This window comes from Atractosteus spatula, chromosome 1 (assembly GCF_055471065.1).
Source record: "Atractosteus spatula isolate fAtrSpa1 chromosome 1, fAtrSpa1.hap1, whole genome shotgun sequence".
NCBI lineage: Eukaryota > Metazoa > Chordata > Actinopteri > Semionotiformes > Lepisosteidae > Atractosteus > Atractosteus spatula.
The window spans coordinates 71,834,657-71,974,617 of NC_142706.1; the positions used below are offsets into that span (position 1 = coordinate 71,834,657).

Consider the following 139,961-nt stretch of genomic DNA (forward strand, 5'->3'; position numbering starts at 1 on the left):
GTACTCTGATTTGTATAACCAAGCACTGCTTTACGCAAAAGGTTGTGGGAGTATGGAACAACCTCCTCAGCCATGTTGCTGAAGCTGATATCCTGGTTTCTATAAAGAAAGGGCTGGATGAGACCCATTAGCTGCTAACTATCAAACGGGTGAGATGGTCCAATACAGTCCAACTTCACAATACTGTCCAGAAGAGAAAAGTGATAATTCAATATAATATTCCATCTTTCCAGCTGCTAGAAGGCCAAAGCCAGTATTTAAAAAAAAAACTTGAAACATAATTCTCGAAAATATCTTTTTTATCAACTGTTTTTTTTATTATGATTCCATTTACTCCACTGGCACAATTACACCACACAAATCCTCCTTTAAAATAGAAGACAGTGTCTAGTGCATATTTTATACCATAAAGCCAGAACATTTCTTTTTAGAAAACTCTTATACTAAGCAGACATTCTCTTAAATAATGCTTCCACTTGTGTCCAGAGGGTGACACCAGGGTGTTAAATACAGTTCACATTTTATGACAGACCTTACACACAGCAGCAATTGTTCTGTTTTGGTGGTTCAGAATTTTTGTCAGCTAGCTTAAAGAATGAAGTCTAACAATAATTTGCCTTAAAGTGTTTTTGGATGGAATTTTCAAAACCTTCATTCTTATTTGAATTAAAAAAGCTAAAATGCATGACTGTTAATAAAACATTTTAATCATTTTGTAGCACTTTACTAAGTGATACCAAAGCACATACTGCACAGTATCTTGAGAGAGGGAGCTGCTGCAAAACAGCCAGTCCAGAATTCTCACCCCTTCCTCAGTGCAGTGTGTCTGGGTCTGTAGTTCTCTGTGTAAGGCAGTAGCACCTCACCAGTTTCAGGTCAGAGGCAGGAGCTCTGAGGGGTGAAAGCGCACAGCAGTTCTGAGCCAGTGCACCTACCTGGTCTGCCCAATGTGTTTAAGCCCATCTATGTCATTTAGCAAATTAAGGCTGGAAGCAAATCCTTCTTACCTTTCAAAAACAAAAGTGGCTCCAGACATATGATTTTGTACGTAAGTGGTTTTGTGCATAAAAGAAAGCCGCTGTCATTGGATTTGAGTTTCAAAGGAATTAATTCAAATGATATATGGGTAAGGCAGCAGGGCTGTACAGTGATTAAACATGGTGACTTTGCAGTGTTGGGGCCCTACGTTCAATTCCTGACCTGGGGTGCTATCCGTGTGGAGTTTGTATGTTCTCTCCATGTTTGTGTGGGTTTCCTTTGGGTGCGCCATTTTCCTCCCACTGTCCAAAGACAAACTGGTAGATCAATAGGCTTCTGGGAAAAATGGTGATTGTGAGTCTGTGTGTGCCCTGCGATGGACTAGTGTCCCGTCCAGGGTGTATCCTGCTTTGTGCCTGTAGCTTGATGGCATAGGCTCTGGCTCCCCTGCGACCCTGAATTGGATACAGCGATTAGAAAATACATGGATGGATTTTTTTAATGGAAACTGTGGCTTGTAGCATGTAAGTCAAAGTTACTGTCACGGATGTCGGAAGGGATGAACCGTGGAGAGGCAGGAGAGCAGAAACAGACCCTATGCATAGCGGCGGAACGGGGGATCAGCCCGGGCTCAGCAGTTCAGGAGTCGAATAGAAACCAATGCCCTCAGGCAGCGGACACGGGGCGACATGGATGCTAGGCAGGTCTCAGGACATCCGAACGTCAATGCTGAGCGAAGGTGAATGAGTGACCCGGAAATATATAGCCCCAGAGAGAGAGACACCGGAAGGACAGCAAAGCACAGGAAACTAGGGACAGGACAGAGTAGGAGCGCCCTCTGGCTGCAGAGGGCGTGACAGTTACATTGGCGAATGAAGATCAAACTCACAGTTTTATGTAGTTTTCTTTTGTGTAGTAAACATTTCTATCAAAATTTAAAACAAAGTCACCTGCGGACTTTCTTAATAGAAGTCCCAGGAACACCTCACCTGAGTAAACTCACCTGGAGGAGAGGTGCATGAGCAATCACTAGCATTGACTGCTGATGCTGCATCGCATTTGTCAGATTTTAAACAATTGTAAAATTCAGACACCAGATACATCCTTCTTCAAAGCAGGAACACAATTTGGAGGTGGCAGGACCAGGTTACAGCTATTTTTTTTTGTTCCCTGAGCATATTTCCCTGTTTTTTCCTGGAATGGTGTTCGTTTTCTCCCCAGATTCTGATAATAATCTGAGGAGTGATCCATTCACTACCAGAAACACAAATAGGCCTATTACACAACCTTTTCAAAGTATTTAGAGAGCAGTAGATTGGCTCCTGAATTCAGCTAGAGGGCCGTGGGTTCAGATTCAAGGTGCTAGATCTGTACTCTTGAGCATGGTACTTGACCTCAAGTAAATTACAGGAATAAAAAATACACTTTTTATGAACTCCAGGACCCTGTACAAATGTTAGTGATGAAGTAATAAAAAAGCAATATATATAATGCTTTTGAGTACATGTCTATCAATGCAAATTTTCTCAAAATAGATATAACAAGTTTGGAATATTCATTAATATTTGGTTTTGCCATATTAGTGCCCTAAGTATTAGAATCATAAATGAATCAAACTGCTGTGGAGCAGAAAACTTATTTTTCTGTGTAGAACTGCAGGTACATCATATTAGTTTACATTTTTTTTAAATGTTCAGGGGTGACATCTTGTGGGGAGCCTGTAAAATTATCATTTGTGCAAAAGAACGTACAGAGAAGCTCTAATATGTCTCTCAGACGTTATTTTATTCTAGTGTACTGGAAAGCATGGTGGCATAGCGCTAAGCATTGCTACCTTGCAGCGCTGGGACCCTGGATTGAGCTCTAAATATGGGGTGCGATCCGTATGGAGTCTGTATGTTCTCCCTGTGTTTGCATGGGTTTCCTCTGGGTGCTCCGGTTTCCTCCCAGAGTCCATGTGGATCCTGGTAGGATATTACCCGACGCAATGTTGCGTCTGGGCAGAGGCAACATTGACAGTGACCTGTTTCTGGACTGAACAGTAAACTGATACATCTGTTCTTTTTCTTTTCCCGTTTAAAAATATATGCCAGGGACCTGTAACAATACATTTATACAGTATGTATTTATTTATAGTCATATTGTGCAATACGACTTTTTTGTGTACTGTTCTGTTCTGGTTTGTTCTTTGTGTGCTCTGGACTGTGTGTTGTCTGTGTTAAGATGCTGTTTCACTGCAATTTCCCTCACGGGATCAATAAAGTATCTATCTATCGATTATGCTTGTTGGAAAACTGGCCCTGGCGTGAGTGTGTGTGTTTCTGTGCCCTGCGAAGGACTGCTGACTTATCCAGCGTGCAATCCTGCCTTGTGCTCTGTATCCCCTGAACTGGATAAAGTGGTGTGGAAATGGATGGATGGTTAGAGCATGTCTGTCTTTCCAGGACACATCCACCATTTTTGCCCAGAAATCTCCATCTGGGAGGAATTTTCACATATCTTCAAATACCCTGGAGATTTCCTCAATTCAGTTTCCCCAAAGGTTTTTTGATGGGGAAATGGTTCTTGGGATTAAGAGAGAGAGATGATCGTTCAAGAGGGAGACTGTGTGCTGATTGTAGTCGAGGACTGGTCCAGTTCGCTGTCCTGTTCAGTTTGCCTTCCCCAAACAGGGCTCAGCAAAACCGATGTTTTCAAAGTGGTAAATAAGAAGAAATTAAAAAAATTAAAGCAAACCACTGATTTCTGAGGCCAGATAACTTGTTATTATTTTGCTGATCTCAGAATGGAAATATAGACGAAACGAAGAACACAGCATATGCAGGGTAACAAAAGCTATTGGAAAAAAATAGTGGAGTCAAATATTGTGGCAGCAATAGAGTCAGGTCTTGAACCCTTCCAGTTTTCACGATGCCCTAGAAAGGGAGGTGATGACGTTAAAATGACTAGATGCTCTTTATAACCACGTAGAGCTGGAAAAAATCGTCTGTTAGGCTTCTCTTTGCAGGTTTTTCATCAACCTTTAATTCAATGCAGCCTCACATTTTGGTTGAAGAACGTATCACGTTTCAAATTAGATCATCAACTTATCATGTGGGTTATTGGTTTTGTGACTAATAGAACACAACATATTCTTATTAATGGTTTGGCATCTGACCTGTTTCTACTTCTACTTGTTCGCCACAAGGCTGCATTCCTTCTCTCCCTTTGCATGATGTATACTGACGACTGTCGGAGCAACTCTGAAAATTATTATATCATCAAGTTTGCTGATGACTGTGTGTTAGTCTCTCTTTTCGCGGAGCCTGGACAAACACCTGGACCCATTCTGGATGAATTTGGGTGATCCTTCTTACCTCGAGAGGAATGTGTAAAAAATAAATGATTGCTGATTTGAAAACTACAAAGCAATATCATTCCCACAGCAATCCATGGTGAGCCTGTTGGTATAGTTCAGAGTTACACATATCTACTGTAGGCACCGTGTTTGATGATCAATGTAAGTTCACAGAGAACATTGATGTCATGGTGAAGAAATCAAGGCAGCGCTTATGTGGTTTGAGAAAACTGAGCTCCTTTGGAGTCCTAAAAAAAATTCTATCAATAGTATCAACACTTTATAGCTCTTTTAACCAAAGTATTTTAACTATTTCTTTTATATGTTGCTTCACATCACTCAGTCAAAAATCAGCTCTACAATCATTGGTGAGGCTTTGAGACCCCTGGCACAGATTTAGGCCCAGTAGATCCTGAGGAAGGCTTGTGCCATCACTGAAGACCTATCTCACATCCTTCACCTGTCTTTAGAACTTTTGCTCTCAGGAACTTTCACTGTCCACAGTGCAAGACAAATAGAAGAAAATGTACTTTTGTTCCACAGGCCGCTGAACTCACAAATGCTGAATACAGTATAAAGAGGTTTTATCATTATGATCTCTATTGGATAGAGTCCCTCTCTACAAATGTACATGTACACTTTCTTAAATACCTAATGATCTCATTATTATTTATTTTGTAGCATAGGACAAAGACCTTACTTTGCATACTTACTCTCTTGATAATTTTCTGGTCTGTCTGCTGTTTTGATTCATGTATATGTTGTATTTTGCCCTGCTTGCTGCTTAAATTGTCCCCCCTGGTGATGAATGAAGTATTTTGAATCGAAATGGATAAAGGCATATAGAAAGGCATATAGAATTAACATGACCTCATAAATGCCTCACAGGAAATGAATACAAAACATGATGCTGGCATGACTTTAGACACATTTCTGAGCTGGTACATTTAACTGCAGACAATACTAAGTAGACATCACATCTTGTAGGTCATAGTTTTACTTCCTGGATTTTGACTGAAACAGTAATTATACAGCTCAAGAAGTGCAATACAGTACAAGGCAAAGCATACGTTAAACACAAGATTTTACTAGCTTAAGAGAAAGAAGCAAGCTTGCCTTTGGCCAGACCAGGTCTGCCCCTGGGGGATTACAGCTCAGGTCTGAGTGACCCAGCTTGTATTGTAGAATGGTGTGGACAAGCCCTGTATGCGAATCAGGCAGTGTTTTGCTAAAGCTAACATGATGTTGTTAGCAGTATTTAGGGGTTTTGTGTGTTCCTTACTTTTATTTGAGAAACGGAAGGGTGCAGTATGTTATATCCATCCAAGAAAAACCCAATCTTTGTATGCAGTGGTATTGGTGCAGTATATTTTATTCTAGATTATTTATTCTAGATCCCCTAGGAAACAGCAGATGGAATATTCATTAAAGAAAACAAAGGCTTGTGTTATGATAACACCATCTGAAGTATACTGTAGAATGTACAGTTCTATTATTCATCTTTGAAAGTATACACTATCTCACTTACTCATTCGTTTGTAATGTTTAAGACTGTCAGTGGACTGTGGTTTATTGACATAAACATGTTTTGAAATTACCATAGGAAAACATTGCATCAAAACATTAAATACATCAGATACACTAGCCTGAGGGATACAAACAGGTTTGTGTGCAGCCCGGGTGTGTCTAGTTTTGTTATCACCCTTTGACTCATTTTTTGTGTATCTAGGTTGTGCTTGTACTGACAGTTTTGTACTCATCATTGCAGATCTCTTCAATAATTCATTACCCTCAATGGGCAAGGTGTCCTTAATAAAAATAAGATGTTCTTAAGTGAACTTACTAAGAACAGTTACATACAAGAGGCTCATCTGGTTTAATCGGTAATTAGCAACTAATCAACTAACAGCTTATTTACTGTACCTGCCAGGGTATCAGTTTCAACAACATGGCTGGTGAGCTTGCTCCACACTCCCACAGCCCTTTGTGTACAGCAGTGCCCTGCAAAGTCTGCAAGACTAGGTAATAAACAGTGAAAATGAGGAAGCATCAAGGAAATAGTTTTAGCCAAAACAGGAATGTTTTACACAGAAAGATGTCGAAGAAAAGCCGTGTCAGAGTTTGTTAAGTGCTGACGCCAGGGTGTGTAAACAGCAGACCAAACATCGTGACTCAGGAGACAGACTGTCTGCAGAGTGACTAGGCTGGTGGGAAGAGCCCCAAGCTCTCGGAATGACAGGTCAGACCATTGTGACAGAGCACTGATGTTGAGTGCAACATGACTGGATACTTGGTGTTCTGTAGAGACAGGGGGGAGATGTATTGTACATTAAAACGAATATTCAATTGCAAAGATGTAGCCTAGAGAACTCAAAGTTAATCAACAGATTCTCCTTGAGACATAGAACACATTTTGTCAAAAAAGTGAGTAAATCCAAATCTGAAAAACAGTATCCTAAATGGTTCAACAAATCAGTTAAGAAAAATATAAGAAAAAGGAGAGCACCTTATATTTGTTTTTAAAAACAACAGGACCCAGTAAAAGAAAAAGAGTATAATGCATGGCCTGGATATCAGAAGGGCCAATAGAGAAATTGAAATGAATATTGAAAAAGGAGGCTAAAACACATAAGAAGTGATTTCAGTAGTACAAGAGAAAAAAAACTGTTAGGGATAAAGTGAACTATATCCAGGGTAAAACTGGGAAATGTGTCAGTGGAAAGGAAATGGCTGATGGACGAAATGAACATCTCTCTCAGGTGCTCACTGAGGAAGAAGTCAATAACAGCCCTCAGGAAGCACGAGGTCATAGTTCAGTGTTGGACAGTATCAGCACAAAAGGACTCGAGATTAATTACTCTCCAGAGCCAGGAGGTTTCTTACCAGTTGTACTCAAGAGAAATGGAGAGAGTTGTCATTCAGAAGCCATTAACACAGCTCTACCGAAAGTCCCTCAATTACATTAGAACTGCTTATGTTGCATCCATTCATAAAAGGAGTGGGAGAACTGATCCAAGTCTGACTTCTATTACACGTAAGGTACTGTAGTGTAAGTGATTATAAAAACTAAACTTGAGGATTGCCTATATGGAAATAATATCCTAGGAAATGGTCAGCATGGATTTAGAAAACCTAAGTCTTGCGTAACCAGCTTGATTTTTAATAATAATAATAATTGCTTACACTCATATAGCGCTTTTCTAGACACTCCACTCAAAGCACTTTACAGGTAACGGGGACTCCCCTCCACCAGTGTGCAGCCCCACCTGGATGATGCAACGGCAGCCATAGTGCGCCAGAATGCTCACCACACATCAGATATCAGTGGGGAGGAGAGCAGAGTAATGAAACCAATTCATAGATGGGGATTATTAGGAGGTAAGGGCCAATGGGACATTCGGCCAGGATGCCGGGATTACACCCCTACTCTTTACGAGAAACGCCCTGGGATTTTTAATGACCACAGAGAGTCAGGACCTCAGTTTTACATCTCATCCGAAGGACAGCGCCTGTTTACAGTATAGTGTCCCCGTCACTATACTGGGGCATTAGGACCCACATGGACTGTAGGGTGAGTACCCCCTGCTGGCCCCACTAACACCTCATCCAGCGGCAACCTTAGTTTTTCCCAGGAGGTCTCCCATCCAGGTACTGTCCAGGCTCACACCTGCTTAGCTTCAGTGGGCTGCTAGTTGTGAGTTGCAGGGTGATATGGCTGCTGGCATTTTTGAACAAGCAACAACAGTAGTGAACACACACAAAGCATAGGGTGTGGTGTATATAGATTTTCAGAAGGATTTTGACAAAGAACAGATTATCTAATTGCAGGTGGCTGGTATTCAGGGTTATATGCATGTTTAGACTAAGTCAATAAATAGAAAACAGAGAGTGCATAAGGAGTATATACTTAAATATGGGGTGATGTAATTAGTGGAGTACCACAGGTGTCTGTACTGGGACCACTGCTCTTCTTAGTACACAGAATTGATCTAGTTCAAATAGGTGGCTGTGTCAGCGTGCATAGGCTGCAAAGGAACAAGTAAAGGTTTTTTCCATGCTGAGAAGAAAAAAGAAACAAAACGTTTCAACTGTGGAGCCGCCTTCTAGTGAGAGGGAGAGAGGGGAAGATTAACTGCTGCTTCCCCTCTCTCCCTCACACTTGAAGAAGGCTCCACAATCAAAACTTTGTGTCTCTTTTCTTTTCCTTTCAGCACGGAATCAACCTGTTCCTGTGATTGATCTAGATTCAGGAATACTTGGTAAACTGATCAAGTTTGCAGATGATACCAAATTACTAGTGTAACGCATACGGCCGACATTACAGGTTGTACAAGCCGGCTTACCAGCGCGGTGGCATCACTGTCCTTCCCTGTGAATAGCAGGGACCTCAGCCGCCAGGTTGGGAGGAAATTTCCCTTTAGCTCAACTGGCTGGGTCCCTGTTGAGTGACTCCGGAGGCCCGGGTTCGAGTCCCCAGGGGTGGGGGGCCGACCTGAGGCGGCAGCAGCGAGGGTGCATACCCACATGAACCCGAGAGAGCTACAACAGGATAAGCAAACGCTGTAGGAGTGGCAGATAAAATTAAAAACCGTTGACATGCAGTAAAACTCATCACGCTGCTGGCAGATGGGACAGATTTTACAAATGGGTATTTCTTGCTGAACGAAAAGAGAAAAGTTTCACGTAGTGTAACACTAAAATCCTCCTGCATCAAAACTAAAGAAGGGTTCTGGAGACATGGGAAGTCTTCTTGTACAGCGTGCGTTTTAAACATTAGGATTAAACACAGCCCCCAAAGAGACAGAGAGAGGTGGAGGAGTTTATTTGTTATACTGTATGTACATGTACACTGGGATTCTTACTCTGCACAGCACAGCAGACAAGACAGTGCAACAGACAACACCACACAACGTAGACCGTGCGTTACAAAACAGTAATAATAAATAATGACAGGATGTAAAGACAATAAACCAACAGAGCAATAAATACAAACAATACGTGACAGAAAGAAAACGTGCGGAGTGCGGAGGTGACGCGAATCGTGAGGAATTGCGCAGCTGATGGTTAATGACGCGCACTACCGTAGAGTAGAAACTGTGAATGCTGAGTGTTGAATTTTGAACCAATGTTCATAACTGAGGAGGATGTCAAGAAGACCTTAAAGATAAGATCTTTATCTCTTAGAATTGTGCAGTGTGGACTTTTGCAACTGTAGTTCTATAAATTTTAACCTTTTATTATAACTTTATTTGCATAACAACACAAGAGCAGTTACAAACGAGAGACCATTCAGCCACCCAGCCTGTTTGGTAGTAGCTGGACAATCCGAGCATCTCCTCCGGTTGTGTGGGACGAATGCCAAGGGACACAATGGCTGGATGGCTAAACACATCTTTAAAAGATCCGCATGGATATCTTCTCGGAAATGATAAAATGCTCATAGCGGTGTGCTCATCAAAAAGGATATTCGTCCTTGTGCGGTTGATCGGTGACATTCTCTGTAAAACATGTTATTGACAGTAAAAACAGTAGTACGTACTTACCGCTAGAGTGTGCTATAGACCCAAGTGAATAAAGAATTAAAAACTGTAGAAATTACCAACATGAAGCAGAACTTTTATTTCGACAGGATGAGGCTGCTTTCCTAAACATCATATTTTATTAAAACCCCTTAAGCATCGACCACTTTGCGACGGAAAACGACTCAGTCCGAATTGCACTTTACCGTGCATCCGCTGACCTGAGTCACGATTTCATAACGCCAAGAGATTAAGAGCGTTTCGTCGTTCTGCCTCATGTGAGCGTGAAACATCCGAGTGTTTGTAAAAGTAACAGAACATGAACTATACATAACGATCTGTAATTGGTTGGTAGATTGGTTTGTTTCGACGTGTCGGCTGTTTTAAGATTATTTAAACTCCTTGCCACGATCTGTTTAAGTGTTGCAGAGTTTATTTGTCGTCACACCTTATTGCTGGCTGTCTTTCCTAGCCTTGTGATATCACAAGGTGGGGACAAAAAGTCTGGCGAACTCCACACGCACGCCTCGGTTATCCCAAGCACACCAGGCAAATAAACATGCTCCATTTAAAACCCCAGTTTTCACATTCACTGTCAGGTCGGTCAGGTCGCGCAAAACACGCCGCTTTTGGGACGGCTGGTTATGCAAGAGCTGCTGATCTCTGGAGCACCCTTGACACACGCACACGCAGGGATTAAGGAGGGGCACGCACCGGGGCACACAGACACGCGTGAGGGCGGAGGGTCAAGGATTTTGAAAGCGAATCTCAGGGAGGGAGTCACGGGTCAGCGGAGCGCGCTAATGCCCAATTTAAAGGAGTTACACCGAGCCGATCCTCATGGGTTTGGCCGCTGAATTAGGCTAAGTCGACCTAGTTTACACGTAAATGGACGGAGCCGTGCCAAAGGGGTAATATTTAATACAGTAAAACTCAATGCACGAGCCTAGAAGCTTATTATAGTGCGTCTTGATTCCTATTTATCTAAGCAGGAGGAGTGTCAGAATAGATCTTACGTGAATATTTTTGTCAATTTCTCTCATTTCAATCCCTTCCCCCGAGCCTGCCTGACCGTCCTGCATTGGTACCGTGAGCTGGTTGCCAGTCAAATCAACAGATGATGAGCCTGTGCACGTCAATGACTGTACAGCCGCGGAAGTTAAACTTTGTCGTGCAGTGCAGAGTGGGCAAAACAAGCAATAAGACAATTCACAGCACATACTGAAAAAAGGTTGCATAAACGGAGTCTTGCTTTCTTAGGCCTGTACGCACAAAAGATAAGGTTAAGCTTTAGTGAAGCGCCGTTTCACTAGAGAGAGTAAAAAAATGTCACTGCTGTCGAAAAGCGAGTCAAAGTACCTATTTCAAAGGCATTAAACGGAATGCCACAGAGACGTCAGGAGCAGAAGGAGGGTTTTAATGCTCATGTGCAATATTTGCCTCCAGATATTTTGAACTTGCACCGCATACGGTCTCCAGCGGCTTAAAATAAGATAGAATTGACTATGAAGGACAGGCTGTACCGTGAACATGTAAAGCCAAACAGCTGAAGCTGTTCTAGTATACTAATGTTCACGAATTCACTGCTCATTGATCATCACTGATCACTGATCATTTTGTTTCTGTGGCAGCACTGAAAATTAAGGCGTTACTGTATATTAATTAATTCTATAATGAAAGCTAGGTGATGGATAGACGAACTTCACCACAGCGTTACGTTTAACAGCAATAACGTTGTTTAACGTTGTTAAACGTAACGCAGTACTTGTGAATTATTGCTCTTTAAGTGATATGTTTGAGTGCATATGGTCAAAAACAAGATAAAAACAAGTTACTTATTGGAAAAAAAAGGTTCCAAATCCCCTGACGAGCTTGCTTACCGAAAGCTGTAATTTCTCGTTATTTTTTACTTTACCACAGTACAATCCGACGCTTTTCCCAGTGTCTACCAGTGGTGTAGAAATGGTAATTTAGCTTTTAACTGGCGCATTGTGTTGTTAAAAAAAGTTGGGGGGGGCGATTAGACCATGCCTGTTACTAAATATTAGCTGAGTTATATTCAAAATGTCTCTAAAAATAAATACAATTAGAGGACGCGTCGCCTTGACAGCATCTTTCCAGAAGAGATGAGGCTTTCGTGTGTCTCTCAGGAGAGCGCTGCCGGGGCTGGGCAGAAGCTGTCGTTCAGGATGGCAATTAATCTTTTTTGCTGCTGTCACATATCCCAGGCAAACTGAAAATTATTTTCATTACACGCCGCCGTGTTCTTCGCATTGCAGTTTCAAATTGCCTGGTGAGGCAATCTATCACTGTTATTTCCCGTACAAGTCCTATTATTACAATGCGAGGACAAACACCACAGAGAAGTTGGGTGTATTTCACGGAAACACGACATGGCACCAATTAAAATATTTCCAGTCTCTTCACGATCTTGCAGTTCTGATTTGATCCTGCAGGGGGATTACTCGTACTGTTCCAGCTTTCTCCGTGACATTTTTTTAACAAGATGGTAAAATCCCACATTTGTGACTCTCCTTTCTGTTAAAATTTGTTTTTAGAAAGAGTGTTATAAGGGTGGCACTTAATGTTTTTTTTGTGTGTGTATCCAAACCTTATTTTTTTCCATGAAAATACTAAACAGGCTAAAGCTGTGGAACACTTGATGGATGCGGACGGATGAAAATGCGTCTGATGAAAATGCAGTTGCACCATGACAGGAATACCTCTGACGTCTGAGCGTTGCATGTTTCTCGGCGCTTGTGTTGTAAGAGCCCCGTAGGAAGTCAGCTTTATGCAGATGTGTCTGTGGAATGCAGCCTCCTCGATGAAGACAGTGCTGTACTGTACTGTAGAAGCCTTCTGGAGAACCAGCTGATCTTAAAGATGTCATTTAAACGTACTGTATGTCGCATTTTTGGTTTCAACTTGTATGTTGTTTTTTTTTGTTTTGTTTCTGGTTGTCTATGTTTGAGTAACGTGGCACTTGATTCTCCTTTGGTCTTTCTGGTTATTTGCCCTGCAGTCCAGCTTCACCTTGCACCAGTTAGGACTGGGAAGAGAAACAGGCCAGTCGCAAAGTTGATTGGGAAGCTGAAAATAAGTTGATTCGTGTCTCATCATGATCAGGGGCCCCATATGGACACGTGCACATCTTTAAGGTGTCCACTCTGATTCTGTCCTGAATAGCCCTATCCAGTCTTACAAACTATCTGTCCAGAAGCTATACTAGAGAGAACCAGGCCAAACACTTGTAACAGGAAACACCACAAGACCCAAATGAAACAACAGGAAGAAGCAGGTGATGCAAATCTTTATTAAAGGATCAGCCTCTGTGTCACAAGTGAACCAAGGTACCAGTGTCAGGGTTCAGGCCTTTTATACAAAATAACCCTATTGCTTTATTGCTCTTTGTTATATGCACTACACATGCACATACTGCAGCATTTTGTTCACAGCTGTTGAAGTTTTGCCACCATCGCAATCAAATTTGGGACATAGAGTTATGCAGTGAACGAGACTATTCAGCGCTGTTTCCTCCATTTCAAAAGTGAGGAGCAAATGGACAGAAATGGAATATTCAAACGTTTTATTTCACATGACTTCACAAGTACTGTATGTTAGCACAGCCCTCTGCTCTGTGAATGTTGCTGGTGATAGAGCTACATGGAGGAAGAGAAAATTAAATAGTTCCCATTCTCTCGAGATTGAAATTTGCTGTAGTCAGCCATATCAGCTATATCGCTCTGCAGCTCACAGCTCACAGCTGGCAGCCCACTGAAGTTCAGCAGGTGTGGGCCTGGTCAGTACCTGGATGGGAGACTCCTGGGAAAAACCAAGGTTGGTGCTGGAAGATGTGTTAGTTGGACCAGCAGGGGGCCCCAGTATGGTGACAGGGACACAATACTGTAAAATAGGCACCATCTTTTGGATGAGACCTAAAACTGAGATCCTGACTCCCTGTGGTCATTAAAAATCCCAGGGCATTTCTCGAAAAGCGTAGTGGTGTAACCCTGGTGTCCTGGTCAAATTCCCAGCTGGCCTTTACCATTCATGGCCTCCTAATAACCCCCATCTATAAACAGGCTTCATCAGCATGTTCTCTTCCCCACTGAGAGCTGCTGTGTGATGAGTGTACTGTGAGCACAGTATGGCTGCTGTCGCATCATCCAGGTGGGGCTGCACATAGGTGGTGGATGAGGAGAGTCCCCATGACCTGTAAAGTGCGTTGAGTGGAGTGTCCAGAACAGCACTGTATAAGTGTAAGCAATTATTATTGTTGCTTGGGTTTGTCTTCCTCTCTCTTCTCACATGAAAACAGGAGAAAGAGATTCCTGTAGCCACCACCACCACAGGCCTGCCGCGCCTCTTAAAGGAGACAGACACCAATGAGTGTTACAGAGAGATGGAGAAGTCAAATATCCGCCGGCCCTCTCAAGCACACAGAGCTCTGAACCAGGGAACAAGACGCAGAGACCTGGCTGCCACGTGAGCCAGCCCCAGGCTGGACTGGACCCTTTCCCCTGATACTCTCACACAACCACAGGCCTCTGCAGACAGGCAGGGAGAAAAAACACACATATGGTTGATTAGTTGGTCCTTTCTCTTGATAGTTGAGGGTGCGGTTGCCCTGTTTTACCTATACCTCTTCCTTTCCTGGGGGTGTTTTGAGTCTGTAGCCCCCCACTTGGAAGTTCACATTACAGCACCTGGCCAGTTCTCACAGAGACACTGCCTCTTCCACAGCACAAATCCTCCGTCCTCTACGCTGTCAGGGCCACATTCAGACAATAGTTACCCTGTGTCCCATATCACACCTGCTTTTTCCTACAAAATAGTGAAATATTAGAACTCACAGATACCAAAGAGTCACTGCAGTCAGTATTAAGAACTTAATTTGATTTTGTATGTTCAGGTGTTTTGGTTTTACTGTTTTCGAACATAATAAGTACAAAATAATAATATTATTTTTTGTTTGAATGTGTAGCAAAGATAAAGACTCAAACTGATTTTCAACGCGCAAGTGTGTTTTTTTTTATTTTCCTTAAGGCCTTCTGTCTTGTGGGTTGATTTCTTCTGCCCCAACATGAGCCCACATGATTCATTTGATGCCCAATCTTAGTAACTGCAGATAACTCCAATAAACAGATGACAAGGTCTTTTCTAAGCTGATTGTGAGAAAGAAGGATAGGAAAACAAACAATGTACATAAGACTACAAAAAACAGAAGGCAAAGTGTGTAAGGTAATGATTATGGACACATGTCTCATGGCGTGTTTTTAAAAAGGACGAATCCCTTCACAGCCTGCTGTCTGTAAATGGTGTGCCCACCTTGTGTCCAGGTTTGCATCTGGCTTCTCACATTTGTCACACCTGCACGCCGATTGCCCACACTTCCCCAAATATTACAAACCAGTTCTGTACACACAAGCCTGTCCTCACAGGAGCATTCCTCGTCGGAGTGCTCCTCTGGCGTGTCGGTGCGTTCCAACGCTGAAACTCGAAAGCAAATTAGTCAGCGCATCAATTAACTTAGCAGTGTCACACCCCAGCTAAAAGCCATTTTTAGTAAACACTAAAGGGATTTACTCACACTCTGGGAGATTTACTCTCGGGCTGCAACACCTTCAAACTACTGCATTCCAGAGCAGGCAGTTCACATTTCGACAGCAGCAGTTAATTTGCAGGGCACCACCACTGCACGTCCTGTGACGTCCTCCTTTTAGTTGGAGCCAGCTTCAATTCATTCTGTATGCACAGCTTCGTTAGTTTCCCGATGACATATTTAAACAATTCCTCACCCCCCCGACCTAGCCTCTGAACTGCTCCTGGGAGAAAAAGTAAGGGAAAAAAAGCCACGCAAACAATTATTTCCATGCCTCATCTTTAGTGGACTCCCAGACCAATAAAACTTCAACTAATAATGTGATAAATTTGCCTAAATAGGAGTTTGTGAATTACACAGAGGCGGCCTGGCATCTTAATGTAATGCTTCAACATGTTTCAGGTCAGGAATTCCTGGCTGGACAGCAGCCCAGGCTGGCGCTGTGAGAACAATCTGAATTCAGACTAGAGGTGGGGGACTGGAGGGATTTGTTACAGTACCTCCCCCCAGGACTAATTTCACCTCAGGCCGCAGTGCTGACACAGGTCTTTCTTTTTCCACAAACAGTCTGCAGCACAAAGCTGGGAGGACACACAAACAGCGAGGATGGCAGCAGCACGACGCCTGCCAGACCGGAAGTGTGTGGGCTGTGTTTACTTCAGAATTATTAAAGATGAGAGGTGTGAGGCAGCTTGTGAGGAGCGAGAGACAGATGAGACAGAAGAGCAGAAGACATTCCCCTGAAATGGCGTTTGGAGGTAGTCCTGGCCCTTCATCGAATTCTACTGAAAACCAGCATGCCTGTTCAAGTCTGAAAGCCAATACTTTATTACTAGTAAAGCTGTTCATTATTCTTTCCTGCAACAAGACTTCTGTCCAGATACCCCTGTCCTGGCACTGATGAGTGCTGATAACAGATTGATGTTCTGGGTGATTTATAGATAAATATAAATGAAATATTTCTCTACACACAACGGCTGCTGCTCCATTATAACTGGCGGAGCGGTGCGGAGGTGTTTAATGGGTCTGTACTATGATCTGGGGAGTTACGGCCTACATCTAGAAGCAGGCTGTAGAGTAGAAGAGCACTCTGGCAGGGAATATGTCACTCACGACTGTCTGAAGACAAAGATCGCCAGAGGCGTTTGCGATCGTTGGCACACACTGCCAGTCCTTGAGTCTGTGGCACCTGCACCTCCCGCCCGGGAGCCTAAGAAAAAGGTTTCAGGTGAGCAGGACAGGAGAGAGGGGAAGGAAGGTTACAAACCACGCAGGATCATCTTGTTCATTCAGTCGCTAAGTGAACCTAAATCTCCTTCCAGTAAAATTCCTAAAAGACCACAGCCCATTCCAGGCACCCACAACTCTTGCTCCCGAATTCCCTCTCAGTTTCCAGTCGTGACCCCGTGAGCCTGATGTAGCCCCCAGACTGGACACGTCAGAATTAGCTATACTTGGACTAGTCAATCTCCTTTGTGTCTGAACTGAAGAGATTTAGTACCTTTAATCTTTATGTACATCACAATCCCCTGAAACCAAGAATTAGTGTAGTTGCCCTTGTCTGAACTTTGCCAAAGGCTATTAGCATCCCTTCCGCCGTATGGCGACCAAATCTGAGCCCACTGTTCTAAATGAGGTCTTGCTAAAGCATTGGAAAGGTTGAACATCATGTTCCTCTACTGACCCTGTTTTTGCATCACCTCACATTTAGTGGACTGAATCACACCGCTGCTTCTATAAGCCCATTATGCCTCTTTAAATGGGTCAGTGAGACCAGTTTCACTTATTTTGTCAACAAAAGCTTAAAAACAGTTTAGGAGGCCATTCAGCCCATTTAGTAGTTAGCAGCTCCTTGATTCAGGTCTCCCATCCAGCTGTTTCCTGAAAGCCAAGGTATCGGCCTCAGCCACCCGAGTGGGCCGTTCGGTCCATACTCCCATACTCCTTTGCATGAAGAAGTACCTGCCGTTCTCCCTTTTCTGTGACCCTTCTTTTCCACTTGTGTTGTCCAGCTTGTGTTCCACAGCGGGTCCTGAAGAAGCCCATTGGGCGACGGGGTCCCTGCCTTTGAGGATTTTGAGTACTTGTATCAGGTCCCCGTCGCCGCCTCCTCTCTTCGAGACTGAAAGGTTGCAGTTCACTCGGCCTGTCAATGCTGGACGACGCTTTGAGTCTGACAACGTATCAGGCTGCTCTGCCATGGACCAATTCCTGGGCAAAAATATGTTGTTTTTTTTGTTGTTGTTGTTGTAACGTGGTGAGCAGTGCTCGGTTTCCAAAGAAGGGAGGGGAAAAACGGGCAATTTTGAAGAAAAAATCCTGCACAGCTGCTGGTATGGCCTAACAATATGGAAGGCACGCAACTGGAAAGCCATGGAAAAGTTTTTTTTTTCTTCCTGCAAGTTGTTGGATACAGTGTCTAACGGCAATGTGAGTTCAAAGTTAAGCTGCTGAATTTAGGTCAACATTCAGTCAGTGCCGAGTTACCAATTAGAAACAGCTGCCCAGGCTTGGCCACAGCTACAGGACTGTGATCATGTGCTCAGATAAACCTGCAGCGCTTCTGGGAGAAATGTGAAGAAAAGAGCTTCACACAGAGCACAACTTCCTTCTGCTTCAGTCACTTCAGTTTAAAGAAGCCAGTGGAAACATAAAACACATACCGATTTAGAGCATTTCCATCCTGCAAAGGGATCATTTGTACATTTTAGATCTGGTCGTACGGTATTCAAAGTCTTGATTGGCCTGGCAGAAGAAAGTGGGAACTCACAGAGTTGCATGTTGCTAATCTGAATCGTGTGGCAATGCGTTGCTGGCCTGCGTTCTTTGCCCTGCAGTGTTTTTGGGGTGTTTTTGTTTTCAGGACCCTGAAATCTTGTTTATCTCCTTCATCAATAGCACAGTCTCCCGCAGGGACCAGCTGCCTACAGAGGACGATCAGAGCAAGTCTGACGAAGATTCAGGCTTTCCTTCACAGACTGGGCCAGACAGAAATGCTGGAAAGGTGAAAACGGACGTGGAGTGTCACCACGCCAATTAATCTTTTTAACCATCGCTACAACCCAGCTCCTGCTGTCGTCAGATAGGTGGAACCTGCAATTGTTGTGTTTTTTTTTAAAGGAACTAAACCAGAAATAATACATTACAGAATAATGGTCAGTTATTGCAAACATGCTGTTGTTTAAGGTATAATCTAATTTAATCGTATTGGTGGTTAGTGGGTGTTGGAGAACACTTTTATTAGGGAATGTTGTTTTGCAAGTCGGATCTTCACTTCCTCATCTCATCCTGAAATCGGATGTAAAGCACGACTAGTTGGTGTCCTCTTGCTCCCTCGGGTCACTAGACCTGGCTTTTATCTGCTCTTTCTGTCTAGGCTCCCACCCTCAGGAGACAAAACATTGAACCCTTTTCTGACATTATATATGGGAAACACTCCAATAAAGGAGCCCCAGTCTCATTCACGGAAGAGTCCGAGCACATATGGTCCTGATTCTGTGTTTGTGTTGACATTACTGTTTGTGCTGACATTGTGCGTGCTGCAGTGCTTTGTCGCAGGACCAGAGGAAAGTCGTTCTGAAATGCAGTGGAAGAAACCTGCTCCACTCTGGTTACCATGTGCCCTCTGGGACTGAGGGTGTCTGGGCAAAGCAGCCCAGCATCAGACAGCTGTGTACTGCAGACTAGACAAACACAAGCACACAGCAGACAGATAAAACACACAATTCACCTCAGGGCCCTCCAGTAATTATAGGGTTGTAGTTCTCTGGCATTTTTGTGATGCCTTCTTGATCATTCAAAGATGAACGAGGAAGCCAGGAGATTTCACAAGGAGAGCAAGGCAATAAGTGTCCAGAGGGCTGTCTTGTGTTTATGTGGCTCCGGCTCTGTGGTACTTAACATGTAAAGGAAGTGATGTCGCTCTCCTGGATCCTTGAAAAGGTCTAATTCTCCCGTGTTTTACTGTGGTAGAGTAAACACAGCAGCCTATGGAGAAGTGCTAGGACCTGAGTCTGGGAGCAACCATGATTGCATCCCAGTAGGGTCAGAGCAGGAATAACACTTCTCTCTTTCGAAATCCTCAGGTAACATGCGTGTGATATACAAATACATCACATTCCACCGTCGAGTCCAGCTCACAGCCTTTTCTGTCACGGGAGAGCACCTCCACCAGCAGTGGTGACAGGACAGAGGTAGAAGAAAGAAAGTCTGCATTCATCCTTAATCTTTGATATGAAGAGTGATTTATTGGGACCAGTTTACATTTCCTGAAATGTGCTGGTATTTAATTCCCTACTTTAGTTTGTTGTTGTTTTTGTCTTCCCAGATTAAGAAAGGTTACCAACGAGAGGAGGCTATTTGGCCCATAGAGACCATTTGGTAGTTCATAGTTAAGTGAAACAGGAAACAGACGTTTCTTGAAAGAAGCAAGGGTATCGGCTTTCACAGCATGGCTGGACATCTTGCTCCAAACCTTTGGGTAAAGAAGTATCTCCTGTTCTTGGTTTAAAATACACTTCCATGTCATTTCTGTTTGTGCCCTCTGGGTCAGGTTTCACTGTTAAATAAGTCTACTGAGTTGACCGTCAGTGTCTTTGAGGATTTTGAAGATTTTTATCAGGTCCTCTCGTGGTCTACTCTGATTGTAACTAAAGGAGTTCAGTTCCTTCAGCCTATCAGCGAAAGACTTCTCTTAATACCCAGAATGCATCTGGTTGCTCTTCTCTGGCCTAATTCTAGAACAGAAACATGTTTATATAGTGTGATTTGAAAGCTGCCTGACACATTTCTAAAGGAACCTTTCACAGGGGTATCACACCGGGGCAAGAGAGTGACTGTGGCCCCGGCGCCTGGTGGAGAATCGTGCTTGGTTGATGCGTCTCCCCATGTCCCTTCCTGTTCTGCTTCATTGTGAGGCTGCGTTTGTTACAACAGTAAAGCGTGCGCAGCAGAGAAAAACAAAGGGACATGAAAGGATCGCTGGGGATCCATAACAGGAAGTGTATCAAGGAAGATGCAGAATCACAGGAAAGCTGTTTAAATATTCTATAGATATTGTATGCAGAGCAGTGTGTCTCCAAATATTGCTCAGCCAGCACAGGGAGAGAGAACTGTAGTTTGCCATATGACAATTAAACATGGTAAATCTGAGTGGTATTTTCATGGCTTTCTCATAGTTTTAACCTGCTTATGCCAATTGTTTCCTTTGCTTTGCCATGGTTCAGCACACCTCCCCAATGCTTTATTACAATTTCTGTGAGCTTTTCTACAGCCTGCGGAGTTTTTCCTTCCGTCAGGCAAGGGCAGCAGCTGCAGGGGTTTCTGAGCCTAAACATCGGCCCGTGCAATAAGCACCAGCTGTCCTGCGGCTCTGTTCGGCCACGTTCACCCACGGTCTGCGAGCAGCAGTCTGCTCCTGCAGATGTGATCGGAGGTGTTGTTATGTACACGAGGCGCCGTCATTGTTGGGTGCCGTTTGTGTAAAGGGGCACAAAAGCACACATTGGCAGCCACTCCAACCTCCTGTCTGACTGTGACACAACAGGGCCTGCCCACTGTCTCAGCCTTTGAGCACTGGTCCCTGGGGCTGTTACACACTGTGCCCATTTCCCAGAGGCATCATATTTGCCCAGCAATCTCGTTTATGGCATCTCTTGCAGAAGGTGCTAGGCCACTTACCTTGGGGAGAAAAGGAAGGAGATTAGCTGATTATTGAAGGGGAAACAATCCAAGCAAGATCAGAGCAGTGAAGGTCAAGGATTTCTCCACCCTGACAGTTTCTCGTTTTCTCTCACCCATCTGTGATTATGCCAGCTTTCCTGTCTGTGTCCTTTCACAGGGAGACAAAGACTGCAAACACCCATGTGGTCTTTAAACCAGGTTTACACCTTCCTCCAGCTCTCAACGACTGGCTAATTACTTTCTAAATCTCTCCATTCATTTACCGATTCCTGCCTTCCACACTTCCCTTAAAATTCATCTCCCAGATCTCCATCTCGTTGGAGCCTCTCTCTCTTCCTCCTACCCGTTCTCACATTAACTTTCCTTCTCCTGCCCTCCTAATTCCGCTTCTTCCCTCAGTCCCCTGTTCGCTGAAAGAGACCCCAAAGACAAAATGTTGTTTTTTCTTCCTTCTTTTTACTCTTCAAGGTGGAATTAACCTTTAAATATTCCCATGTTGGAATTACGCTATTATAAATTCCTGTGATAACAAATAAGTATCTTGCAACACAGTATGGGAAAAGGCCAGTTCACGTCACACAGACCCGGAAGAAGAGAGTAGCACAGGGACGAAAATGAGTGCTGCACTTGCTACAGACGTTCATTATCGTCAATTGTCTCTCCATCTTGGCAGGGCGCTGAACTGCCTCTCCCTTATGCTTCCTGACAGGTTTCGGAAGTGTTTTTTACAAAGCTTCTGCTGCAATAGTTGGTAAGAATGACAAAACTCTTCTTCAGGCGGAAATAAAAGGAGAGAATGAAAGGGAAAACACGTGCAGCAGACAAGAGGAAGATTCAGATGACATTCACTGATGCTTTGAGGAAACATTTTTTTTTGTGGCTGCTGCCCTTAAACTGACATTTCTGCACTGGGCTTGTTTTTAAGTGTCCCTAAAGATGTGCTAAAAGCCTCCTCATGCAAATGTGTTCAGCTGCGGGTTGCATTACAACCCAAAATCCTGTAATCTGTGTGTACAGGGGCCAGGGTTATTACAAGATCTGCACAGGCTGAAAATGGAATTCTGCAGCCTGGATAGTTTTCGGCACCTTCAGCAGCTGAATACTAATGCAATGATTTGCATTATGAAGAGGAACTTCCTCCTCTACAATAAGGCATCGTTTCCATCTAGACACATGTGGCAGAGTTGAAAACGAGTGACTGGCAGGACTGCATACGAAACAATACTTATTTATGTGTTTTTTTTTTACATGAAGAAGACAGAATGCTACCATTCTGATCATTTCAGTTCAACTTTATTTGTCATTATACTTACACAGGTGCATAGTATAATGAAAAGTGTTTCTCATTGGTCTCTCAGGTGCGGTATATATATATAGAACAGCAGACAGGACAATAGACAGTAAATACAATCACAATAACAGTGTAAACAACAGTATGGTACCAGTATCTCAGTACCCATATCTGTTAAAAACTGTGCAAAAGTACACAAACAGAACAAACAGTGCAAAATAGTACAGCGAACAGTGCAAAATAATACAGCGATTATTCAATTGTCGGAGGTATGGTGTATGTAGTGGTGCGGGAGTACAGTCGTTGTGTGGTTACAGGAAGAAGTGAGGAGAGATCACAGTTTGGTGGGTGGGACTGGAGGGGTCACCAGGTCACCAGCTTGACGACTCTGGGGAAGAAGCTATTTTGGAGGCTTGTTGTGTCCGACTGGAACGTCCGGAACCCTCTACCAGACGGTAGGGGGACAAACAAGTTGTGACTGGGGTGAGTGGGGTCAGTCATAATTTTGGTGGCTTTTTTCACACACCTGGTGTTGTAGATTTCCTGGATGGGTGGGAAGACATTGACAAACATGTGTTGGGCGGATGAGGTGCAGTTGCTGTACCAGACTGTGATGCAGCTGGATGCACTGTGCAAGTTGGTGAGGATCCGTGGATGCAGGTGTATTTTCTTCAGCCTTCTCAGAAAGTACAGCTGTTGTTGTGCCTTCTTGATGAGACTGGAAGTGTTGAGTGCCCATGTAAGGTCCTCAGTGATGTGAACACCTACGTAGGAATTTGAAGTTGTTCAGCATCTCCACCGCAGTCCCTTTGATGTAGATGGGGGAGTGGACTTTTCCTTGTCTCCTAAAGTCAACGATCAGCTCTTTTGTTTTGCTGATGTTGATTTCAGTCTGGGAAAAGCACATATACAGTAAGTCTGTCTAGAGTGAGTGACAAACTCAACTTTTAAGGGTGGCCCAGTGGCTCTGTGGCTAAGGATCTGCAGCTGTGGCTGGAAGGTTACTGGTTCATATCCTGCAGCCGGCAGAGGGAATCCTGCTCCATCGGGCACCTGAGCAAGGCCCTTAAGCCCAACTGCTCCAGGGGTGCTGTGTAAATGGCTGACCCTGTGCTCTGACCCCAAGCTTCTCTCTCCCTGTCTGTGTGTCTCATGGAGAGCAAGTTGGGGTTTGTGAAAAGACAAATTCCTAATACAAGAAATTGTATAGGGATAAGAAAGCGATCTTATTTAAATGCAGAACCAAATGTCTTCTCTGTTCAAGACTAAAAAGTTTCCATTCCTTCAGCCTGTCAATTAAGGACATTCCTTCCCTCCAATAGTTTTTTTGGGGGAGGGTCTGATTGATCAGAATCCTCAAAGACGCTGACAAATTCAGGCCGGCAGGCTTCTTCAGAAACGAACATTGAAAGTGGAACTAGAGGACACCAGTGGAAACTACATGGAAGAGCATTTAAAACTGAGAACAGGGGATGCTCGCAGCTACTAGCTGCAGTACAAGCTGTGACCCTGACTTCATTCAAGGAACAGATGGATGAGATTCTCAGATCAGTGAGCCACTAACTACCCGACCAAATAAATGGGCTAAATCTTGTATTTAAACTTTATTATGTCCTTCGACCGAGACAAAATTCACAGTTAAGGTGCATCGCTGGATGAAGCCTGTGTGCAGCTTTAGTAAAAACATTTTGTCTTCAAAATCCTTCAGGTTAATACATTATCCAGTTGCAACGCAAACAAATCAGCCATCAAAACTGCATTTATGTGGCAGTGGTGAGGTTGTGGTGAGATGCAAATGTTAACAAAGCACTTCCTGTTGGTCAGCACTGAAGACTGGCAGAAGCCTGGGGCCATAACCCAGCGTCTGAGCTGCCTGCGGATGTGCTGATTCCTAACCCTAAGGCATGACCATTGTCAAAAGACAGCTGACATTTAAGGGGGAAATTACAAGCAAAGAGCAGCAAGGGACAGAGGGAGCAGACTGAGTTGTGGTCAGATGAGAGAGAACAGACTCTTTGACACACAGTTTCTCAAAAAGAGGCACCGCGGGGTCATGAGCTTGAAAATGTTTCTAAGAATATGTTTCATGTGCTACACAATAGCAAAGTAGTGAATTGGCAATTTGATTTGCGTTCCTGTGCTTTTGCAAATACATTTCTGCATCAGGGGTGGCAGCTCCAGCAGGATCTGTGGGCCACATGGAAAAACAGGGGCGCATGTCCACCAATACCTAGCTGAGGTTCTCCAAGCCAATGTCAAAGTCACTTCTCAAGTTCTGATCAGTGTCATGCAGTGGCTAATAAAGATAAACAGGGCATGCGATGGGATTTTGCCATACGATTCCATCGTCACGCCATTGTTTTCCTTCGATTTTCAAGAATAGACATGGTGGCACTCCTGCGGCAGAGCTGCACCCCAGCAGTAAAATTCCACGGGTGTCGTTTCTGTTATAATGTGACATCACTCTTAGTGCACAACAATATCAAGGCAGTGCCAGCTTTCCCATTAGGCACAGTGCCTAGGGCCTACAAAGGAGGGAAACACTGCTGACTAACGAAAAACGAGCTGAAGCAACATGCTTGCGATCGGCTCTAGGTGCTACAAATCAATAGTCATACGCTCTCTAACGGCTGTTCTAGAAACTGGAAGTATCGAAGTGATGGTCATTTAGAATAGTTTAAAGTGCATCATGTCAATCAACCTAATTCAGTTGGCGTTTACCCCTCTTTTTGCACATTTCGGAGTGAAAGTGCCCAGGGCCTACGAACACCAAAATCTGGCCCTGTATCAGAGAGCTCTGGTTGCACGTGTGCAAAACGTTGTCACCCCACTGCCCCACTCCCCCACCCCTGCCTGAATTGTCACAGCCCGGGGAGCTCATGACGAGCTGCTGTAACTAAAACAGGGCATGCTGTACATTGGGTACTTCTTGTGTGCTTTGTGTAGGTGTCATACACAAGATATAAAGATAAACACAGGACAATACTACACCGTACCAGCTTGAAAATAATTAGTGGCTCTAAAGTGCGTCACCTTTATGCCAGACTTGTGGAAAACAAACCAGCCGTAAAGCACAGCCACAGAGCGAGGACTGGCATCAGGGCAAGATGTTCTGTTCTGTCTACAGCTGGGACACAGCTGGCTCTGATCCAGTCTGTGACATCTGGTGATCCAGAGTGTTTAGCAGGGGGGCTGGGCTGTACTGGCAGAACTGAGCAAGGGGCTTTCAGTGTGCCCACATGACTGTAGCACGTCTGTGTTTTTACCATGCGTTAACTGCATTTTTACCATGCATTTACTTGGATATGCTGTGGTTTTTCTTGGTTCTTTACTATGGATATGATTACTGGACTTTCCTGTGCTTCAGCCCAAAGTAACTGTGTTTTTACTGTGGTACACCACAGAAGACTCTCAGAAAGTGAGGCTCATCAAGATTCCGACTGTGCAGTTACAGCCGAGTGCTTTGCTGCAGCTAAAACAGGTCATTTTAGGGGTACAGCAGTGAAATGGGCTAAATACCAAGCAAAGGCGTGTAAAATGGGAAATGTGCTCCCAAACGGCACCCACATTTAGCAGTGGTCCTGTGCTGTTTCATTAAGAAACAGGGGCCTAATGTAGCTTGTACTGTAGGTCCTTTTGCTCCACCACAGATGATGTCTTCTAACATCTGACATTGATGGTGTTTTATTGTCATTGGAATATGCTTATCAACTTAACACAAACCCTTAACAAACTGCATAAGCTAGGCCAGCTTGTTGGTCCATCTGATGTGACCTCTTAGGAGCCGAGAACAGCTGGAGGTGTGATATTTTGGTTTCTGTGTCCCAGATCTCTGTGCTGCGTGCTTAATGCCGGTTTCTGCAGCTGCTCTTCGTGGAGACAAGAGTGTTTCGCTTGAAGCTGTACAAGGAAGGTACGTGGGTGGACAGTCCTGGTGCCTTTTCTTATCTGGTAGAGTATTTCTGCACCAAAAGAAGAAAAGCCTGCAGATTGTGGTTTGAAATCTCGCAGCAAAAAAGCATCAAAGGTCTTCAGCTCAGTTCCGTCGGTGTGCTGAAGAGAGAGAGAACAGTTTCTGATCACGGGGAAAGCGTGATTCTGTGGGCAAAGACAGGTGCTCTCGTGTCTTCATTTTTCCTCCCTCGTGCTTTCTGCTCTTGTCTGAAAGGGTGGCATGGTAAATAGCAGAAGAAGAGGGGGGTTGTAGCACATGAAACAGAATTCAGCTGTAGGTTGTGAGAGCCTGAAAGAGAACTTCTTCTTGTCGCAGTGTAATGAGCCTTTACGTTTTTAGCTATAATAGTGTCAGACTGGCGCACACTCAAGAACAGACTCCCCACAAGTCAGGCCATCTGCACTTTGGGCTAAACGAGTTGATCTGCTTGAGCTGTGTGCAACCACATGAGATAGTGATGTGTGCTGGCGTGTACTTTTAATGTCACCTCCTGACAGAACATAGCCACAGGTGCTCCCACGTGTGGTTGCCCACAGTAGAGAAACACATTGCCAGAAAGGGGAATCAGAGCGATTGTTTAATATTGTGCCACAATACTGGGTGGATTTCAGTCCACGGTGATTACTGATAGTCAACAAGCTGCAGTTGTGTTCAAAAAAGGTTCAACGTCTTCCTTTCGGATAAAAAAAGACCATGACTGAGGAGTTTCTGTGCTGATCACAATTCTCTACCATTTGCCTTACAATCCCTATGCCCTGCAGTCGTGTAGGTCAAGCCTGGACTCCCTTACTATTATTATTATTATTTTTATTTGCGCGCTATCAAGATCTTCATGGATATGTAGGAGTTGTTGGAGGATTAGGGTACCTAACGTGGGTCTGGTCCTCATTACCAGGGTAACTGGAGGAGACGACAGTGCACTGACAGACCTGTGTGTGACTCTGAGCAAGGCCACAGGCTATTCGTCTTGGCAGAATATGAGCCAGTTTGTGCTCAGATTTCGTTTCTGCCAATAAGCACAGAACCAGGGATCTTAGCCAGCACACAGAGGAAAAATGAGTCCAGCTAATTCAATAACTATGCATTCAATACTGCATTTTTTTAAAAAAAGGAAACAAAACTTTCTTGTATTACCAGCAAGCATTTAGCTGTAAAATCCATTAATGATCGCCTGGTAGAGTAAGTGAAACTGTAAGCCTTCATTTTCCACTATAATAAAGAGGTCACAGAGATAAAGGAGCTGAACTGTACTGATGTTAATATGCACAGAGAGGGGCCACATGGTAACCATGTCTTGATGGAGTTTCTTACAAAAACTGGAGAGGCCCGAGAGGAGCCAGGTTCTACTCTAACTCACAGTCCTCCTTGATGTCACTTCCTGAAAAACTATTAATCCCGTAGTGAGCCTCTCTCAACTTTCTCCGTTCCTCCTCTCCCCCTTGTCCACCTGCGCATCTGCCCCCTGGTCACTCCTTGCACCTCCTTGTGCTGCAGCCAAGAGCTTGACCTCTAGCCCGCCGGATTAAGATTCAGTTTCTCAATACACATTCCTTCACCCGTGTTCTTCGTGGGTGTTGCTGTTCCTCATGAGCTGGCTGTGGTGCTAAGACAGGCCTCTCCGTGTCTCAGAGAAGAAACCCCGACAGTTTGTTTTCATGTGAAGTCGAAGCCCCGATGTGGTGTTTTCTTTTTCGTCTTTTTTTTTTCTTTCATTTTTGCTCTGGAATCTGAAATTCTGCTGAGGTAGCAGAAGATTCCGGGATAGGAGGTGGGCCTAGAGGAGTTCAGTCGAGGGTCAAAGTTCCCCAGAGTGTAAGAAAAGACAACACTTCTCTTGCACAGCACATAACCACCACCCCCCCCCCCCCCGTACACACACACACACAAAACTGAAAAACAAACCAGAAAAAAACAGCAACTCTCCCAGTTTCAACTTTTCAAACGCTGCTCTGGAACCCGATTACTGCTGCTGGTCACAAGCTAGATGATATTAAATCTCCCATTAGAAAAACAGATTTTAAGCCTTAATTCACTTTGGCAAGGTTACAAGACTGTTATTAAGCTGGCTCCAGGATTTCTGAAAACATTGTACTCTGCAAAGGGTTTTATAGCTGACGAACAAGACTGCAAACTGCCGTTGAAACTGAAAATTTTCCAGTGTTTGTAAACTTTCGTTTATTTCCTAATCCCCCATCCTGAAAAGGTTACTGAAGTTTCTGTGGCTAACACGGACACCCACCATCAGGGTTTAAGGTATCAGATTCTTGTGCTGTTTTCAATTCTAGGAGAAATTTGTGAAGTTCTCTCTCGCTGCTCAGGGTTAGTAAATGACCTGGCACGATCATGAGAATGCAGTTGTGGAAGCTGCACGGAGGTCTGATTCAGTGGGATAATTATGATAATGCAAAACTGGTTTTTATGTGCTCGACATCAAACATGAAACTGTTATGTGCAGCACATCACATTATTTTAGCCCTCCTTTAGTTTTGCTAAGAGCTGGCTAGATATTAAAAATATCTGTTTCTTTCTGTCGTCCGGCCTTCGCTGCTTCTACCTGGTCCCTACTGGCATGATTCAAATCGACGTTTCATGCGTGTAAACCATGTTCTGCTGTTATTTCCTTTGTGCTTGTTTTTTTCATAATCGGCTGTGTGTGTTTTTTTATCGGCTTTCAAGATGATTTGTCATGGTGAAAGTCTATTGCCACAAAACATGCCTGAAGTAATAATATAAGAAACTAAGGACAGGAGGTGTCTCCTTGTTACTCTGGCTACAGTGGATCTTTTTTCTGATGGCCTGAGAGCTCTGCGCAACACTAATTCGACCCCCCCACCTCAACCTAACTGTCTCCACGGCAGGGGCCAGGTGGTGCTTCCCTGTATCTGATACACTACAGTGTTTTGCTGATTAAAATCAAGATGGAATGACCAGGAAAAAAAAAATATTAAAAGGGCCAAAAACAAAAAAACAAAGGAAATGAAAAGACCAGCTGTTTGCCAGACCCCAGAGCTAGGAAACTGAACAGTTGTGTCAGCTGGTACGCAGATCATTACCATATAATTAGAACCTAAAACAAATTGCAATGGTTTTCCCTTACAGTGGGTAGCATGGTGGTACAGTGGTTCACAGTGCTGCCTAATGCACTAGGGCCCTGGGTTCAATTCTTAGAGCTGGAGTGCTGTCTGCATGGAGTTTGTATGTTCTCCCCATGTTTGAGTGAGTTTCCTCCTGGTGCTCTGTTTCTGCTCCCACATTCCAAAAACACTCTTGCAGGTTACTTGGCTTCTGTGTGTGCCCGGCGATGGACTGGTGTCCCATCCAGGGTGTATCCTGCCTTGTGCCTGTTGCTTGCTGGGATAGGGTCTGGCTCTGACCCTGAACAGGATAAAGCGGATTAGAAAATGGATGGGTGAAACTAACGTACAACTGGTAAGGAATTTAATCGTTTGGCGAATGGGTGTGAAGTTCTTTTATGCTCTTGAAGTATTGGATGCGAATTATATTTCTCGCTGGCTTGTCACTATATTGATACTATATAAATACAGCATGCACTAAACATATAAACAGAAACACATGCATATTTCTAAATTTCACATCTTTGCAGAAATACATAAAAGGGCATCGGACAATGTGAAAGGTGTCACCGTGAAACTTCGCTTTATTACAAATGCCTAATTTTGTACCACTTAAGTCTACAATGTATTAACCTAAATGTGTGAAAGAAAAGCTTTGTATTTATATTACTGTACATACAGTACCTGTAACAATTACAGAAACAAAGGGAAAACTGAATATGTACTGTAATGCAAGTTACAATCAATAGCTCTGGTGTAGAAACAAAATGCTGCCTATTGCAACACGCAATGCCATTAGCAGTCAGGTAAGCCATTGGAGAGCCACTACATCAGGGCCTTGATAAGTACAGGGAGGGATGCGCACCATTGTACAGACTGAAATATGTGAACACGTTGGCTCCTGGGGGAGATCACATTTGACAAGAAATCAATGTCTTAGATAATGGAGGCAACTCCTACCAACAGAGAGAAGCCCGGCTTTATGTTTCACCCAGAGCTGTACCGTATGTGTCTCGAAGGGGGTTTTGTGAGACTCGTACTCTGGGCAATAGGTGCGGTTGAGAAAGAAATCCCCAAATATCCACTAGAGATGTGAAGTCCCTCGGAGTAAACACAGCATTTCTTCAAGAACAGCAAGATACATATTTAGCACAAAATGATCTCCGTGGGTGTGTTGCTGCACACAAAAAACCTCTACTGAGGAGAACACATCAAATAAAAAGCAAGAGGCAAAGGTGTCCAAGCTGCTACATGCAAATTAAGATCACATTTGTGCATATGTGTGTAATTGAATATAGAGCTTACAAACAAGGGAGCCCATTTGGCCCAAAGGTTGTGTTCTGTTGCGAGGAGATTAGTGGTCAGACGATCTCATCCAGCTATAAATTGAAAGATCTAGGGCACCGATCAGCTTTGAGTGCATTCAAAAGCAAGAATAAACCTAGGCCCTTCTTTACACTGAGAGTTGTGGGAGTCTGGAACAGTTAACCAAACAAGCTTTTTTTCACCATTCATATTATTGCTTCGAGCTGCGAGATAAAGACTTGTTGGGTTACTCGCTCCAGACTCCCACGACCCTCTTGGCTTCCTGGTCGATCTACGTCACCATTCTCACCTATGGCCACGAGTGACGGGAAGGCTGAGACTGCATGTACGAGCAGTGAAAACGAGGTTTCTCCTTAGGGCTGTTGGGCTCACTCTCTGTGACAGGGTGAGGGGCTCGGCAGTCTGGGAGGACCTTGGAGCACAGATGTTGCTCTTCTGGATTGAGAGGAGCCAGTTGAGGTGGCTCAAGTCCCTCAGGCCCTTCCTGCTGGAGGTGTACTGGGCACGGCCCACTGGGGAGAGACACTGGGGCAGACCCAGGACACGCTGGAGGCGTTATATCTCATGACTAGCCTGGAGCACCTAGGAATCCCCCAGGAGGAGCTGGAGACTGTTGCCAGAGAGAGGGAAGTCTGGTCCGCCCTGCTTAGCCTGTTGCCACAGCAACCCTCACCAGGAGCAAGCAGTCAGAAAATGATGATGATGGTGATGATGGTGATAGTGATTTTCAATTTCAATAAACCTTGGATTGATTAGTTACTAAAAAGCAAAACAAGGAAGATGAGCCAGATTGTCTTCTCTCATTTGCAAACTTTAATGGATAGGTAACGTGTTCCCGACAGCCACTGTGTAAAAACAGTGCCTCCAGTTCTCAGTTTTAACTGCACTTTCCAGAGCTTCCACGTGTATGCTCTGGACATTTTTGGTAAGACTAAAAAGCCTTTCAGCTCAGGACTTCTCTTCCAGGCTGGGAAAGAACGATGAATGTGGTGGATCTCTGCTGGATCGATATCTACCGTGTAAAGACTTTCCTCTGAAGGAAGATGACATCAGTCTTGGGGAGATGGGGTTTTGTTGCTTGGCCTCGTCACTACCAGGAGCTTGACCCCTGCCTCAGAGCCCTGCTGTTCTTCGGCCAGCCTTCAGAGAGACTCTGTCTTCAAGAATCATGCTGCTGCTCCTGTTAGTTGTGTTTATTTGGTTGTTTTTGGACTATAAACATAATTTGGCCTGTTGTAATGTGAAAAAACTAAAAATAAACTTTGGCCAGATATGAGAATAAGCAGTGCAATTTATTGACACAGATAGCATTTTTTTTAATTAATGTATAATATAAAATAATAATCCAGGGCATTCTTAATTAACAATGGCCTTGTGGGAATCTTCAATGTCTACTATGAACAGAGGCTTCTGTTCCACTTAATTACATTTAGAACATAAGAAAGGTTACAAACAAGAGGAGGCCGTTTGGCCCATCCAACCCCTTTGTTAATTAATAGCTAATTGATTCTAGGATCTCATCCAGCCACTTCTTGCAGGAAACCAGGAGATCGGCTTCAAGCACATGGCTGGGCAGCTTGTTCCACAGTCCCCCAATCCTTTAGGTGAAGACGTCCCTCCTGCCCTCAGTTTTCAACGCACTTCCATGTAGTTTTCTGTGGGGCTGTGTTTCCCTGCTCACTCCGAAGTCTGGATTGACTTACTCCGTGCCACCGGGGATTGTGAATGCATTGTTTAGACATAAACTGTACATCTCAAGTCTGTATGCGTCCTTCACGAATTATTTATTGCAGAACTAAAATCAAATTTTGATTTTTTGCTACATAATCACTATTTTTTATTCGTCTGACACCTTTACATGCACAGCGTTTCTTTAACCAGGCATTTTATTGCAACAGTTCAGGTGAAGAACCCTGCTTCGACAACACACCAGCAGCCTGGATTCGAACCCACGACCTTCTGGTTATGAGGCCAAAACCTCAACCACAGCTCCCGCATGGTGTATTTTCAAGACTCCTATTTCTGCATTTATTTGTTGAAGGGCCGTGTGCGCTAGCCATTTTATCCCAGGGCAAAAATGGGGCCCAGAGAAACAAGTTTGCTACCATTTGATACTGAGTACTGAGAGAGATCTGCAGCAGGAGAAGGCTCGGCTGTATTTCAGAGCTCTTCTTGAGGGAATCAGTAAACAGGGTTTTGCACATTCAGTGAGTGTGTCATTGACGTATGATGTGGTTAAGGTGGATGTCGTGGCTGTCTGAGTTTGGGCTGAGGGGGATGTGGTGAGCTTCCATTAAGTCACTGTGACTCTGAACAGCTTCCTCAGACTCTGATGAGCTTCCTAAAGCTCTGTGTTTACAGCGAGACTGCAGGCTGTTGGGCGTTAAATGCTTTGAGCTTTATTTTGGAAAGCACTCCTTTTGAAGTACATCACGCACGTTTCGTCATTGTGGCACGCACGTTTATTTAAAAAAAAAAGATCTGGGAATATATTATTTTTGCCTGTAAAGTTTGTTTTTACTCCTCTGTTCCAGAAGGGCAGTTTGGCCCAGTCACTGTGAACATGCACAGGGATCACTGTGCTCAAGACCCTTCTGCTGTAATTTGGAAGAGAATTATTCCGTTTAATTTACAGTACCTGCTATATGAGATTCTCGGTTTTTATGATGGTGTGTTTCTGAGGGGACACGTTGAATTCCATGTAATACACAAGTGCGCTCGGGGGCACCTCTGTAGGGTGTCCTACTATTACACTTTGTAAAGAAGACTTACTGTACCTACGTGGACAGAGAAAAGAAACATCACCCAGAGTAGTAAAACGTCCCCTAGATCAGAGGCTTCCAATCCTGGTTCTGGGGGCCGGCACACCTGGTGGTTATTGTTTCTCCTGAGCATTCAGTTTAATAATTTAACCTTTAAAGGAGAACTGCAGTCTCAATTTCTCAGACCGGTTATTAAACAAAAAAAAAAGTTTCTTAGTTTATCAAAAAAGGTGACAAATTTCGAATCAAGCACCAAATCGTGAGTTTGGTGAGAGTACTGCAAGTCGCCGTGTTGTTGCCAACCACTAGTCTTGCTATGGGCGAGAGCAAGAATTCACAAGAACTGTGACGTGAAGCAGCCCTTCCTGCTCACTAGTCACTGCAATGGCTAATGTACTATGATGTACGAGCAAATAAGTGCAGGTTGTTTCACCACAGAAATGTTCCAACGTGATCTGCATGCAGAGTTAACAGGGAAGTTTCATTAATCGGTAAAACTTTCTTAAAGTCGAGAGCAATATTTCTATTGGATTAAAGAGGTGTCTTCACAGGCCTGCTTGTTTACAATGTAAGCTCCTGAAACATGGCGCTCAACATACCTGGAAATGTAGTGTATTTTGTGATGTAAATTGCAGGTTAGTTACCTTGTGAACATTTTAATTTCTTTGTGGTTTGAAATGGACTCATCAATGCTGATACTTTCTAACCAAGAATTCTGAAAATAGCGCTGCACTTCCCTTTAATACACCTAATAAAGATTTTTTTTAAAACTCTAATTGTTTTTAGTTCCTAAACATGTAGGAGGTTGATCATTAACTATTGTGTTTCTTAATTTAAAACCTCCAGGCTTTGAAAACAAGATAAAATCTTGACAAGATAAAAATGCACTAATGGGTTCCACTGAGGGCTCAGCTGTGATGAAAACCAACAGATATGGTGGCACCCAGGACCAGGACCCCCTGCCCTAGACAGTGAAACAATGGGCCCAGATTAGGTCAGAATTTTATTCCACCCCATCATCTGCAAATTCTTAACCCAGCAATTAGTGGCACGTTTCCATTAGATGGAGTCAGAAAGCCTCCATCCAAAAGAAAGACAGTCACAGTGTGATGTTTATCTGGACACATACTTTTCCACCACTGTGAAGCAGTGCTGTAACAGTGAGCCAACAACGTGCGGCTCATTGCACCAAGCAAATGTTTAATTATTATCAAACCACCAGGTTTCAACATTGCTGACACTGAACTAACACCTAATGGTTACAAGAAGAAGTGTGCGCTTCTTTTACAGATTCAAAGCACAGCTCATAGTTATGGAAAACAGTGGCTTGTGGTCTGCTGAGGTCAGGTACCATATGACTATACGTTGAAACGCTTCAGCAACCCAGTCAAAGGCATGACTGTCAGAATGCTTTAGAAAAATCATTCAAAGGTAGGACTGGTTTCAGCAAAATCAGCAAACAAAGTGTAGACTTTAATGCAGGGTTCTCAAACCCAGTTCCTGGAGGGTCAAGTGTTTTCTGGTTTTTGTCCCAACTTGAGTAGTTAATGAAAGAAATAAATCTTCTACATATATGAACATACAGTATAATGATTTTTTTATTAAGGTTGTCTACAATTCATTACACAAGACATTCATTTCATTAAAGGTGCATTTACCTATAAGTCTTCTTAGCTACTGATGTTAAGTATATATGCACCTAATTAAATAAATCCACAGTCAAAGAAGGCTCCACAGCCGAAACGTTGTGTTTTCTTTCTTCTCTTTTCAGCATGGAATAAACCTATTACTTGTTCCTTTGCAGCCTACGCATGCTGACACAGCTACCCACCTGAACTAATTAAATAATTAGACTATGAACGAAAAGCATAAAAGGGTTTAAGACCTCTGTTTTAATGTACAGTGTACTGTACATGAACCATCTGAAGACTTTTATTTTATTTTTTTTTAATCTAATGCATTACATATACATTCATTTGACATATGTCTTATTGTTTGAATGTCTCAAAACAAAATAATCACCTTTCAAAGATGACACAAATATCTTTTTACTTTTTACAAATAAACTTTTACTATGTTTATTATTTTAATACTGATACCTAAAAACTATTGGATAAATAAATGTAGGAAATGTCTGTTTTAGTGCAGCTGATCGGTGGAGGGGTTCCCTACTTCTGCAATGTTGTACACTATCTTGTCAAAGTGTAGCAATGTGGACGTTTTTTCACAGCTTAGCCCTGGTAGCAGGGAAACTGTAACCTCTCATGTCAGTTTTTTCACAGAAGAATTAACGGGCTTGTGGAGCTTTGTGATGAGAACTCTAGCATCGCTGCCCAAACATATTGGTGTAAGTTAACTAGACAAGGCATCACGTTTACCTTGAAGCAGCTATCTCCTTTCATCCATTTTCTAACTGCTTTACCCAATACAGGGCAGCAGAGGCGTCGGCAAGCAATGGGTACAAGGCAGGACAGATACTGGAAGGGACACCAGTCCATCACAGGGCAGACACTGGAACAGACACAGACACACACACAACAGGGCTGATCTTCCCAGAGACCAGTTAACCGACTGGTACAGTATGTCTTTGGACTGTGGGAGGAAACCCAGATAAACATGGGGGACAACATACAATCTCCACACAGGCAGGACCCCAGAAACGAATTGAACCCAGGGCACCCAGCACTGCGCGGCAGAAAGGCTACCAGCTGTGCCAATGTGCCACCCAAGCAGCTGTCATATTCATTTAAATCCATTTTCATTCAGAACAGCTCACAGAATCGACCTGAGTCTTACGTTCAGCTGCAGCCTTGCTGGTCTTCTCTGTGGGGCTGCTCAGACAGTAAGACACTCCTTGCGAGCCCAGCACAGGTGGCAGTTTCCGTTCATTCACAACTATCGGCACCCAGAATGACAACTGATTAAATGGAATTAATTCAACTACAGGTATGTGTTGGAAGACACTGGGGGATTCATACCAGGAAAGGGAAGTAGATATTTTATTGCATCCACGGCCAGGGCTAAGAGCAGAGTGTAAAGACCGGAGTGGGGAGAGAGTTTTGTGTTTGTCCTCGGTCTATGTCACTTTGTCATCTATGCCATCAGAAAGGAAAGTCCCAGACCGAAGATAACCAGTCTGAGAAGCGAAGCAGCCGGGCAATAGGACCATACTGTGAGTGACGTTGTACACTGGAGCCCTGCCTATCTGTGCATAGTGTGTGCGGAGAGTGATAAGACAAAAGGGTTACATAAGAGGGACATAATTACTATTTATAGAGCTGCTACTCAACATATAGTTTCTGGGACCTGAAACCTGACAGTAAGGAAGGCATGTTCTCCATCTTATAATTAAAGCAGAGGTATTATAACATGTTTCCATTCTCATTTTTTTTAATTCTGTTAAGACATTATGGGTATAGGATTATCATTATTTTTTTACAAGAACCTTCATGCTGTACATGACCAAATTCTGAGCTCGCAGTTACACAATTAAGTCCTTAATTGGCTTAATAACGGGACTCCTCTGAATTGTTATTTTCAGCTGATTATTCTCTGCTCTTGAACAAGTCCGAGGTTGCCTTTTAACAACTGCGTTTCGTGAATACAGTAAAATCCCAACCTGCCTAGTAGAAAAAAAAGGTCTTGCTAATATTACTGTCAAGCAGCTTGTTGGCTCAGATAGGTCCAGTCAGACAGATATTATTTAGCGCTCCAGCATCAGTGTTAATTGACCAAATGCTGAAAAAATGTTCCCAATCTTTAAACAACAGGTGTGCGAGCTAACAGGCCCAGGACAGAGAACCACTGATCGACACCATCACTTCCTGATCACAGTAAATCACGGGTCTCCGGTCCCGGAGAACTCCTGCAACTGGTCAATTAAGCACGATGCTACAGGGCCAAAGAATATTCTAATTTGGTTCCAAATGATTTCTATATTACTTAGTTGAAATTGACACATGTGATTGATCGTAGTTGAATTGTAATTGTTTAAATAGTAGTAGGAAACAGCTATGGGACTGGGGCTCCCCAGAACCAGGGGTGAAGACCCCTTTTTGTAAATCTTGCTCTCCACACTGCATTTTAACAGCCGAACCCCAAAGCTCTGGGTTTTATGTTGATCCAGTTCCAAGTTGATGTTTAATGTAAGCTGCTTTGAAAAGTCACACTGTACTGAGATATAAAAATAAATCCTTGGTATTTAAAAATGGCACTTGTGTCTACTTTTCCAGCCATACAAAACCACACAAAGTTAGACCATTAAGATGATCATTAGATCATATATATAATATTACATTGTATTATAAAATAATGCACATCATATGTTATACATTATTATTGTTGATGTTAAGTAGTAGTATATATAGTAATATAATATATAAAATATATAGTATATTATGTATTACATTATTTATCATATATATGATCATAACGTTATATAATTTAAAAAGTCATTTTCTGCAGATGTGCAGGACTGAAGGAAGGTTAACATTTGAATTCTTAATTTTCAAAAACACAAAACAAATTGAAATTACAAAACTAAATGTAGTGTTAAGATATCTGCCTTGTACACGCGGAAGTTATTTCTTTAATTTCGATTGATTTCCATTCAGATTGTACATGGCCGTGTGATTTCTGACTCAACATAAACCAGTACCAACGTTGACTTCCTTTTCACTGCAGCGTAATCACCTAGATACACAGTCTCAGTTAATGACTGTTTTGGTGAGGAGTTACCTCTATCCCTAACAAATCTTACAGCACCAGAACTCCTTCCACTACAACAGGGGAGGAAGCTCCACCCTGAGCTCAGGCTGAACACACAAAGCTTACACATCTGCTGGTTCAACACGGCAACTGGACCAGACTCCTCACACTGCCACATCCTAGAACAGAATCATGGACATCTTCTCAGCATGGGAGTGGGAAAGAAACGATTCAATTCAGTTTCAGTTCAAACTGCACTCTCCCCCTTGGGAAACCTGTCCAAATAAAGTCCAACACAATAAAAACAGGCAGACATCACCAAGAAAGAATACAGTACAGCCGTGTTTCAGAAGATAAGAGAGTTATTTTTACATTGTTTGAGAGTGAGATTTCACAGGAGATAAAAAAAATTCCTGAGTCAATTACTGTTAAAGCTAGGACACAGAGGAGTCTCCCAGGTGGGAGTAGTGTAAATTCAGGGCGTGAGTCACACACTCCATACTGCTCTTAGCCTTTTTTTAGAACCCTCTGTTTGTAGAGGGCATTTAAGTTTATTTGATCTGGCCCAGTAACTTTGCTGATTAAAGATTTTGCTGACTAAAGGTGAGAGGCAATGGCGCTGCCTCACAGCACTGGGGCCTTGTGTTCAATTCCCGAGGTGCTATCTGTGTGGAGTTCGCATGTTCTCTAGGGGTTTGCATCGGTTCCCTCCAGTCCAAAGACACTGGTAAGTTATCAGGCTGCTAAGCAATCGGGCTTCTGGGAAAACTGGCGTGTGTGTGAGTGTGTGCCTGCAAGCACACTTTGTGCAGGTGTTTACAATGGTTTGGTATCCCTTTCCAGGGTGTACCCTGCCCTGTGTCCACTGCTTGCTGGGATAGTGTACCCTGCCCTGTGTCCACTGCTTGCTGGGATAGGGTGCACCCTGCCCTGTGGCCACTGCTTGCTGGGATAGACTCCAGCTGCCCTGCAACCCTGTATTGGTTCAACTGGTTAGAAAATGGATGGATCTTCACTAATTTTCAAAACCTATTACAGTTAACTGATGTTGCCAAACCAACAAGTGCGACAATATGGTAAAACACTTTTAATAAAGGAGAGTAACCCTGTGCTGAAAAAGTGAAGAAGGCACCACAGCCAAACCTGTTTCCTCTTCTTTCTTTTATTCATCAGCATATATTTAACCTCTGCTTTTTCCTTTTCTGATGCATACCGTAACATCTCGCAGAAATGTCACAAAAACTCGCCGGGGAGCCACAGCCACAATAACAGAACCGCAGGCTTCTCATCAGAGCGCTGTGATCGCCGTTGAACCGTGAGATCGACTGATGAAGCTCAACCCGCAGGAAGGAGGTATTTTCCCACCAATATCTGACTCATTATTCACAACAACATCAATTCCGCACAATGGCTGTTAACATGAGACTTGCAGGTTAAAAATGTGCAAGACTGATGAATTGAGGAAACTTGTCTGTATCCGTTTACTACAGGATTTCAGTATTGTTTTTATTGCATTTCTAAATGCTCAAAGACTCATTTCTTATTATAGCTTTCTTTGACGGATGGTATAAATCATATGTGATTGCGATATGTGTCATCAATGTTATTTGTTTGTAGTGCACAGTCAAGAGAAAGGTTTGCGTCTTTAGGTAGTGAAGCCTTCATCAATATGTCCCCCCTGACCACATCACTAGACTTGTCACTTTCAGGCCTGACGTCGCAGACAAAATGATCACAGAAGAGAGATATCCCCCAGTCAGCAGGTCTGAGACAAGAAACCACCTTGGGGGTTATTCCCCACAAACTCCCAGCAGGAGGAATCCTCATTTTCACGTTTTTATTTCTCCAAAGAACTCTACCATTAACAATAAATAGAAGCAAATATGGAGGCTACTGTAAAGAGAGTCCGATATCTGTGAGAGCCTGGGTTAAACATAATTAGGCTGAATCTCATACTGCACCAATAACCAGTGCACTAGACCAGGTGATGTTAAGGGACATCTGTGCCTATTCTCCTAGATTTGTGAAACTGCATGTCCATTCTGATTGATTACAGTCTTCCTCCTGCAATTTTCAGGGAGCTTTCCCATACTGTACGTAACAACTGGTATAAATTAAAATGGTAAGCTGTGACATTGTCTCAGAACCTGTTGCATACAACAGACAATTGTATATAACAGGAGTCCGCAGAAATGACTTCTGCAATGATTTACTTGGAAGTTGCTTAGGAAATGTTCGGCGCGTCACCCGATTGCATAAAGCAGGAACCTAAAACGGCACCCCCATTAACGCAGGCGCTACTCAGAAAACGAGATATGTCAAAAAAATCAGTGTGGATCCGTGTAATAACGATGCGGATATTTTCGGAGAGGAAGGCCCTGAGACTTTTGAAATGAATGAACCTCCACAGCGCTGCGTTTTAGTGTGATTCCACACCCGGGGCTGTTAGACAATGACATAGAAATGGTGAAAACAAGTAATAATATAGGGTCCGGCTTAACTCTGCCCATCGTCGAGGCTACCTGGCGTCACTCCTCATTATTCCCCGTTACTGAGTGGTTCACTGGCTTTTGACATCACTCGTCCTGACTCAGCTCGCCAGCCCTGGTCCTGAAGGTTGCCCGGGTCTCTTCACAACACCCGCGGCCGAGGAGCCGGGAAAGGCTGTGAACTTTGTTCAGCCGGGAATGGAAACCTGCAGACACACGGGCCCTCCAAGACCCCCCGAACTGTCTAAAAAACCGGGGGACCCTGCAGTGAACGCGTTCTCCGCGAAGGTGAAGTCGCAGACACGGCGGCATCCGCCTGGGCTCATGGTACGAAGGACCCGGCGGTGACACCTCTCCGCCCGCTGACCCGTACCATGAGCATCCCCTGAGCCATCCCTGCTGATGAACACGGACATGCGTTATACTACCTGCCAACGCAGGAGGTAGCACGTACGCAAGGACTACCTCAAGCGCAGTTTCACCGCCATACATTCCCACGCTTGTGTCGTGGAGGGGCCGGCACGTTTTGCACGTCTCAAAACCTTATTTTTTTCCTCCTCCTTCCTAGCGGCATCTCCGTCATTCTTTCGCGGATGCCTCAACACAATGCAAAAGCAAAAAAAAACAACAACAACAACAACCCCAACAACACAGGATACTAACGCGGGTTGGTACTGAATAACCCCCTTTAAGTGCTTAGAGAATACGGGACACGGTTTCGTTTTGCTTGGAGTTTTTACTGCTTTTGCTAAACATTCGTGCATCTCGTTTGGAAGTTTTTTTTAAATAATAAAAGTATTGCCCATCGTTCGCGCAACGACAGTTGAAACAATTAGCTTTTAGTTTTTCAAGCATGGATTTAACCCCCCGAGAATATGCTGTAGCAAAGCTACAGGACTCTGCTCCACGGAGCCTATTTTCCATTTCCTTCTGTAGATGTTTACGGATTGCTATGAAAACACAGCGCTTTAAAACAAGCAACTTCCTTGGTGATAATGCGGGTCACGCAACAGCTTTAATTTCCCAGCCTTTATGTTACAAATAGACTCGGGCAATACTGGTAAGGGACTATCAACAATGACATGAAGAAGAGCGGCTTTTTTATAAACTCTGTTTTCGTTTTGCCATTTATTAGAAACAGGCCGCGTACGACACGTAGTCTCAAAAAGTAAGTGGCTTTACTTTGACGAGTGGCGCACGTGTATTTTCCTTTTAAATTACAAATTATTGGAGTAACACGTTTTTCACACAGGCCTTGATCTTTACAGACCTTTCCTAGCTCAAGTTAGCCTTTCCTCCTGCTTCCCCGCAGCAACGTCAAGTTCATGTTTCACTGGACAAGTCAAATACACGCCCATTCCCCCGCTCTTCACCAATCAGGAGCAAGCAAGGTGTGAATCCGGCCAATGGGCGCTTAGGAGGCTGGGTCACACGTGCTGTTGCTAGGGTTCAGCTTCTAAATTGTTACTATCAAGGTCTAGCCAATCAAGACCCAATTCTCAGTGCATGAGCGTTCTATCAACATTTTACTGTAACCCCAGCGGCAGAGGCTTGCCATTGGCCAGGGCCGGCCTATAGACGACGCCCCCTTGCCACACCGTGCAATGTGATTGGGCGGTGGGTTTGTCAATCCGTGAGTCGCTTTTAGTTGAGGAGCAGTTTGATATGGACTTGGTTGGAAGTCCCCCCAGATTCCGAACAGACCAATTCCAATTGACCTCTCTGATTTCGTTTTAATATATATATTTTTACAAAAGATTTTCTGTATATAAATTTTTATTTTTTAAATAAGACAGCGAGATGGAACTGAACTCTCTTCTAATTCTCCTGGAGGCTGCAGAATACTTGGAGAGAAGAGACAGAGGTATTTTATTAAAACTGCCTTCTTCGTTTTGCAGGGAAAGAAAATCGTGCACATATATTGCAGACACTGCTGGGAAATAGTTTCGCCCAGGACTAGATGCTATACTTTTTCTTTAAAGTCGTATTGTGCACCCAGTTTAGCTGAAATTGGGAACTGAACATGCACACTGCTAACCTGCTACGTGTAGCTACTTAGGGGATTCGATGTAGTCAATAAAATTTGGAGCGAAGTATTTATGCTGTCTTTTATATTAAAAAAAAACAATAATGCATGACTCAAACAAGCTCTGGTCTTTATGTAGCCTTTTGGTTCTTACGATACGTCTCTTCAGGTCGTTTGCAGATACAGTATTTAGCATATTGTGATCACAATATCATAATAATACAGCGAATGACATTCCTGTCAGTCATGTTATTATTTGAACGATCTAAGGACATTCGTGTCTGCAGTCACAGCGGCGATGATTGTGTGCATTTGTCTGAAATGAAGTCCTCTGTAAAGGTCCAGCAGATGTTGCAAAAGACATTAACGATGATTTTGTTTACTTTGTTATTAGAAGCAGAACATGGTTATGCATCAGTTTTACCGTACAATAGCGACTTTTCCAGAAAGAAAACGAAAGCTTCGCCAATTTCAAGAAAAACTCAGAACAATAGGTAAATATTGGTTCTTTTGTCGGTACAGTAAAAAAAAAAAACAACAACCAGATACTCTGCTGTTCATCGTTATTCGGCTTTGTTAATTCACCTCTGCCTCTCATGTCAAAATCGCCATTTTCCCTGTAGGGCTTGGCTCTGTCTGTTTTGATATAAACACTGCCACGCGTACATCAACTTCACAACTCCACTTTCTCTCAGCCCGCTTGTGCTTTTAATCTCTTACCACAATATAAAGCCACGCACTGTTACCTGAGATTATTTTCCTCCTTCTTCTGCTGCTGGGGAGGGCTGGAGCACCCCCCCACCCCACTTGATCATCTCCACCCCCCCCTCCCCGCACACACACACACACACCTCCCTCCTCTGCCAGTAATTACACTTGATTTACCTAATCGCTCGGAAAGATGTGGATTTTTTTAAAAATAATATATACTTTTGTATAGTCGAGTTAGCATCGTGTATCCTCCTCCTTGACTTCTGGTTGTTTTTTTTTGTGTCACGATATGTAAAAGAAAAACAACATTTGGGACCCCCGCTGGCATCCCGCATCGAAACGGGGTCGTGCGAGTTCACGGGACGGTCCGGGGAAGAAGCGACTTTATTGCAGGTTTTTGGATTCAGTTTTTTGACTTCTTGGCTCGATTTTCGGCCGGCCCCCGGGACGGGCGCCCTCCTTCGCTGTTTATGTGGCTGACCAGGCGATGCCCCGAGCAAGCTGTGTACGTGCGTCGTCTCTTAAAGCAATATTTCACCTTTTTTTTTAAAAGAAAAAAAACAACTTTTTTTTTTCTCCAGCTTATCCCGACGAAGTGACACAGGCGTGCAACGCAAAACGCAGGAGCTATTTTCTACACGGAGACACGGAGGCATTAAAATAACGCGCGGCTGTCGTCTGAGGACTGTACCTGTAGATTATGATGATATATATATTTTTTTATTTTTCCTGTGCAGTGCCGGCTTGAGTTGGCCGACATGAGCCCTGATGTTCGTGCTCTCCACACAGTCGTGGCGTGTAAAAATAATACTTCTAATATCGTCAGCACCGCGTTCTCCAAGTTGTGGCTTTTAGCATTTCGGGGTAGAGCCGCGACACTTTCAATTTAGTGTTTCGTACGGTCGTGAAGAAAGAGAGGGTTAAGAAGTAAGCAATGAAGGATAGTAATTCGTCGTCTGTTAACGAGGAGAAAGCCCGGTTACGGAGGAATTAAGTTAAAACTCAAAACTTTTATTTTGAGCGGCACTCTCGACAGCCTCAAACGTTGATCTTTTTTTTTTAATGCGCCGAACAGGCTTTCTTTAGTTTCAGAGCTGTAACGAAAGCGTGACGTCTATCAGCGTGCGGATTAAAAAAATATATATATATACACAGTATACTGTGTAGCGTTTTTAAGGCAGGGCAGGAAAACAAGAGTTGCGTGCGCCGCGGTGTTACATTCATGACTAGTCAAATTGCAGAGATGTGTGGTCGATACATTTCATCATTCTCCTCAGGGAGTGGTGATGTACTTTCCTGCTGCCAGGAAATGCCAGCCCAAGTGTAACTCCTGACAGGAGCGCTGGCCGCCCGGGATGGGACGGTCACGTGTGCGCGCCAGGGTAATTAATTAATTGGACCAACCGTGTGCAGCCTTCCCCTCTGCTGCTGCCGCTCGGGCCTGCCGGCCTCGCCGACCCAGCAGGACGGACCCTCCCGCTTTGTTCGGCTCTCGAAGACCGACCAGCTGTGCGCCGCAGGCCGCCTTTCTTACAGTGACAGCGCGGCGCAGGACTGCCCGTGTTTTAAAACTCTTGCAACTCCTCCGCTGCAGTTAAGCGGCGACCCCTGCGCCAGAACAAGAGGAGGGTTAAAGAGCCCTGCCTAATTGCCACTTCTGTATAGTCTAGAAAAAGGGCGTCTCTCGGGGCCCCGAGTGTTATCCCTTGGAGTCGGAAAGCCGTGTTATGCCGCCGGGTTTGTGTGCCCGATGAGCCCACACACTCTCCACAGCTTGTAGAAATTAACCATCTACAGAAGTAACACCTGTGCAGAAGTTATGCGTGACGAGAGAGGACCCATAAAATTCCAGGTGTGACTTTGGTGTTTTCGTTTACACGAGGAATATATATATACACAAGGAAGCCTGTCAAAAAGCGTCGTTCTTGTATCTTGCAGCTCTGTACTTGTTGCTCTGCGCATGTGAGGGGAAGATAAACTCGCGACTTCTTCGCTGGACTATTTTTGCACCAGAGATAAAATGCATTTAATTTGCTCAGCATTTAAAAGCGCTCCTCTCTTCATGTGCTACTTCGTTTTTTTTTCTTCTGGGAAAACAAGATATCGAATTTGAAACATTTCAGTGTCAGAGCCTTAAAAGAGAATAACAGGCCAAGGGCAGAAAGGATGGTGGAAGTACAGGGATTTGTTATTGTGTCGAGTTAACATTTTTTAGCGTCTGAATTCACAGCAGTGAAAGAAAGCTGTGCACTGATGGCTCACCTCTTCAGAAGTGCACAGTATTGGCACATCATAAAGAGATTCTATTCTTTACAATGTCTGATTTATATTGAATTTCAGCGTTGCCTAGTAGCTGTTCAATCAATGTATTTGTGCTAAAATGCAATAGTAAATACATTAGCAGATCTCAGATAACATTGAATTTGTCAGCAGCCTTTTTTTTTAGTGTGCATTACTTAATATTTTCTGCACTGCTGGGGGCCAGTGTTTTAACGAATTAAAAAGATTACAATTAAGAGAGTCTTAAAAAAATCACTGAACATTTTATTCTTTGCTTCCGCTTCTGACTTATAATTTTGTCCCGTAGAGGTTGTGCGACATTGAACTATTAATTTAAACCTTCAGGGTTTCACAGTGACGCAGTCGTTAGCAGTGCTTTTTCCCTGTGTTCAGTTCCGGACCGGGGGTGCTGTCTGTGTGGAGTCTGCACGTTCTCACTCGGTTTCCCACTGTCCTCCCACAGTCTGAAGACATACTGGCGAGTTTATTGAGGATCGGGAAAACAGGCCCTGGTGTGAGCGTGTGTGGGTTCCAGGGGGTACCCCGCCTTGCACCCCCTCTGCTTGCTGGGATAGGCTCTGGCTCCCCCTGTGACCCCCCATTGGATAAAACGGTTAGAATTGAGATGAGTGGATGCAGTCCAGGCCGGCTTTTCATTTTCCATGTTGCCTTGTGTGTCCCGCTCCCCCTCTCGAAAAATCCGAACTTTACTGCCGAGAGGGGAGCACGAGGCCGCTCATTCCCTTTCCCTTCCTGAATCTCCGCACGCGCTCCGGGCCCCTTCTCCAGCCGAGCCTTGGCTACCCTCTGGAGTCCGGGATCCGACCACAGCCAGCCCGGCTCCCCAACAGAGCGGCGTCTTCAAGGAGCGGTCGTCGATCCCGTCATACCTCTTCATAGGTGAAAATCATTTCTGTCGCCTTGAGGTCGGTTCCTGATAGCCTCCCCCACCCCCTGACTCCCCCCCCCCTTTTTGATAATGAGCTCTACCGCGCACAAAATACCAAAATATGGGTTCACGCCTCGATCAGAAAAAGGAAAAGGGCCAGGCTGTTACTCCTTCCGCTCGATTTGAGTTTTAGCAGGTGTAGTTTTTACAGGCATGTTCCTTGCCTCATTAGCTGACGTGCACTTTTCGTGTGCTATCGATGCACTACAGTCCAACTTCTCAGGCCGGCTGTTTTCTTGCACAAATCGAACATCGGTTTCCCTGGCTTTATTCGGCGTACTCCTACGTGCCCTTCCCTGCCCTGTTTCTCACCGTTATTTTTCAGAAGCTGCTCCTCTCCAGACTGAAAATACCCTTTTTTTCGTTTTTTCAATTTTTTCACAGCCTGACGCAAACAAGAACCGCAGTACTTCTGACGTACGATGTGCAAAGCTTTAAAAAAAAAAATAGAACTGGACTTCAGCTCTGCATCGCCCAGCGGGGTTTCGCAAAACCATAGGTTATGTAAATTCGTGGCTGTAATTGTGTGTGTCAGGATTTATATAACGTGCACAGTGTTGTACAAGAGTCCACTTTAGAACCAGTCTTCTGGCTCATTGCATGAGAACCAAGCTGCTCAGGCTACATCTGTCCAGTTCCTCTGTGACTGTGCAGTCAGTGAGGCTTAGGAACCTAAGCCCCTGGATCTCTGCACTATTAATATACCGAAGAGCACCGGGTTCTGGGCCAAGGTGGACATGGTTGTTAAGGTTGACTGGTTTTAATCCAGCTCCCAGATTCCCCCCCCCAATCATTAAATCTTCAATTTGTTCTGCCTTTCCACAGAGCCCACACTGTCGGCTCGACATTGTTCCACCCTCATTTGCTGTAGAGCTCTCCTTTATTAACTTGCTCCATTTAACCACGCTGAAGCTCTGCTTAACTTTGCTTTTCTGGGTTTCCTTACCTCTTCAATGTCCTGCAATGGCAGCCAGTGTTTGTCCTGCGCTGGTGCAGACAAGCCCAGTCTCTGCGGGCCGCACTGAACGTTTCTGCCCGTGGAGCGTAGGATGGTCAGAAGTTAAAAGGACAGATCGGCTGTGGTGCCTCCTCAGTCCTCCTCCTGCTTTTACAAGGACATTTCACCAGGCTGCAGCTCTCTTTTGGTACTTGTCTTTTTGGGTAGTTTTTTTTTTGTAAATTTCCAAGTCATTAAGATCAGTTTGTCTGATGTTTTTTTTAAAAAAAACATTTGCGTATCTGTTTTTTGATAAATCATGTGTGGCAGATTTGGTCTGGAAACCTTGATTTTGATAAAAAAATGCAGCCTTTTCCGACACACATTTTTTTCCATGAGATCTGTTACTGTTTTCTCTTCTTAACCTGTGCTTTTTTTAGTACGCCACCAGTAACAGCCTTTTGTTGTTTTTTTCCCCCCTTCTTGCAGGTCATCACACAACGAGCTTGAAAAGCATAGGTAAGTGACTGGAGAGACCACTTCCTATTCCACTGGCCTTTTTCCGCTATTCCAGTATTGAGGAATAACTGGTGTGGACGTTTTTGTATGTGTTTGTGTGTGCATGTGTTTTAAGAAATTCAGCTGCTCCTTCTTATCACAAGAGCTGTCTCGTCAGATTTGCACTTTTTCTATGCTCCTGTGGCAGACATTTCTTGCTCAGATCCATTTCAGCCTGTGGGCAGGGCTTAGTGCTCTGTGATGCTTAGCTTGTTCCACACTCCCACCACCCTTGGTGTAAAGAAGTGCCTCCTGCTCTCGGTTTTTAAATGCAGTTCCAATTTGTTCCTTGTACAGCAGATTACCATTTTTTTTACTGTACATATGTGCATCCTGTTGCTGTATTGAACACCGAACCCTGTTTACTTGCTTGAAAGGTAGTTGTAGGTGACGAGTCCTGATAATTTAAAACAGCTCCAGTCTTTAGTGTGGAAAGCGATTACATTCAGCCGACCTGTCAGTCCACTTCAGCTGCAAATTGTATGTTTCAAGGATGAGCACGTCAGAGTTTGGTCAAATGATCTGTCCATCCTGTGTGCACTGCACACCTCTGTGCAAAATGCCTGTTGCTCCAGCAAGGGAAAGTGTGTTTCGTGCATACCCTGTTTCAGGCTGCTGTCTGCAACGTGCTCAGAGGGACACAACTTGTAGAGCTCTTGGCCTGGAGTTTGGAGTTTAGGAGAAGGTCAGTCGGGTCAGTTTGAGGAAGTGGAGACCTGTGCTTCAGGTTCTGTATAGACTTGATTGGCACCAGACACTGTCACAGAGAGAGGATCAGCACAGCAAACCTTCAACAGTGAGATCAGCTCCTGGAGAAAGCGGTGTCAGTTAGACTTTGACGGGCAGTGCGTGTCTTTTTAACATCCAGGACATTTTATTCTTGTGCCGTGCGAGAAATCAGAGAAAAGATCTCTTCTCGTGTCCTGTGGGATAAATGCTGAATGTAGTGGCGATTTCTTTTTTTATCGGCTCTACAATTTTAGCAGTGCTTCCTCTAGATACCAGAACGCCTAAGGATGTGTATCTTGTCTCTTGTAGAGGGGATTAAGAGAGGATGAAATGTACACCTAATTTAATTTTTTTTTCTTATATGTGCATACATGGATACAGAATATACAGAAATAATTGAGTGAGTCTGATGTTCTGGTTATACAGGCTGTTTAAATTAGCCTATATTTTGCACTACAGCTAGTCCTGTACTGAGATAGCTTTATCAAGGTGATATGTTGTGAGTTGTGATCTCTTGATGTGTTGGTCACATGGTGGTGAGTAACTGCTGAAATGGGCAAAACATGTATGGGCATATATCCTCACAGCCTGACTGCACTGTAACACTGGAGAATTGAGATCACTTCCTTTTTTGGGGGCAGTGGGTGGTTGTAAATGTAAAGAAACTAAGAAACTATGTATTTGAAAACAATTTTATTTTGCTCTGCAAGTCGTTCTCTGAATCACTAAGCAGGTTTTTTCATGATTATTGGCGATAAGAGAAAAGGGGGAAAAAAAGTTGTTTCAGCCCCCAGCTGTGTTTTAGGTGATTTTGTATAGCTTGGTGTAGTATATATTTTCACAACTGTCCCCTCCCTCATTCTGAAGGGTGTTCTGGTGGGTTGAATCTGAATTAATCAGATTTTATATTTTGCAGAGTCTGTTCTCTTATGTCTCTTGCATCTCTTATGCTACACCATAAATATAGGATATTCACTATAATACTAAGTTGGTGAATTTTGGTTGGTGTTCCTGAAATGTTTATCACTGTGGTCATTTTGGAGCACTGGCAAATTATTGCTCACTGACTGTAGGAATGTTTAAAACATTACATCCATTTCTTAATGTTCTGTATGATACAGTATCTTGAATTGAGAGTTCCTTGATAAGTAATGAAGTCTTATAAGTTGTAACATGTTTGTGTTGCACTTAAACCTGTAGTAGAACCATTTTTTATGTTAAAGTAACCATATCTTTGTTTGTTGTGCCTTAAAAGCCCTGAACTGTTTTCTTTTTAACTGATAATCATAGCTCAATGCATGTCATAAACTGTGTCTTTACTGGGTGCATTTTTCTGCTGCTGATGTCTTCTAGTAATGTTTTGTGTTAAAATGTTAATGCCTGAACATGACACTGTAGGACCAGTGAAGCAAGACTCATTTCTTTGTAAGGCCGTGTTGCAAGATGTTCAAGGTATTTCTGTTGAAACACTTTGATTCCCAGTGTAAGTTGTCTTGCATAAACCTTTTTCTTGAATGACACAGTAAATTTCAAAAAGTGCAGGTTATTGCACTATCAGGCACCATCATTGTCAAAATTGCTTGCTTGTTGGTGCTGTGCTTTATTGTGGAAACTGATGATACCGCAATGTGTCACACTGTGTGGAGAGATGCTGAATAAACAGCCTGGTTAATTTTAATTTAAGACAAGAATTGATGTCGTAAATGTTGTTACGTTGGAAATCTTGCCTTTTTATAGTGTGATCTTGACTTTCATTGCCTTTGGTAATTCCCTCACAGAATTGCTCAACAAAAAAAGATTTTCCTGTATGGAGGTTGCCTGCTGGAATCTGTTACCAGTTTAAAAGTATCCCATATTCAGGGACAGAAGAAACAGGCAGATATAATCGGATTCTGAGGCCTAGTTTTGTGCATAATGAGGCACTATAGAGAGAGAGAGAGGTGTATTAATGTTACAGAGCCTCAGAAAAGTGGAAGCCCTCTTATGAGTCTGCTAAACAAGCCTTTCACTTATGTTTTGCATGCAGGATATTTTTGTCAAGACCCTGACGACAGGTCACTTCTTAGTCCTTAATCGGAGGAGTAATTCGTTCTTAAAGCCGTCAGAAAAGTTAATGATTACAGGCTTTGCACTGGGAGGGGGGCAGAAAAAGCTCAGGAAACGGCCTGCTGCCTTCCTGTGGATGTGATTAATCAAAAACAAAAATAAAGGAAAGCCAGTGCAACAGGGCGACATTCAAACTTTTTATTTCCATAAGCAGTTGCGTTTTGTCTTGTGTTTCTGTCCTGCGCGGCGGCGGCGGCTCTCGACCGCTAAGACCCCAGCTCACTTGAGAACGGCGAGCAGCGCCCCCACACCCCGAATTATCTCTGGCAGCACTTGGGAGACAGCAAAGATCTGGGGTGGAGATCGGTAAATGCAAAGCGCCACTGTCTCTTTTGACCCAACTCTGACCTTTCGATATGTATTTAATTTTTTACCTTTTGACTCGACAGAAAACGCGCCTCATAAAAGCGTCGCCAGGGGTGATGGGTTCTGCTCGCAGGCTGACTGCGAGCGAATCCCGGCTGTTCTTCCTGCGCCCCTCGGCTGCTGCTGCAGCTGGCCCCTGTTGCAGCTTATCGCTGGCAGGGCTGTCACTGCCCTGCAGTGAGCTGGAATGCCGTGTCATTTCTGCAGAGCATTACTCATCCTCGGCCGCGTGCACGCCCGCGGAGAGCTGCCAAGTGCGACTGTGACGTCAAGACGTGGACGACTGTGGCACTGGTGGTTTTTTTTTCTGGGCGAAGCCTCTTCCTTTTGCCTCTCCCTCTGCTTCGGCTATTTTCTGCTGCAGGTCCACGTCGAGATCTGTAAAACCGCGCTGCAGCGAAACCTGGCCGTCCCTCTGCTTTCGTGCTTTTTCTGACCTGTTTTCAACGTGAAGATTTGTTTCACTGATTTTTCAGAACTGGACGACCCCTCTAACCTCCCCTCCCAGTTGGTCACACGCTGCTAAGGAGTCCTTGACAAACAGGAAATGAGACAAATAGTCCTGCAAAAAAAAAAGCCTCCTTCTTTTTTTCTCACAGTGCTTTTTAATGAAGCAAAACAAAAGTGTTTGTGGTGCCTTTTCTTTCTGCAGGCCTCCTCTCTAGTTATCTATGCAGGTGAAATGTCATGCAAACACATTTCTAAAAGGAATACTCCATTTGCTTCTTTCTGCTGAAATCCAAAGTGTGTGCAGTAGCAGAAATTCATCTGAGGTCAGAAGTAACACAGAGAAAATTATGCAGTGCTCTTTGGTCACCAGAGATGGAATATCATGCCGATTCCAGTGTCTCTGACTCCAAAACATTTGGGGTTTGGGTCTGACCAGTTCATAAGCATATTGAAGCTCTGTCAGTTGTTTTGACATGAATTATACTTGGGTATTGGTTCCCTGAGTGCTGTTGGTGTACCTGTCTCAGGTGGGCTGGCCCTGAGTGCTGTTGGTGTACCTGTCTCAGGTGGGCTGGCACTGAGGGCTGTTGGCCTGCCTGTCTCAGGTGGGCTGGCCCTGAGTGCTGTTGGTGTACCTGTCTCAGGTGGGCTGGCCCTGAGTGCTGTTGGTGTACCTGTCTCAGGTGGGCTGGCACTGAGGGCTGTTGGTGTACCTGTCTCAGGTGGGCTGGCACTGAGGGCTGTTGGCCTGCCTGTCTCAGGTGGGCTGGCACTGAGCGCTGTTGGCCTGCCTGTCTCAGGTGGGCTGGCACTGAGCGCTGTTGGTCTACCTGTCTCAGGTGGGCTGGCACTGAGGGCTGTTGGCCTGCCTGTCTCAGGTGGGCTGGCACTTGGCGCTGTTGGCCTACCTGTCTCAGGTGGGCTGGCACTGAGGGCTGTTGGCTTACCTGTCTCAGGTGGGCTGGCACTGAGCACTGTTGGTGTACCTTTCTCAGGTGGGCTGGCACTGAGCACTGTTGGTGTACCCGTCTTAGGTGGGCTGGCACTGAGCACTGTTGGTGTACCTGTCTCAGGTGGGCTGGCACTGAGCACTGTTGGTGTACCTGTCTCAGGTGGGCTGGCCCTGAGCTCTGTTGGTGTATTTGTCTCAGGTGGGCTGGCACTGAGCACTGTTGGTGTACCTGTCTTAGGTGGGCTGGCACTGAGCACTGTTGGTGTACCTGTCTTAGGTGGGCTGGCACTGAGCACTGTTGGTGTACCTGTCTCAGGTGGGCTGGCCCTGAGCACTGTTGGTGTACCTGTCTCAGGTGGGCTGGCCCTGAGCACTGTTGATGTACCTGTCTTAGGTGGGCTGTGTCAAATTACTACTGGCTTGTACACAGATATTGCAGTTTAAACTGGAGGAACAATATCATTAAAATGATTTTTTTGCAATGTAAGGGCGTTAAATGGCTTTTACATTTGAGAATTATAATTTTAAGTGTTTAAGTGATTTTTAATTGCACTTGCCATTCAAAAAAACATACATTCTGTCTGAGCTTGTGGCTTTGTTTGGCTTTCACTAACCCACCAGAAAGAAAAATAGAAACCTGTACTGCACTCTTGAGTCATGGTCCTGATGTAAATGTTAACTTATTGTAAAAGGTTTTACATTCTTTTAAAGTAACAGGTCACTATTTGGGGTTCACTCCAAAGAGCTTAAGAATTTGACACAATCAGATTTCTCGTTCTCCTTCTTTTCCTGCAATCTTGTTGATCTTGGGAGGACTTACAGGGTAAGGCAGTGGAAATCGGACTTTTTCCCCCTTCAGTGCAGTGAGCAACTCATCCTTACTAAATATCCATCACATCAGTCCTCCCATATGATCATTCTCTAACCGCTTTCTTCATTTAAGGGTCAAGGGGGAGCTGGAGTCTATCCCAGCAAGCAACAGGCACAAGGCAGGGTACACCATGGGCAGGACGCCATTGTGTGTCCATTGCAGGGCAGACAGAGACAAACACACACACTTGCCTCAGGGCCAATTTTCCCAGAAGGCAGTCAACCTACCAGTATGTCTTTGGACTCTGGGAGGAAACCGGAGCACCCGGGGGAAACCCACATAAACACGAGGAGAACATACAGACTCCACACAGACAGCACCCTGGGTCTAGAATTGAGCCCAGGGTCCCAGCGTTGTGAGGCAGCAATGCTATCCACTGCAACAGTGTGCCGCCTTATTCAGACCCTCTTTCTTTTAAACTTCGTATTTATCTGTTGTTAGGTAGAGTTTAGACTAACCTGATTTGTAAATCCAGTCTTGGACTAGTTTTATATAGTGTCCTTTCATGGTCAGGAGCACATACAACAGGGCATTGTACATAGTACAAATGGTAATGAAGTTTCAGATAAATAATGAAGAAAATACAGTTTCCATTAAACGTGAAAACCACAGGTGGATCCACGCTATGGGCCGGTTTCCTTTAAAATACAAACAGACTATTTCCTGATTCAAGGTTTGCTTGTGCTAAACACAGTGTTTGCAGATTCTTTTAATATAATGAAAACATCATAACTCATAAATTCTGATTAATGGAAATCAAGTGAAGACTACATGTGAAATATAAAAACATACAGTATGCATTTTAAGTATTGTAAGGTTACATGAGAGTCAGCACACTACTGTTGAGGTTAACACAGCCTCCTCACAGCTCCAGGGTCTTGGGTTCAAGACCATAAGAAAGGATGCAAAGCAGAGATCAGCCCATCTAGCCTGTTTGGTAGTAGGTAACTGATCCCAGGATCTTATCCAGCAATTTCCTGAAAGGAGCCAGGGTATCGGCTTAGACCATATGGCTGGGTAGCTTGTTCCCCACTCCCACCACCCTTTGTGTAAAGAAGCGCCTCCTGTCCTGATTGGAGGATCTCGTTGAAAGAATCCAAGTTATGGGCTTGATACAAATTGTTTTGGCTTGAGCCAGACTCTCAGAAGGTTTGATTGCTGCCTAGCGTGTTTATCTGCACTCAGTTGGTGTATTTCCCTTTGTCTGTCTCTTCATTTTTTACCGAAAGCTCCGCTTTTCTCCCACCGACTCGAATCTTGCTGCGTCGGTTTGATTAGTTTTACCGTGCATCCCATCCAGGAAGTTTAGATATCCCCTGTACAGGATAAGAGGTTTTCCGATACTGGGTGGAAGATTATGTTAAGATATGATGCAAAAGCGTCTCCATGCCTTCCTATTGCCTGGCTTAAAGAGTATAGTAAAGCGAAACACTTTATTTAGAATGCTGCATATCCACTCCAAAATGAAACTGGCAGAGAAATATCGCAACTGCGGCGAGAACATATGCGCGGTGCGGTTCGAGAGGCAGACGGTATCGCGCTGTTTTGCTCTTTGCTGTCGTTTTCTCTTGCGCCCCCTGCTGGGGATCGCGCCCTGTCCGAGAGAGCCCCCTCTCGCCGGCGGCCAGCTTTTCCGCTGACTCGGCAAGAGCGCAGGAAGTGAAGGGCGCGCGTCTCTTCCGAGCCCTCGGCTCCCTCGGTCGCGCTGCGCTGCGCCGCAGAAACGGGCTCGACGGTGCCAAGATTATAGGTGTGTGTTTCTGAGGGCCTTCAACGTGTAGGTCTTCATAGCTTAACGGAGGCATGTGGAGATGACAGTAAAACACTTCGTTGCACTTGAAGGGAGGTTTTTCTAAATGCTTATAAGAAAAAACTGTGTGAAATAAATAACAGTTAAAAGTAATCTAATCATACATAATTCCGTTGGAAACCACATTATTTCGTTTTATCTGACAGGCAGCATCTCTTCTTGTTTATTTGCTTATGTCTCACATGAGTTAAAAAAAGACGTTTTTTTATTAATAATTGAGCAGTGTAGTTTAAACCGTAGGTCAGTGCAATACGATTGCAATAGTGCAGTTTAAATGCATCCAAACTGTGCTGAGCTCAAGGAGTAATAAAAGTACAGTAGCACAATTTAAATGCACATGAGCAATAATTAAATTTTCAGATTCGTTTCTGGTGAAGTTTGGGCACTGAAGCTGTTAGTTTTTATAGCTTGCTGATGCACATTCACCTTTTGACTCACAGCCAAGTTGCTGTTTACTCAGCTCTGTGATTCAGCTGATATTTTGTTTGTTCCAGCAGTCAACAGTTCACAGTAATCTCCTCCTTTTATACTTATCTTTCTGGCTAGGAGCATGGTCACAAAGCATAGGAAAATGCAGGGTCATGATTTTCTAAAGTATCTGTGAAAACGTAGCTGTGTGTTTTAGGTTGCCCTAAGGAAAGTAGGTCAAACTTACTGTTAGAGCCAGAGCATCTGATAGCCGTGCTGCGCAGCACTGTGGTTTTGGTGTCACACATGCAGTGCGTGGTGTTGGTGTTCAGTGTTCTGTAGTCTCTTTCAGGTCTGGTCCAAGTGCATCGCCTTCCTTGGGTTTTCACCCCCTGTAAGAACATGAAGTTTCCTACCAAGAGAAGGCCGTTTAGCACATTTGTTTTCCAGCGGATTGATGTGAGCTGGGCTGGCTTGGTGGCACTTTGGTTTGCATTGCAACCCTGGGGTCCTGGGCTCAGATCTGGGCCTGGAATACTGTCTGCATGGAGTTTGTGAGTGAGTGTTGGAGCAGGGCTGTGAGTGAGTGAGTGTTGGAGCAGGGCTGTGAGTGAGTGAGTGAGTGTTGGAGCAGGGCTGTGAGTGAGTGAGTGAATGTTGGAGCAGGGCTGTGAGTGAGTGAGTGAGTGTTGGAGCAGGGCTGTGAGTGAGTGAGTGAGTGTTGGAGCAGGGCTGTGAGTGAGTGAGTGAGTGTTGGAGCAGGGCTGTGAGTGAGTGAGTGAATGTTGGAGCAGGGCTGTGAGTGAGTGAGTGTTGGAGCAGGGCTGTGAGTGAGTGAGTGTTGGAGCAGGGCTGTGAGTGAGTGTTGGAGCAGGGCTGTGAGTGAGTGAGTGTTGGAGCAGGGCTGTGAGTGAGTGAGTGTTGGAAGAACACTGTGAATGAGTGACTCTTGATGGAGCGTTGTGAATGGCCTGTGAATAATCCCTTGTGTTTGTAAAATAACTGATCAAAACACCATTAAGCCTTGCAATAAGGGAGAGATCAGGATTCACAATAAGCCTCTTAATGACTTCCAACCACAGCAAAAAATAATATGTTAGAAAACACAGCTGGACTGTCGCTGGCGTTTCGGAATTAGAAAGGATAAAGTGAAACGTCTTGGTTGCCGCTAGCACTGTTGTGCTCTTGGTGGCATCGGCCTGTCTGCTTTCAGCTCTGATGGCAGCTGTCCGGCATCCGTGACTCCTGCCGCATAGTGGCGCCCCCTACTGGGCCATTCCTGTTTACCTGAACCCAGCAGGACACTCTGCCTGCATAGCTCTCCAGCTGGCCCCCTGGAGTGCAGGCAGAAGCGTGTTTTCTGGTTAGATCTGGGGACCTGTGAGCTGGAAACTTTGCCTCACCCCCAGGGTGCAGCGCAGTGGTATTGTGGAAGCATCCTAAATTTGCATGACTATGAAACGCTTGCTGTGCAGATAAGACACCCAGCTCTGTAAACAACACTGCAGAACGTGTAGAAATGTCGGCGTATTTGCACAGGCCAGGTGCAAGGCAGGAGGATCAGTGACAGCGTCAGTGTGACACAGTCTGTCCTATGCGGATGGACAGCTGAGTGGATCTGGACCCATGTTCTTCCTAGAACAGACAATCCAGCTTCTTTTGCCTCGTGTTTGTCCCCTGTGTCTGCCCTGTCCCTGCCTCCCTGCCCGGCCGACCACGCCCCTGGGTGAAGCCCCCTGTTCCGCCACGCGCTCTGCCAACACGCTGGAGTGAGCTCGTTGCACCCCTGTCTCAGCAGCTCTGGGCTCTTCCGCTCGGGGTACGCCTGGGAGGTCAGGCCTGCAGGACTGGGCCCGTGAAGCTCAGCAGAGGTCAGACTCTGGCGCAGGAGCAGCCAGGCGATGAGACGCTAGAGCCCGGCCTGACCAGCGGTCCTGACAACACTGGAATGCCACACGACCGAGGGGGAAATAAGACACTCCACGGCTCGGGCCGGGGGGACAGTTTGTCGTGCGAAGTTGGGCGTTTTTTTCTAACAAGCTTCTGCAATGCGGAGAAGGAGGGAGCTTCTAGTCACCTGTAACGGCTCGATTGGCGACTGGGAGCCCTGCGGGGCTGGTCTGGCCGGAAAAGCGATGAACTCGTCGTCAGCGTGGCCTCCTGGGAGGAGGCGGCCGAGGGCAAAGTGTGTTTTCTGTGCGTTTTGTCTCGGCCAGAGCGAGCGGTGTGTGAGAGGAGCACGAGAGGGACAGGTCTGTGGCTCCTGCCTCACTTGGGTTCTGTGAATGAATGTGCAGTAGGCAGGCGAATATGTAACACGGGTTCCGAGAGCGCGGATAACCTGCCCTGCCCTGACAACTCTGGCGTTCACGATCCTCAGATCGATTACCAGGCTAGTGGGCTGAGTGGCCTCTTCCTCCACCTCCGCCGTGGGCCTTGTTGAACCGCTGCCACACCCCCCCAGGGCTTCGAACTTGGCCTCGACAGCTGCGCTCGCACTGAGAACCCGGGGCGTTTGTCCTTGGGGACCCTCGTTCCACTGCCTGTTTTTCGGAGGCTGCCAGCCTGCCAGCACTGCCAAGGATGGGGAGGGAAAAACGAAGCAGAAAATTGTCAGACCCCCCCTCATAAAGAATGGAGCTCAACATAACACGCGTGTCTGCTTGGCTTCATTTCACGGTGATTAGAACACGGTGATTAGTGTCTGCCTGGAAGTGCGATCTGAAGAGATACTAAACTGTCACCTGCAGGGGCGAGTATTGCTTTCCTGGATTCATGTAGGTCTTAACTCATTTAGGCTTATTCTCTTCCTTGGACTTTTTTGCTGTTGACTGACCAGCTGAAAACTCCTTTTAAAAGACCCTCTATATCGAGTAGTTATGCTCTCCCGAAGTGCCTTTTTGTGCTGCAAACAAGAATTTGAACCACGAGCCGTTCCAGTGTCTCCTTCAGTTCAGTTTGCTGAACGTCAGTTGTCCACTGACGTTGTCGCCTGTCCCTGAGCTTGAGGGAGAGAATGATGACTGGTCACCTGGCCCTGCAGACTGTTCCCTGTGGTCACTTTTAAAGCTGAGGGATTTATCAGTGTGTCCAGTCCTGAACGTTGTCTGGTGTTTCGCTGTGTGTTTCTTAATTTTTAATAAGAAACTAAACATATGCAGATTATGTATGTTTATAAAAAATGTTTTTCTTTGTTCCAGAGTGAGAATGTTGTTATTATTATCATTTAGAAAATAATAATAATTGCTTACACTTATACAGTGCTTTTCTGGACACTCCACTCAAAGCGCTTTACAGGTCATGGGGACTCCCCTCCACCACCACCAGTGTGCAGCCCCACCTGGATGATGCGACAGCAGCCCATACTGCGCTCACAGTACACTCACCACACCGCAGCTCTCAGTGGGGAGGAGAACATTATGATGAAGCCAATTCAAAGATGGGAGTTATTAGGAGGCCATTATTGGTAAAGACCAGGGGGAAATTTGACAAGGACACCAGGGTTACACCCCTACTCTTTCCGAGAAACGCCCTGGGATTTTTAATGGGCACAGGGAGTCAGGACCTCGGTTTTACATCTCATCCGAAGGACGGCGTCTTGTCTACAGTATAGAGTCCCATTGCTACACTGAGGCATTTGGAGACACACAGACCGCAGGGTGAGCGCTCCCTACTGGTCCCACTAACGCCTCCTCCAGCAGCAACCTGAGCTTTCCGAGCTACTGGCCAGGCTCACACCTGCTGCGCTTCAGTGGGCTGCCAGTCGTGAGCTGCAGGGTGATGTAGCTGCCGCAGTTATTCTATTACGGGAAATTCCTTTGCAAGCGCAGCATCTTCCCACGTCTCTCAGGGGGGATCTCTGGGTTAAGGAGCACCTGCTCTGTACCGCTCCTTGGCTGCAGAGTCAGTGACAGAGCCGCTTCAGAAGCCATGGTGAGCGGGGCAGAGGGTGACGTTCTCGGCAGCTGTAGAGGTTCACCACTCAGAGCCCCGCGCCATCACAGCCTCCTGCGGGGTCTGCACCTCAGCAGCAGCACATCCGCTCCCAGACTCCTGACGTTTCTAATCTCTCGAAAGCGGCCCGCCCTCGGCGCCTCTGTATAGCCACGCGGGTGGTTTCATGCCTTTGTCTGGGTTCCACCTGGCGCTCTCTCTGTGTCTGGTTTCTCTTTCACTCATCGCTTTGTTTTGCAAAACATCGATGTGAAGTCAACACGGAGTGCGCGTCATTTCACTCTTATCGACATAAAACACTGGGCGGCAGGGGGGCGCAGTGTTTAGCTTTCCTCCCTCGAAGCGCTGGGGCCCTGGGTTCAGTTCTTGGGGTGCTACCTGTTGGGAGTTTGTACTTTCTCCCCATGTTCGTGTGGGTTTCCTCCAGGAGATCTGGTTCATTCCCGTAGCACAAAGACATACTGGTAGGCGAGCTGGCTTCTGGGAAATTGAGTGTGTGTGTCAGTGTGTGTGTCTGTGTATGCCCTTTGATGGACTGGTGTCCTGTCCTGGGTGTGTCAGTGTGTGTGTCTGTGTGTGCCCTGTGATGGACTGGCGTCCTGACCTGGGTGTGTCTGTGTGTGTCCTGTGATGGACTGGTGTTCTGTCCTGAGTGTGTCAGTGTGTGTGTCTGTGTGTGCCCTGTGATGGACTGGCGTCCTGTCCTGGGTGTGTCAGTGTGTGCCCTGTGATAGACTGGCGTCCTGTCCTGGGTGTGTCAGTGTGTGTGTCTGTGTGTATCCTGTGATGGACTGGCGTCCTGTCCTGGGTGTGTCTGTGTGTGCCCTGTGATGGACTGGCGTCCTGTCCTGGGTGTGTCAGTGTGTGCCCTGTGATGGACTGGCGTCCTGTCCTGTGTGTGTCTGTGTGTGTGTCTGTTTGTGTCCTGTGATGGACTGGCGTCCTGTCCTGGGTGTGTCAGTGTGTGTGTCTGTGTGTGTCCTGTGATGGACTGGCGTCCTGTCCTGGGTGTGCCAGTGTGTGCCCTGTGATGGACTGGCATCCTGTCCTGGGTGTGTCTGTGTGTGTGTGTCTGTGTGTGCCCTGTGATGGACTGGCGTTCTGTCCTGGGTGTGTCAGTGTGTGTGTCTGTGTGTATCCTGTGATGGACTGGCGTCCTGTCCTGGGTGTGTCTGTGTGTGCCCTGTGATGGACTGGCGTCCTGTCCTGGGTGTGCCAGTGTGTGCCCTGTGATGGACTGGCATCCTGTCCTGTGTGTGTCTGTGGGTGCCCTGTGATGGACTGGCGTCCTGTCCTGGGTGTGTCAGTGTGTGTCTGTGTGTGTCCTGTGATGGACTAGCGTCCTGTCCTGGGTGTGTGCCCTGTGATGGACTGGCGTCCTGTCCTGGGTGTGTCTGTGTGTGCCCTGTGATGGACTGGCGTCCTGTCCTGGGTGTGTCTGTGTGTGCCCTGTGATGGACTGGCGTCCTGTCCTGGGTGTCCTGGCACCCGCTGCTTGTTGGGATAGACTCCAGCTCCCCTGCGTTGGATAGAGTGGTTTAGAAAATGGATGGATGAAGAAACAGACTGAGGCTAACAGAAGAGCCCTCTTCAGCTGAAACCCGGCCAGCTCTTCTAGAGTTTTACAGTGGCTTCATGTACAAATATCTGCTGGAGCCATTATGTGAATGAACACACCTTACTGAGAAGTTGCATGATATCCATCTGTCTTGTTTTATCTGTCGCAGAGAAAATGTTAGACAAAACAAATGACTCGGAATACAAACGAGCATTTGAGCATTTGCCAAAATCCACTTCTTTTTTTAATCTGAAGCGTTAAAAAATAGTCCAGAGCTAGGTGCGTAAAACTGTCCCTTTTTGCACCGTAAAGTCCATGGATGTGTGTAGTTATACAGGTGTTTGCGTGCATGACAAGTAAACGTGTGTGTTTAATCTCAGCTCTTGATGAGAACTAGAAACAGACTGAGGCAGAAACACGTTTAGAAATAAACTTTTTTGGAAATAAACTGTCTAAGGCTAGGCCTAAGCACTATAAACTAAGGCTAAATAGGCCTAAGCAGTTTTGAGTTATTTAAATTACAGCAGTTTATGTGTCCTGTCATGTGAAATTAGTTCTTTCGTGATTGACTGTCATCATAATTTGCAGAAAGCGTTTCCTGGCACTTAGACACAAATCGAGCTGAACGTGAGAGGAAGTACTGTATTCCGGCATGGGTTCTGTTGGGCGAGCTGCGCCTGTGGCATTGAGCGTGTTGGTCTGGATAGTGCCGATGGTTTCGAGGAAGGCGGCTGAGATCTGCAGTGCGCGGGCAGTCTTGCGTTACAAGTTTGTGTTTTGCCGAAGACGTGGAAAGGGGATTTCGAGACCGCCGGCGTCCGCAGCTCCGTTTGTCTGTCAGCCTGCGGGGACCGGGCTGCTCTGCTCCCTGTCTGCCAGGTGCCAGGGCGTGTGCGCCTGGGGTTTGAACGGCCTCGTTCACGCCTGACCAGTTCTCGACGGCACCGAGAGCCAGCCCACGAAGTGTCTTCAAACTCGGCCGGGAAAACGCAGACCGGTGGATACAAATAGGGTAAAGCTGTGTCACGGTGCCTTTAAAACCGAGAGCAGGGCGGTTTTCCCTGACCCTTTTTGAGATCATTTTTTAAACCTACGAGGAAATCGGAAGGTTTTGGCTCTTTGTGGTGGCCAGCCTTCTGGGGCTTCTCGTAGATCAGTGTGGTTAAGGAACCGCGGCAGCAAGTTTTCTTTTTGGCTGAGACCATTTACGCCGATATTAGTGTGACCGCACAATCTCGGACAAGAACTCGAATGTCTTTACAGTGGCTTCAGGCTTTAGGTTCAAGCCTGTTTCTCTAGTTTGAGCCCTGCCCTCCAAAGACTTCACACCAGGCTAGGCTGCCTTATAGGCCTGGAGCTCTTGTCATCCAGCTACACGTTCACACGTTGTCTTGTTAGCCAAGTGGTCTGGAGCGGTTTAAGGCTAGATTATTAACTCGATGATTTCTCTCTGAAGAGTGGGGCAAGGGTGTACCTTTTTAAATGTATATTGAAATCAAGCTCCTCAAAGCCATTGACAATGCAAACATAGTGAACAGTGAAAACGCGGAGCAGAGGAGGCGTGCGGAAACTGCACTTGGCGTGGAGGAGCACTTTAAATCTTACACGGAGAGTTGCGGGAGTGTGAAACGGGTGTCAGAGAAACACGAGAGGGGGTCGTGCCTGCGGCAATTCTGCGGCTTCGGCACCACAGAGCCGCCTTTAGCCGACCTGAGATGATATGCGGTTGTAATACGTGCTGCGGGAGTATGGCACAAGTTTCTGAGTCTGAAACCGATTCCCTGGCTTCGTTCAGGAATCAGCTGCTGCAACAGATTCTCTGATCAATCAGCTGCTGATTACCAAGGGACTGAACGGCCTCCTCTTGAACAGCTAACCTTCCTGATGTTCTTATTGTACGAAAATGTAACGATGCAGATGTTTGACTGGATATTTATGTGTCAAGTGCTAAGCACAAAAGATCTCAATGTTAAGTTCTTTGTTAGAAGGGAATTTGTGGGCTCTTTCTGCCTGTGCTGCTTCACATATCATCATTTAAATTTAAGTTCTACTTCTCTAGTATTACGTTGTCTGGTTGCGACGCTGATCGTCCTTTGATCCCAGATTCTCGATCGCTCCTTCCCTTTTTGACTCGCTGTGGCTCTGGTGCTGTTCTTTTCCTGGCCCTGACCCAGGCCCGTCCACCCGCTGTTCTGGAGAGCCCGGGTCTATGGGTTCTCTAGTACCTGCAGAGCGGGTAGGGGGGGAAGTTGGCAAATTGGTCCATTTTAATGGGCAAATTGGTAGTTACTCTAAAATAAGAGCGAGTTTTGTGCCAGCTATACTATGGCATATTCCTCTGCGGTGGGTGTTAATTGCCTGGTCAGCTGGTCTTGCCTGGTTCTCAGTTGGGTCAGTCGTATCTGGAACCAGCAGCTCTCTGGATGTGGAGTGCTTGCCCCGAATCCCCTGCCCCTGTCCCATGGAAATCTGTGATGAGCCCCTCGCGAGGCTGATGTTTCCCAGGGGGTAGGATTCCTGTGTTCCTATAGTGCTTCACGTTGCGGGGAGACTCTGTCCCGAATGGCAGAGCTCTGAGGTCTCTGGGCTCTTCGGTCACTTTCAGATACGCTTACGTCACACCTCGGCCCGTGGTTCAGTCAGGTTGGGCGAGATAACGCCGACGCCCTGTGCACAGCAGTAAATGTAACAGCGGCAAGCAGGCCACTGGACTGGAAGGGCCAGAAACGCCTGTTCCCTCACACGCCGCAGCGAAGGAGTTAAGAAGTGCTTTGTCTCGTCTCTGAAGTTCAAAGAGCCAAGGCTTCTTTCCAAACTTCCTGGGTTATTTTTAATTCCTGCCCGCCCGCTCGCGCTCTCTCTCTCTCTCTCCTCGCTCTCATTTCAGGACTGCTGTCACATCAGTATTTTCCATTCAGCCTCGGCAGGAGTGAAAACATTCGGCGGCGCTCTGTTTCCGAGCCAGCGTTTCTGGAGTGTCAGGAGTGCAGGTGGAGATAGTAGCAGAGAGGGGGAGGGGGGGTCCTGGCGCGTTGCGGGGAACGCCCAGCAGCTCAGGTTACTCTCGGGCCCTGTGAGAGAGGCTGGCTGCTGCAGCTGAGTACACAGCACTCCTGACTCTCTCTGAATAGCTCCTTATTTTTCTGGAAAAGAGAAATATTTTGACCCGAGTTCTGTTTTTTTTTTCTCCTCCTTGCTTCCCTTGGTGGGGGTCCAGCTGTTCATGTGGCTCCTCGTGGGGCCACACTTGCTCTCCACAGAAACCTGCAGTATTTCAGGGTTATTCTTTAATAGAGTAACACTGCACACCGTCATCAGTACTGGACAGAAACACACTGCACTGTGGACAGAGGTCAGTCCACTGTCAATACACACACACACACACACACACACACACACACACACACACACTGCGCTCTGGACAGAGGACAGTCCACCGTCAGTACACACACACACTGCGCTCTGGACAGAGGACAGTCCACCGTCAGTACACACACACACTGCGCTCTGGACAGAGGACAGTCCACCGTCAGTACACACACACACTGCACTCTGGACAGCGGTCAGTCCACAGTCAGTACACACACACACTGCACTCTGGACAGAGGACAGTCCACCATCAGTACACACACACACTGCACTCTGGACAGCGGTCAGTCCACAGTCAGTACACACACACACTGCGCTCTGGACAGAGGACAGTCCACCGTCAGTACACACACACACTGCACTCTGGACAGCGGTCAGTCCACAGTCAGTACACACACACACTGCACTCTGGACAGAGGACAGTCCACCGTCAGTACACGCACACACTGCACTCTGGACAGCGGTCAGTCCACAGTCAGTACACACACACACTGCACTCTGGACAGAGGACAGTCCACCGTCAGTACACACACACACTGCACTGTGGACAGAGGTCAGTCCACCGTCAGTACACACACACACACACACACACACACACACACACACACACACACACTGCACTCTGGACAGAGGTCAGTCCACTGTCAGTGCACACACACACTGCACTCTGGACAGAGGACAGTCCACCATCAGCACACACACACACACACACACACACACACACACACACACACACACACACACTGCACTCTGGACAGAGGTCAGTCCACTGTCAGTACACACACACAAACAATCTAGAGACGCCAGTTATCCCACGTGTCTTGAGAAGCTGGGAAGAAACCATAGCTCCCACAAGCTCAGCACAGAAGGCACCACAGTCCAGGAAAAAATCCCAAGGACATGAGCTGTCAGGCAGCAGTAGAGTCCTCCTTATTTTTCCTCTATACCTTCTCCTTTGCTTCTAGATCAAGAAGCACTGAGATGTGCATTCACATCCAGACAGTTACCATCTGTCCAGCGGTTCTAAACACTCAGATACCTTACAATCATTCTAACTCTTCAGAGGAGCACCTTGTTAATGAAGACAAAAGTCAGATTTTCCATCAGCGGAGCTTTTGTGCGAGTACTGTCTTTGTGTTCAGCTGGGACGAGCTGGACTGGGGGCAGAGTCTCAGCCGCGACAGCAAAGCCAACCTGACTGCCTGGAAAACTCTCTGAGTTCTCTGGTGACAAAAAAGTATGTGTTCCTTTTGACTTTTGTACATGTAAGAAATGTGTTGTTGAGGCTGGTGCCTGTTGTTTTCTCCATGCCCTCATTGTGCGGTATGAAGAGAATGCAGGTGGACAGGTCTCAGTGTGCCAGTGTCTGCGTTGCGTCAGGGAAGTTGGGCAGCAGGGTGTGATTTCTCACACTTCCCTGAGTTTCAGGCCCAGGCTGCAGAAGGTATTGTGCCAGATGTTTATTCTAGTCGGCTTTCTTGTATGCTGGGCTCATGTTGCAGCCTGGTGGGGTCTCGTGGGTGGAGGTGGCGTGAGGGAACTCAAAGGTTGTGGCTTCAGGTGCCACACTGAAGCTAATACAGTCAAAACTCAGTTTAACAGACTAATATATATTAATATATGAGAAATAAATACTGTGTATACGGTATATACTATCTATTAAATTCAATACAAGCTTTATTGTATCTATATATGTTTTATATGGTATATATAATATATACATACCGTATATATATACAATATATAGAGCACGTATATTGTATCTATATATGCTATATCTGTTTATGCTTTCTGGATTTGATAACTTATGAACACAGTCAATAAAATTGTTCCTTTGCCTTTTGGTATCGTACATACACAAGCTCTTTAGTTCATGTGTAAATATACTGTATAAAATTCGCTAAAGGGTACAGAATACAAACACCCATCGTCAGTAACCAACCTACCCCTACAGGGTTCCATTGATATTCCTGAATTTTAAGCCTACGTAGGATTTCTTTTTACCTTGTTTTATTATTTGGGCATTTAATAGAGCTTTTTCTGCACATTGTAAGCAGTTCAGTGTATTTTTTAAAAAGACAGTTTTTTTAAAATCCGCTTAAGCCTACGCAACGCAGACAACACCCATCGCAAACAAGTGGCCTAGCCCTGTACCAGTTGCCCTATACTTTGTCCTTTAATGGGGGAGAAGTCTGGTATTTCTGATTTTACAGACAAAATTCCCCTTCAAGAAGACTTGAGCTGTTAAACCGAGGGCTTACTGTATATACGGTACAGTTCGACGGCACATCCCCTCAGCAGAGGAGGAGGACGGCTGGACTATTATGGCCGTCTCTCCAGCTGGCCAGCCGTCACGGGCCTGTGTTCCTTGCTTGTCCCGGGCCGTACTTCTCTGGACCGGAGTGGGCAGGGCAGGGCCCCACGCCTCACGGTCCTCAGAGACTGCGAGACGCCCCCGGGGCAGGAGCCAGTGCCCTACAGAGCCGACAATGAAGCAGCTTCCTGTAGGAGCCGCGCACACTGCTGTCACTATAGCAACCAGGCCTACCTCTGGGGACCCCTGAGAAAATACCGCTCGGCAGCAGGCCCGAAAGGAGGAAAAGTCTCCTGGAGGTACTCGGTCCGTGAGGTAACACCTCTCAGGCCCTGCATGGACGTCACTAAAGTCCCTGTAGGTGGCTGTGCGTCTTTGAAGAGAACTTTGCATTGTGTGTCAGGGCTGAGTGGGCTGGGAAAATATTTTGTTTTCTTTTCCTTTTTTGTTCATCTTATCCAGTAGGGGGGCACGGGTTCTGTGGGTCCAGGGGCTTGTTGGACAATCTGATGTGTAAGTTTTGGAGATGGGAAGACACAAAGTGCAGCGTCCGCAGTTTGCAACCTCACATGCATGCAAATAAAAACAAATTAATATAAAACATGTAATCTGCAGGGAACTGTCATCCCTTGTGAGGTATACTACTTATTACTTATGTCAGAGCTAAGCTAAAAGTTTATGGTTTATCAAATGTGGAAACATAATATTTTGATGCAATGAACAATAAAGGTTCATTCCAAGCTGGAAAATATAAAGGAGAAAAACAACATTTTGGCTGGAGAGCCTTCTTGATGTTTTCCAATTCACAAATTGTTTTTGTGATTACCATTATGATGATGGAACAAGTAATAGGTTTATTACTTGCTGAAAAGAGAAGAAAGAAAACACATTTCGGCTGTGGAGCCTTCTTCGGGTGTGAGAAAGACAGGGTAGACCGCAAAGATTAAACAGCATAGGAGGACAGCTGGGAGAGTGGAGGAGGCGGGAGCAGGGGAGAGGCAGAGAGGCCACATTATGATGATTTCAAGTTAGAAACTGTAACTTTGTGTGCTGTATAGACTTGGAATCTGTGGTCTGCACCTTTTAGTACACATCTTCAGAATAAACAGCCAAACAAAAAAACACAAGTGGATACAAGTGGAGAGTAAGCACATTTCAGATTAAGAACAGGTGGCCCTTCTTTACACAAAGCGTTGTGGGTGCATGGAACAAACTACCCAACCATCTTATTGAAACTCATTTCCTGACTGTTCTTAAGAAAAAGCTGGATGAGATGATTGGATGAATTAGCTACTAACTGCTAGATGGTCCACAAGGATTACTCTTGTTTGTAATGTCTAAAGATGATACTAAAGGCTAGTTGTTGTGTATTAATGACTGCAGCTCTACGCAGTGCTGTAGTCGTGCTATGAGAGTCCTTCAGTTGTGAGATCTCAGCAGTTGAACACTTCTACGCCAGGCTTTTGCTTTGAAGTGGAAAAATAGTCCATGCAAAAGGAGAACAAGGATTTGCAGTGTATTCTTTGTGAACACTACCTAAGTGCCACATATGAGTTCTTATAATTCTGTATAGGCTCCTAAATGAGATGTGTATACATGGTCTACTCAGAGTAATTCCACTCATCTACACTTCGCAAGCAAATAATTGGAGACTCTGATTATAGTACACATCCTGCGGTAAATGCAGGGAAGAACACTGCGAGTAGGGGGCACTTCTTTGCACTTCTTTACACTAAGGGTTGTGGGAGTATGGAACAGGCTACCCTGCCATGAGATCCTCGGATCAGTTAGCTGCTAAAACCAAACCTAACCTGCGAAGATGGGCAGAAAGGCCTCCTCTCCTTTGCAAGCTGTCTTACGCTATGTGACTGTACAAGTTTTTCCATTTTTTTGGCCCCCTGGGTGCATCTTTTCTCTGGTAATGCAGTGGTCTGGATACAACAACAGAAGAAGAGCAGAGCAGGAATAAATCAAGGTGGATGGCAAGAGACCGAGACAGAGGCCCAGTTCAGAAACAAACACTGTGTTTTGAAGAAGATCTTACCTGAGCTAGTTTGAGCTTGGCAGTCCGTTTAAAACCCAGTACCAGCCTTACATCTATATAAAAGAAACACATAAGCTGCAGTATATCTGTACTGTAAACCTGTCTCTATTAACACGTCTCTGTTAGTATTAATAAAGAATATTAGTAACTCTGTGTCAATATCGGTCATTGACACAGGCGCCGGTCTGCCCCACAGTGACCAGACTGCAGCCGGTCCAGTTCCTGGAGGCTCTTGACCAGTGGCGGGTTGCTCAGGGGCAGAAAGGCCGCTGGGAAGTTGCTCGGCTCCTCGGGTGGTTTGGCCCTGGTGAGGATAGCAGTCGGCTGTAGTTGAGGATAGTCACGGCGATGGAAGAGGTTACGATGGAGAATAACACGAGGGTGTCTGGAATTTACAAATATGCAACTGGACTGTAAAGATGGATTCCGGATTATTAAAACCCCTCCTTTATTCCTCCTTTCTTGAATTTGATATTTCAGCCCTGCTCTTGTGTCCTGTCGAGCTAAGCGGCACGTGTACTTGAGCTAGCCTAGTATGCAAAGTGTGCACCGCAGCAAGCGATCTGACGTCAGCTGAATTCATGAGAGCTTCCATTTGGCAGGGCTCGCCGTTGCTGTCCTGACATGGGCATTACCCTTTTGTTCCAGTTCTGTAATACAGTACAAAGCCCATTGTGCTCTGCTCGCGCTCTGCCCTGTCAGACAGCGAGAGTTTCTGTTAATACGGCTCGTTAATCCAGTAAAAAACAAACACAACAACAGGGAGCTCGCTGTGCGGCTCTCCGCACACATGTGCGGCCTGAGAGCTGCGGCTCCGCCAGCGTGTGGCGGTTTGTGTGTGCGTGTTTCTGGAAACAGTATCCCGAGATGCAAGCCTGTGAACGTCCAGTGCAGGTGGAACTTACGCAGGATTGCCATAAAAATTAAAAGAAATGGTATTTGGGGATTAAAGTTGTATTTCTTTGGCTTAAAAAGTGTCATAAATACTAAAGAGCACATTTGTTCTAATCTAAAGCACCATCTGGTTGTGTCTTTTGAATAATTTGCCAGTTCTATACTCTGAACTTGTTGGTAAACTGTAGGTAGCTCAACTGCAGATTTAAAAAAAAAAAGAGGGACGTCTGTGACAAGTCCAAGGCGTGGAACTGGAGGAGCCCGTCGCAGGCGGAGCTCCGGAAGCCGGGAGAGTCGGAGGAGCAGAGCTCGGGTGCGAAGTTCTGTGGCTCGGGGAGTGTGGGAACGCTGTACAGATGTGCACAGCTGGATGGGTGTGCAGGCGGGAGAGGGGGGGGGAGATTGAGTCTCCGACACACAAGACACGGTCTCCTGTTGACCACATGGGCAAACGGGGTCCTTGCATGTAGACGCTGTTGATGTTCCCAGCTCTTTCTCAGCTGGCTAGGTGCGGTTTCATTGCGCTTTATGTGATGATATCACAGGGGTAAAAAGTTTCTTTTGAAATATATCGCAGTTTGTAACTCCCAAGTAGTAATTCTAACTGGAAGCGAAATGTTTCTCATCACGGCGATTACACAAGCCAAGAGTCCTCAGTGTGCATGAACCCACGGCAGAGCTCGCCGCCACAAGGGCCTTTACTGTTGACTGTTCTTTGAAAACCCTGCGAACGCAGTCCCGAGGAATTTCTTAGATTGCATTAACGTGGATGATGGACATGTTGAAATTGTCCGTTTAGTGTGCTGTACACACGGCACTCATTAACACGTTTCCACAGATGCGAAAACCTCTGGTTGCATTTAGATCTTTCTGCACCAGGGATCTCTGTATCTCTGGCAATCCCAGTCATTGACTTGGGGTTTCTCTGGGGTCTTACTGTAACCAGGTGCCTTGCCAATTTTGTTACCGCTTAAAATTAAAGCCAAACTCCTGAACTTTTTTTTTCTTACTCGCCAATTTCAAACTGGCCGTGTCTCGCGGCGGTGCGCGTTTTTCGGTTTTTGAAAAGGTCTCTTGCTTTTTATTTTCACTCTCTCTTGAAATCCCCCACCTTCACGTCAATAAGGAGCTTAGACCGACACAGTGACGAGTCCCAATTAAAACTCTCTGATTGATTCATCAATGAGGGGAGGGGCTGTTATTTACTTCAGCTCCCAGATCATGCCAGGAATTTCTTGGCCCAGTACAGGTCACTCTTTGGGACCGCTGACTGGAAAAATGGAGAACTTCTTGGGGTTTCTCTCGAGAGCGTAGCTGTGTGTGTGGCGTCCGAGAGCTGTGCCCAACGCCTGCCTTTCCGTCTCTTCCAGACGTGCCAAACTGCGGCTCTACCTGGAGCAGCTGAAGCAGCTGGTGCCCCTGGGGCCCGACAGCACTCGACACACCACACTGAGCCTCCTCAAGAGAGCCAAGATGCACATCAAGGTAAGGCAGCGTGCGTGGCCTTGTCCTCCCAGCCTGCAGGGGGCGCTGTCAGATGTCAGAGCAGGACTGCAGCCCTGGAGACTGGACTGTGGGAAGAGTTGTGCGTTTTACCCCTTGGGTTATCACGAAACCTGCAAAGACAGTGGCCCTCAACTGCCGAGCCGAGCCGCTCTGATCCAGCTGGTTGCTCAGTGGAGTCGATCAGCTCGAAGCCTGTGTTTTCATGCGTATCTTGGGTATTCTGCTCCTACAGTGCCTACAGCAGGGCTGGTGAAACTTAAGGTTGTCTTTGCCTCCGTCACACTGGTCACACTGACCATGCAGCCTCTTCAACACAGTCCATCACTTTTGCTGCCTGTACGTCTCACTCTTTTGGTGTTGTGGTGATTGAGCTCTTGGGAAAAGCTTGTGGTTGCCGGCCCCATTACAGAGAATGAACAAAGAATAGGAGCTTGAACTTAAGCATCCCTAACCTCTCAAATGCAGCATGTCATGAAAAAACATTTTTTAGAAAATGATTTCGGTGTTTCATTTTCTGTGCCTCTCTTCTGAGCCGGATTGTAACAAGAAACATGTTTATGCCAAGCAGAACCAGGCTCATCTCATATTGTCCCGAAGAGGTTTTCTGAAAGCTCCCCTTTTTGCCCATATGTATTTTCAGCCTTTGTGAACCGGTATATTCCAGGACTATTTTAAAATGGCCGTTAGCACTCCTCTATGTGGCTGACTGCTGGTTTAATACAGTGTTTGAAACGGTTATGAATATTTGTAGTAAAACCAACTTAAAACTGAACATAAATTCCTGTCATTCCAAACATATACTGTATCTCCTAATGCTGTGTTTTATTTCCATTTTTTGATAAATGTGTACTCAATGCAGGTTCAGGGAGCAACAGAAGGGAAGACAAGTCGCACCGTAAACCAACTAATAAAGTAAACATTTATTTACTAAATGTAATAAAGTCTTTATTTTTCAAAGCTTGCGTTAGCAGCCCTGAGCAGGGGCCTGAAGATTGCGTGCTGCGAACGAGGATCGGTTCTGTGTATGCTGCCTGAGGCTGGGTCTGTGAAATGCTTTGAAAGGTTAAACGTTGTTGACTTGGTACAGTTGACAGACCCGGGTCCTGCCACAGTGCAGTGCGATAGACAAACATGAACACATGGGCCCTATATTTATAACACTTAGGCGCTTAAATCTCCATGGGAGGTATTGGGGACTTAAGCTCCTAAGTGTTTTGAATACAGGGTCCGTAATCTCCAGTTAGTAACGTGGTGCTTATGTGTACTAGTTTGTTAGAGCACCTTCTAGCTTAATAACAAAACCTGATTTGGCGTACATTAGCCAGTATCCTTCCGCTTAATTTACATTTAAACCTGATTTACCTGGACAAAATGAATGAGGTAGTTTCATTTCAGCCGAGCCAAAGAGGTGACTAGACCTGCTGAGCTTCTGTGATTCTGGCACCTATCCACAGAGACTTCTATTTGAAGGCTTTTACACAAGTGCATATTTGAGTGAAGGAATCTGACTGCAGTACTTTGTTCCAAGATGCTCTCAGCATTCCAGTTCCAAACCCAGAGTCTTAACCCCTGTTTTCCCTATTCCTGACAGAATCGTCAGACTTTTAGTTTCACGCTGTACAGAACTATCTCCGTACTGAGAAGCTTTAAAGTTTCAAAATAAATAAATGGCGGAGCAGAGACTGATCTGGAATATGTAACAAGCATAAAATAAAAAAATCTTGAATTATCAGCAGTCCAAATGTGACAAGTAGCTGAATTGTAATGTTTTGTTAATGTCAGTCTTTGTACACATATTGAGGTAGATTCCAAGCGAGCAAGGTTGCCTTTTTGAAATATGTACTGCAATGTCTAGACATTTATATGGTTGCACTTTAGCAAAGCCTGTGTGTACCTGTGTCAGTCTGATACCAGGTGATAAAGAAGGGAGTTGTTAGCGCATCTGTCCTAGAGCTTGTCTGTGATGCAGTGCAAGTTCGTGTGATGTATACCCCCTGTGCTTGTTTTCAGAGGAACTGGGGATTTGCAGTCTGTGTTTTTGTTTTGGGATTGTGAGCCAGTGGAGGTTTTGATATCCTGTGGTTCCTGCACGGCCCATTAATTCAGACGCTCATTAGCGGGACGCACAAATTGCTCTCCCAGCCGCTGAACCCTGGCAGGGACAGGTTTTAAACGGTCACACGATGTCTTGTACGCTTTCTGGGACAACCGAACCAGCCCGAAACACTCCCCGCTTGTCATGCTGAAAGATTAGGGATCCGCCACAGCCCTTGAGATTGCGTGACCCAGCTGATGCCTCAGCGCCTGCAAAACTTTGTTTTTGACACTGTGCTCTTGAAACTTGAAATAGGAACAGAGCTACCAGGAGCTAAAGCAGGAATGGGTCTGTGCCGTCAGGGTGTGATTTGTCTTCTGCTGGCGGAGGGGCTAGTGTTTCAGCAAAGTCTGTGATTGCCGATTTGTGCCAGGAAACAGCTGAATGAGTTATGGAGCATCAGTCACGTGTCGAGGGGAGTGGTTGTAAGTGTATTACATAATCCCCTGGCTTCTGAATGCTTGAAAAAGCAGAGCAGTTCCATTCAAAATAAAGACGTACAAAGCTGAATGGCCACATGTGTTGAGGTGTGTTCCCGTATATTCAGCTAGTCATCTGTAAAGTGTTGATTCAGTGCTCTCATTCCATTTAAAAGGACCAGGAACACGCTGTACTGCACATTCGGAGTAATAAACTGGAAAATGTTTCTCTGTTTAAGTGGAACACTCATGTGATTATTCCCATAAAACTTTCATTCTTGAAATGCCTGAATCATAATTTGCATTTAACCATCAGTAACAGAAATGCAATAAAATCTTGACTGACCTTGTAAATGTAAATGTTTCAGAGAAAAGTACAGTTAAGTCTGTTATTTCAATTTCTCTGGTCTAGTCTTTGTACGAGTCCGGTCAGTGGCCTGTTTAAAGAGTCAGCACTACAGTCACATACCGCAGAGTCAAGATGTGCTTCTGATTAAAACCAAGGCCGCGATATGGGACCAGTGAGATGTTTTGTCATTTCTCACTCACTCTTTGACTGGAATAGTTCAAAACTGGAGCACAGCTGCTGAAGAGCACATTGCAGCAGGTTCCATTCCAGGCCTGGATTTGTTGTGTGCACAACATCGTACACCTGGGCCGAACTCGTCCTCAGGGCTGCCCGTGGTCTAACCTGACTCGCCGGGTCTCTAAACTAAATCTCACACGAGAGGAAAATGGTCATCTTTTTGTGTTTTTTTCATATATGATTCGGAATAAGCTGACTTCTGCCGACTAGAATATCCGATTTTAACCTCGCATCTCTCACTGTGGCTTGACTCTGCTTTGGTCATTTCAGATATCCCAAACACGCCTTTGATTTTGTTTTTTCAACGGCTTCTGATATTTAAGGGAAAGAAAAGATATGCAATTGACTAAATCTGATTAGGAGTGAGCAAAAACAGCTTGGAAACAACCCTCGGCTGTGTTTTACTTTGATGTTGGCGAATGGAAAGCTGCTCTTTAAAGTTGTTGTCGTAGCTGCCCTGAGCTTGGAGTGACTGTACACACTAGTCCTTCCTGACGTGTCAGCGGATCCTGATGTAAATGTTGGATCTTCTGGCCTGACAGAAGAAAAAGGGTGAGGAACTGTTTGTTCATGACCCTTCGGCCCTCCCTAAAGAAAAACGTCTGTTTGTGCTGCAGAAACTGGAGGAGCAGGACCGCAAGGCCGTCAACGTGAAGGAGCAGCTTCAGCGAGAGCACCGCTACCTCAAGCGCCGCCTGGAGCAGCTCTCCGTGCACGGCCTGGAGAGGGTCCGCACTGACAGCATGGGCTCCACCATGTCCACTGACTCTGAGCAAGGTACGGCCCCCGCCTGGCCCCGCCCCAGTCCAACTTGGCCCCGCCCCTGTCCCACCTGGCCCCGCCCCGGTCCTGCCCCTGCACCGACTTGGCTCTGCCCTGTTCAGACCCAGCCCTGACTCTGCCTATGCTGAGCTCCGCCCCAGCCCTGCCCAAACCCCGCCCTGTGCTGACTTGTCCCGCCCAGTCTCTCTTTGGCCTTGCCTTCCCTGTCCAGCTCTGTGTTAAGGTATGAACCCTGTTTCGGTGGAGCCAAAACTGCAGGGAATCACAAAGCCAGACTAAAACTGGACCAGCCTTGGTGTAATGTGTAATAAAACCTGCACTGCCTGTCTGGATTCCTGGAATTCCCAGAGGGATTCTGGATTGCCAGAACCCCTGATAACATGAGACCAACCTGAGTTCTTATTCTCAGGGACCACATAGTCAGCTGTTAACCACTTAGGAATAGTTCAGGAGTCCAAATAAAGCTGTACATGCAGTGCTAATAACTAGAACATTGCAGCCTAGTAACCAAAATACGTTTTTGTCATGAAAGCCTGGGGCTTTTGTTCAAATTACTGTTTTTTTCTTTTAAAGAAAAGGTCATCAGTTAATATTTTTGGAGGTTTTGAAAGTGTTAACTATGCATTAGAATTCCTCGAGCTGAAAGTGTGGTTGGTGAGGTGTTCTCTTCTTTTCTGAAGTGCGTGCAGGATTAAGGTTACTGTGCGCTGTCCATTACCACAGTGCCATAATAGAGCTCCCGAGAGCAAGGCTGTAATCCTGCTCGGGCTTGTAATACAGCCGGCTCATTCGACACACAGGTCGTCTGCAGTGAGCTGATTGTGTCTGGGAGGGTAAGCAGTTTATACTCGTGTGAAGAGAGACAGGGGTTATTACGTGCTTTCTCTTCCTCTCCTGGTGCTAGTTCTGATTTAGTGGCTGTAGGGCCTTTAAAGATCTTTTGCTTTTGTGTGTTTCTGCTAGGGATATAACACTTTAACAAGAAATGTAAGGAGTTTTGAAAATTTTAACCACACTTACAATAGCTAGGAAACGTTTAAAAAAAAAACAACAGCCAAAGAACAAATAGCTTCAACTTGCTTATGCATTCTTGCAGTTTTCCTGTTAAGATAAGAACAGAGCTGAAATCTATGACAGACTGATCACTCCAGAGTGCGTGTCCTATAGAAACTAACCCTCACCATTGTCATCTCGTTGATCAGCTCTTGAAACAGGGTGCGCTGCCAGATTTCCATTCTTTAAGAATATTGTTTTGGCCAGGAAAGGGGTCTTGCAGGGAAATACTGGTCTCTTCCTGGATGTATTACTGAGCAGAACCCTTCTCTTGACTTTGCAGACAGTCCCTGCTCCGTTCGTCTGGAACGTCCCTACACAGCAATCATAATCGACAGCAGCCTCGTAATAAAAGCATGCAGAAAAATGTCAATTGTATAATGTGACTTCTCCGTGGTGTTTTCTGATGTGCACCCTGTATTCACTGTGGGTTTGCAAGGTCTGGTGCATTATATCTTATTATGCCGTCAATTTTAATTGTAATGTGCTGTTGGCTCTGTAAGGTGATCTAAGCCGGTTCGTCGTACTGTTGTGAAAAAAGCCGGGGCACCACGTTCTTCCTACAAATTAAACAAGAGAGACCTCTCTGTCCTCCGCGTTTGTGTTGGCAACAGCTGCTGCTGTTCTCTTCACCCGGAGGATGTAGCCCAGTGAACAGCGACTGACTGTTGTGGGGGGTATTTTGGGCAGGGGAGCCGTGAGTAAATGGTGTCTGTCTGTCTGTGCCCACGCCAGAGGTGGACATCGAGGGGATGGAGTTCACCCCGGGGGAGATGGACAGCGTGGGCAGCGTCAGCGACGCCGAGGACCCCTACAGCCTGCAGGGCAGCAGCAGCGACGGCAGCTACACACCTTCCCACAGACTGCAGCCCTGCCTGTCGTAGTGTCGCCACGCCGCCCCAGTCCCACTCTTCCGACAGCGCGACCACAGACACACTTCTGATCGCTTCCTCGTCCTCCGCGCTCTCACCACAGCAGCAGATAGCAGAGCCCTGTCGGGGTTTGGCGGAGAGAACGGTGGTGTGGCGTACAGTCTTGACTTGGTAATCGGAACCCTGTGTGTGTGTGTGCGCGGGTGTGTGTGCGCTGTATGCGGATGTTGCCTATGTAATAGGAAAATAAAACTTGCCCTGTTGCGCTGAAGACATATACAGTAGGAGAAAAAACTCATCGGCACCTTTTGTAAGTAACCTGAAAATAACTCAAAGGCCCCCAATGGGTCATCACCAGTTCGGTGAAACTCTCCCTGTCCTGCTAATCATGAGACGATAAGAAAGGTTACAAACCAGAGGAGGTCATTTGTCTCATCTGGCTTGTTTTGTAGTAGATCATTGACCTTCGGCCATGAACATACAATGGGCTGCTTGTTCCACACTCCCACAGCCCTTTGGCTAAAGTAGTGCCTCTTGATTTTCATTTTAAATGCACTTCCACATTTCATTTATCACTTCTGACAAAGCCTACTGGGTCCTCTTTTGGCAATTGACCCGACCACTTCCAGTCTTTTTAAAAAATGAATCATAATTATTTCTGATCAAAGCTTTGCTTGCGCTTTTACATTATTTTATAATGAGTAGCCCGGTGTTCTGAACACGAACACTAATATGTGAAGAGTCTGTCTGGGATCGATCGTTTCTGCCTTCTGTAAACATAGCGTGTAGATATACTCGCCTCAGATAATAAATGTAGGCCCCTACCAAGAGCCTTTAGCTATTTCAGTAGGTTTAATGACATGAATGTTATATTTAGCCAGCAGGAGCTTTACATTGGTGCCAACTTCCCTGCTCAGAGCATTACATATGATCAGTGTAGCAAATTGTAGCATTTGTGACCATTTTTGAAGTTGAAAAATGCTGCTTTCAGAGCATTAAATTCTTGCACCCTTTTTGAGTGAAGATGGAGAACTGTGAGTAGTGATGTCGTGCCTTCAGAGCTTTGTGGAGGAGCAAAGCAGTCCCAAAACCTGCAGAAATTAATTTCTGTTTTTCAAAAAATGCTTTGCGGATGCCGTGTATTCTTTTTTTTGTAACGTCTTGAAAACAATGCGGAAGCACAGTTTGTGTGGCCTCTCCTCTCCGTCCTTCTTAATGGAAAGCACAACTCTATCTCTAAGGGAGCGCCCTGACCTGTCGTCATTGAATTCAGTTCAGTCTTTTCTTTATGTAGCACTTTTCACAGTATGCTTAGTAAGTCAGAAGGAAGTTACTGTACCTGGATAGAAAGCAGTTTAGTATCCCATCAGGTAACAGTGGACAAAGGAGGCACAGAGGAGAAAAAGCAGACACCCCTCGTGAAGAGGAAACCTCTGGGGTCCAAGGCCCAGCAGACTTGCAGTGGGAGTGGACAGCCGTCAGCCGAGGGGGAGGCTGTGCTCAGGATGCAGAGGCCTTAAAGTTTTGCCCTTGTTGATTAACAAGGTCAGACCCACCAGCCCTCTGCACATCACTGCAGCTTGTCTCCCACAGGGGCCGACAGACTTGTTTTTGGGGGGGAGAGGTTATCCCCCTCCCGTCCACAAAACGCAATGTTCCTAACTCGCTAGATCTGAACGACTGTAGATAAAGTTGCAATGAATTTTCTTGTAGACGCAAGTCAGTACTTGTGCGTGCGTGCGCGTGCGCGTGTGCGTGTGTGCGTGTCGTGGTTCAAGCTTACAAGTCAATCCTGTACGGAAGTTGCCAGCTCTAATGATTAGCCTTACCTGGAGGACTGTTGTACCTGCAGAATGGGTTTGTGTTTTACCCCCGATTCTGCTGTTTTGACTCAGTTCGTTTACTGTGGACGAGAGCATGCCGGGGAGCGGAGCTCTCTCCGCGCCCGCTGGGAGCCGAGAAAGGCTGTCCCTTTCATTTTATGATTCATCCGCTTTCTTTTTTTGTAACCAGCGATGGCAGTTTTCAAAAGCAGAAGCTTTGCTTCAGAAACAGGTTTTTTAAAAAAAAAAACCTTCAAATTCAGCAGCATCTGGGCATTACTGATTAGGTGTGCATACAGCATATGGCGTACGGATCTTGCAAAGCCTGTGTTTCGTTCATCAGGGCTCGAAGCACGTGTGTAATGCAGTGCTCTACGCTCAGCATTTGTGGAGGAGCAATTTCCTCTTTTTTTAGACTGCAGCAATAGCGCTACTATTACAACTACTACTCTTACTGCTAGAGCTGTTTGCATCGGTGTGCAACCTCTGCTTGGTTAAGTCATTAGAGCATGGCCTATGAAGACATTTTAATGTGTAAAAAATGGACCAGTCCTTTGAGAAAGGTCTCAAAAAAACAAAAAAAGTGTATATATGTCTGTATATATGCATATACGCGTGTATATGTATATATTAAAAAACAAAATACAAAAAAAACCTAATGCTACAAGACACTTTTAGGTAAGTGATTTTAGCAAGTGTAGTCTATATTTCCTGTATGAAATTTTGTATTATATTTTCCTAAATGTTCTCTTTAAAAAAAGAAAAAAGAAAAAAAAAAAACAGAGTCGTCTCTGGAGTCAGCCGGAGAGGAGGTGCCAGGCGTGTGAGTGACAGGAAGGGTGTGGGACGGTCCAGCCCAGAGCCTGCTCTCAGGGTCTCTCCCACTGTCGTATTGTGCCTTGGTGACTGTTCAGGTTAGCCCTCCCCCATGCCCTGTGGGAGCCCCACTCCTGCCCAGAGCCCCCCAGACGCCCCCCCACCCCGAGGAGCCGGGAGTTGAAAGCCGGCAGGTCTGCTCTTTCCCTGCTCTGGCCGTTCCCCGTTTCGAAAACGAAAGCCGGGAGAGGATACCGACGGCAGGAGGCCAGCAGGCTGGGCAGCCCCGTTCCAGACTCCCACAACCCTTTGCGTAACGCAGCGCCTCCTGGTCTCGGCTTCAAATGCCCACTCCCACTTGGAGACAAAAACCGAATGCAGACAAGCGGAAGCCAGTCGATTAATAACTGGCTGCCGCCGCCCGGCCTCGTTTTGGAAGCGTGCCTTCCCCCTCCCCCCAACCAAGGAAACAAATGGGGTGGCGCTACTGAAAATATAGGGTGCTGGGTGGGGCTCAGCTCAGGCGGCCTCTTCCCAGCCTTCCCCAGGAGCTGTACATATGGAAGCCTGGGTGACAGAGGCAGGGGTGGAGCTCCCACGTCCCACTTGTGGCTACGTAACACTGACCATATTGGTGATCTCATGGCAGCTTTAATGTCCTCGTTCTCATTTTGTCTGATACTCGGACCTTGCCAACAATCCTTCTGATTCAGTTACGTATAAATCAACAACCCTCCAGCTCCTTCTAGAAGCTTATTATTAAATGAAGAGGAAGGTACAGTGGGAGTAACAAAAAAAATGGCAGCTGATAAATTAGTTTCCTTCCTTTTCAACGAAGCAGGTTCCAGGATTGTGTTAATGTATACTACACATTCATTAAATCCTCATTTCTTTGAGGCACGACGCAGCAATATGACGATGTAATGTCAGGAGGCAGTAATAAACTCTTTGTGGTACGTTGTGTAACTGACTTCTCTCTTCTTTTTCCTGAGCTCAAAGGAAAAGGCAAAATCCTGAAGAGTTTAGTCTCATGTCACTTAACACAACATGACTGTTAATAACAGCAGAATGCTGAATTTCCTATTTCTCCAGTTCATTGGTCAAATGAACACTTGGGGGATATGAAAATTAAAATATATATAACAAAAAAAAACCTCTTGCACAGAACCACTCCCATTATAGATGTGTGGCTAAAATTAACAGGGCAGGCAGATGATGGGTTGCTTATAGGTCATGTGCATACAGACTCAAGTTATTTGTATTGGTTTAAGGAACTTGAGCACATGTACTGAAAGGCCTCAGACCGGCCATTAGAGCAAGCGTAGCTTTGTTTCAATGGCGTACCTGGCCTGTGGGTTCCTGAAGCCAACTTCCTGCTGGCCGTGTGAATTTACGGACAACAAATAATTAACGAGGCAGATATGATTAACACTTCCCATTTGGAGGTAATTAAGACACATAATTGCACATAAGAATACTGAGAGGCATTAACGACAGAACAAATGCTGTTGCTTCCCGTACTCATTCATTGTGTCTTTAATGCCACTCAGGATGTTGTTACTCTTCAATACCGCCATCCAACTGCCCTGTTTCTGAATTCTTGTTGAGGTCTGGTGTGAAAATGTTCAGATTTTGGGGGGGAGGGTGTTTGAACACAAATCGAGCAACTGGACTGTCTAAAGCTGTCGCTCTGAACGTAGAACAGGAAACCAGTTATTGGTGCTAGTTGTTGCCATTTTAATTAGAGGACAAATAATGATGGTGAAAAGTACTACTGGCAGAGGCAGCAGTATTACTCTGCTTTAAAAGTATTTGCTCTGAGTACATAGAAATAAAACAAAGCACAATGGAAGATGAGCATGATTTCCACTAGGGGGATAGTGCTGGCTTGAGTGTGAGCCACTGCCAGTGACTGAGGAAGAGGGACTGTAGAATTCTGGGAAGGGCCAGGAAGTAGCTGGGAGAAGAAAACTGAAGATTCAGCTGGTCTGCCATCTTCAGTGGGTGAGGGGTCGGGTCCTCCAGTTTTCTCCATTACAGGCACAACGCTGAGGTGGGAGTTTGGAACACCCAGGGAAAAACCGCAGCAGTTAAGAAAAAAACCCCAATATCTTTCCCTCTTCCACGTTCTTCAGTGTTCTCGGTCATTTTATTACTCTTTGCCTTCTCGCTAAAACAATTACGCTGCTTGCCAGTCTTTGCTTCGTGGGCGAAGTCCCGTTTCAGATAGAGGGTGGCTTGAATTCTTCTGCTGCCTGGCCCAGCAAACAGGACGTGAGCAGTTTTGTGAAGGACATGAATCGAGCGTTCTCGCAGACAGAATTGGAAAAACTCTGTCCTCCTTCTGATCCGTGCTCTCGCCTTGGCTCTCGGCCTCCGGGTCACAATACTCTGGCCATGTCCGTCCTGCGTGTTGCGCCCGTGTTCAGGAAGTTAGGTGGGTCCCGTCGCACTGCGAAGGCTGGTCGGCTCCTTTGAAACACACTTCAGCAGTGCGATGGGAGGGCAGTGGCAGCTGGCTGAGCCACATTCCTGTGCTGTTGCCTTGGGTGCCTGTTTTGGGGGTTATTGGAGCCTTGTATGGGGAGGCGTGATGAGGAAGTTAGGGCAGTGGTGGGGGGAGTTTGGCGTGATGCCCAAGGGACACTGAGTGGGTGAGTTCTGTGCCAGAGACCTGTGAATATGTATCTTTTTAGCAGAAGAGTCCTTTGTGGATCCTAAGATGTATAATATTGTATAAGTTCATTTGTGCACATGTACCAGGTGCTGGCTACAGCCTGTACCACACTGAGCGGTATAGTGCTGTATCATTCTTTCATTGTAATATAATAAAAAAAACTTTTATACAACAGCTTGTCACTGGCTTCCATTCTTTTCAGTCTCCAGATTTTCTATTGCAATATTTGCAATGCAATATTTCATCATCTAAAAAAAGGCATTTCTTTTTCTACCAAATGACCTATTGTAACAGAGCTTTGATATCCGTGTATCACAGGGGCCTCTCTAGGTTTTAGGTATGTGAATAAGAGGTTGTTGGTAAGACTGGTTTTCTAGGTCTGAACAGACAGATAACCTCAATATTATCATTCTGGTGCTGGCCTGCCCATGCCTGCAGTTCTGTTGCTTTAACATGAGCTGACAGCACGTGTTCAGGTCAAGCTCACAAGATGCACCGGACCATCAGGCCCCAAATCCATTATTCTTCGTTTCCTCACAGCGAAGTAGGAGATGAGCACAGACTCGGCTTTTTTAATTCGGCTTTGAGCAGCCTCAGACCTCTGAGGGGGAAGGCGGAAATATCCACCAGCAAGCCCCATTCCATCCTGTTTAATGAACCAGGCGTGAGGTTGAAAAGCAGATCACAACCTCTCAGATCAGTTCCCGAAGTGCAATTAAATACACGCCAGTGTGCCCAGCTATCTTTGGAACTCTTGGAAGCGTATTTGTCCAGGTTTTGGAAGTGTCCAGTGTGTCAGGGACAGCGCTTGGAACAGGAAACAAAACACAACAGGAGTCACACTATTTAAACCAGACGATCCAGAGTCCGGCGTTGTGAAAATACACTGTCGTAGGCATCATCTTCCAGGTACAAACCGCGAAACATGGAAGGGTTTGGAGATCTTGGCGACATGTCAGGCATGTGACACTACAGCCTGGAGATCACTATCGGGTTTGACTCTGATGTGGGTGAAGGAAGCTGAGACATAAATTCCCCTGTACTGATCTGCAAAACAACCACTTCTGCCACCGAGATTCTTTCAATGTCATGCCTGGGGTTGGACGTGGGTGGGTATGACCTGTCCAGCCAGCATCGAGGATCCCAGCTTTAATCAGCGAGGCATTTATCGGCACTGAGATATGAGAGAGGGTTTGTCTTTACTTCATCGAGAAATGTACAATATTTTCATTCGGTCATAGGAAACAATGGGATTTAGGGTGGCCAAGTGTGGAACAAGCTGTTCTCAGATTTTAAACCTACCAGAGGTAGACCTTTAGCAATTGCATTTGCTAATTAAAGTCAAATTCCAAGCTCTTGAGTTGGGGAAAAAAAATTCTTGCAAATGTTACCATCAGGCAGCTTATTAATTTCAAGTCAGGCATCAATTAGATAACCCAGGTCAGCTGGGATGAAGCCCAGCAGGTGTGTGGGTCAGCAGGGCCAGGCCTGGGACCCCCTGGTCTAGGGGAAGAGTGAGAGGACACAGACAGACGGGTCAGGCGATCAGGATCACCCAAGGTAAAAGAGAATTTTGACCTCTTTGTGAAACAGTCTTCCTGTCTTCTTGCTTCCCCGGCATACCAGCAGGGCACTTTCTGCAGGAGCTTACAGTAAGTGAGATGTGTAATCTCTTTTTATGGTTTACGAGAAAACTGGCAGTATTTTGACATCCTAAAGTAACGCTTTTCTAACATTGTGCAATTCAAAGTGAGACTTGCTTCGGTCTCCCTTCCACTTTCTATACTGGAGACCCCTGCTGGCTGATACTGAACATGACACAAACAGCCTTTGCCCTGCGGCCTGCAGTTTCAGACTCTCTCTTAGGGCCACGCACCGTGGGCCACTGAACTCCTAGTGTCACAAAAATATTCTTACCGCACTTCACTCGCCTTCCTGATACAGGATCCTGCTCACCGTGTATTTGACCCTGACAGTGGCTATTAATGAGCTACACCTTTCGACAGGTAGCCGGCCCATGTTCCAAACCACAGCATGAAATGACTGAAAGCCCAAGTGTGAAGAGGTATCTGGGTATTAAAGCAGACAGAGGCCAGGGATCTGTAGTGTATCTGGGAACCGAGCTCTTACAATGTGTTCAAGAGGTTTTTACAGCTGCTTCTGCCCCCTGAACACTTATCAGCGCCTAACAGGCCTCTGCCTCTCTATATTTCACAAAGAATCACCCAGGAGACACGCCAACACTGGAACAGTACCGACACACTTTATTAAGTAAAACGGATTTTAAAAGAGTTAGACTGACTGCAGTATAAAAAGTCTTGAGACAGAGGTACGATACAGTAAATCTTCTATAAATACTCCCCCCCCCCATTTTTCCTGAAGCTAGTGTGCTGCCCAGCCCATTTACTCGAACGGTTGTCAGCTCTTTAAGGAATTCGTGTAGCAGTGCCAAGCCTGGCCAAAATTAGTTTAATTCAATGAAAAATATATATTAATTTATATATATACATACACATACTTCAGAAAATAATTTAACCTGCCGCGTGACCAGAGAAAAGTGGTGTCAGAGCCCAGGGCGGGGCAGAAGTGCCAGCTGTGAAGTGGAAGAGGGGAGAGCCCGGGTGCGAGGCAGTGGAGACTGCAGAGACGGCCCTGCTGCGCGCAGCCTAGCTGGGCTGAAGCAGCGAACAGTGAGCAACGAGCAGGCCTGCAAGCAGTACCTTCCCTAGGGCACGTCAGCCTTCCAGCCCAACTGCCTCCAACGACACCGCAGCCAATTAAGCGAAGCCGACTCGTCCATCCCCCTCGATCTAGGATGTGGCTCACTGCAGCTCCACTAGCGTCCGGACACCACCTCCTTAACATGAAATCAGCTTTCTGAATAAAGGTTACGAAGTAGAAAGGAATGCCACGAGGTTAGGACCATGTGAAATAAATAGAGTAGGTTATTTCTTTGAATCACGTACAAGTTTGAGACGTTTGACGCGAAATCTTAGAGACAAGAGTATGACGAAACGAAAAAATGAAATGAGACCTGGGAAAAAAACACTGCATATTCATGATCAAACTCTAAAAACACCTAATGGACAAAGTCAACATCTCTTTTCTCATTTCATTCTCTTCACTCCGGAACCTGCTGCTCTGGAGTCCATGATCATAGATGGTTTTTTAAACCAAACGCGACACAATTTATACATACTCTTAAAAACACTCGATATGCATTTGTACATGTTCAGATGTACACATCTACCTACAACTGGACATTACCTGAGACTTCAAGGCAGCACTGAAGCTGACAAATTAAAAGGTAAGACAGGTGCAGAGAATTTGGACTGCCCTGAGCGCAGGCCCAGGGCTCGGTCAGGACAGTCACAGAGTAAGAGGCCTGAAGAGCATTAATTATGGTCTTCAGCAGACAGCTAGTCAAAGTATCCAGGCCCAGTTTTCTGACCCGACAGTACATGGTAACAGCCCACAGGAGGCTACGTGGGAGGCCCTCAGGAACCGCAGCTCAGCCACATGACCACTCTTCTTTGTCCCTATAGGTGCAAAGGGCTCCAGTGTGTCCCTCCCGAGCAGAGACGCACTCCGGCCCGATCTCAGACGAACTGGTTCGATTTCTGGGGAGTGGCTGCACTGGCCAGATTCTTGGCCTTCTCTGTGGCGGTGAAGGCCGTCTCTTTCGCTTTTTCACCGGCGTCTTTCGGGGTGTCCTTCCGGCTCCTCGCCGGTCCCTCTCCTGTACGGAGAAATGACAGGAGAGGGAGATGAATAAAAACACACGGATGAAAGCCCAGCCTTGGATTACAGTGACATGACCAACACTGGTGAAAAGGTATTCATATAAGTAGAGGGAGGGGTTGCTAGGAGGAAGCCACCATCTTGGCTCAACCCAACACCACTGGGCCTGGGATTTGAGCCAAGATGGTGGCTTTCTCACAAAGCCAGCTCTCACAACATCACAGGGTCCCAAGCTGGTCCCCAGCTACACTGTATCTTTGGGAAAGACCATGGAAAATGGCCTCTGGTACACACTGACAGTCAAACACAGGAGTGCTGGGATTAATTAAACCTTTCCTTCCTTTTTTCAAATGAGCTCGAAAGATAGATGTTCTAGTCTGCCTAGTCTGTCACAGTCTTAACAGGAGCCGTTGTCCTGGGAACCAGGACGTGTTTTATCGCAACAGGAGGCTGTGCGGACATTTCGATTCCTGCTGAAGACACAAGTGCCGCGATCGCCCGGCGGCACCGCGCAGGGGTGAGAACCAGCGAGAGACTGCCACAATCAGGGTCGTTTCCTCATGAAGTGAAGGCGCCAGTCCTGCAGGGGGGTTGAATCAGTCGTGCGCTGCGTCTACGCTGAAGCAAAATCGGGACAAGTCGTCCAATTCAAATACGAGGCCTGAGCAAACAGCCAAATGTAAAATGTAAAAACCGCAAAGTCAGTTTCCTCAATCTGTATTTGCAAACTTGAAAAAAAAAAATGGTGCCCTGAGGCGTCAGACATGCAGTCTTCTTCCTTGTTCAACAATTGCAACGCAACCTGACTGAAATCTCTCCAGTCAGATAAGAATGCTGAAGGTCTTCAGCTGACTGAACACAGACTGGTGAAGGGAAGGAGGCAGCACACTTCCTGCCAACTCCTGAAATTGAGAGTTTATTTTTGATTTTTGGGGGGGAAATGTCTGTTCTACGTCCTGTGGGGAGGCAATATGTCCCAGTTCCCAGCACACAGCGTCCCCCCGTCGTTTCTGAATTTCCAGAGAGGCAGGAGCCAGGGCTCAGCTGTGGAATGCAAGGCCCTGTGCACTCAAGCAGAAGAAAGAAAACTCTTTAAGAGAAAATGCAGTATACTAACAAGATCTTCAGAATAGGAATTCTCTGTGAACGCTGGGCAATACAACCTTTATGGAACTGTGTGAGAACTGAGTGGAGATGATACTGTATAGGAACAAGTAATAGGTTTATTCCATGCTGAAAAGAGAGAGAGAGAAGAGAGAAAACAACGTTTTGGCTGTGAAGCCTTCTTCAGGTGAAGAAGGCTTCACAGCCGAAACATTGTGTTTTCTCTCTTCTCTTTTCAGCATGGAATAAACCTATTACTTGTTCCTTTGCAGACTACGCCTGCTGACGCAGCTCCTCACCTGACGATACTGTATGACGGGAATGGAATTCAAACTGTTTGTGCAGTTGAAAGGAGACCACGATGAAAGGCCTGCAGTGCAACAGGGATCCACCTGCTATTTACTGAGAAGGCAGATTTGGTCATTTATCTAATTCTGTTGAATTTTGACTCAAGTGATTTGTGTTTTTGTTTTTGCTTCTCTGTCTTACTTTACAGACAAAACTGTTGGTGCTTTAAAGCACCCAGGCACCAGTCTGCGCACTAGCAGGGACGAACATGTTTTTGGCGATTCCCTTTAATATCTTTGTATTGGAGCACACATGCAAACAAACGAGCATTTCATTGCACTTGCGCGTATGACAGTAAACTGAACTGAACACTGCTTAACAGAAACTGTCCAAGGTCGCAGTTCTCCTATTAGGAAGTATCAAGCTGCGTCCTCTTGTGCCCTCTTCCCCTGTTCTCTCCGTTGCTACTGGGGCTGATGTTCCCAAAGCACCGCAGCGCTGTGCTGTCACTGTTGGTGAAGCATGCTGCCTTGCCCCAGTGCTTTTCATAAAAAACACATTGTTCCTGGACCACGGCTGAAAACAGCACAACACTACTTGAAGCTCTGGTGTGCACGACCAATAAAAACCGTCAGTAAGCCAGCCCTCATGGGGGAGAACATGGGATTGAAAAGCAGCCAAACACTGAGGTCAGATACACATTCTCTAAAGAAATCTCTCAGGTATTAAGAAGCAGAAGAGCAGGCTTTTCAAATACCATGAAGAAAACAACAATAAAAGATTAAGTCAACCCACTAACCTACTTGAGTATTAACAGTCACACAATTACCAGAGGCCACAAGTAGAAACAGTTTTGAAGTGCTTTGAAAACTGAGAAAAAGAGGCACTTCTTTCTGCAATCGGTTGTGGAAGTATGGAACCCGTTGTTGAAGCCAATACGCTGGACTCCATCAAGAAATGGCTGAATGAAATCTCTGCATCAGTTAGCTTATAACAACCAAATACCAGATGGGCCAAAGTTTTATTGTCTAAAGTGCCTGAACTGCAGGGTTTATGCCGTCTATATACCATGCTGGTTTCAGGTGGAGATATATTGCGTGGAATCTTGATTTAGGCCTTCTCCAATGACCTTCAGGCTGGACTGGTGCAGCGCAAGCCAGGATAACCAAGCCCTGGTTTTGGTCATAGGAAGCTAAGCTGATTCTGCCTACAAAGTCCCTGGCAGCACTAGAGCAGGTCCGGTACCGTGTAGGTACTGCAAACCCAAGGTCCATGTAGGTTAAGACTGTGCAAGCCTACTGAATGTTAACATTATAGGCCGAGGATCTTCTGGAATAAAGTGTTTTACACCAAAATGTTAAGTATCTGGAAACCACCCTCCGGGAATTTATATCAGCACCTTTTAAAGCAAGCTGAACTATATCAAGGAATTTTGCTTTTATTTTATCATGCTAACTACATCACAAAAAAGATAAGAACTTTAAAAAATACACCAGAGCACCAATCTGAACTATTTTGGGACAGCCCCAGCTGTTTTCCGGACGTCCATGGGAGAGATTGTTGTGTATTATTTCTTCGTCTCCGGCGGGCTCTCTCTGCTTCTCCTCGCCAGCTCCTGTGAGCTGCTGACACACCCCTGAGAGGCGCCATTCCTTTCCCAAGCACCTCCCAGACCCTGCCTGAGCTCCGTCCGGCAGCGCGGCGAGCTCCAGCATCAGGAGAGGGGGCGACGTTTCTCCACGCCTGATCAGCACCAAAGCATCCCCATAACCCGTCTGCAACATTATTTCTGATTAAAGACCAAAACAAATAAGGAACTTCAAATGTCATTTTGCAGGTCTGGCGGACGACAGTCTCCATACTGAATGAAGTAAAGGGGAAACAGAACTAAGAACAAAAAGACAAACATTCCAATGCAAATCACAGCTCTCAGTTTAAGATCCAGCTTAAAATATTTCACTGAGTTTGAACAGAAACATGTTCTGTAGGGCAGGGGCTACAGGGCTGGTTGTGGAAGACTACTCTCTCTTCGGTTTTCTGCGCCAGCTGAGTTCTTAATCACAGGCTGATTCAGTTCTCCGCTTGGGGCATATTTGTAAATGTGCTTCCGGCTCTTAAAAAGGGCAGATGGGATTTGTGATTTACATCTGCCCTGTGTCACGTCATGTCGCTCAGGTGATCAAGCTTAGAGTTTGTTCTCAGGTCTTGGTTTGATTAGTTCCCATTTATATTTGGTCAGAAAGCACAATTGACTATTGTTCTCTATCACCTGTTGACTGTTTTGGCTGTTAATGACAGTGACAATAATCACTTTTTATTATGTTCCGGTTTGTAGTGTACTGTCCACATTGTGTGGCGTTGTGTGTGGTACTGTGTAGGTCCCGAGAGAACGGCGCAAATAAGCATTCCAATGTACATGTACATACTGTACAGCCATAACCTCCTCTTATCAACTCTGCTTCTTGCTTTCTGACTATACTTCGCTTTGATCAGACACTTGGCTCCTGGGGTTTTATGTCTTTGATCTTGGCTTAGCTCGCCTTGACTTTGCTTGTGGATTTCTCTGGTGTTTTACTTCCATGTTTACCCGGCTACAAACATAGCTAGCACTTGCACTACGCTTCTGGTTTTTCCTTCGAACTGTCTTTGGACTCCCTGCCAGCTTCGTCTGCACTTAGGTTCTCCGGACTGTCTAGGTTGGACACCCTTCTCATCCAAGTAAGGGCAGAGATATTACACCATGTACCAGCTTCTGAATTTCCGAGCTGTCCTCTTTCTGGTGTGCTGCCTGAAGTGTAACCAACTGATCTGCAGGAGGAAAACAATGCTCACTGAGTTTTGACACATTGAAACAGTGTCACTCCTCCCTGTGTCAGTTCATCCTAAATCGGTCATCTGGCGAGAGTCAAGGAGAGGGAGGGTTCATCGTGCCAAGGTTGCTGTGTTTTTGACACTCAGGACTGACCGAAGAAATGAATGACGTCACATTCTAAACAAACCAGCAGGTCAATTCAGGCATCTGTTAGCACTGGAGATCTAGAGCTCAGCTGGAAAGAACAGACTACGTTCCCCAAGGAGCCGGCCTGGGAATCAGTGCAGTAGAGAGCGCGAGAACGAGTCTCCTCTTAAACCCCAACAAATAGAGTGGGAACAACAACAGCACTAAGCTAAAGAACCCGGTCAGAATTCTCTGAATACAACTTTAAGGATCGCAAATCACAACACAGAGGCCCAGCACCTTTAGTGACTCCTGAGAAATACATTAAAAGATCTCATGGCACTTTTCAAAAAAGTAAAAGCATTAACCCAGTGTCCTGGCCTTCCTAACATACTCCCTTAATTCAACTGGGAAAGAAGCATTTATCTTCTAGTCCTGATCTGCTGTTCATCAGTGGAAGATGAAGTAGCTCCTCTCCTCTACATAAAGAGCTTACAGATCTTTGGGATAAAAGCCGCTATATAAATCTGAGGAATTCTTACTACAGGTGCCATGTTTGATGCAAACTGCATGTAGCAGCAATGTCCTTTGCTCACACTACTGCTGAGCAAAAGGGGGACCCTCCCTCTTGACCCCAGAGCTGTTCATACTGCTAGATACAGACATCCAAAGCTACCACACCACACTAAATGCCTTTCAGAGTCTGTAACACAAATGGCATAAAACACTAGACTTTTCTCTAGTCCACCAAGTACACATCAAGTTTACTAACCCAACAACTCAGGTCATTAGAAAACATCTGATTTCTTATCATGCCTTCAGACTCCCCTACAAAAGCAATTATCACCTGAACAAACTTCCTTATTTAAAATTTTTAAGGGGAATAAAAACTGCTTTGAGTCACACAGTGCAACATGCACAAGGAGGGATTAGAAAGCCCTGCTGGATAACTACCAGTATAACCACCATTGGCAGCTTCTATATAAACTTGGTGTTGGGGGTATCTGGCGAGCATGTGACCATGCAGATGCACCACGAAAGGCATCCAGAAGGCTTGAATACAAAACAAAAACTCAATTTCAGTGTATCCATGTAGCTCAGCATAGTCAAAACACGGCCAGACTGAAGCTGAAGCTTTCTGAAACGCCTGTGTTACTTCTGGCTCGACTTTGCCAGTAAGATAAGATCATAGATAAGATCACTTTATTGGCCATATACAATTTCTTGTATTAGGAAGTTGTCTTTTCGCATACCCCAGCTTGCTCTCCCTGAGACACACAGACAGGGAGAGAAACTTGGGGTCAGAGCTCAGGGTCAGCCATTGTGCAGCGCCCCTGGAGCAGTTGGGGTGAAGGGCCTCACTCAGGGCCCCAACGGAGTAGGATTCCTCTGCCGGCCGCGGGATACAAACCGGCAACCTTCCAGCCACAGGCGCAGATCCTGAGCCACAGAGCCACCGCTCCGCCCCGATAATCCCAGGGGGAAAAACGTTTTGTACAGGAGAATCAGAAACAAGAGGAAAACGAGCAGCCGAATTGTTCCTCTTCCTGAAAACGCCGTACGCACAGACGGAGTGCGGGACAGATTCAGATACCTCCGGACCAGTAGGCAGCCCACCACTGCGGCCGCAGGTTGATTCCGGACTGTGCCGAGCTGGGGAACACACCAGCGGGCTGCGATGACAGAAGGTGCAGGATACTCTCTCACGTTTCCCTGTCTTCAGCCTGAAACGTGCTGCGGCAGCGTGGGGAATACGTTGTGCCATAATTAGTTGCCACGCTTCGTCACGAGCTCTAATTGCTCGGCTTTTTACAGCAGTGTTCACGATAAAGTCTTCTTAATAAAAAAGGGTCCCGCTTTAAATGTCAGGTATAAAATAAGGAGAGCCGGTAATAAATATTATTAATAATAATAAACTTTATTTTATATAGCACCTTCAAAAGTGGCTTCTCAAAGCACTTCATGACGATGGTAATGTTAAAACCACGTGTACAGAGCTCAGGAATGCCAAGAGACTTTGTACCTTTTCTATAAAAGTGAATGAATGACCATGTTTAAGGAAAAACAGCCCTACTACAGCTTGGTTCAACCACCCTGTCCCTGGTTTGCAGAGCTCAGCTTTCAACACACAGAGAGAGGCAGGAACATGCAGTACGTGCTGTGAGGAAGGAATCGCTGAGAATAACACAGGTCGTCTGCTAAGCTTCAATCTTAGCCTAATTAGTTATGCAAGAGCTTAATTAAGCATTAAAGAGCAAGATGTGCAGTGTGCTACACTCCCAGCGCAATCACATGACCCCTGAAATCAGAAGCACTGCTAGACTCAGCAGGAAGGAAGGGGAATTAATGAGTTTCCCACTTGGCAGCAACTCTACCCATCCCCGTGCCTGACAGGCTGTGTACCAGAGCCAGGGTTTGAACATGTACAAGGGAAGCCTCCCCCCACCTACTGTACAAATATCATAGAGATGGCTTAGCAATAACAGCATGTGGGAGGCGGAGACATGAAAATATATCTTCATAAAAATATATGGCAGGCAAATGCAAAGATAACATGCTTTCATTTTAAACAGTACAGGAGCACTAGTGACGTACGTTTCTCTGGGTCTGCCTTATTCATGTGACAAACTCAAGAAGCAAAGCGTACGCGTGCTGGCTTACTGAAAAAGCCTGAAACTGGGAACAGCTCTGGTCGGTCATGTACAGTACCAGTTAAAAGTTGGAGTGCACCTGCATGAAACCAGGTTTTTCCTTGCTGTGGCCAAGACTATTAAATGATATGAAGAAACTGGCACTCATGAGGGCCAGGCAGGCCAGAGGTGAGAATACATTCACTAGAGCCACAAGTCTGAGAAACTGGAGACTGACTGCACCTGAAATACAAGCTGAGCTCAGTGCAACTAGAAGTACAGATGTTTCAACATCAACTGTTCAGAGGAGGAAGCGTGAAGCTGGCCTACCAGGAAGAACTGCTGCAAAGAAACCATTGTTAAGAGTGCAGGATAAGAGTAAGAGACCTGCCTGGGCCAAAAACACAGAAACAGGACCTTTGAGGCCAGCTTCATGCAGCCTCCTCTGAACAGTTGATGTTGAAACATTTGTACTTCTAGTACAAATCTGTACTTAAAGTAATTATAGACTGTCTTTTTTCCTTGCTTGCTGAGCAAATTTTGCCACGTTCATTGAGGAATTTTGCCCATGCTCCCTATATTTATAGTAATTGTAGACCCTCACCTGTTTACCAATAACTGGTGACAGAAGAATAATGGGGTAACATGCTAGTTAACTGTGAGAACATCTAACAAAGACAATTTTAAACTTTGTTTAGTGTTCTAACAGCATGTTATACACATTTCTGACTTTTAACTAACCTGGGCTTCAGACTGAAATCCGCTTACTTTGGGTGTTCATTTTATTGAAAATGAAAAATCAACAGCTTCAATTTAGTTCACTTAAGATTATAAGTACACATATCATGTAATGAAATATTAAGTGTTTATAGACAAGTTTATACAGTTGAAAGCAGAGATAATCATGAAAAATGTGGTTTCCAGCAGGTGCACTCAAACTTTTGACTGGTACTGTATGTGTACAGCTGCAATACGGGCAGAGCCCTCCAAAAGTATTGGCACAGCACGGTCAAAACTGTTCTTCTGCTTTACATTCAAACACAATTGACATTTGTGATTGTGAGATTAACAGCAATGATAAATGCAACATGATGGACATTTTCTTTTTGGGTAATGTCAAACATACAATCAACCACATTACAAATTACATCGGGACTCACGATGAGCCAGGTCGACAGGTGGTCATGACCAGGCTAGGCCAGGCTTCACAGATGAGCTGCTGTTCTCTGGGGCTAGCACAGCATCCTTCTTTCTCAGCACTTTCACCTCTCCATCTCTTTCGTAAGAGTTAACCTTGGTGTGATCTGGCCACAAATCTTTGTTCCGAAACTCTCCTGGCCCACCTTTGTTCGTCTGTAGCCAGGTGGAGGTGGTGTCATGGCCGGGGCATGCATGCCTGTCACTGGAACTGTGGAACTGTGGAACTGCCTCACTCGTGTGTAGCGATGAAGTGACTAATGCTGGCAGCAGCAGAATGAATTCTGACGTTTACAGGAACATTTCATCTGCTTGTGTAAAATACACTGCTTCCATACTCATTGTGTTGCACTGCACCATGCAGCAAGACAGGGACCTAAAGCACAACGCCAAGGCAACCGAGGGGCTCATCAGAAGGAAGAGGTGAATCGTCTTGGACTGGCCAGGTCAATTTACAGGACAGATTTCTCATGCTGGGAAAAATTAAAGCCGGAACAGGCAAGAACACGAAGGGGCTTTGGCAGTGACTTGGCAAAGCATCTCAGAAGATGACACAAAGAGCTCAGTGAGCTTAATGAGGCACAGACTTAGTGCAGTTACTTTCGCAGGGATAAAAACACAAAAAAACTTAATTTTACACTCTGTAATTTACGTTCCCGATACCTATGGTCTGTTGAAATCTCCAGGCTGAATCCATTTTTTGTTCTGTTATGATGAAATGGATGCAATATACTATGCTGCGCTAACCATTTGTTTTAAATTTCATGATCGCAAATACTGTACAAAATGTTTGACTGTGAAGAGAAAAAGATCAGATTTGACTTTGCTACAGCACTACCATGTGCTCAGAGAAACAGAGACAATTAGGCAGATGGAAAATATGACGCAAGCAGGCCTCTCTTCAGTCTCTGTAGGGGTGGCCAAGTGTACATACCGTGCAAGTTGGACAGTGCGTATTCCAGACCCTTCATGGTTTTCACCTGGTTGCTCTTGAATCTGGCCAGACCGAACTCCTGGGAATGCAGACAGGAAGGGTGATCAAGGGCCATGTGAAAAGCTCACCAAACACATCTGCACAATCACTCTCCCGGGCACACTAACAGCCACACCGGAGACTCAGCCAAGGATACAAACCCTACGTTTATGTTGTAAAGCAATCTACACGAGTTCTAATTTTTCACAACACAAATCGAAAACAAAAGAATAAACATTTCACCCAAATTTCCTTTTTAAGATATTAATATAATGCATATAATTCAGTAGCTTTTAAAGTTCCCCTTTTTTCTTTGCCTTCCCCTCCCAAATTATTGTTATTGGCAAATTTCGCTCAATCAGAATTCACTAATTTAATGAATACCACTCTCGGACACATAAGAATCTCCACTTTGGCTGGATAAAGAAAATCATCAGAATAGGCAGTGAACATATATCTTCATTGTGAATAGCACTGCAAGCCCTCCCCTCTAAGTCCTAAGGACACTGAGGAGAAAACACTGTAATATAAGAATGTTTATAAATGAAAGATGACCAATCAGAAAGAAATAAGCCAATAAAATGTTTGAGAACACAAAAACTGAAAAAAGCATACTGTATACTGTATGACTAAGTACATGGGAAATGGTAACAAATGAGAAGAGACCCATCTAGCCCATTTAGTAGTTAACTGATCCAGGGATCTCATCCAGCTGTTTCTTGAAAGTAGTTTCAACAACGTGGCGGCGTAGCTTGTTCCACACTCCCACCACCCTTTGTGTAAAGAGACTCCCACATATATTAAGCATTAATGGGAATGTAATGCCTTTGAACATTTAGAATGAAGCTCCTGAACAGTGGCCAGAAAGCCAGCGTGCCGGTGGTGGAAGGTACCTGGATGGCCCTGGAGAAACCAAACACCGCCGAGCTGATCCAGGCCTCACGGCTGAGCTGCGTGCAGGCCGGCCTCTCGCGGTTCATCCTGTACACGCAGCGCTCCTCCACCACCTGCACAGCGCACACAAACGGGAGCCCGTCAACATTCGCCTCAAGCCACCTGCGCTTCCGCCTGTTGGCCCAACACGCAAACGAGCCTACGGAGCTCGAAAAGCGCAGTTTGGGTGGCACGGCAGGAGCACGTCGAACCTCACGAGTCCCTGCCCTGCATTCGGATTTTACCACATGACCTTTTTGGCAGATTAATAACCATAAACTGGCTAGGAGGGTTGGCTAGTCTTTTTCTTTCAAAACTGCCTTGGTACACTTACAGAGTGTCATATCTGTAAGCTAGGTGATCCTAGCTGCTCTGTGTGGTTAAGAAACAGAACCATCAGAAACTAAAGAAACAGCGAGGCTGGTCTCATCTACTTACTGTAGATCCTTGTCAAGCACTGCAGTTCATAATAATAATAATAATAATTGCTTACACTTATATCAGTGCTTGTCTTGACACGCCACTTAAAGCGCTTTACAGGTCATGGGGACTCCCCTCCACCACCACCAGTGTGCAGCCGCACCTGGATGATGCGACAGCAGCCCGTACTGCGCTCACAGTACACTCACCACACCGCAGCTCTCAGTGGGGAGGAAAGCAGAGAGATGAAGCCTGTTCATAGATGGGCGTTATTAGGTCATGATTGGTAAAGGCCAGGACGCCGGGGGTAAACCATTACTCTTTTTGAGAAATACCCCCCTAGGATTTTTTAATGAGCATGGAGAGTCTAGACCTCAGCTTTATGTCTCATCTGAAGGATGGCGCCTTTTTACAGTATAGTGTCCCTGTCACTATACTGGGGCATCCGCAACACCCTGGAATCTACTTGCACCCACTCCAATTCCAGAAACAGAGTTTAAAACCCCCCAGTGTGTTGTGTATATTGTATTATGTATTTGCCTTGTAATTTGCACTATCTGCACCCTGTCTACAATATCTGTCAGTGTCCTGTCTGTATTTGCACCGTGGACCAGGAGGAATGATATTTTGTTTCACTGTATGCTTGTATATGGCTGGAGTGACAAATAAACGTGAACTTGAACTTGACCTGAATTTATGACCCACATAGACAGTAGGGTGAGCACCCCCTGCTGGCCCCACTAACTCCTCTTGCAGCAGCAACCTTAGTTTTTCCCAGGAGGACTCCCATCCAGGTAGTGACCAGGCTCACACCTGCTGAGCTTCAGTGGGTTGTCACCTGTGAGTTGCAGGGTGATATGGCTGCTGGCTGACTGCAGTTCAGCTGCAGGTCTCCTTCCCAAGAGGCCTAAATTATCAAAGCGAAGGAGGGCACTGGTGGAGCAATCTGTTTTACTTTTACTTGCTTTACTCGTTCTGTAAAGCGCTTAGAGAAGACAACTTTAAAGGCACTTTACACAATAAAGTTTATTATTACTTTCAGAAGCCCACCCTACCCCACACATCACAGCTGAAAACAGCAAAAAAACACTTGGAAAGTAAAATTCTAAGAGTTCTGAGAATCGTTGCTCTCCCTCCAATTTTGTTTTTATTACTCCTTTTAAGTATCGTACTGAGTGCCTTTTGTGAAATATTCCACCATGTATCCAACAGGGGGTCTGTGTTCTGTTCCTGCATGATGCGTCTATGCCAGCACAGACTTTTCTACGTCTTGTACAGTGTGGGTTTCATGTGTTCGAGCAGCAGTCCTTTTGCTTTATACCCTGCTGTGCATATGGGTGTAACCAGACCACGAAAGGAAAAGATGAACCCCTGAGCCATCTGTGCATCAGACTGACGAGTTCAAAGTGAAGTAGTTCTGGGCTTCAAAGAGACGAGACCATCTCTGTTGGTTTTAATGAAACAACAGAAACCACAAGGAAACGCTAACTCAGCTTTATCATTTCCAGGCAAGGGTTACATACTGTTCATGATACGATGACAGTTTGCAGCTGAAAGTGTATTCATTACTACAATGAGGATATTGTTCTTTCCTGTAAATTTATGGTTATTTCTTTACCTTTGCAAATTTAACTTAAAACAACTACCTTTAGAGATTAAAATGGAAACTTTCGAAAAGCACTTATAAATATGATACCCAGCACTGTACTGCGATGTATAAGAACACCAGGTTTTGCCGGTGTCCCAGTACAATTCCACTACTATAGAGCCAAGGCGTGCCTTGAAGTTTCGCCCACAATTACTCTACCAGCCCCTTCACCCATGAAAGCAAAGTCCAGGCAAGGAAATTCACAACTGCAGTCCCAATTTCTCACAACACTAATTAAATCCCAGTTACAGAATTCACTGACAGTATAGAATCATTTTACGAATTTTGAATTGAGCACAAAATCGTGAATATGTAAGTACTGTAAGTCACCATGTTGTTGCGAACCGCTGGTCTTGCCATGGGCGAGAGAGTTCCCACAAAACTGCGATGTGATGAGGCCCTTCCTGCTCACTAGTCACTTTAACAACTAATGTCATGTGATGTGCGAGCAAATGAGTGCGGGTTGTGCAGCAGACATTTCAGTGCAGAAATGTTCCAACACGATCTGCATGCAGAGGTAATGCAAGTTGTATTTGTCTGCAAAACCATCAAAAAAGTCGGGAGCAATACTGCTATTGGTTTAATGAGATGTGTTCACAAGCCTGCTTGTTTACAATGTAAGAAGGCTGCTTCGCCTCACTGGAAGTTTGGTGACCTCGTTTTGAGTAACAGAATATGGCTCTGGACATACCTGGAAATTTTGTCTATTTTGTGATGTAAAATGGAGGTCTTAGAAGTTCCTGTGTACATTTTACTTTTATTGTCGTTTGAAATGCTCATTAATGCTGATTCTTTCTAACCCGGAAATATAAAAATAGCGTTGCAGTTCCCCTTTAAAGCCAAGCCAGCCAGTTTCAGCTTATGAAGCCAGAACTGAAGAAGCTTTTCTCAAGCAAGGACTTCACCAGGACTTTTGTAAGAACATTTGGCTGTGCAAAGCCTACAGAAAGCAAATGCACAATATATAATATATTTTACACTGTATAATATGAAATGCAATATGTAATACAAACATATAATACTATTCAATATATAATATATCACATGTAATATACAGTATAAACTATAATGTATATATATGAAAGACTAGCTCAGTCTTCTCTGACTCCTACAGAGGAGGCTGAAGCAGTCAACTACACCAGCAGCAGGGGCGACACAGCGGCTGCGCTGCGGTGCAGGAAGACCTGTGTTTCCCCTACAGAGCGGCAGCTCTCTCTAGGGGCTCGACGATGAAGCGCGCAGCGCGGCTCTGACTCGGTGACAGGAGGCTTCCTGTTCACACGCCTTGCACGCGCAAAAAAACAGAAGTCGTGCAGGAAGAGGTTAATTTCAAAACCTGCGCTATTGGAACATACATAGCTAGTCAGAGGGCACGAAAAGGTCAAGAGAAAAACTGCAATCTTTACTTCAATGGCTAATTCTTGTTTGGGGGAGGTATAATAATTCTAATGTAGTTAAAGTAATTAGTAGTTTTTGTGGTCTTGGGTTTTCGATTTTCTTAAGTTTGTAATTCTCTCTATAGACCCATCAGGCAAATTAACATGTACAGTATGGAAATAAATATGTAAAAGGAACTCTGTCACAGCTCTGGGTGGTTGCTTGACTTTTCACAGTCAGGCTAAGAGAAATAGATTTTTAGTTGGAATGACAATGCATGTGATTTCAAGTTGCAGAGGGAGGAGACTTATAAAAAACCTGCAAATATGCTTGATTTCCAGGAGCCCAGACAGGGAATGAGGTCTGGAACCGAATCTCTGGGGACAAAGAGACAATGATGAAAACAAAAGCCCCTTGACGTCAGCCAGCTCGAACATAATGCTACTCCTGCAGCTCACAGCTAGCACTTGAGGCAGGTTCTCTGAAATCCGATTACTGAGCAACAAACTGTTAACTGCAGCACAAGAGGGGAATGCCCACTCATGCAACACAATTCTCCACACTGTGATAAACCAAGACGTTTTCCACTTTTCTGGGGGAGGGGGGGTTTAGCAAAACAAGCTACTTTGTTTGCTTAGATACAATGGTCTTCTGTTTCTCTATTAAGCCTGCAGCAGCTCGTTCTGAGCTCTTAACATCCCAGGACACATTTCTGTATACCGCAATACCTCAATTAGTGGTGGGCTGGGTACCAGATAAAGCAGTACTGCCGGAATCAGCACTAATTGAGGCTCTGATAGCCTGGATTCACAGGGGATGAGTTCCCAGATGCGCCATTTCTTAATAATAATAATAATAATAATAATAGCTTACACTTATATAGTGCTTTTCTGGACACTTCACTCAAAGCGCTTTACAGGTCATGGGGACTCCCCTCCACCACCACCAGTGTGCAGCCCCACCTGGATGATGCGACGGCAGCCATAGTGCGCCAGTACACTCACCACACATCAGCTCTCAGTGGTGAGGAGAGCAGAGTAATGAAGCCAACTCATAGATGGGGATTATTAGGAGGCCATGATTGAACGATTGAACTTAAATATGAATGATGTATGAGGGCTTTGTTTAGGTTCTGGTACTGACCTGAATCCAATTTAAAAGTCTGCTTTATACAGAACAGAGTTTTATTTTAACATTACTGGGTGGTCACAGCAGAAATATCTGTCCCTGCAGCAGCTCAGTCAGAGATTGCGTAGATGAATCACTCTCTGCCTTCACTCGCTCAGCTCGGCAGAGTGATGGGAGGAGCTGACTGTGCCAGTAAGTGCCAGGCTGCGGCTCACAGGAACATCAATAAGCGAAACGGGTGGAGCTCTGCACGCGCAGGGGAGCTGGAGAGAGATTACGTATGGCGCTGGCCCTGAACGCGTGCATCACGCCAGACTCTCATTGGCCGAGAGAGCTTGCACAGCGTTTTTCTTTGCTTCTTGCCCTGAGCTTAAACGGTAGCAGGACACCCAACTACAGCCTGCGCCGAGGGTGCTCTGGGCGTCCCCTTGGCTTGTACGTGTGTCACAGACACATTCTGCTCCCACACAGATGCATCTGTAATAGTCATGAAACAGTTCAGGTGGGTAGCTGCGTCAGCATGCGTAGGCTGCAAAGGAATAAGTAATAGGTTTATTCCAGGCTGAAAAAAGAAGAAAGAAAACACAACGTTTCGGCTGTGGAGCCTTCTTCAGGACCAAGAGCGCGATGCTACTGCTGTGTCAGTGTGTTTTGCCCAATGCCTGCAATCTTTCAATGTCGTTACTGGACTAATAGTCCATAATAACATCAGCAGCATTGATCAGTATAGTAAAAGACGGGAAAATTAGTCAAAATAGGTAGCAAATTAATTGGGGCAAATCAAATTACCTTAAATATCCTCTACAAACAGAGGGTAGCAAAGAAAGAAAAGTGTATTATGGATTGTGTCTCTCACCTCCTCCACTGTGCGTCCCCTTATCTCCCGTCTGGGAGACGCCTTTGTGTCCCTAAGTGTGATACTAATAGACACAGGAAATCTTTATCCACACTGCAATATTTCTGTCAAACTATCGTAACGTTTTTCTCCTTTATCTTTATCTGGTTGGTAAAATTTTGTCTGTCATTGTTGTTGTTTATGCTGGGAGTGTGCTGTCTACCGATTTCCCCCAAATGGGAAAATAAAGCTTGAATTGAATTGAATTGAATTATAATGCACTTTCTACCCTGTCATTCTAATAACCACTCAACAAACCTGCCTGTCTATAACACCATCATTAAAAAGTGTAATCAAGGATGACACAGACATCTCTTGCCTGTCTGTATCATTCACCTTTGGGGTGCATGACCCTCTGCTGGGGTTCAGATTTTTAAGTTCTGGGCAGCTGGCACTGGTGAAAGCAATGATCCTCAATGTTTGATCAATGGGAAACTGGCGTGGGAGGCAGCATGTGGATCTGCTCCCAGAAACCATCCAGTGATCATCAACCCACAGCCTGTGCTGTAATAGTTAACACAGAAAGCAGCCAACACAGAAACAACATTGTGAATTACTTCTAAATAAGGGGGGTGCCACAAAACACATTCATGTAATTCATGTAAAGCATTTGATGGCATGTTAAACCTGGTTTGGTGTTTGAAAAGCAAAACAAAACTACAAACCCTCCCCCAGCTCTCCACCCCCAAAAAGTTCAATTGTATCCCAGCTTGCTTCAATCAGTGTTCCAACAGACTGATTTAATACTGGTGCAGCAGGAGCTGGCTTGTATGGACTTGTACGGACTCAAGGCAGCAGGTCTGTGAATTCGGACAGGGATTGATGTGATGCTGGAGCAGCAAGTGCTGGCTTGTGTGTAGACCTGGGCAGCAGTTCTGGGATCGCGGACAGGCACTGATATGATGCTGATGTAGCAGGAGCTGGCTTGTATGGACTCAAGGCAGCAGTTCTATGGATTCAGACAGGGATTGATGTGATGCCAATGCAGCAGGAGCTGGCTTGTGTGTAGACCTGGGGCAGCAGATCTGTGATCACTGCCAGGGATTAATATGATGCTTATGTAGCAGGAGCTGGCTTGTGTGTAGACCTGGGGCAGCAGGTCTGTGAATTCAGACAGGGATTGATGTGATGCTGGAGCTGCAGGTGCTAGTCTGTGTGTAGACCTGGGGCAGCAGATCTGTGATCACTGCCAGGGATTGATGTGATGCCAGTGCAGCAGATTCTGGCTTGTGTGTAGACCTGGGGCAGCAGGTCTGTGAATTCAGACAGGGATTGATGTGATGCTGGAGCTGCAGGTGCTAGTCTGTGTGTAGACCTGGGGCAGCAGATCTGTGATCACTGCCAGGGATTGATGTGATGCCAGTGCGGCAGATTCTGGCTTGTGTGTAGACCTGGGGCAGCAGGTCTGTGAATTCAGACAGGGATTGATGTGATGCTGGAGCTGCAGGTGCTAGTCTGTGTGTAGACCTGGGGCAGCAGATCTGTGATCACTGCCAGGGATTGATGTGATGCCAGTGCAGCAGATTCTGGCTTGTGTGTAGACCTGGGGCAGCAGATCTGTGATCACTGCCAGGGACTGATGTGATGCTGGAGCTGCAGGTGCTAGTTTGTGTGTAGACTTGGGGCTTGCAGATCTGTGATCACTGACAGGGATTGATATGATGCTGATGTAGCAGTATCTGGCTTTTGTGTAGACCTGGGGCAGCAGATCTGTGATCACTGCCAGGGATTGATGTGATGCCAGGGCAGCAGGTGCTGGCTTGTGTGTGGACTCAGGGCAGCAGGTCCATGAATGCGGCCAGGGCTCACCATCAGTGTGGCATGATTGACGTTCCAGGTGAAGGTGGTCAGGGTGCAGTTCTTGGGGTCCACGATGGAGTCCTCCACGATGTAGACGGAGCGCCCAAGGTTGGAGGGAAAGACCCTCTCGGCCCAGCGCGGGAGGCGATTGGTCTTCGTCAGCAGCCGCCTGGTCAGCAGCCTGTCGTCCTGCGTCACCTCGCGGTAAACCACGTCCTCAGTGAGGACATGCTTGCTGGGAGGCACGGGAGGAACAGGGAGAAGAGAGTTTCAATCAGACAAGCTGACAGCTTTGGATAGTCTGGTATCCCAAGAGATCATTACCGTGATGTCCGACAAGCAGAGAAAAAACATAAGCACCAACCAGGACATAGAACAAGCAACAGTCAGGGATTTATTTGGTTGATGCTTTTTCCCCAAAGCAAAGCATATTTGTACCCACTTGTACACTGCGTTTACACAGAGCAGCCCGAGAGCTGCACATTGCGGTCAGGAACAACAGCATGGCCCCACATGGGATTCGAATCCGCAACCTTCCAGCTATGAGCCCAGAGACATATCCACTGACAGCTGTTAAATTAGTGCAAACAAACAAACTACTCTTCGTTAAAAATGAGAAAAAAAAACCCTTGGCCTAGATAGATTCCGCTTCCTTAAATACAAGGCTCAGTTCTTTAACTGTGAAACAATAAAGCTCACAAAGAGGAAACCCAGAGAGAGTTTCATGACTGGTGTGAATGTCCCCTTTCTGAATTTCTCTGAGGTTTCATTGTCTGCTCTGTTTACTCTCCTTTGAACGTGGCTGTAAGACTAGACTCTGCTTTTTTCTCTGGAGATAAAAGCACACCTCCACTCAGAATGTGAGAGAAACGCCAAAGCAACTATACAAGGACCACTGAGGAAATGAGTTCTACAGTTATTGGAAGAAAAAAAAACCAACATAAAAACAAGCTCCTTTTTCACCTTAGAGCGAACTCTTTTCATAGCTCATGTCTCCAGACTGATCTATTCCAAAAAAGTTCCTAATAATGCAAGAAGGTGGTATCTCACAAACACTTCTGCATTGAAAAACTGATCCCATAGTGCATTCCATGAATACAGCATTCCCGCTAAGACATGTAGAACAAAAAGTGGTTCAATTCAGAAATTAAGCAGGCAGAGAGCCAGAGAAACACAACGTTTATAGGTAACACAGCACTTTTATTTTTAAAACAAATTCCACAGAGATAAAATAAACTGCACATTTCAAGTGACTAGGAGATATGTTAGCTCTCCCAGAAGAATTCCCCAGGTGATGGACAATTCACTTTCTAATAGGGGCTTACACCGGCGAGAGACAGGTTAGTTTTATCCTGCTGATGCTGTGTTGCAATAGTTATTCTGCTCAGTACAGGGGGAGGCTGAGGTTCAGACGTTGGGTGACTATGCTTGGATGAGGAGTTAAGGGAGAGAAGCTGTTCTTTGAGGGGCCGTTATGACTGAATGTCTCTAGGTCACAATCCCCCCTAAAAGGTTTTGTTCCTCAGTGGTACAGAATAAGTATCAATACGACCCAAAGAGAGAGCTGTTTGTGAAGCTTATGGGGGGCAGATGCTGGAGCTCAAATGAAAAGTGATGAAACACCATTTGGCTGCTGGTACCATCCTCTTCCTGCACCATGCCACACTGTACTGGCACGAGGCACAGAAATCTCAAGGGCTGGGTCTTCTCTCTGGAGAAGAGTGCATTGCTAAGCGACCACGGCCGCATGATGGAGGACACGTCACGGGCAGTGCCAGGTAGAAATTGGATAAGTACTTGTTTTGAATAAAGAGATGCTCATTTAATAATAATAATAATAATAATAATAATAATAACTGCTTACACTTATATAGCGCTTTTCTGGACACTCCACTCAAAGCACTCCACTCCACTCAAAGCGCTTTACAGGTAATGGGGACTCCCCTCCCCCACCACCCATGTGCAGCCCCACCTGGATGATGCGACTGGAGCAATAGTGCGCCAGAACGCTCACCACACATCAGCTATTAGTGGGGAGGAGAGCAGGGTAATGAAGCCATTTCATAGATTGGGGTTATTAGGAGGCCATGACTGGTAAGGGCCAATGGAAAATTTGGCCAGGACGCCGGGGTTACACCCCTACTCTTCTCGAGAAACGCCCTGGGATTTTTAATGACCACAGAGAGTAAGGACCTCGGTTTTACATCTCATCCGAAGGACGGCGCCTGTTTACAGTATAGTGTTCCCGTCACTATACTGGGGCATTAGGACCCACATAGACCGCAGGATGAGTGCCCCCTGCTGGCCCCACTAACACCTCTTCCAGCAGCAACCTTAGTTTTCCCCAGGAGGTCACCCATCCAGGTACTGACCAGGCTCACACCTGCTGAGCTTCAGTGGGCTGCCAGCTGGGAGTTGCAGGGTGATATGACTGCTGGTGTCATTTAGATTATGCGAGACCTTGAGAACAGTCGATTTGCGGAAGACATTATAAGAACAGAGAGAGCTGTTTGGTGTAACAGTTTAAAGAGACCTTGGTGGGATGGTGAGACCTGTTTGAGTGACGTTTGCCTGAGAATTTCAAGACACCAGGGAGACTCGGTAAGAGCTGTGAGTTAAGCGAAAGAGTACGACTGGGGTAGAGAAAGAACCGATATAAAACTGTTGCTGAGGAAAGACAGTCATTTGTGTTTGGAGTGAATGTTTGTGAGATGTGAAAGACAGTGGGAGAACACTGTCAGTGTGTTAGGCAAAAGAGAATAGGGTCAGAGGGAGGGTATGAGAAAACATTACTTCTCCCAGAAGTATTGTGTGTATTGTGTGCAGGAATGTAACACCACTCTGTGCAGGGCAGATGAAAGTGTTACAACCCCCAGTAGTTTGTTGGTGTCTGTGAGTTACCTCGGAGTGTAATTATACTGAAGCACAAACTATCACAGGTAGCAGACTGTGTGCATGTGCATGTGTTGTGTGAGAGCTCGGGTGTAATCTTCTCTCTAGACAATGGCTCTCATCCAAGGTAGTCCGTAGAGAAGCTCCCCTCCTCAGCATTCCCACTCCTCATGGCACAACATTCCCACAGCAATGTAGTATAGACAGATACAACACTTAGTAATGACATCCACATCTGTAACGCCTGTCAAGGCAGGAATGCTGAGGAATACAGCTGGAAGAGATTAGTGTCTGAATGAGGTACAGCTGTGGACGCCATTACTAAGGGGTAGTATTGGTCTATACTACATTGCTTCCTAAGAGGAGGGTTTGTAGTGCCATAAGGAGTGGGAATGCCAAGGAGAGGCATGAAAATGCCTGAAAATCCGCACGTTGCCAAGTGACCACAACTACAGGAAGTATGCAACCAAATGAGCCACAGCAGTGGGCGGTCCTATAAGTATGGACTGTGTACTCCCCTGAGAGAAGAACAAGCCAGGCTTATACCAGTCCTGGTCTAACTACAGTGCTGAGAAGGCAGAAGGCCGCATGTCTCCTGAATAACATGCACTGTAGTACAGAGTGCTGGGGCGCGTGATTGTGATTCTTCGTGTTAGCCTGAATCATGCTGATGCACGGCAGTGGGAGTCGATTTACTGCAACCATCCTGGACGGGATATGGTATTTGTTCTGTAGTGTTTGTGGTAGTTTCTAGTAGAATGTAAAGTTTGTGTTGTAACCCCTGAAAGGGAAATGGTTCAAGAACAAGAAGGCCAGAGGGGAACTGGTTTGCGAGAAAGTGGAAGATCTCACCGATAAGGGGAGAGAGTAACAGCAAGTGTCCCTAGAAGGAATTTTTTTATTTAAAAAGGCAATCTGTTCTAGAGTGCTGAATGAATGAGTCTCTGCGAGTTAAATATGCGTTAGCATGTAAAGACCAAAGAGCAAGAATGTAATAGAGGGGCCCTGACTTTACACGCAGAGGACAGAGTGATGGGAAGAGTCTGGTCGGACTCTAAGGGTGCAGCGCTGCCTTATGGAGGGCGTGAGAGGGAATTACAGCTCCTGTGTTGGTCCTGTGTTGGAGGCACATGGCGGTGATGGAAGAGCGAGAGAGCCACCAATGAGTGTAAGAGGAGACAGCGATGACTGGGCACAGGGGAAGGTGCACCAGAAGCTGTATGTGAAGTGAAAGAGACAGAGAAGTCTGAGGCACGAGGCTGAGGAGCTAAAGATCATGTGATGTACTGAGTGTAAGAGACCCGATATGAGTGAGCCACTGAGGAGCGGGAGCAGGCTCTGGATGAGTGTTACATCAAGGTGCAGGAGGCTTCAGGAGAGGAGTCTTCAGAGGATCAGGACTGGACTCCATGTGTGGTGTCTAGAAGAAAGGGAGGCTCCTGAAGAGAAAGGGAATGACTGAGGTGCAGAGGGAGGATCCTGCACAGTAGCTGCCTCGACTGCAGCCATGCTGGGCAGCCAGCAAGGTAAAGAAGGAGGTAGAGCGGTTCAGGCCAAATGGGGACGACCAAATCGAGGGTCTTCCGCCGCTGCTGTCCGAAAGCGACTGATGCGTAGAGAAGAACCAGAGGTGTGGGGTTCACTGAGCCCAGGGGTCCGCGAGCTAGGGGCTCAGCTCAGCAACATGAGCGAACGTTCACCATGACCTCAGAACAGGTCACGGAAGGGCCGAGGGCTGCGTGAGGAAATAAGTGCAATGTGATGATGACGCCGGGGGCGGCGCGTCTGGAGTACAGGACTCTGAGCCTGGGATACTGAGCGAGTGGCTCAGGGAGTGTGTGTGAACAAGCTTGGACACCGTGAACGTGAGAAAGCATTAAAGCACAGCTCGTGTCCTGGTCACCCTGATGAGGGGGCGCCATCGAATTCTACCCTGGGAGGCGATTATGTAACTGTGAAAACTCTGCAAAAAAAGTTCCCCATCAGGCTGTGACACGCATGTCACCCTTAAGTGATAGCTTCCCCATATTGTGTCTGAATGTATTATGACCTTGAAGAGCTCCAGAAAAGGTTTTGAGAAGACTGTTGGTTCTGAATCAATATACAGCAGCTTCAGAGAAAATACGCACCCAAACAAATTCTCAACGCTACCACCAGCTAATAGGACAGCAGTAGAGCTCCAGATGTATAGATGCAATAAAAAAGCTTACCAAGTGAGGTAAACACATAGCTTTATACACAGGGAAAGAGTTCCATGGATCAAGTATTTCCACTCCACATGCACATTTGGTTGATAATTTAACAGTCAAAAGTAAAGGAACAGCATCTCTAGATGAGCTGGACATTCTCCCCCAAATATGTCCTCACATAAGAGAGAGACCTTCAGGATACGATCCTACAAAACGGGTTCGGAGCAGAGAAGCCTATGAGGGGACCCGATTCCAGTATTCAAAATCCTCAAAGGAACCGACAATCATAAAACACTATGGATTTCTTCAAAATCAGTGAAATACAAACCAGGCAAGACAAATGGACACCAAGGGCATGTGGTTTTAAGACAACATGAGGACCTCTATTACACAAAGAGGTGTGGCAGTCCAGATCAGGCCACCCAGCCATGGTGTCTACCGATATCCCAGCTTCAATCAGCAAACGCAACCAAACAATTTCCTCATGTCTCCAAACTGCCACACGCTCACACCCTGGAACACTCCCAACAGCCAGACTACATTGTTGAAATTGCTACAAAATCTAGTTTATTCTGGAAAAAAGTACAATGACTGAAAAAGGAGATGCAGAAACTAAAAAAAAGACCCATGCTGTCAAAACTGGAACCGCATTCACAAATGGGACCAGGAGGCACTTCTTTACCTGAACTTTCCAGCCATGTTGAAGCCAATACCCTGATCTTCTTCCAAGAAAAGGCTGGATCCTGGAATCAATTCACTACTAGCTACAACATGGGCTAGATAGGCTGAATGGCTTCCTCTCATTTGTAACCCTTCTAATGTTTTTATGAGACCAGCCGATGAAAACACCAAAGCATGTCAAAAAAGGACACACAGACACTTTTACCTAAAAGGGTTGGGATATCTCTGCCAGAACGCAGAGAAGACTTGGTCCCACGTGCTTTTGATGTCCAGCTCGCTGAAGAAGTACTTCACCATTGTTCCCTTCTGTGCCCGGCAGCCTGCGGAGAGAAAACAGCCAAGAGTTCGTCTGCTTGTGTTGTGCAGAATCAGTCGTGCAAGAGCTCCAGTAATCATCTCCATCTGCAGAGCGAGGTCAACCCTACATTGTGCAGAATTCAGGGTCAAACCCAAGCTATGCCATTTTCTGACTAAAATTGCCTCTCCCCTGGCGAGTCTGTTGGGGAAGACCAGGATGGCAGTGGAAGACGGAAGTAATTTCTGGATGTCAGGTTGGTTTTGGCAGAAATGGTGTACTGAGTCCACCTGCCATTTATACTCCTCTGTAGCCAGCGGAGAACTGGCAAGCCAACACCTGGAGAACAATTTCATCTCTGTGCCTATGGTGCAAGCAGTCTCTGGCCACAGTTTAGCTGGGTTTGAACAAAGAACTGGGTAGTCTAACAAAGCTAATAATTACTTCAATTAGGCAATTAACATTTTCTAAGTTTCAAGTTAACCTGCAACTTCATCAAATACCCCAGTTAAGATTTTTATAGCAGGACCACTGACATTTTATTCAACAGACTAATAAATTCATTATGCTGATTAACATTTGTCAGACAGGCTGGCAGCACGTGTTTCCACTGTGGGACGTTGTACAAGCTGGACATCTGTGACTCCCGCACTGCACCGGCTTGCAGATGCCATCTTCTGGGATTCTGTCCCATTCCTCTTGTGCAGCCTGGTCAAGTATGTGCCCCTTCATTGGTTTCTGAGCACCAGATGCCACATGTCAACCCAACTCAATACATAAAATATTGAATGGTGCCCGGGTTCAGCGAGCAATGCATTCACAGCATCACTGTCACATTCTAATCCTGGTAGACAGCAGCTGTTACACGAGTGACATGAGGACGCCTGCTATCCTGTTGGAATGCTGTCATGTCAGGATTGTCCTGCAGAAAAGGCAGCAAGTGAGATCCTGGGACTTGATCCATGTACTGTCGGGCAGTCGGGCTGCCATCAATCCCCACAAGTCAAACTGTGTAGCAATCAGACACTCCTGCACAGACCATCACCCCTGGATGTCCCCGTCAATTACCTGCTGTGTGCAACAATCAGTCACAATCAGGCTGCCCTGAACAAAGCCTTGATTGATCTCCAAAGAGCTCTTGGAGAGTGGAGAATCCACTAGAGCCGACAGTCACCTCATCACTTGATCCCAATCAATTCTCTCGCCAACGAGCCGATTTGGGGCTTATGCAACAAAGTCGCCCGGGTGCATCAAGGTCAGTCATGATCAAATTGATGCCCAAAAACATTCAATCGATATCCAAAATTAATATTTAGAAATGTGTCACTCTACAATAAACTGAGTGTTAAGTTTCTTTTAATGCTTGTTATGGTTATGTGCTTTTCTGCTTCACTTGTACATCTAAGTGCATGTATAGCTAGGGTAACGAATATACCCCTGTGTATAACAGGGATCTCAGCCGGCCGGGCTGGGGGAGGTCTCCTTTAGCTCAGCTGGCAAGTTCCCTACTGCGTGACGCCGGAGACCCGGGTTCGCGCCCTGGCACTGAGGGCGAACTGGCAGGGCAGGAGCGGTAAGGGTGGAAACCCCAAGAACCGTTACACTAGCAATTACAAAACGTGAAAATCTAAGCACCTAACCACTACAGAAGCATACCGTTAACATATGTTAATGTAAAGCTTACAAGATCAGCTTACAGTACATCCCTCTGAAGCAGAGACTGCTCAGAAACACAAAGGAGAAGAAGTCAGCAGTGTGAACTTCATGGAAGTGCATTTGCATTTGAGGATGGGAGGGGGGAGGGGGGTTCTTTACACTAAGGATCTCATTTAGCCATTCCTTCTCTCAAGGAAGAGATCTGTCTGGGTGAAATCCTCGCATCAATTATTCGCTAACTAACAAACGGGCAAGATGGGCTCTTCTTGTTTGTAACGTTCTCAAGCTCTTCCTAATTCTCACTGGAATGTCACAGCCCGATACACATACATAAATATGAAAGCACTCTTTATTAGAACCCTTCCTGGTACAAGGAATTGCGTGTTTGGATACCACAGCTGGAATGAGTCTCTGACATGATCCCGAGTTTTCTTATGTCAGCGTTCCAACCACATGGTTAAAGAATTTCTATTTCCCCGCTGGAGGCAGGCAGGCTACAACGCATTCTGGAAGATGAATATCCATCTCGGTGTCGCTGCCAGCTGGAGACAACAGGCATTCTTTACTGTCACCGCTGCACAAGGGGGCAAGAGGGAACCATTAGCCTTTGACAGGAATGCATGAGGTAGCAGAGTCCCGCTCTGGTACTGTGACAGCAAGACAAATGAGAGAAGGGAGAAGCTCAGACTTGGTTCGTTACCTATTAAGAGGAAACCAATAGCCAAAGAGGCAAAGCTCTTCCTAACTGCACAGCCACACTGAGTGATGAGCCTGAGAGAGCACTCTCCTTCTCCCCAAAGGAAGCCTACAGAACTGCACATTTGTCAAACTTATGACAACTGGGTCTGAGGAAGGGTTTCAAAAAAGCTTTTGTTTCTACATGTTTCGGAATGAAACTTAAAACCATTTAAGTAAATGTTGCTTAATGTAACTGTTACTCATGCTTCAACAACAAGTACTGATAAGTTCACTTTGTCCCCAAAGAGAAACAATTGATGTAGTTGTTTTAACTGTGGGCTTTCTCAAGTGACTCGAATCCAGCCTCTCTGTAAAATAAACATCCTCTAATAAAGAAATGCATAATTTATGCTCTTTAATATTTCATCACTGAGACTGAGACCCAGAGACAAAGCACACAAGAACAGACATTTAAGGTCACACTGCTAAATGCGCCCTGCATCTGATCAGTGTAAGAGTACATCTTTCTTTCAGAATTATAGAATTAACAAACCAACATCCCTGCCTTGCACCTGTTGCTTGCTGGGAGAGGCTCTGGCTCCCCCGTGACCCTGAATCGGTTCAAGTTCTACACCAAACTTCAATTCTTATTCACAGGGGTTATAGATTTCAACAGCTGTTCAATGGCTTTGTCTGGTACTGCCATAATGAATAAGAAATAAACTCAGCAGCTCAGTAAAGATTCGTTTCCTTTTCAAATTGCCTGCAATTTGAAATTTCTACCGGCAGGTAAACAGAAGCTTCTAAAATAAGAGAGTTATGAGAGACCGGAAGTATCCGGACAGTGCAGTCCTGACTGATACAGTTGTTTCTTTCAAGGAACAGCTGGGTGAGATTCTCAGTTCAATTAACTACTAAAAACCAAACGAGCTACACGAGCCGAATGGACTCCTGTCAGCCGTGAACTTGCCCACGTTCTACAGCATCGCATTATTTTTCACAGTTTCTCGCTCCTGTCTCTCTCTGCTGCATGGAAGTGATGAAAGTCTGCATCTTTTCTAGTGATTAGCGCAGCCCCAGCTCTGACGCCTCAGAATAAAGGTAAAAGCAGACAGGAAAAAAAAAAGTTCGAGGCTCTAGACCCGGTCAAGGCCTGAAGGACACTTCGAGAGCTGCTGGAAAGTCCCAGCCCGTAGCCCTGTAAAACAACTGAACAAGACCAGTGGCCTGGAGCCCCCCCTTCCCCTGACCTTCACTGTGCCATGAGGCTTCTCTCCCATACTCCGCGAGAGAGAATCGCTCCGCTTTTAAAAGGGAACTTTTACAATACAAGATTTTACAAATTTCCAATTCAGCACAAACTCGTGAACTTTGTGAAAGTATTGTGCGGTCGCCATGATGTCAAGTTGCAGTGAAATGTCTGCTGCCCAACCTGTACTCATTCCCTGGTACATCACATTATATTAGTCAGCACAGTGACTAGTGATCAGGAAGGGCCAGTTTAAGTCACAATTCATGCTTACCAAGAGACCAGGGGTTTGCGACAATGGCGACCATACAGTACTTATCAAAAAGTTCAGCTTCCAAAATTAATTTCTTTTGTGACCATTATCTTCTCACGGATTGGCAAAAGATCTGCAAATTCAATTTGGGCTGACGACTGGTGCTTTCTCATACCCTTTTAAACAGCTAATTGTTTGTGACACAGTGACACGGGTGAGGATGCTACAAAATGACATTACAGGGATGGACAGACCCACTGTTTTAAGTGCCGCCTTGAAACAAATTAAATGACAGAAATTCTGAAAACCGTCTTCTGGTACAGGTGTAATGGGGATTTCTAACCTTCTCTGTTCAGTACTTAAAACTGACTTTTAAAAGCAAAAAAAAACAACCAATACTGCAAAGTATGGTATACTAAAACCATCGGGGACCTAATGCAATTTTTACAGAACGAGTATGGTAGATTTGTTATGTCACTATTAAACTACTATTTACTTATTCTGCTAAATGAATAACAATAACGTCAGAACGTTAGTGTATAGATCGGATTAAGAGATAACGTTTAAAACACACAGTTTAAAAATCACTCATCGTTTTCTCATGAACGGGGGCATCGAAGAAGAAAGCCGATCACAAAGACAAGACACTCAGAAGAACGGTGAACTTCACAAGCCATTCCATTCACAATGGTCTACCGTCGAAAATGCGGGACTTTCTGTGCTAGCTTACGTGTTGACCAGAATTATTTCTTTTATTTGTGATCTGACCCTTTGACCCAACCACTGTTGACATTGTGCCTTTTGGAAGACAAATGAGATTAGTCGGATCGTATCGGATGACTTTAGTAAAGGCCAAAGAAAGCGCCCGGTGACAGGAACGACGAGCGATAAGTTTACACAGGTTCAACATGTGAGCAGAAAACTATGACTTTCGGGGGGCAGCCGGCAGCATCCTAGGATCGCTGTCCTGCTCCACTCGTGACCAGATCGGGCACAGGCAAGAGCAGCCGGCCATTGACAAAACAGACCTTCCGCGCGTTTCGGGTACAAGCGCTTTGAAAACCGAGCAGGTGAGGGCTCAGGCAGGTCTTGACATAACATGTGGGGGGGGGGCACGCTTGCTCACGGCTCGGGTCCCCCCGCGCCCTGGCACAGCTAATAACGCACACACAAAAAAAAGACAGTCAACAAGGCTGTAACTCACCTAACGTATCATGCCAACGGGTCGTCAGATTTCTCGTTAAGCTACAGGCTTTGGCTGGAGCTTAATCCAGATTTGGCCGACTAACTCTACTTCCGAGCCCCATCTTCTTTCAGGCTGGTGTTTCCCGACGCACCGCAGAGCGACACGGAACTCCGGCCCACGTGACGAGGACGGGCCATGTGACAGCCGGACGCCGGCGCTGCCAGCGTGAGCATCCCCTGGAGCAAGCCTGTAGCCGCTGCAGACGTGGGCGGCTTTGCGTGTAAACCAAATGTCGGACGCAGTTAGACGGGGTCAGATAACGTCTGGATTATTCACATAATAAAAAAAAAACCTTTCCGGTTGTGCTCTCTGTAACGCCTGGATTACACAGTACAACCACTGCAATAACTTGATCTTGATCATTTATCCCCCCCAAAAAATACAGTATACTGGTGACGTTTGAATCATGGAAATATCCTAATTTACGTTCTTATTCTGTAGGTACTGCGGCTCTTATCCTCCCTCCCATCCTTCGTGGTTTAGCCTGAGCCTAACCAGGCAGGTACAGACCAGGTACAACCCGGAGAGACTACATGCTGACCGGAGCGCTCCAGCTGCCGGGGAAAACAGCTTCAGGGCGCGTCCACATTCACTCACGCTTACACGGGAGGAGAGAGACTCCGGTTCTCCTAAACAACCTGCCTGTGAACTGTACGAGCACTTGGCTGGAGAAAAAACACACGAACCTGAGGAGAACACACAAACTCCACACAATCGCTGATATGGCACGATAACTTCACCCATACTGTTACTAGAGTAGAAACTTAATGTTATTGATTCTCAGCGACAGTACATCGCAAATTCATCATCATCATTATTATTATTATTATTATTATTATTAGTAATAATGCCTTACACTTATATAGCGCTTTTCTGGAAATCTACTCAAAGTACTTCACAGGTATAGCCCCAGCTGGATGATGCGACGGCAGCCCATACTGCGCTCACTGTACACTCACCTCACATTACTGAGTCGTGAAAAAACATGAATCAGAGGCTCAAGTCCCTTAACACTTTAAAAACTTTTACACAAGGCATACACATTGACGAGAAGCTCTCAGCAAAAGTTGCAGTACGAGAAGGCTCGACCGTGATTTTTTTTCGCCGAGAAATGACTCCTTACCAGAAGGAGGAATTTAAAGGAGATTTAATTGTCACAATGGACAGCGAAGAGAGGCAGAAAAACTGAGAAAGACAATGGTGACAGACGGGCCTTCACATTCATTGCTCCGGCAGATTGAGCAAATATATTTGCTGTGCTCCCGGCTTTTGGACCTGTGCTGGCATGAGAGATGGGCTCATGTTTATTGTGATACGCCTTATTTTTAGTTGGGTGGGTGTGTTTTTTTTCCCCTTATGAGCGCTGGTTGGGTTCAGGTGAGCAATATTCCACATTGTATACATTAGCCCATCCAACACTTTTTCAGACCCGATTACCCTGGTGAGGGTCGCCACCACCGCCTGCTACTGCTATATAGTACAGTAATTGAAGATAGCGCTGGTGGCAGCATTTCATGGATTTGTAGTTGTTTTCCGGGCTACGTTGCGGAAATGTGAAAATGAGCCGCAGTCGGAAGAACAGGTAAGAAACAGATCCTCGAAGCGGCGCATGTAGCCTCCGCGCCGGCTGGTGGCGCTGTGTAAGAACCAGACGCAGCTGGATACAGTTCTCCGAGATGTCGGTGGTGGTCTCCGAGGTTTGAAACCTTAGACGCGCAAGGTGTCGCGGTCAGTTTGAAACCGGCTAGGCAGTTATAGTTCTCGACTCAAGAAGACAGCAGTTTATAAACGGGGTTTTTTTTTTTTTAAAGGTGAGAAGCTAGATTTCACATCTCTGTGTGTGTCTGAGACCGAGTACGGCAAATTCATTTTGCTGACTGACGAACTGTTTCCAGTAACGGGTATGTAGGTTTAATCCGCTGGCCTAGGTTATCTATCTGTCTTGTGTTGTCACTAATATGTTGCTTATTTTTCAGGGAAACTCAGTTCTTATCGGCGGTATAAAGTTATTTTCGTGTCGTAAATGAACACAGGAAATGCTAGCGGTGGGTGCGGGCTAGAAGTACTGAGGGACCGGGCTGGTCTCTTGGCTCTGAGCCGGGAAGCCGAGTTTGTTTTTCCGCGCCGCCAATGCAGGCGGGAATCCGAGCCAGAGGGATGAGCCGGGAAAATCCTTCTGTCAGGGCAGCGCCGAAATCGCTTTTCCTAAGCTCTCCCTCACCAGTGTAGCTAGCTCTTATGTTAAACGCCGAAATGTATCAGAGTTTATTTTTTGCGCCTCCTAATTTGTAACCTTGTTTTTCGCGGGAACAACGTTTGCTTTAATCGTACGTTTTTAAAGGGATGGTGTGTTTTTGAAACGACCTTACAATGTCTTTTTCTACCCTTTAATGTGGGTTTCCGGTATCTTGTATCCATTTTCCTCTATGTTGGCTGTGATTGCTCAGTGGGTGGGTGACATCTTAGGCTTTAACTGCTTGTGAACAATGAAATCACTGGAATTCGTCGCAGTAGGAAGAACAATAATGTCATTGTCCAAAATAAGATTCCTGGAAGGACACAGAAGTACGTAGCTTATGTGGTGCATTCTTTGCAACAGAGTTCACGAAGCTGTGGTATGCGATTGTAAGTACCCAGTAGAAATTAATTCCAAAAATAAGGAAAATATTGAGGAAAAATAGGAAGATGCTTCATACACCTGCGCCCTTTCTCTCCCTCTTTCTGAGAGGAGAGCTCTACAACCAAAACGTTGTACTTTTGTTCCTGCTCAGCATGGAATCAACCCGTGTTCCTTTGCAGCCCACGTGCAGACAGGGCTCTCCACTCAAACGGGTCCAGTCGGTTGGATGTGTCCAATGTGTTAGACCGTCCAAGTGCTCTTTCATCTCGCCAGTTTAGTGTCACGCCTGCTGCTGCCCTTTCCCCACGACGTTTTTGCTCTTCCGCCTTTACACCCCCCTCATCTTTTTCAAAAGCTTGCAGAAGAGGATTTCAAGGCATAACCTTTTTAATTATTTCGTTACACAGGTTCACTTGTGATGTGTTTATGTTCTCCCGTCTTAAGAGTTTATACACTTGTGGGGCTGTTACTGGGGGGGAAGAAAGTGCTAGCCCTCAACGTGCTCTTCGAAATCCTACTGTGAAACCTGAACTCGCCGGGCGCTCGCGAGGACAGCGGCAGGATGAACGGTGGGAGCCAGTTTGTGGAGAACCTGAAGAAACTAAATTACCCCAAGGTGTCCAGGCTGAAGGGGGAGGATTTTGACTGGCTCTTTGAGACCCCCGAGCACAAGCAGTTCCTGCGCTGGTTCTGTGCTCACGCGCACAAGCGCAACGTCCTGAGCGCGGAGGAGGTGGAGGCCTTCGCGACCCTCGAGGCGTCGGGCAAGGCCATCTTGGACGAGGCGGCGCTGGCGAAGGTGCTGAAGACGTGCCGGGGCGCCGCCGAGCCCGGGGGGGACCCGGCCTCGCTGCGGGACCTGGACCCGGCGCAGCTGGAGGAGGAGCTGCAGGCGCTGCGCCGGGAGAAGAGGCTGAAGCTGCAGCGGCGCAGCCAGTTGCAAGTCATGGCCGCCGGCGCGGCGGGGGCCGCTTACCGGCTCGGCGCCCAGCGGGAGGAGGCGTCCGCAGCGCTGAAGGAGACCCTCGAGTCCCTGGGGGCGGAGAATGCCAAGATGAACCGCGAGCTGCAGCTGCTCGTGGAAGAGGCGAAACAGCTGACGGCCTTCTTCTCCGCTGGGCCCGGACAGGCGGCGGGCGCGTCTCCGAGCGGGCCGCCCGTCTTCCTCTCCCAGCTGGCCCTCGAACCTTACCTGCACCAGGAGGAGCTCAACACCAAGGCTCTGGCCTTGTACACGCAGAAGCAGTTCTTCCGGGGCATCTCGGACCTGGTGGAAAGCTCCAACGAGGAGAACTTCCAGCTGCTGGACCTGAGCGGGAGCTCGGAGAGAGGGGAGGATAACAAGGTCCAGCAGGGGCGCAGGAAGGAGATGGCCAAGTTGCAGTGCACTCATGTCATGGCCCAACATCAGCTGATCCAAGCGAGGGCCAAAGAGGAGAGCACCAGGGCTGGACTGCAGTGGATCAGAGACAACCTGCACTCTACCTCCAAGGCAAAGGTTAGTGGCCTTCTTCAGCATGTTGACTGCTAATTGCAGCATGAATATCATTGTATAAACTGTGCAGAGCCCTGTTTAGTCTGTATTAGATAGCAGTTGTTTAGTAAACTTTCTGGTAGTTTTCAGCACTGTTTGTCCTCATGTGATGTTATTGGAATTTATATACTAATAGGATGTTGCTTAGTGATTTTTTTTAAGGCATAAGCACTGATGCGCCATACAAATTAAAGTACCAAAGCCACAAGATAGGCAAGTGTTATAAAACACGCCACTAAAATAGCAGAACGAGAAGTAGTATGGGTTGCAGAGGGCAGCTGAGTTTTCCCACGCCTCGGTGACGCGTCCTCTCTCCGTCTCTGCCCAGCCGAGCAGCTCGGCCTCGGTGCTGCAGGTGCGTGCGGCCGGGCTCTGGCAGGAGCTGGAGGGCGTGCGGGCCCAGGCGACGGCCCTGCTGCGCGAGCGGATTCCCGCGGCCCTGCGCGCCAGCACCCAGCTCCTCTACATGCCGGTGGTCAGGGGGGACTTGGACCTGCAGATCGCCCGGCAGGACTACTACACCTCGAGGCAGGACGAGGTGTGCCGCCACCTGCTGCGCCAGAAGGCCTCCTTCGAGCTGCTGCAGCTGGCCTGCGAGCTGGAGCTGCGGAAGGGCAGGCAGCTCGACCGGCAGCTGGGCGACCTGACCCGGCGGCTGGAGAGCAGCAGGAAGGAGCTGGAGCGGCGGCTGGAGGTCTTCTCCCAGCCCGCCCTGTCCGTCGGCGCCAAGCCCCGCAACATCATCGACTCCAGGGACACGGCGTGCTCCAGGTGAGGCTCACTCCTTCATCTCCTCTCTACTGCGTTGCGCTTCAGCTGCTTCTGGAGGGTTTGGATTCAAACCCTAAAAGGCAGGATCAATAATCCACCTTATTGAACACCTTACTGTTCTCGTCGGCTGCGTCAGCGTGGGTAGCCAGCAACGGAACAAGTAAAGGTTTATTCCACGCTAAAAAGAAAAGAAACGCAACGTTTCGGCTGTGGAGCCTTCCACACTTGAAGAAGGCTCCACAGCCGAAATGTTTCTTTCCTTCTCTTTTCAGCGTGTGATAAACCTTTACTTGTTCCTCGGAAGTAGTTCTCCATGTCCTTGTGTGTACTAATTGGATCTGAGACAATATTGAAAGGGAATGGTGGATTTTGCACTGTATTTTGCATTTCATTCTTCTAGCATGTTATTTCGGTATCATTCCACATTGACTTCTGATAGATGCTGGACTATTATCAAATTCATGAAAAAAAACTAGTTTTGGCTACTTTCACCTGCATTCAAAATATTCACTTTCAATTCTCTCAGAAACATTGGCATAATCACATCACTTAAGTAACATATGGTGTGTTTCATGTAGATGTTTTCTTGGGCTTAAAACTCCCAGCCCAGTCCTACCCTGAATTTTTTAATGAAAATGTTTTGGCAAGTCACTTTTTATCACTTTTTCTGCATTCGTAGGAATTTAAAAAGCAAAACACTCATGACCACTTTGTTGAGTAGCATCTGCAGACTTGCAGTTGCAACACACAAAAAGCAGAGGTCCGTTAAGGTCAAGAATTACTTTGGGCCTGCAAGGAAAAGGTATTAAAGCCTACCATATGGATTAGAATTTACCAGTATTCAATAATTTTATTTTTTTACCTAAGTGTTGACCTTACTAAAGTAACTTCTAATTTTCTTCATCCAGCCAAAATCTTTTGCAGGGGAATTTCTGCTGACACAAACAGAATTATTTTGATGGGGAGTTTGAAAAGTAGTGTCTGAATACTCAGCTTTCGTTGCTGTTTTCGACTTCTACCTGGAAAAAGGTTAAAATCGGAAGTTTTTGTTTCCGCGTTTCTTTGATAAACACTGCAGCTTCTTTTCAGGTAGTACCGTGAAAAGTCTTGTGGTGATATTGTAAAAACAAAGTGGTAGTGAGTCAAAGTGCACATTTGTTTTGCTTCTCTTGTCGAGTGTGGTTTTTCACAAGCCGGGTGCTTGGGGAAACGGGCTCCGCATACCCGCCGCGACCTTGTCACCCTGAGCCCTGGCTGCTCTCGCCCGTGTGGAGAGCTCTGTCCGGGGGCGTGCGCGGTGTCGCGCGGTGTTCCTGCGCCGAGTGACCGTGTTGTGCGACGGCAGGTTGTACCAGGTCCTGGAGGGGGCGGCGGGGCAGGAGCAGCCGATCAGGACGTACGGCGGTCTGGAGCAGGCGGCCCGGGCCCTGCGGCAGGAGCTGCGCGCCGCCAGGGAGGCCGTCGCGGGAGCAGCGGAGGAGCAGCAGCGCTGCCTGGCCGGCGTGGAGGCCGACTGCGAGCTGCTCCGCAGCACAAACTACTGTGGGCTAAAGCAGCTGGTGCTTACTCCACAGGTACGTGCTGCACCGCAGGATCACTTCACCAGTTCACAGGTACGTGGGCTTCTGGGCTTTTCAAATAACAAGACTAAGGTATTGTGAGGCATTGTTTATTAACCACGGTCTGGGGATGCGGGGACACGTTTCAGTTCCACATGTATTGCGCCACACGTTTAGCCGGGATGTTTTTTCACTTGCATGTGCTTGCATTCAGGTAATCTGTCAGAGCCGTGAAAACCTGAGGTCTGTAGTGATGACGGCTCTGAACAGGTTACCTGAATCAAATTAATCTGACGAGAGCTGTCGGCACTTATCAACATGCACCTCTTCTAGCTTTATGGTAGGAGCTGCAATATACCGTGCCCTCCAAAATGATTAAAAATAATATCTTGCTACTTATTATTGCTTTACAGATGAACAGTGTTTTCATGATCGTGAGATTAATGCATGCATGTACAATATAACCTGTTTTATTTTGTGTAATTCCATGCAGAAATTTTAATTGTAAATACTTTGTGTTGGACTCAGTGATTTCAAGTGACCATGAGTATTTGGACACATTTCCTTAGTAGATTTCAGAATGTACAAGTACTGTATTTGGGTGCAAATCCCTTTGCTTCAATAGCTTTGAATCATTTGGGGGAGTGATCAGGCTGTGATAGTGAATTGGAAAACACTCTTACATTACACTCTTACATAGAATACTGGCGATGATGAAAGTTGAGTTTTTTTTATAGGTTTTTCTTAAGCCGATCTTAAGACTTCATTTTGGTAAACAGTCTTTTCAGCCATTGCATTCATCTTGCTCTGTATGCGCAGCATTGAATCATTGTACATTATTCTTTCTGCAAACAGTAATGTTTATAAGAAGTCTCATTACTTTATTGCTTTCTGGGGAAATCTTTGTTAGCTTGTGTGTACCAATTTGACTAACTGTTTTGACACCTTCTGAAAACATTTTCCATTGTGTCAGTGAGATTATATATGTCCTCCCTGCACCAACGTGCAGAACTCTTTACAACTAGCCTTGTGCAACTCATCAGATTCTTCATTTCATGTTTCCTGTTTTGATGAGATGTTTAACATGAGGCAGCGATCTAAACAGCAGAAGATTAATCTTTTACACAGTTGCTGTGTTAAGGCTAAATACGAGGAAAATGGCTAAGATGTATTCCAGGAATTTCTTCAATTTACTCCCAGAAGGTTTCTTTTTGTCACAATTTCCTTGGTATCACTGAAGCTTGAGTTAAAACCAGCTTGAGTGTTTTCTGCTTCAAAGGACGTGTCTTAATTACAGATCACTTTCCTACAGGTTTTTCTTTGCTTAAATGATTGCAGATAGATGAGATTATGTATCTTAAAGTTAGCTCCTCTGTTGATTTTTGCCCTTTTTTATCCTAAAATTACATTTACTTACTGCAAAGATGCCTACAGATAAAATTATTGTATATTAATTAGAAAGGCATGAGTTCAAGGGTAAACCTCATAATTATTTTACCTTGTTTACACTATCTTGCAAAAGTATTCTTATCAATCATATCATATTTAGATGGATTAAAAGTAATGTGCACTGTAATTTTCAAATAATTCCTTACAGTTATTTACCACTTTTCTGGACACTCCACTCAAAGAGCTTTACAGGTCATGGGGACTCCCCTCCACCACCACCTGTGTGCAGCCCCACCTGGATGATGCCATGGTAGCCATTGTGCACCAGTATACTCACCACACGTCAGCTATCGGTGGGGAGGAGACCAGAGATTATTGGGAGTCCACGATTGGTAATGGCCAGGGGGATATTTAGACAGGACGCTAGGGTAACATCCCTGTTCATTTAGAGGAACGCCTCGGGATTCTTAATGACCATGGGGAGTCAGGAGCCCAGTTTTACGTCTTGTCCAAAGGACAGTGTCTTTTGTACGGTATAGTGTCCCCATCACTACACTGGGGCATTAAGACCCACACAGACCACAGGATGGACTCTCCCTGCTGGTGCCACTAACACCTCCAGCAGGTCCCAGCAGCAACCTTATCTTTCCCAGGAAGTCTCCCATCCAGGTGCTGGCCAGGCTCACACCTGCTTAGCTTCAGTTGGTTGCCGGTTTTGAGTTGCAAGATGATAAAATTGCTGGCTGTATCACAATTGAACTCTATTCCAAACTCTAATGGTCAAACTGAACTCTATCAATAGGATGTTTAGCCAGCTTTGAGCAGAGTGATGGTATTGTTTTTGTCCTTTCTTCCTTGGCGACAGTTCCTAGCAGCTTCTTGGGGCAGTGCATGTGCTGCAGTTGTCATGCCTTTCTGTTGGATTGAAGTCAGGACTTGCGTCACTCAAGGGAAAACATTAGAGAGTCATGTCAGTGTGGCTTTGGCCTTGTTAATCAGGTCATTGTCCTACTGAAATGTGAATGTTCTGTCCAGTTTGAGATTATTGATCCTCTCAATGCAGTTTTCTCTCTAAGATTTGCCTGTGCTTTGCACCATTCATTTTCACGAGTGGGATCCCTGTAATTTGATGCTCCTGTAATCATGCTTGAAAGCTCCGATTGAGCTGACTACAGTGTTGTGTCTGATGCAGGCACAATATAGCTTCTTAGTGATGTATACCTGAAATGTAAAAAAAAATGTCTGGTTTGTTCACAAAATATTTCAGAACTTTACAGATGTTTCAAACACTGTTGGCTTCACAGTGGCTTTCCTAACCAGTCTCCTGTTTGCCTAACTGCTCAGTCTGAAAGATTGGCTTGATCTAAGAAGTATGAAACCTATTCTACTTTTTAATTATAGACTTCACTCTACCCACAGGTATAAGTAGCCTTTTTCTGATCTGTAATGTTTTACCCCTTTATTTGTTGAATGTGCTTATGTGCTTTCACTCTAAGCTGTAGCTTGAGGTTCAGGGTCTAACTGAAGAACAGTTAGTTCCTCATAAGTGTTCCTCAATGTCTGCAGAGAAATACATTCACTTATATAAGGTTAAGTCCTTTTGATTTCACGGAGATGAGAATTTCTGTATTTTTGTGATCTTTCGAACTTTTCTTCTGAACTAGACCTGGTTTATAGTTTGTGTAGCAAAAGGTTTGAATACTAACACAATTGAAGATCTTCATTGAATATTTGAAAATGTTTCTCTGCAGATCAAGCTTATTTGCATGCCATCAGTATTTTGGAGGAGAATGTGTAGGTTCTAAATATGAAGTATATTTTTTTTGGTATCATGACTGTTTGCTCATGAGACAAAATACAGACTTTGAAGTCGGGGTAAATTCTTTTGCAAGATCATTGACATCTCATTTCTAACTCAAGTCTGAAACAGTGTTCATTATGCACCCCGAAATGTGATCTTTGAGGATGAATGAGTGTATGGAGTTGTTTAACATTGATTTGTGAGAGGACATGTTCCACTGTCAGCATTTATGCTGTAGGTTTTAGATTATAGGACCTGAGTTAAATGAAAACTTAATCCTGTTTGCTAATTGCAAATTCCAGCAGTGTCATTAGGTGTGATTATGTGATTGGGTGGGTAGATTGTTAGGAGTTTATTTTGGTCTGGATTTCGGAGCTGTGGACTAGTTTAAGAAATGGATATCTTTTTGGTTGTTCTGTCTATTTCTTCACAATCCTTCCAGCTTATAACATTTTGTACCATCTAATTTTTCTGGGTAAAACCAAGTCCCCTGACATGCACTTATAATGATTTTTCGTCCTGTTTTTTCCTTTAGCATATTGGTGGTATTGTTTCTAGGTTAAAACCTTTGTGTGAGTGATCTTTGAAGTTCTTTAGTTATTACATCTGAAAATTAAATTATTCAGTACATTTATTGTAATTAAAAATTCTAATTCTATCCTGGGAAAAATCTGCTATAAAGGTTGGATTTTTTTTTTCACGCCTTCGCTTAGAAAAAGTGGCACTTTCTAAATGTTACACTGCTTGCTGAACCTACTGCACTTGTAAACAGGTGCTTAGAATGTAACCTCCACACAATTGTGAACAGTTCTTTTGATCCGAATTTGTTTACTAAGCTGTTGAAGAAAGTAAGTTTTTAAAGATGTGCCAAAAATATAAATTCTCCAATCTGATCTACGTTTATTGGCTGTTTGTATTTTTCTTTAACCCACGTGAGGAGAACCAGTCACTAAGTGGTCTTCTCAGAAGAAGTTAGTTTGCCTTTCCTCTTGCACATTGCTGCAGGAAGTTTTAGACTTGTCATTTAGGGTGTGATTTTTGCTTTCTGTAGTTTTGTCATCGCTATATGTTGCTTTGAATGTTTTGAATTCAGAAAAAAGGTTTGTGAGAATCTAACCTCTGCTTTTTAATGCTGTGCAGCTCAGGATAATGGGTAGAGAATTTACCATTAATGACAAGTCCAGTATGCGCTTATATGCTTGGTTTTAGAAATTTTCTTACTTATCTTGGCCCTTCATTTTTTTATTTCAGTGATTGCCAGAGTATAACCTTAACATAACATTTGTGTTTACAGGAATTGAACAAGTCCTGTATAAAGAGAAATATCTTAATAAAGATGTGCAATTAATAAATGTTAATAAGGTTCTTAATAAAGATATCCTTATTATATCTTTATTTGTTTTCTATAGAATGACTAATTTCTTTATTTTGAATGTGAGGGAAAAAACCCTGTCAGTTATGGTCATCTTACCAGTGCTTTAGGAGTGGAGTTTTACAAGTACTGTACTGTTGTTCTTCACGTTAGTCTGATGAGCTCTTCTTCTCTGTGGTTCGTGTTGTGACTCCATTTAACATGCACTAAGTACCATTTATACATGGTTTTTAAAATATGCAGATTTTCAGTATGCTGTGCCATTATTGATGTTTTTATCTGAATGGAAAAATATTTGTATTACAAAGGTTATAAACATTGCGTTGACCGCAAAGGGTTTTCAAACCTTTTGTCTGACTGTATCCGTATGGAAGAGTCTTCAGAGTGCTTACGGTTTCCTGTGTGCCCATTCTTCTCTGCAGGAGCTGGGCGAATCTCTCCTGCAGCTGGAGTCGCAGTTGAACACGCTCAATCAGCTCATGCAGGAGATCAGCAGCGATGTGAAGGCCAAGAAGACGCTCCTGGAGCGCAGGAAGCTGCAGCGTTTGGAAAGGGACCTCTACGTTTACTTCTTTCAGGACGAGGATCTGCTGAGGAGCATCGTCAAAGAGCTGGAGAATAAGGTCAAGGCCGTGGCTGGTGCCCAAGGAGACTGAAACAACAGTGTGGCAGCACACACCCTCCTGAGGGTGTGTCCAGAGGGAGGTCTTCATACAGTAGATAGTGCAGCAGACCTGATGACATGACCTCCCCCTCGATGGGCCTGGTTTTAAGCCCGAGTTGGTCATGGTTCTCACATGTTGTGCTCTTCGTAACGTTTTCCGGGCAGAGGCATACTCGATCAGCTGCTTGGATCGGTTCCGTTTGTGGACAGCTCGGGCCAAGGATGTGCCAGATCAGGGACATGGGCTCACTGCCTTTAATTCCTATTGACACCACGAGCCTTTGCAGGGACTGGGTGAAGAATGCCGATATGTACCAGCGCACCTTGAATTGCCATGATACCGGCCGGGTCTGACTGCGCACCCAGAGATGAGAGAGCTGCCCAGTCCTTTCAGCCAGGCCTGGGAGGATCGGGAGGAAATCTAACAAACGCTTTCAGAGCATTTTGAGGGCATCGGGGGAATTGCCTTCAAGATTTAGGCGCTCCAAAAAGATGAAAGTACAATCGGCAATGGATTGGCCATGACTTTGTCCTTTATGTGATACAGTATGGACATCTGTGCTTACGGTTGCTCAGCATTAGTGCTCAGAATAGATGGGGAACATCTGCAGCCACCTTCTGTTAGAGGTTTTTTTAGGTGCATCCTGCTTTATGAAGAATACTTGCAGTTTAAACCATTGCAATTTTTCATTCTTTCAAACTTAGTTTGATTTATGACATTCACCTTTGTTTGCACAGACCAAAATTGTATGAAATACTCTGATGAATTTCATAAAGATTGTCTATTTATCTTTTAGGGTTCTGTAGAGACTTGGGTTTTTTCCATTAAATGTCTGGTTTCTTGTTCGAGAAGACAAAATGCTTTGTTGTTAAGCTGTATCAATGTTTCCCCCCCCCCCCCCCCATCAGTAAATAGTCCTACAAAATTCGTGTATTGGATTCAAATTTAAAAACATTCCTGGTGTTTGATCGGAGGTATCGAGAATAAAACGGATCTGAAGATTGGTTCAAAGAATGATTTAAACTAAGTATCAAAATATCAGCTGCTGCACGATGGTGAAACACCATCTGGTGAGAGGCCATATTTGGCATACTGAAATAGGAGTACTAAGTTAAAACATTTTTCGGTTCCCAGGTGTCTCAGCTGGCAGTGGCAGTCATTCACTTTCAGGGATAAACATTAAGTTGACAACTGCATTAAAGCAATTAAGTGGAGCTGCCTGCAATTATCTGGCGGTCAATTTGGGTTACTGTATCGGTTTTTGTGAACTGTTTTAATTTGTATAACTGGATCCATGGGTATGAAGATGTCCACTTAAAAAGGTGGCTTCTGTTGATCTCCTTATGTAGCATTTCTTAAATTCAGAAGATATGCATATGTTTTTACTCTGCAGAGATTTTAGACGGTGTCAGAGTGCCAATCATACATTTTAAAATAATTCTATTTAATAAATAATCCTTACATTTTATATAGCACTTTTCTGGACACTCCACTCAAAGTGCTTTACAGGTAATGGGGATCTCCTCCACCACCATGAATGTGTAGCCCCCACCTGGGTGATGTGATGGCAGCCCCAGTGTACAGCTGTCAGTGGCGAGGAGAACCGAGTGATGAAGCCAATTCATAGATAAGGAGTACTAGGGGGCCATGATTGTTAAAGACCCCTACTGTTTTTGAGAAACGCCCTGGGATTTTGAATGACCATGTAGATTCAGGACCTTGGTTTTACATCTCATCCAAAGGACGGCATCTTTTTTTTTAATGATATAGTGTTCCTGTCACTATACTGGACCATTAGGACCCACACAGGCTGCAGAGTGAGCTCTGCTTACTGATCCCACTAACGCCGCTCCCAGCAGCAACCTTAGCTTCCCAGGAGGTCTCCCAGGTACTGGCCAGGCTCACACCTGCTTATCTTTTAGTGGGTTTCCAGTTGTGAGTTGCAGGGTGACATAGCTGCTGACTGCATTGGCTTGGTTTGTGTTCTTGTGAGTCACAGGCCTTATAAGTCGTGCTGTGGTTTCACTGGTTCCTACCAAATGACAGGTCAGTATCTGCGTTTTCCACCTGCTGCCTCTACCTTTGGGTTGCCCAGATGTCATATCCGTTCACTTTTTTTGCTCTCATTTGTGCACTTTGTTGTTGTTCTGGGGAGGTGGTGGGTCTAAACAGTTTTCCCCTTAAAGTAGTTCTCTATATTACTGGGTAAATCATAGTGTTATTGAAACCAAGTTGTGTGGTGTTTTTGTTGAGTTGTGTGCTTATGTAGCCAAAGCTGACTTTTGTAAGATGAGCTCTCCTATGTTTTGTGTTTGTTTAAAGAAAAATATAAGCTCACAATGTTTCTACTCCATTGTTCTTTAGATTGTGCAGCAGCCTTTCTGGAGGGCTTATGGCATTTAAAGCACTTCTTAGCCAGAGGGATGTGATGCTAATGCTCTGTTTTGAAGCCCCTCCCCTAGTCTCGGTGCTGATCCAGTGAATCTCATCCCACTTGTGCAGACCTTGAGAAGGAGCTGTGTCGAGATGGAGCTCAGAACCCCGTACGAGGGGCCGTTGTCTGCGTCTGCGCAGAAGATACTGGCAGCCATTCGAGAGCAGTACGCTGACAGAACTGCAAAGGCCAGACAGAGTAGGCAGAGTGAGTCTCCATCTTGAATAATACGAGCCAACGTTAAGAACCCAGTTGAGAGAGAAAGTAAAGTGAGTGGTTGAATTCTGTTGATATTATTTTATAAAGGGCATTTATACGCTGTATCATCAGGGTACAAATATTAGGTCTCCTCAGTTTGGAATTGAGGGACCACTTACTGTATTTATGCTCTGTTATCATTCGTTAGCTGTCTTCCTATATAGTTTGGACAATCAGCTTTCTCTTCCCATTATATCATGTTACATGTAAACCTCTACTGCTTTCTCATTTGATTCCTTTCTGCAGGCTAGTATTAAAATGTATTTAATTGAAATAGTTTCTTGTAAGAAACTTTATTTCTTACTAAATACCAGTAGTTTCCAACCCATGTTCTGGTTGTTTAATACAAGCTAATTTCAGTTTTCTGTGTAAGTCAAGATTTTAAATTTGATTTCAGGTCTTAAATTGAACAGGATTGTAATTCACTGTGGGAGTGTCTGATACATTGTCATTCCCACCTGTCTTTTCATTGTGAACTGATAAGGGCTGTGCACTTAGAAATAAGGGAGCAAACTCGTCATGAATTGAGGAGAGATAGCATAAAGTTTTCTAATGGTGAAGTTGGAAAAATATACTTGAAGTTGAGGTTTTAAAAGCAAGGATTGAAAGAAGAACAGGTCAACAAAAGTCTGAACATGCAAATCTGTCACTTAAAGGCATCATTTTGCATCTGTGCTGACCAGCTCAGCTACCAGTTTGTATGAAACCCAGCAGACAGGAGCTCTGTTGGGATTTACTGATTTAAAGAAAAGTCAACCAACGACTGGGGATTATGCAATTTCTAGTGTGATTGAGAGGGTTGGAAATTACATCTGTAGTCTCTGCAGCCCTGGAAAGAGAGACCATTTGGTCATAAGTGGTTATAGGACTGCCATTCGTATTGCTTCTTATTCAGTGAACTTCTTGGGACTAGTAAAGTTCCTGAAGTCTGTGAACAGGGTGAGATATTTTTGATTTTGTAATGATTGCTTTAAGTAGCAGAGAGAGGCAGTGAGAGAAGTCAAGGATCTCTGAGAAGAGAGAGCAGGAGCGGATTCTGGGAGCAGACAGCCCCTGTGTCGGGGTGCTGGGGTGGAGCAATCAGGTGAGACATCATTCAGGAAGTGATATATACAATTCTATGCAAAAGTTTTTTGGGGGGCACCCCTGGCAAATTACATGTTTTGTTGATTTTCTAAGTGAAAAGATGTTAACACAACCTCTGCAGTGAACAAACTTGAACTTGACATTTTTCTACAAATTTTAAGGCACAGTTGCTATTTATTTGCCTTATTTAAGAGATTAAAAAAACAAAATAGTAAATGTGGCAAAAAAAATACCCTACTTCATGCCATCATTTCTGACTAATCAGCTCTTAAAGATGCTCAGTTTATGATTAATACTTGTGAATGGCTACGTCTTAGACAACAACATTTTGGAAATGCACCCGAATGAGTAGTTTTCTGAAAGTACAAAAAAGTACAAATTTGGTACAGTGTTAGAAATTACTGTACAAATCCCATTTGACCTTATAAGGACAAAAATTAAAAATCCTAAGATAGGCTCTTATTGTTTTAAAATGAGCTTTTAAAAGGAACTTGGCTGTAGAACCAACTGGAAGAGACATTAGAGACACCAGTTAATTGATAGAAAATGGACTCCAGTGGAGATGCAAGTTTCCCAGTTGGGATAGTTGTGAAGAACCAGATTATTATTCTCTTCCTGATTTGCATCAGTGAGACCCTACTAATCTTCTATAGTATCACCTGCATACATCACTAGTTATACACTTTTAAATAGATCTCAGTAGTGGGGGAACCACTTCCATGTAATGTTTAACTCGGACAAGTGTGGTGTTTCACATGCAAGTAGCAGAAGAAAACTTTAAAAAATTAAAGCAGTTGCATCAAGCTACGCGTTTATTATCTTCAGCACATTGGGGGGGGGTTTACTTCAGCTCGAAGATCAACTGATAAGGTGAAGGGGGAGGTTTTCACTGTTAAGTGCCGAAGCCATAAGGTCCAACAGTGTTAAGGTAAGTGACTTCAGTAGAAAGTATGGTGGGAAATTGAGCCATGCCAAAAAAGCCTGCTAACAAGCTGCTGCTCACAAATTGGGTTCTCTGGACTGGTCCTCATGTCCTCTTGGCTTTCCACCCCGAGCCCAGGAGCAGCGATATGCCAGGCATGCAGAACGAGGCTATTACCTCTCTAGTCCTGAAATATATTTGGCATCATCTTGCACAGCACTCTCGCTTCATGCTCCATTGTCTAACAGTTTGTGCAGTTGAAATTGAATCAGATGTGCTTTGATTTGTAAGGGGAATAGCACCACATGCAGCTAGATTCCCCTCTGAATCTCTGCTCCATTTTTTTTTAAGCTAAATTCATTGTCGGCTTATTTGTTCATATCAAATGCATAAAAGGGAAAAAGAACGTTCTGCTCAACTAGTGAGCGTTTCTGGCACAGGGTGCCAAATCCTTCCTGTTTGTGGCCTAGCCCATGTAGATGTATTTTTACTGTCTGCCTTTGAGGATCCTGGCACACCAGGAACAACATTAACAAAAGCATTCCTTGCTGGCTCTACACTACAGCCTACGGACTCGACAGGAGCAGGCAAGTAGTGGGCTGTCTGCTGCAGAGCTTGATCACATCAGGGTTAATACGGATTTCACTGTATCTGATATATTTAGCACAATAAGATATACGTTGTTAAAAACCAAAATCGATAAGCTCTCTCTTCCCTGAAGCTTCTAGGGGTATTATAAGAAGGCATAGTGTTTAGGATAGTGGTGTTCGTACAGTATTTTAGCGAGGTCCGAAGCTGGCATGGTTTCACCAGTTTTAGTCTGAGCTCCACTGTGAAATTTAGAACGGAATATGAAAATCTTATTGCTTACGTTCGAAGGTGTAAATACTTCTTAATGCAGTGCATGCGTTAGTGAAGCCAGCTGGTTATACCTCCCTGGTTTCAGACATTCACCATGTTTAAACCGTGTTTTAAGCGTGTTGTATGGCTGCCATCACAGTGGCGCAGCGGTTAGCATTGCTGCCTCCCAGCACTGGGGCCCTGGGTTCACTTCCTGCAGTGCTGTCTGTGTGGAGTTCATATGTTCTCCTCGTGTTCTCGTGGGTTTCCTCCCACAGTCCAAAGACATGCTGGTAGGTTTATTGGCTTCTGGGATAACTGGCCCTGGTGTGAGTGCGTGTCTATTAGTGTACTGTATGTACAGCTGTTGCTTCCACTCTCCTACAGCCCTGTATTTTGTAAAGCAGAGACAAAATAGAATGATAGATATTTTTTGTGGCTTTCTTTTGTACTTTGTACATCACTGTACTAAAGCTCTGGTTTGGTTTTTGTGAGATATTTGGCTTTGAGAAGTTCTGTATAAAGCAGTTATTTAGTATCGGATGAACCAGTTAGAAAATGAATGAGTCACATAAGCACACCTGTGAGGTTTATTGATTTTTTTTTAGACAATGTAAGATAACTTTGTAAGAACAACATAAAACCTATTGACATTAAAGAATCGTCAGTGAATTTTCAGAAATTTCAAGCATCCTCACTTTCCTGTAGGGAAAAGGAGTCATTGATGGCTGCCCGTTTTCCGATCGGGGTGAATTGGGGAAAGCCAGCTGCCTGCTACAAGGAGAGGGCCCAGGAAAACAGGGCACAGACTGGACCGCTGGGCCGTGCTCAGACAGCACAGCTGGGCGCCGGGCATGCTGGGAGCAGGGGTGAGTACTGTACGTGCTGTCTGGAGGAAGTCGTGGAACTGAAAGGGCTCATTCTGACTGTCAGAGTGGCACACAGCTGGAGAGCTGAGAGGCAGTCTGGAGCACACCACTTCCCTGCCTCTCTCGAGACCTGCCGCGCTGCACAGCTGTTGACCAAGAGTCTGGGTTTAATCACAGGATTGCTTTCTGTTACAATGCTCTGTGTTTTATGCCCTCCACACCAAAAACGAGGGTGGTCTGATGCCATTATGTTGACTCTTTCACTTTTAATTTTTAATTTAAGCTGGGGTCCTGGTTAATGCACAGAAGCAGAGTTGTTGTAGGTCAGGTGCTGTGTGACGATCTCCCTCCCAAGTCTGCTTTGAAGTCTTTTTAGAAGTTGTTTCTGGCGGCATTGTGACTTGGTGGGAAAAAATGCTTTATGTTAGAAGGACAACAGAAAATGACGGAAAACTCATGTATTAAAAGGGACATAAAATGCACGATGAGCCATGCTCCTCCAATAGTCTATTAGCTCTCTCCCCCCGTGTGAGTATTTATGCAGTCTTTTCTCCTGAAACAATCATTTTCATAACATGTCTATTATCGAGTGCAACGATAAAAGTTTATTTTTTTACTCTAATCTGTGTGCATCTGACTCCATGTGGAAAAAAGTACAGTTATATATTGCAATTGATCAGTTTGGACAATGTATCCATTTTTGATTGGTTTCTGATTCAAGAACGTCTAAATGCTTCATTTCCTTAAGCTGTGAAATACTGTTGTGCATTGTACTTGGAGTTTCAAAATGCATGTTCTTTAAAGTTCAGGTGGGTAGCTGCGTCAGCATGTGTAGGTTGCAAAGGATCAAGTACAAACCTATTACTTGTTACAAATAAACCTATTACTTGTTCCTTTTCTTTAAAGTTTTAATTTCCCTTTGTCCCTCAGTAGCACAGCCGCAAAGGTTGCCAGCTTTTCATGACAGTGAAACCATACTCTCTGCGAGCCTAAAGCTCAGATTTTCTGCCACAGTCGTATTGGAGATCTCCTCTTAACTTTAAAAATGGGAGTATAAAAAATAAAGAAACCATTCAATTAAATACTGGAGGGCTTAGATGGAAAAAAACAAGTCTGTGTTCACTGAAGGGATAAAAAGCCTCCTGTTCCTGTGTCTGGTAAGTCTTGGGGCAGCTTGCAGGTCTACTAGTGTGTGTCCCACACAAGACAGGCAGCTTAAAATAAGGAGCCAAATGATTGGTACTGCATGCTCCACAAAACCGATATGTTCATTTTAAGCATAGCAAGCTGTTCAGTTCACTGACATTGTTGTGTTGACATTGTTCTTGCTAAGAACAAGCTGTTCATATTTTCTTCTTGTCTAGTGTATTTATGTTATGATGTTAATCTTCAAATGGCTTTTTGCACTGTTCTGTTTGTCAAGGGTTTCGTCTTGTTCAGAAAGCTGTTGTGACCTTGCCATGTTCCCAGAGCTCAGAAGAGAATGTGCTGTGATCTGTGTGGGACCAAGTAAGACTTGCGCAACCAATCCGGGCTGGGGATAAGCCTTAACTTTGCCAAGCTGACCTCCTCTCGTCCTGGGTGATGGTGCAGCACACTTGTCTATCAAAGTACTGTTTGAAACCAGAGCAAGTTACGGCCTGCGGCTGAGTCTGTGATCTAGTCTCTGATCACAGGCTCCAAGTCTCCCTGAGTCATGTGGTTTCCACTCAGCCCCTCGTACTTCGTATGACCTGATATAGAGCAGTGTTACACTGCTGGTGAACATCATGCATTATTTTAGTCACAGAGCAACAGGAAGTTGTGGAACTGAAAGGGAAAGGAAACTCTTTCAGACTGTTGTACATGAGATCACAACTAAATGAACATAATGTTTTGTGGTTTTGTGCCTAAGGGAAGGCTCTCTTCTGCATGTTTTAAATTAAATGAACATATCTCTATTGAACTTCTAAGCCAACCCAAATAATATAAAGAAAAAAAAACAGGTTATATGCTTATATTACCATACAGAAAGCACTTGAAATAAAATACTGTGTCCGCATTTGTTTTTCAGTTTTCTTTGCAGTTTGTGAGGCCATTTAACTGTTCACCCATAAAAGTGTTCAGCATGAGTGCTCAAGTTTTAAAACTATTTGCTTTTAGAAAGTGTGTCCTTCATGGTTCATTCTATTAAATGGAACTTCATGGGAAGGGGGGAGGGGTGCAAGGCAGTGTACTGTACAAAACAGCCCAGTGCACTGTAAATGAAATAACTGCTTTAGCCAAATTCCTGTGATTTTTCCCCAATTTGTTTTCTCCTGTTAATCCATTTAAGTGAATAACTTCACTACTTGCTGGAAGGGCTGTGGCCCTGCTTGAGAAGGTCCTTCCAGAAGTGACACTGAATCCTGTCTCACTGTCCCAGTACATCAGCTAAGTGGAGATCTGAAACAGATGGGGAGAGTGTATCTTGAGATTGTGAAGGAAGAAGTAAGAGGGTTATTCCATGCTGAAAGGAGACACAAACGGAATTCGGCTGTGGAGCCTTCTTCGGGTGCGAGAAAGACAGGGTGGACAGCAAAGATTAAAATAGCATAGGAGAACAAAAGCTGGGAGAGTGAAAGAGGCGTGTTTTTTTTCTCCTATGCTTTTTTAATCTTTGCTGTCTACCCTGTCTTTCTCGCACCCAAAGAAGGCTCCACAGCTGAAACGTTATTTTCTTTTTTCTCCTTTCAGCATGGTATAAACCTATTACTTGTTTCTTTGCAGCCTACGCATGCTGACACAGCTACCCACCTGAACCGTCTTGAGATTATGCCTTGCTTGGACATGTGAAGATGGCTCAAGGCTCATCGCTATTCATGTTCTCTTTGCGTACTTTATCTGCTGCACGCGAGGCGGTGCGAATGCTCTGTGTCCATGGTCAAAAAGGGAGCTAAAGCATAGACTCAGACCTTCTACGACATGATTGTATTGACAGCGTACAGTAGTGCAAGGAGACTGGTCTTATGGATTGCACATTTACCATATGCTGAGACAGCAGGTTTATTCTCAGTTTGCACTGCACTACTGCATATTGCCTGCTTCTCCATGACTCAGAGGTACAAAAGCCAAGTGTTATATTTACAGGAGGCTTCATTACTGTGGTAGCCAATTTCCGTGTCTGGGTGTGATTTTATCTAACCAGATCATCGTGGCATTTGAGGCTGAGGTTTTTCAGAAGCGGGTTATTTCTGTAACCGCCTCAGTCAGCAGTAGCAAATAGAGAGATCTGAAGTGGGCACTGCGAATATCACGCTTTTAGCAACATCAGCATGGCTTCTCGGTAATGAGCTGTTGGCAAACGGTAATCGTCACTTTATATCCTGTGTCATTTTGTCAATTTCCCCTCAAGCCTTTTGTGGTTGATGTGGTGACATTGACAGACAACAAGGCACGTTAGTATAACAATATCAGAACTTTAATTTTCCAAACAATGATGAATTACACGTTTCAAGTAAAGGGCTCTGTAGTGACAGTTCTGCAAATCTGTAAAGACTTTCCTATGATGGTTTGTCCTTGCTATTCTAAAACCTTGAAAAAAATTTCCCACTTAACAACAACAAGGGATCGGATTAATACGTTTTAGTGAGATCGCAGAAATATCACCCGTGATTCCTCATGCCTTTCATTGTAACATGTTTCTCATCTGTTTTAATCTCAATCCGTTTTGTCGCACAATTTAAGTTTTCTACAATCATGTAATTCTTACTATAACTAGATGTTTGTAGCCAACATTGATCTAAACATAGCATTTTAGTAATAAAGTTTTTTTACTTGCTGTCTTTATTACATATCCAAACTCTGAAAGTTTGTTCCCAGTACAGGCTGCTGTGCCCCACATTAGACATGACCATCATTGCTTCAACAAAACACAAATCGGTAGAGCAAAAACATTCCTGCACATGTATTGCATTTTACCGAAATGTACTGTATACTGTACATTTTAACATGCTGTTCAGGAATGCTGCTTTACTGAAAACAGCCACATGGGGATGCTAAAGTAGAATAAAACAATTTTGTTATGGATTCTTGATCATTTGAAAAAACTTCATAAAAACAACCACTTCTGCAATTTGACATTATGTAGCGGTGTAATTAGAGTCCCAGTGCGCCAGATCTTTTTGAGAGAGGCTGTGTGTGAAGATCTTGCACTCCGGACAATTTGATACCTTATTCTAAGGAGATCACCCAAGTCCTGTCTGTGCGTGCCCTGGCGCATGTTTCAGTGCAATTGCTGAATTGAGAAGCATCCTGTTGTATGATTGTTGCACAGTTCTGTCTTAGCAAGAGAAATGTAATTATAAAGAATGCATCAAAAAGGAAAAAAGGACTTTTGCACACAACAGTGCTTAAAAGTAGAGGTGCGTGGTTCTTTAGTCACGCGGTACGTTTTAGACCGTACCGGTACGCTCGGTAATTTCCGGCAATTTCCGTCAGCGGTGTTATTTTTTTCGATTTTAACTAAGACATTCTACTGTTTACATTCATAAAATCAAATTCGAATCAGAGAAAAAATGACTGCGATAAAAATGTCGTTAACTGTAAAAGGCTGAGTAAAAAAAGGTCATACTAAACGTATTTCCCTCATATCCTAGTAAGCGTAGAAATATGACGTGTTTCGGAAATCGCGGAAATGATCGCGGCTGATTGGTTCAGAACGACCTTGACTCAGCGATACGGGCATTCCCAATGACCCATTGAACATGTGGTGTTTTTTCTAGTTTTTCTGATTCTACTGCAACTCTAGTCGGGAAGGAAGTCTAGTCTTGATCATGTCTTTAATTCCGTTACCATTAGATATGCTTTGATTTTTTTCCTTTTTTTGCAAGTAAGATTGTCTTAAACTTTTTAAGTCAATGTAGAAGGTCTTGTCTCAGCAATGTTTTAAGAAGGAAAAAAAAGATTTTATCATTTAATGATTGACAAAAATGTGCATGTTGTTAAATTGCTCTGTTACACTGTTCAGTGTTATTTCTAGTTATTTGGTTCCAATAAAACAACAAAACAACATTTTCATTACTTTTATGTTGTATACAACCCAATATTCTTTACTAATCATGAAATCAATCTATGAGAGAGTCTCCATATACAGTATAGACATGCGGCATGCCGAGGTATGTATTGTGGTACATGCATGTGTACTGCGGTATGTTTTCCAGAGGCGGTACCCAACCCTACTTAAAAGCACTGCACGAGCTCACCATCTCAGCTGCTTGCAGTTGGTAAGAGCTCTTTAACTGACGAATGGCAGAAGGGTGTCCCAGAGAGAGCATGCAGGGTTTTTTTTAGTGAGGAGCCTGCTGAAGTGTGCAGAGAGAGGCCAAGGAGCCCTCTATTTGTGACTTCAACAGAAGGCTGAAATCACACTGTTGGCACATGTTGTGCCGTCATTAACAATGTGACGGCACTCGTGTGGTATGAGTTCAACAGTAACAAAATGTGATTATTCTTAAAGCTGCTTTGTAGTCATGCCGAGTATGAATGCAACCTCTGACTGCAGCAAGTGTAGCCTGTTGGTCATTGTACTAATAGCAAATGACGGCAGGTGTGCATTATCATCAGTGACACTCTTTTGCAGGGCTCTGTTGCATGCAATTTAAAGCATACAGATGTACATTTAATCAATATTGGTTGCGTTTTATTCACCTGTCGTACAGTGTCAGTGTCCTGTGCAGTCACACGATAAATAGGAGCTGAACACATGAAGAGCTTGCGAGTGCTTTATCATGAGGGCAAAATGGCCCCTCCCTATCTTTAGATCATATCCTCTTCGTGTCCAGGAGGCTGTTCAAAAATAAGAAAAATAGTTGAGGCTGTTTAGTGGAGTTAAGTTGTAAATGGGGGAAAAAATGTAATTCATGACGTACCGAAGTGCTGAAAAGGTGGTTACGAACCTTTTTTTTTAAATGTGTAGTAGGTTTGTGAGGTGTCACGAGCTGGTATGACTTCCTCCCTTGGGAAGTCGGGAGCCCATTGGGAAATTGTTTGGCATTTTTGGCAAAATTCTTTGCCATTGTGCTGTTGGAACAGGAGCCTCGGAGGCTGACTGATGCAGAACATCAACCCACTGCCCTGCCCTCGCACCAGGCTGCCCCTCGCCCTGTTTGTGCACAAGCGCCACCACCAGAGTGACTCCCTTTCCCCTCCCTGACTGCCTGCTGTACCCGGCACGAGGACCTTCTGCTACTGTTCTGCTTAACAGCATCACTAAATTACTCTTATTCAGGACTCCTGGGCATGAAGTGTGCGTGATGTGAATGCGTTTGCTGTTAAAAATAAAAAATACTGCTGCATGCTATACTTCTCCGCTGTATTAATGTAAGTGGTCTCTGGCATACAGCACTTGTAGTAATCAGAATGCCAGGATCCCTTTTTTTCTCCTGTGAAGCCTTCGTGATGAGTAAAGCACTTTTTAAGAGCTTTCTATGGAGATGTTGACAACTGTCAAAATCTCCCAACTGCTTGAAACAGGCTGTCTTTTCAGCATGCAGTGTGGACATTTTGGCCTAAAGTTACAAAATGAGTATAGTGGGTTTTAAGGCTATTGCTTGTTAGGAGAGCTGGCTTCTGGTAAGAAAAAGTATTATGAATTATAGTTTGTGTAGCAGAGGCAGAATTGCTGAAGGTATTAGAGGCTGAAGATAAATCTCTAGGGCCTGAAGCTATTTTTCCAATTGTACTTAAGGAAACAGGGTGTTATTTGTAGGTCATCAAAAAATTCAAGCAGTTTCTCAGGACAGGAATAATACCTACAGACTGGAAAATTATTAATGTATCACCCGTTCATAGAAATAGTGACTGAGTCACATAATTGTAGGCATATCAATCTTCTGTGACTTGTACAGCTATAGAGGTGGTACGCGGAATGAAATGGTAGAAGATTCTAGGGATTAATCAACATGGATTTATATTTTTTTATATTTTCAAATTGCGGGTGAGCATTTAAGATGATGCAAGTCCTTGTAATGAGA

The 139,961-nt window shown here is 45.2% G+C and overlaps 3 protein-coding genes across 6 annotated transcripts; 2 read left to right on the forward strand and 1 right to left on the reverse strand.

Annotated features, from left to right (window-relative positions):
• Positions 1-42,355: 42,355 nt before the first annotated feature.
• mxd4 (MAX dimerization protein 4) lies at positions 42,356-82,809 on the forward strand. 3 transcript variants are annotated; one of them, XM_088918297.1, is made up of 6 exons: positions 42,356-42,586; positions 43,143-43,242; positions 48,115-48,144; positions 71,379-71,493; positions 75,232-75,391; positions 77,186-82,809. In XM_088918297.1, exons 1-6 carry the CDS (start codon positions 42,523-42,525, stop codon positions 77,332-77,334), a joined length of 618 nt encoding a protein of 205 aa, XP_088774423.1. In that variant the 5' UTR covers positions 42,356-42,522; the 3' UTR covers positions 77,335-82,809. The 3 variants fall into 3 exon arrangements, with proteins under 3 accessions (XP_088774423.1, XP_088774432.1, XP_088774414.1); XM_088918306.1 differs by lacking the exon at positions 77,186-82,809 and adding an exon at positions 76,734-77,167 and having other exon boundaries at positions 42,372-42,586; XM_088918288.1 differs by lacking the exons at positions 42,356-42,586; positions 43,143-43,242 and adding an exon at positions 47,637-47,833.
• A 2,070-nt stretch (positions 82,810-84,879) lies between these two features.
• On the reverse strand, positions 84,880-114,951 carry LOC148841671 (PRELI domain-containing protein 1, mitochondrial-like). Its single transcript, XM_088918378.1, has 6 exons — positions 114,808-114,951; positions 109,678-109,792; positions 103,720-103,945; positions 96,403-96,516; positions 95,471-95,549; positions 84,880-86,377 (listed from the first exon to the last, which is right to left on the reverse strand). The coding sequence occupies exons 2-6, from the start codon at positions 109,767-109,769 to the stop codon at positions 86,238-86,240; spliced, it is 651 nt and encodes a 216-aa protein (XP_088774504.1). The 5' UTR covers positions 109,770-109,792; positions 114,808-114,951; the 3' UTR covers positions 84,880-86,237.
• A 2,961-nt stretch (positions 114,952-117,912) lies between these two features.
• haus3 (HAUS augmin-like complex, subunit 3) lies at positions 117,913-129,526 on the forward strand. 2 transcript variants are annotated; one of them, XM_088919384.1, is made up of 4 exons: positions 117,913-118,967; positions 119,332-119,774; positions 121,120-121,387; positions 126,318-127,485. In XM_088919384.1, exons 1-4 carry the CDS (start codon positions 118,032-118,034, stop codon positions 126,549-126,551), a joined length of 1,881 nt encoding a protein of 626 aa, XP_088775510.1. In that variant the 5' UTR covers positions 117,913-118,031; the 3' UTR covers positions 126,552-127,485. The 2 variants fall into 2 exon arrangements, with proteins under 2 accessions (XP_088775510.1, XP_088775519.1); XM_088919393.1 differs by having other exon boundaries at positions 117,930-118,967; positions 121,120-121,348; positions 126,318-129,526.
• Positions 129,527-139,961: the final 10,435 nt, after the last annotated feature.

What these genes read in the sequence shown, in the direction of transcription:
- mxd4 (XM_088918288.1), top strand. Translation starts at nt 47,652, where the DNA reads ATGGCAGCCAGTGTTTGTCCTGCGCTGGTGCAGACAAGCCCAGTCTCT. An exon ending in CAGGCTGCAGCTCTCTTTTG is followed by an intron (nt 47,834 to 48,114) that starts GTACTTGTCTTT and finishes CCCTTCTTGCAG; the next exon opens with GTCATCACACAACGAGCTTG. An exon ending in AACGAGCTTGAAAAGCATAG is followed by an intron (nt 48,145 to 71,378) that starts GTAAGTGACTGG and finishes CGTCTCTTCCAG; the next exon opens with ACGTGCCAAACTGCGGCTCT.
- LOC148841671 (XM_088918378.1), bottom strand. Translation starts at nt 109,769, where the DNA reads ATGGTGAAGTACTTCTTCAGCGAGCTGGACATCAAAAGCACGTGGGAC. An exon ending in TCAATCATGCCACACTGATG is followed by an intron (nt 96,517 to 103,719) that starts GTGAGCCCTGGC and finishes TGCGCTGTGCAG; the next exon opens with GTGGTGGAGGAGCGCTGCGT. An exon ending in CGCACTGTCCAACTTGCACG is followed by an intron (nt 86,378 to 95,470) that starts GTATGTACACTT and finishes TTCTCCGTACAG; the next exon opens with GAGAGGGACCGGCGAGGAGC.
- haus3 (XM_088919384.1), top strand. Translation starts at nt 118,032, where the DNA reads ATGAACGGTGGGAGCCAGTTTGTGGAGAACCTGAAGAAACTAAATTAC. An exon ending in ACTCTACCTCCAAGGCAAAG is followed by an intron (nt 118,968 to 119,331) that starts GTTAGTGGCCTT and finishes GTCTCTGCCCAG; the next exon opens with CCGAGCAGCTCGGCCTCGGT. An exon ending in ATCACTTCACCAGTTCACAG is followed by an intron (nt 121,388 to 126,317) that starts GTACGTGGGCTT and finishes TCTTCTCTGCAG; the next exon opens with GAGCTGGGCGAATCTCTCCT.